Genomic DNA, 144,179 nt, shown 5'->3' on the forward strand with positions numbered 1-144,179 from the left:
AAATTTGTATAAATCAATATTGTTGTAGTTGATCCGTACCTTTTTCAAATGTAATTAGGTCAAGATATGCGCTTTCTATCATTTAAAAAAAAAAGTTTGCATAGGTATGGAGGGGTGGAAAAGGTAAGGTGGAGGGGTGGTAGAGGTAGGTGGAGGGAGGAGAGGTGGTAGAGATAGGGTGGTGGAGGTAGGATGGAGGGGTGGTAGAGGTAGAGGTGGGGTGAAGGACTGGTAGAGGTAGGGTGGAGGGGGTGGTAGAGGGAGGATAGGTGGTAGAGATAGCGTGGTGGAGGTAGGGTGGAGGGGTATGGTAGAGGGAGGGAGGAGAAGTGGTAGAGGTAGTGTGGAGGGGTGATAGGGGTAGGGTGGAGGGGTGGTGGAGGTAGGGTGGAGGGGTGTGGAGGAGGATGGATGGTGGAGGGAGGGTTGTGAAGGTAGGGTGGTCGGGTAGTATAGAGGTAGAGGTAGGATGGATGGGTGGTATATTATTGTTATTACCATTATTATTATTGTTATTATTATCATTATTTTAGTTATTATTATTATTATTATCAGTATTCGTATTCTTCTTCTTATTATTATTATCATTACTATCATTATCAATATTATTATTTTTTATCATTATCATGATCTTCATCATTATTGTCATCATCATCATCGTCATCATCGTCATCTTCATCATCATCATCATCATCATCATCATCATCAGTATTATTGTTATAATTATTTAAATGATTTTAAGATGATGCTTGTGTCGATAAAATATAAACAAAGCTAAGGCATGAATATATATTGCATAATAAATGGTTTATTTCCTCTTTAACAAGTCATTTTGACAATGAAATAGATATTTACAAAGAGAGAGAGAGAGGGAGAGAGAGAGAGAGAGAGAGAGAGAGAGAGAGAAAGTGAACATTCATAATGTCGAATATTCCAGCAATGATAATAATCGGATGACAATATAAAAATCGCTCTCTGCATTTTAAAACACCATGAAAAGAACCAACAAAAACCAATGGTTGCTCTTCGAGGTCCACCCGACTGTCGGGGACATTAGATCTGTGATTAGCTACCCATTTATTTATAATTGATAATCCTGTAGTGAATAAAATCCTTTTTTCTTTCATCTTATTCAATCATTGATAAATCGCCCCTTTATGCTTGAACCAGGCACAACAATTTCATTTTTCTCTAGATAAGGCTATTAATGATTCAATGAAAAGGCATAATTTCATATAAACGCCATTCTCGTAAGCCCATAGTAACTACGAATACTAACCAGATAAGTTAGAGATAAGTTCAACTTAGGATCTTTGTGAAACACCCCCATGATCCTATAAATATCGATTGCATTTGGCATATTTTTATTTCATACAAAAAATGAAAAATAAATAAATAAATAAATAAAAAAATACGCACATTTTGTTAGATTTTGCAAGGCCCAATAACTGAACAAGCCTCGCCTTGTTTGGGCTATAGCCCCCGCCCCTCTAATTTTGAAATTAACCATCATCATATACATGTATTCGAGCTGTAAGGTGGTTCATTTGTAATTTGTATGCACCCTTCACTGATTTTAGTTTCCCCAAATTTATATTTTGACCATAAAAAGTTGATACAATATATATTTTTTTTTTAAATGAAATACGTCCACCTCGCGAGTCCCCCGCGCCCTCTGCGGCTAAGCTAAAATTATCCGGATTCTCTAATTGGTTGATTGAAGCTAAGCACGTGATTATGCCTAATAGTATTCCCCCTTTTCTACGCAGACTTAAACAACGTAAATGATTTTGCTGCAACGTTGTTATTAGTTACAAATACAAGCTACTGTTATAAGCTACCGAAATCCTGGCATTTGATTGGCTGAGGGCAAATTTGTCATAGAAATTTAGCAGTTGTTATAATGGATAACAAATTTTATGAAACGGGCCTCTGTACAATGAATTGCCATGCTTGTTATTTGAAATGGCGTAAAGGGCTTCAAAAATTTGACTGAGAATGCTTACAGACTAATCCATTATTTCTATCAAGAGCAAAAACAATTATTGCATGGAATTTAAAATGAAAGACTAGATATAATTTACAAGTACCAGAAGATGGAAGGTACGTCACATTTCTTGATCTGAAAAGTGAAGTATACCACTGCCAATTTGGTGGCGTCGCCACTTGTTATATAATCTATTTGTATATGAATTTACTTGTTTACTTATTCACTTACATATTTATTTATTTATTTATTATAATTATGATTTTTTTATTTTTTATTTTTTGCTCCCAAAACGTGCTGAAAATACTTTGCGCCCCTCCTTGCTCAATATCCCTAACAATTTGTTCTCTTTTTTCCCCTTCAAATTGGCCTGCTTTTTTCCTTCGAATATTTCCATCCTCCTCATTTCTGCTTTGCCTATATTAAATGTTTGACGGATTTTAATGAAATTTGATATTAAGGTACATGGTATCAAAATACAAAATACACCCATCCCACTCCTTCACTTAATGACATAAACACTTGGAGAAACTGTAATTCATAGTAGATGGCAAATTTACGATGGCAGGGATTATATTTATGAGGGTATATCCGCGTAGGGTGTACTCTGTTTCAAAAGAGAACATCTGTAAAATAGCTATGTCCTGTTATCGATCCTTTGACACAAAGAGAATACGATTTAAAATATTGTTTACCGGTATTACATATTGAAGTCATGACCTAAAACCCTTCACAAACATCAAAACATTGGTAAATCGACATTTCATATTTCGTTTTCCTAATGGTTTTTATAACACTACAGACAATTGGGTAAATGAGTACGGTAAAACCGGTCACTCAAAGATGTTTTACTTCTTTGAGGCACTTCTTGATCATTTTGAAGCGAAATTTTCTTAGGGCTTCAATATTACACCAAATCAAATGCACTGATAACACGTAGGCAGGCGCGGATCCAGGGGGGGGGCCGAGCGGGCCTTGGCCCCCCCCCCCCCCGCAAAAAAAAAAAAAAAAAAAAAAAAAGAGAAGAAAGGAAAAGAAGGGAAAGGGAAAAAGGGGAAAAAGGGAAAGAAAGAAGAGGAAGAAGAAAAGAAAAGGGGGAAGAAGGAGATCGGGGGCCGAAAGGGCCTTGCCTCCCAGGCTGTTTACCCCCCCCCCCCCCCCATCAAAAAAAAATAAGAGAGAAGGAAGGAAAGGGAAAGAAAAAAGGAAAAGAGGAGATACTGGCGTACTGATAGGGGGGGGGGGGGCTTGGGGGAAATCAAATTCAAACGTGGTTTATTTCTAATTCCACAACGGTGGATTACAAATAATGCTGAAATGACATAATTTCCGAAATTTTTCCTCACTTTTTTAGTAAATTATACGTTTGTATGTGTTTGTTGAAAAATGACAAATTCCTAAATTTACAACCAGGCAAAATATATTATTCTTGAAATTCGTACATGTCAGGGCCCGAGGTACGGCGGAGATCGAGAGCCTCGAGCCCCCCCCCCCACTTTTCTTGAAAAAGTATATTAAAGAGAAATAAAATAGAATGAGAGCAAGAAAGTGAGAATAGTTAACTGCCAGTGTTAACAAAATAATGAGGCATCAAAATATGCTCATCTGACCGTGATTAAATGCCTGAAACCCTTGAGCTTTGCCCCCTGGATTCCATCTAGGGCCCTACGGCGGGCCCTTAGATGATCATCTGACGGTAATTTAATGCCTAAAACCCCTGATTTTTTTGGGCTCCGCCCCCTGGACCCCACGCCAAATAGTGACTTGCCAGTGTCACAAAATAATAAGGTATACACAAAAATGTGCTCATTTGACCTTTATTAAACGCCTAAAACCCCTGAGCTTCTGGGGCCGGCTCCGCCGCCTCGACCCCACCAGGGTCCCTAAGGCGGGCCCCTGAATGCTTATCTGATAGTAATTTATTGCCTTAAACCCCTGAGCTTGCGGGGTCGGACAAGGTATCAAGATGTGTTTATCTGACCGCAGGCGCGTAGCCAGGGGGGGGGGGGGGTCCCCCCTCCAATCGGAAGAGGACGTAGGAAGAAAAAGGAGCAGACAAAGAACATCTTTGAAATTCAGACAAGGATTAAGAGTATAGAGAACGGTACAACGAATCGTCTTCTTTCTTTAATAGTTTAATAAAACGTCATAGCTTCCGCGCTTCGCGCAGGAGGGGGAGGGGGGCTGAATTTAGACAAGGATTAAGAGTCGAAAACTGTACAACGAATCGTTTTCTTTCTCTAATGATTTAATGAAACATAAAAGCTTCCGCGCTTCGCGCGGGAGGAGGGGGGGGGGTGGGACTGAATTCAGACGAGGATTCAGAGTCGAGAACGGTACAACGAATCGTCTTCTTTCTTTAATATATAGTTTAATAAAACGTCAAAGCTTCCGCGCTTCGCGAGGGAGGGGGAGGGGGAAGGGGACTAATTTTAGACAAGGATTAAGAGTCGAAAACTGTACAACGAATCGTTTTCTTCCTCTAATGATTTAATGAAACCTAAGAGCTTCCGCACTTCGCGCGGGAGGGGGGGGGGGGGACTGAATTCAGACGAGGATTAAGAGTCGAGAACGGTACAACGAACCGTCTTCTTTCTCTAATGATTTAATGCAACGTAGAAGTTTCCGCGCTTCGCGCGGGAAGGGGGGGGGGGGAACTGAAATCAGACGAGGATAAAGGGTCGAGAACGGTACAACGAATCGTCTTCTTTCTTTAATAGTTTAATAAAACGTCAAAGCTTCCGCGCTTCGCGCAGGAGGGGGAGGGGGAGGAACTGAATTTAGACGAGGATTAAGAGTCGAAAACTGTACAACGAATCGTTTTCTTTCTCTAATGATTTAATGAAACGTAAAAGCTTCCGCCCTTCGCGCGGGAGGGGGGGGGGGAACTGAAATCAGACGAGGATAAAGGGTCGAGAACGGTACAACGAATCGTCTTCTTTCTCTAATAATTTAATAAATCGTAAAAAAACTAAATTCAGACGAGAATTATTTTCGAGAACGGTACAACGAATCGTCTTCTTTCTCTAATAATATAATGAAACTTCAAAGCCTGGGAGGGGGAAACTCGCCCCCCCCTTGCACCGACCCCCCCCCCCCGCATTACGTCACTGTTGGTCGCCATTACGTACCAATATTTGGCTCGCATAATTTCAAATTTGGGCCCCCCCCCCTAAGAAATCCTGGATCCGCGCCTGCACGTAGGGTCATACATCTCAGATTTAACATTGTAAACGATGCCTTTAATAATATGGATATGGGCCCTTTTTATAAAAATCCATACTATTGTATTATATACAGTAAAAGAAAGAGGAAATTTCAGTATTTCTTCTGGAAAAAATATCTTTCCAAACACACTTAAGTTACCATAGTAACACATTGATAATTACTTGCATATCCCTATCTCCATGATTTTCAAGCAGAACTCGAGAAGGCAGAAAAACATATATCACAAAGAAAGTTTGTCATTCTGTTCAATAATTCTATTTACATGATAATTTATATGCAAAAATAAGAAGAGTACTTACAAGTATATACATAGTTGATATATTCATTTTGTCCAATCTATTATGTACACGCACCTTACGCATATTTCATAGTTCTAAACTCATCTTTTTACAATAAAAAATATAGCATTCTTTCCATGTCGTTTAGAACAACGCAGAATACAAGATTCTATAGGCAATCAGTGGCGTGCTAAAAATGAAATAAAGTAAAATATCAATAGTGGCAGCATTTTTGCTTCTATAATTCATTTAGGTCATGCTCATCATATTAGAATGAATTATAATCGAGAGAATTTCTGTGATATATTAGAGAAAAATATAATTTTCCTAGATTATTAATTCTGACGCAATCAATTAACTGGAAATGAATTAACCCAAGATACGCCATTTAAACATCAGTGAGTTTGGAAAGAGAGTAATTGATATATATTTTTGTAATTTCACTTTGTTTCCTTGAATTCTGATTGGTTATTGTTACAAAGTTATTGTATTCATGATTGAAACATTATTTTACTAAATGGTACAGCTTAGATACGAAGAACTCTCATTTTCTTTCTCATTTTCCCCCTCTTTGTTTTGCTTTGGGTTTTTTTAATAGAAATTATGTTACTACATCAAGATCTGGTGGTAGCCTTTTCATTATTTGTTATGTTTACATGGTTTAGGTTATCCATGCATGTTGCTTATCATGAAATGCAAATTCTCATACATGAACAAATAATTACGTTTTTTATTTAATTTTTTTCTTTTCTTTCGCTTGTCAACTGCAATTTGGCTCATTAAAATTTTTGGCATTATTTTTTCATCAGCAACTCATGCCATAATCAATTTACTATCACTATAAACACTCCTTGCAATTCAACTCTTTATGTAAATATATGTGACTGAACTGTCAACTTCCACTGTATTGTTATACAAGTAGATGCAGTTTTGCTAAATATGTTACTCATTGCGGATATAGTATCGAAAATAATATCGCTAGTGACATTCGTTTGCTTGCTTACAATATATTTTATCACCTGACGAAGTGTTGCAGCGGCGCACGAAAAGTCGTGATCTTTTAGATCCCTTGTTGACCATACCTTGCGAGACCAACGAATATCACTAGCGATATTATTTTCGGTAGATGCAGTTTGTTGATGTTTATCTATTAATCTATACAGTCAGCACTCGAAGGTGGTCGGTAAAATAAGTTTGCACACAATTTATTTGTGTAACTGTCCACGAACTTTCCTATTGATGTCGATATCAAGCCGACGATGGTAGTTCGCATGGGGTTAATTCTTGTCAGAAGTCCCTTTTTCGATTTTCCATTTTGTGTTCGGAGTTGTTCTTCGAGATACTTCGGCGATACTCGTAGAGGGCTCTAGACACAACTCGGGATTGATCGGCATCATAACTAATGATCCACGAACTAAAACATTCGATGCTCGGGAAAGATCGGTATAACTCGTGCCAAATCATGATAATCCATGAGTGGTTGTATCTCAATCCGGATGCATACAGTGCTCGGGAAAAAATCGGCAAAACTCGTGAAAACTCAACACTCGTTATATTATGTCTAAGCTATGAGCGATATATTAAAATACTAGTAATGTCTTCCTCAACTCATTAGCATCTGGAACTCGGAAAAGATCGGTGTAGCTCGTAATAATTCGTGCTGATTCACCGAGCGCCTGTTCCTAATACACGTCGTATCTTCTGCAAGGCTCATCGCTTCGTAGCATCTTCGGGTCTGGAACGTTCGGCATTACTCGTAATAAATCGTAATGACCGCGAAGTTAGTGTCTTGCCAAGCTTTTAGAGCACGTAAGCATGAAGGGCTCGGGAAAAATCAACAACTCGTAGTAATTCGTATTGATCCAAGAGCAACGTATTCAAAATGTCTCGTCGACCACCTTTAACTTTGAAAGGATTGGTGTATAACTCGTTACAATTCATACGAGCAGCATTTTCTAAATGTTTGTAGTTGTCTTACCGTGGTTCTTTGCCTCGGGGGGCACGTTAAGCTCGGGAAAGATCGGCATCCGACTCGGAAACCATGGTTACAGTTGACTCGATCCGTCTTACCAACAGCTGTTGGTGTTGCCCAAGCTTTGCGACTGATCGATTTCTTCCGAATCCCCAGAGATGCGTTCCCATGGTGATATTGAACCTGTGTAGTCTGCGCCAAATTCAAGCCAACGTTTTGGGTTAATTCCCGTCGGCTGCGTTCATTTTCTGTGTAGTCTGCGCCTAATTCAAGCCCACGTTTTGGGTTAATTCCCGTCGGCTGCATTCATTTTCATTTCAATGGGCAACGTAAATGTGTTCGGATATAGACCGAAATGTTAGTCTCTTATTTCGACTGTTGTTCCACTGAGACGCCGTCTGGCTCAACTGTCTGTCCGCACGTATTTTGTGGAGGAAGGTTGGAAAACGTCAGTTTCAATGCAGAATTCCCCATTCCGGACGGTTATTTCTGTCCAGTTCAGATATAGCCATCACTAAGCACGTCTCCACAAGAATTGCAATTGATAAGAAGCATGAATAGTCGTTGCTCCCCAAATTACATTGCGCTGCCCAACATCCTATACATGTACCATAAACACACGAAACATGGGCTGGATGCACGATAGCTGGGTACTTCAGGGGACTTCCCACATTACCACTCGGTCTTAATCCTGGTTAACGGGCCGGTTGATCAGCTGAAAGCAGTTTGGGACCGACATCATCGGCCCCGATCCTCCCCTTGCCGGCTCTACGCGATGTTTAGGCATACTCTGTCCAGTGACATTAACGTGTTCGCACACCAAATCCTCCTTCCCATTGCCCCTTACGCTTTGGTGCTAAGTTTCATGTGAAAGGTTAAAGGTTTTGAAGGACTTGACCTCTAATATGCTTCCGGTTACGTTTCTACTTCCGGCATGGATGGCATCCGTGATCGTCGACGTCCGTTTGGTAGTGATCGTGTTCGAGCTGGTGGAAGAAGAAAAGGTGATAGGTTAAAATATACAGAAGGTACATTGACAACAGTTTAGCTTGGGTCAAGCCATTGCAGGGGTACCGACATGATGAATTATCAGGCCCAACGATTGGGGTGTGTGGAAGGAGGTATAGAGACTGTATCATTTCCTTTTTACGTCCTAAAAACACTTGGCGAAGAACTGTGGAAGGGGAGATTAAAGACCTGAACCTCACATAGGGAACCATCCAAAGAGTTGGAAGACTTCTGTTGCTGCCCTATGTGCCAGGAGGCATAATGGGCAGTAAGTCCCCTTCTTCCTATCCCAACTTGCCATTCTATAGGGGGCACATGACGCCTTGCCCCGCCCCTCCACAATGCTACTTCCCTGTACATGGACTTCATTGGATAGGTAATGGTCCAATAATCACACTAGTACCTGTAGGACAACCACCTTTGACCAACCACTCTATGAACAATTCTTAGGAATAACCACCCCCTCGAACAACTACACCCCTAGGACTAGGGCAGCCATCCCCGAAAAGCAGCAAAATTACCACATTACACTCATACCACTACCGATAGAGGGTAACTAAGTAAAGGGTGAGTTGTTACACCTCCACCCCACCCCTTTCCGTCCCACGTCCTCCCATTCACGCCATTCCTGGCTAATTATGGTGGAAATATCCCTGGTCTTAATTAGTTCACATTGTTTCCAATATCCTACATTTTATAACGAGTATTAGTATACAAATATAAAATGATGTTTTGTAACATTATTTTACTAATGACCGGTCATTAGAATTGGATAATGACCGGTCATTATCCAAACCAATCATTTGATCAGGATCCACGTCATCATCTTATAATCAAACGTAACATTATTTTCTCACCATTGTTACCGTTGGGCATGAAGCTCTCTCTCCTCGCCTGTGGCATGAGGCTCATCCTCTTCACCATCCTCCTCGGCTTGCCTCCTTCTCCCGCCGACTCCTTCCCCGATGGCGACGTCGGGGAGGGCGACCGGCTCTTCTTGGGACTGGCGAACGTCTCGGCGCACTCGTCGGTGAAAGTGACACTGATGCTTGTCTTCTCCCCCTTAGCTGAGGCGGCGGTGAAGAGGTGTGTCGGGGTGTCCTTGTTCATGTCTCCACCTTGGATCGACCCGGACACTGAAAGAACCACAACCAAAGAGCCATCATTCGTTTTAATCATTATGATTATCAATATTGATTATTCGTAGACAGGAAAAGAATGGTGTTCAATATGATACAAGTTTAAAATCTCGAAACTTTCTTTTCTTCCTTCTTCCTCTTCTGCTTCGATTTCTTCTTCTTCTTCTTTTTCTTTTTCTTCTTCTTCTTATCGACCCGGATACTAAAAGAACCACAACCAAAGAGCCATCATTCGTTTAGAATGGTGTACAATATGATAACATTTAAGACAAGTTTAAATGCTGGAAACTTTCTTCTATTTCTTCTTTTTCCATTTCTTCTTCTACTCTTCTTCATCTTCTTCTTCTTGTTCTTTTTCTTGTTCTTCTTGTTCTTCTTGTTCTTCTTGTTCTTCTTGTTCTTCTTGTTCTTCTTGTTCTTCTTGTTCTTCTTGTTCTTCTTGTTCTTCTTCTTTTTCTTCTTCTTCTTTTTCGTCTTGCCAACAGGCCAAGAAAAGAAGTTTCACAGAATCTGTAATTTGCGGAAATGATATTGGTCATCAGAATTTCAAATTTGTCAACGACAGTTGAAAGAAAAGAAAGAAAGAACAAGAAAACAAAAATCAGTTTCGGGGAAATAAGACCAGTGTAATTTTATTGTTATAAGCTTGACGTTTTAAGGGCCGTTTCATTGTGATATATATATATATTTAAAAATCAGATTTGAAATCATACATGTAATATTTAAAGTGTATTGATGGGATTTTAGATTTATAGGTGACAGGAAAAAATGACCCATCCTGTGTCATCATTCCGTAATAGTCTATTGATCTTTTACCAACTTCCACCAGCACCATACAGGGGAGTGTTTCACAAAGACTAAGATCGACTTTAAGTTGGACCTAACTATGGCAGGCAGTTTATGCCACTGTTTGCTTTTACCATTTACTGGCATCGGTCTCTGAAGGGACGTGTAAATCGTGGTGTAAAATTTACAGAATTTACCTTATTTAATAATTCATTATTGAAGGAAAAATTATTATCTAAATATTATAATTGAGAGACCGATAGTGAGAGCAACCAGTAGCATTTATGGCTTCCCATAGTTAAGTCCAACTTAAAGTCGATCTTAGGCTTTGTGAACCCCCCCCCCCCTCCCCACCTCCCCTGAACTACTCTTACCCGTCTTCAAGGGCATGTCATCGCTCCTGATACTGGCATCATCATCCTCGGTGGTAGACTGTGTGGAATAGCCGCTGATACTCGATGAGATAGCGCCTTGTGTCTTCAGGGCGTCTGCAGCACCTACCAAGATCCTCTTCCGCTTCTTCGGTAGCTTCGATCTCGCCTGAGCGTGCGTGTAGTACAACGCGAAATTGTTGACGATGACGGGAACAGGCAGAGCAAGCGTCAGCACGCCGATGATGGCCGTGATCGCACCCACGATCATCCCCAGCCACGTTCGCGGCACCAGGTCACCGTACCCAACCGTCGTCATCGTGACAACGGCCCACCAGAACCCGACCGGTATGTTCTGAAAGTCATTCTTCTGGTCGTCACCGGCCACCCACCGCTCTGCATAGTAAACCAGGCTTGATGATATCAGCACGCCCAAACCTAGGAAGACTATCAACAACACAAGCTCCTTTGCGGACGCTTTCAAGGTATGGACCAGGATTTGTAGACCACTTAGGTGGCGCGCTAGCTTGAAGATACGGAAGATACGGACGATCCTGATGAAGCCGAGGATCTCGTTCCACTGCCCTGTCAGGTGCGTATCGGCGATCTTGACGACGGCATCAACGTAGAACGGAATACAGGCGACGATGTCGATGATGTTGAGGGCTTCGAGGAAGAATTTGATTTTGTTCGGGCAGAAGACGAGCCGGACGATGAGCTCGATGGTGAAGAAGGTCACGCAGATGCCTTCAAGGATGAACAGGGCTGCGATGGGCTCGCTGATCTCACCCATGGTGGTGTTGGTGATGACGTTAAAGGACTCGGCTGTCTCCATACAGAAGGACATGATTGATAGCATGACGAAGATGAAGGATATTGACGCTGTTAGCTGCACGGGAAGAAAACAAGATATAATAATTGTTGGTGAATTGGTTTATTTAAAGCCCCACTGCAATACTTGTAGCTACTTGCACCCTCTATATAACACACAATGCTTAATCGGTGATCATTGGTCCCCCATGATCCTCTTTTTCTTTTCTTAATTGGGAGCTGAGTTGATGAATTAACCACCTGTCAGTGACTTTGCAGGGAGCTATAATCCCCCTGGCCAAACTAGTACAGACGGCCTTTAAAATAACATGACATGCAGCTCAAGGCTGATATTGTCTGTTTTTAAATAGTAATCAGATATTTACATCATAATACAAACATCAAAATACAAAAGCAATATAAAAAATAACGATGGATTTTCACATGGCAATATTACAAAAAAGGTTTTGAAAAATGTATCGAAGTTGTGGATAAGAATAAAAAAAATATATCATAATGATTTAAAGGAGCTCTACTATACAAAGCCACTGCCGAGTTTTTTCTAGTTTTCTGATCGTGGAGTAGTGTTTCCTTCCCCTGATTCGAGATCAAAAGGTTGAGGGTTCGAATCTTTGCCCGGTCCGTATGCCTATGGACAAGGCGTTTTATCCACAATCTCTCTCCAACCAGGTATAAAATGGAAAGACCTACCTGGCAGGATTTTAAGGAAAAAAATCTAGAATTGAACAAAGGCTTTAATTTATAAATAAATAGAGTTGTAAAGATGTGTCTCGTTCGACATTATTATATCCCTTTTTCCTCATTCTGTTCCAAAAATGAAAACTATGGAAACACTTACTGTCTTGATATGACCATTTGATAATGGTCCTCTTTCGTATCACTACCCTTAGTCAGAGTCAGATCAAGAGAATAATGTCATTAAGGACATTGCAATGATTAACATTTATGTACCATTATGATTTTATCGGTTGGGTAGGGCTTATAAACACCGCTAGAGACTTAAGCAAGTAATTTGGATAGATTTATTAGATGTGTTATAACATCATAATTGTCTCTACAATGCCTCCCCACCTCCTTCAAATCCTTTAACCGGAAATCACCTTATAGCGGTCTTAGGTAGTGGCGGGTCTAGGATTTAGGAAATAGAGGGTAGCTGAACATACTGAAGGGAAGAGGGAGCAGAACAATGTATCTGTCGCACCATCAAACCGATCTCTTTTTGTTCGGTCTTGCGTCGGTCTGGTGTCGGTCTCGTTGTTGTGACTGAGGTCTGGGGTGGGGAGGAGAGGGGGGGGGGGGCTCTCGTGCCCCTGCGCCCCCTCTGAATTCGCCACAAACTGTTAAGTCGCGAAGACGAATGTGTTAAGCGCGCTCTGAAAAGTCATTCGATCGCTCAAAACTTGATGAAATATTCATGGAGCTATGGAAATATCGACCGACTAGAGCAATGGCAGCATTCAGACCCTTTCCCGTCTAAACAAAAGACCTCAGCCTCAAACCAGCTGCCCTTATCGGTTAGGTTTGACGACATTTTCCTGTGGAGTCGGAAATAAATATGGTATATATATGGACGTGGGATAATAGTAATTACAACGATGATTGTGGTGTATTAAAATGGCAACTGCGCTGAGATCAGAATATAGGCCGTCTATGATCATTGCATGCTGATAACATTCCCCCTGTTTCTATACCTCTCTCCCCCTCTCTCTCTCTCTGTCTCCTCACTTCTCGTGTTTCCTAACAATTATTTTTTTACCCCTCCTGCAGTCTCTCTAATTATTTTTTTCTACTCTAAATTTAATTTAAATCCATACTATTCTCTCTCTCTCTCTATCTCTCTCTCTTTATAAACATTCCTTTTCTATCTCTTTTTATGTTTTTTTTTCAGTCCGTATTTTGCCCTACCCCCCTTCTCTTCTCTCTCTCTCTCTCTCTCTCTCTCTCTTCCCCGTTCCATCCCTCTGTTACTAACTCTTCCTTCTCTCTCTCCTCTTTCCCCCATGTCTCTCTCTCTCTCTCTTTCTTTCTTACTCTCTCTCTCTCTCTCTCTCTCTCTTTCTTGTACTCCTAACATTTTCTCCTTCGTTCTCACCATGGCGTGTAGGGGTTGGCTTTGAAAATGGTGTACATCTACATAACTATCATATCCTTGAAATACAACATCATATCGTATATTTCGGACCTGGAGTAACCCATGTTAACGGGGTGATAACATCTTATTACTAATATCGAATTCAGGGTATTTTTTTCAAAGCCCTGGCTCATTGATAGTACACGGTTAATATTGTTTGGTCAATAAATACGATGGAGGTATATCAATATACTACGACGTATAGTATGATACCCTGAATTCGATATTAGTAATAAGATTTTATCACCCCGTTAACATGGGTTACTCCTGGTCCGAAATATGCGAAAACAGGCTTCATACAATTCTTTGAGAAATCACGCTGATATTATTATGACACCCGACTTAACATTTCAAATTACTATCTATTTTCGAGTGCTCCATATACATAGCCATCGAAAAGTGCAGTATAATTGTATTTAAAGCGTGTTTTAACAAACGACACCTACTCATGCGGATTTGACATTTTCATACCTCGTTGTTTGGACGATGGAATATTAATTAAAAACCTCATTCATATCGATTTGATTCGGTAGAGTTGAAAAAGCGACAAGTCATAATCGATATTTGAACCGGTATCGAAGACGAAGAGAACAAAAGAAATAGCCATGCATGCATGATTTTTACTCAGACGTTTACATGAGATACATGCAGGGAATTTATGTATTATAGAGCGCATATTAATACGGGTGAAAACAAGCATATTCATAACGGCATGATACATTATTTGAGGTATCATATTATTCCATTAGTAAGGCCTTGTAAAAACTTGAACGTCAAAGGCTTAATGTTCGCTCTCATCTTACAAGTGAAATTTCGTTGTTATTTCAAAACTAAAAAAGGATATTGTTAATTAGCAAATGATCGCAGATGATGTAGAAACCATCTGTCCTGAAAAAAAAACCAAAATTGTATTTTCAAGTAATGGTCAAGATTAAACTAAACTAAAACAGTCCTTACAGAGTACCGAAGTGTGACGTCATACGGGCCAAGTCGTCAAGGTTGCTGGTTCCAAACAATTTTGTGTTACACAATGGTGTGGTGATCAGCCCAGCCCTAAACAGTGATTTCGCCCTGTCCAGCCCGTTGCTTGAATGATATCGCAGTGAACCTCATGTACAGGATCCGATGTTTAGACCCAGTTACCGGTATGACGTTAACACGTCGGTACTTTAATGTTAACACGGGACAAAAACAACGACAACAAAAATAGAGCAGAATACTCCTGGGGGGTGTTTCATCAACTAAAATCGATTTCGATTTTAAAAATCAATTTTAAGGCCGAATCAGTTTTAGCTTAAAACCGATACATGTGAGCTGTTTCATCAAATCGATTTTAAGCTAAAATAGATTTTTAGGTGTCTGCAATCAAGGCTAGTCAATTTGGGGTAAATCGATCACAAAATGGCCTTGCTTAACTACAGTGAGAGTCCTTGAAAAGTAAGTAAAATCTGTTTTTCTTTGAAAATATCAATTCTGTTGATAACAAATCTGTTATTTTGAAGAAGAAAAATGTTCCTCTCATTATTATGCAATTTCATTTTTGTGTAACTGACCGAAATCTTAAATAAAATCAATTTATATCACTCTCAAAGTGGACGAATTGCACCGGTTCAACCTTTTCAGTCCCATTCATATAAATTCATGCAGGTTCAATAGTAATTACCTAACGACGTTTATTATTCGGTTAGGACAGACAGGTACAAACTCATTAGTCTAGTTTATTCTTGCAGTAGTATTTTGGTTTTACTAGTTATGCTACTAGTTGTAGATTTGGGCTTAGAATCAAGATCTAGGCCTAGATCTAGGCCTAGGCCCTAGATCTATCCCTTATTTATTTTAGCATTGCCTTGTTATTGTTTTTGTTGATATCCTGATAATATAGTCTAGTCTAGAGGCTAGTCTAGTAGGTCTAGACTCTAGATCTAGACTAGTCTAGTCTATAGATCTAGAGCTAGGTCTAGATCTAGGCCTAGGGTCTAATTATAAATGATAGATCTAGACTCTAGGTCTAGATCTATTAGGCCTAGGGCTAGGCCTAGGGACTAATTATTAAAAATCAATAGGATTATTGTTTTGAAGGTAAAATTTTATGAAAGAAAATTAGACTCTAGATCTATAACTATATCTAGATCTAGAGGTCCTAGAGTGTTACGGTCAGACCCAGGTCTAGATCTACTCTAGATGTAGATTTAGTCTAGAGTCTAGGTCTAGATCTACATGAAAGACTACTTGATAGATCTAGATCTAGGATGCCAACTGTGCCCCCCCCCCCCCTGATCCGTCCCTGGTATTAGGGTCCCTAACACAGTCCAACTCCAAGCTCTAGACTATACTAGAATTATTATTATTTTTTTTTTTTATTTCAGAGTCGGACTAAAAGATGGAGTGGACCACAAGTCATATCCACCAAATAGACCTTGGCTTTAGTCCAAGACTCAAAAGTTCTCTTCTGCCGTGTCTACAGTCTTGGACTTCTCATTCTTTCTTGGCCTCAGGCGCAAGGAAAGGGTTCGGATATGCAGAATGTACTCAAGCTCAATATCTAGGTGTACAGCTATAGATCCTACTGTGCTAAGCGGCCTCATGGAGTGATCTTCTTACTAGCAAAATTTGCACACCAATAATGAAACAAAGGTAAGATTTTTTTTGTGTGGTTCTTCTAGACCTATGTATAAATAGATTACTTATTTGTTGTTGGGTGTGTAAATCTTGATTTTCATTAAATTTTCTACGTACAATGGCAAACTGATAAATCCATGTGAGGGGGAAGTCAACTATGACATGTCTAAATCATAGATAAATTACTTTATCAGCCAGCCTGATTAATATTGTACAAATAATAGGGCAGCAATTAATGAATAAAGAGGTGATTGAACAAACTGTAATGAGAATTTATGTATGATGAAAGCTGCTCTGTTTGTTTTATACCTCTTTGCCTTCTACTCACGACAGGGGAATGTTCATTGAATCTGTGTACAACAGTGTTTGGTTTAAGAGCAGGGTATCCGAGATCAAGATTAGACTCCATAGTCAATCTTCCAAATGTCTAAAACTTACAATTTGGTTGGTAACAATGTCTTGGACCGAATACATGTAAATTACTGTTGTAATTACTGATAAAAATGTACTTATGTTCTTTTGAACACATTTGATACTGTGACAATTACTTTTCTGAAAAATAGATGTGCTCTCCTCATAACAAATATATGTATCTCTGTTTTAAATCCTAGGTTGCAAAATAAAGAGCTATGGCATCTGCATGTACTGCTAGTTCATGACAAATGAACATTTATTGTCCATCTCTTCAAATTGAAAAGGTAAGCAGTATCAATTACAAAAATTGATCTATCATTTTTCATAATCCTTGTAAGAAGTCTAATACCCATCTTACCCATTCTGTTAGATAAAACATACACAAATGGTAATAAAAGGATTTTTTTTTTTTATCCAAAGCAAACAATTAATCATTTATCTTCTGTAACTATTTTTTATTCTCCTACTTTATTTATTTAGCAATTAAAGTATTTGAAATAATCATAAATACAAAAAATGAAGATTGATTGAAAAGTTGTACTAGTATTTAGTAATTGATTCATTTATTACATAACTTTCAATTCCTATTCTAGACTGCAGAGCCTGAATTACCTGCAACGTTATGCTTCTTATGAAACATCAGCCAGCCTACAGACAGAAGCTCCCTTTTCCAGCTTTAAGCAAGAGGAACCACAATGAGATACAGATCTTGGTATCATGGACTGGTCACTTTTTACAACCAACACTACTTGTAAAATAAGATTTACAAATTAATTCCTATAAGCTATTAAAAATGCTCTAGTCAAGGTACTAAAATTTTGCCATTGAGTTTGAGGTTTTGGGTTTGATAAAAATGTTAACATAAAATATTTTAAAGGAAGTAAACGTTTTAATGATACTTCCAAGATTTCCTATATTTTAAACAGAATTTTAGAATCTTGCAGAAGAAAAGAGAAGAAATAAAAAGCTATTATTCTGTCATGGAGGTTATTGTTACCAAACTCACATTACATAGTTAATTTTGTTCATGGCAATAAATCTTAAAATATCAAATTGGAATTTCTTAATTAGCAATTCATCTGAGCAGCAGTTTGATGACCTATTTGGAACTCTTCCTAGAGGCATTTCTTGCATGACTATGTATCGATAATTACCTGTTGGTGCTTAAAGTGCTATTGTAGCAATTGCACAACAACAAATACAAAATAAACAACAGAACATTGTGATTGAGTGAAAACAGATTTTTCCTGCAGGAAATATATTAACTCTGACTTATGTTGTCCTTAGAATTTTTTGTCAAAGCTGATAGAAAAGAATTGATGATTAATTTCATATAGACAAACTATTGCATCAAGAAACCACATTCTCACCGACTGCGTGACCTTACATGACAATGTATATCATCCTTAGATTAACAACCGTATGAGTAACAGAAATATTTGTGACAAGTATTACTCTTTTAATCTCCATAAAGGTAACTCGAATAGAGAGTGGCAGATATCAGCTGCAGTAGTTTTAACAACTGGCTGATACTTTCATAGGAGCACCTTTATTTGTGTCATTTAAAATATTGTAATTGTATCCCTTAAATGTGTTTGCTATGCTCATCATTTACAAAATGTAGATTTCATTCATTAAAGCATAAACATATTGATTATACTTTAAAATCTCTGTTAATTTTATTTTGTATGTATTTTTTGTCTTCTAAGAAGATAAAAGGGGGGATGAATAGATGAGATTGTACGCTAGCGCATGGTGATAATAATTACATGATGGTAAAGGGCAATGATGTGATTCAAGAATGGTGTGTTTGTATGCTGGTGAGTTATTGTTATAAGTTGGTGTTTATTTATTCATTTTTGTTCTTTAATTATTTTTTTTTGTGGGGGAAGGGGGGGGGGGGGTGTTTATGAAGAAACAAAATTACGGCAAGCAAAGCCTTGTGATGGGAGTGTCGTTTTATGTTAATGAGAGAGAGAGAGAGAATATGAACGAAATAAGGACACATAATTGTAAGCGCATATGGTTAAAAAAATATAGAAAAAGGGGCACATAAAATGAAAAAGGGTCACTTCTAAGAAGAAAACATAAAAAGTTATTAGGAATAACAAGAGGAACGTTAAAACAAAGTGAAACGAGGCAAACTACATGAAGGAAAAGTGCACATGTAATAAACAAAAAGGGATGTTAATCAGATGTAAAAGGGGCACTTAAACCCTATCTAGCATGGGTTATTTTGAAACTGCATAGCCTGGGGGGTCCGGGCCCCCTCCCCTGGAGAAAAAAACGTGTAAGAACACGTTAACTGTACCTTTCTTTTTGAGATGGGCCTCCTCCCCTGGCACTCAAGGGGGAGGGGGGGTGCGTTTTTTTCAAATTTTCGAGGCCCCCCCCCAATAATTTTTTTTTTATTGTTCATTACCTCCCCCCCCCCCCCCCCCCCACTGAGCGAATTATTGGCCGGCTGTTTCGCTGCTAAATATTGTCTCACGAATTGGGCCCCCTCCCGTGCCAACGGCTGGATAAGGCCTCCCCCCCCCCCCCCAGGCTAGATAGGGTTAAGGGGAAAACGGGCCGCCCATGTATTTTTGAAGAAAAAAATGGGCCATTGTGCCCCCCCCCCCCTCCAGAGTGCCACATTTTGTATTGATAATGCCTAACTATGATGATTTAAAAAAGAAATTGGTTATGAACAAAGATTTGTTCCCCCAAGAACAAAATTCTTCGTTTTCAGATGTATGTTCAAATTGAAGCTAGCCGACACTTGCGCCTTTAAAACCAATGAATGCTGAACATAGCATATCAATAATGCAATGAATAAGGATAAAATTGATTTAAAATTGATATGGATCACACTCTAACTTAAAATCGATTTTAAGGCTAAAATCGATTTTATTTATTTAGTGAAACTGCTGCTAAAATCGAAATCAATTTTAAGCCCTTAAAATCGATCAAATCGATTTTAGATCGATTTTAGGGCTTTAGTGAAACACCCCCCAGGTGTTTCTGTAATTATGGAAATAAAATTCAAATAAATTATCCTAAAGTACATAAAATGTAATAGATATAATTAAATTGCGCACATATCCATACCAGAGGATGTTCAAGGCGTCTGACAAACACTGGCTTTAGCCAAGCTGCCCTAAGGCGCTCAAAGCATTCAAGGATTCCTATACCAGGTAGCCATTCACTGAACATGGGTGGAGAGTGTTAAATGTAGATTGATGTCTATTGTCTTGCCAAAGGACATCAGAGCGGCGGTAGGACTCGAACCGCGAACCTTGTGATCCGCAGTACGGTGACGTAACAACTAGACCACGACGTCTTCAGTACATACAAATGACAACGGTCAAACTTATTCTCAGTAGATAAATTAAATGTGAAATAGCTGAGTTATGGGCAAAAGGAAGAGCAAAGATAAGGGAAATTTGCCATTATCGTATCATTTTCAACCAAAATAGGAGTTGCTATGTCATTCGTGCTGTAGCATCACCAGGAAAAGAAAGGTAATGTGGAGGTATTGTATGAAAGAATGCAATTCTTTTGTGAGCATGTGCTGAGCTGGGTAAGTTACATACTACGGTCTCTTGTTAGCTCACTAATGATTGACAGATGATGTCACAAGATGAATGGGATTTGGAGCATTTTTTAAGGTGGAGCTTAGCAGGTCTGAGAAAACATTTTTTTTTAATCTATGAAATATATTTAGATGTTTGAATAACAAAACTTGAGCTGTATACAACCCTGTGCACCAACAGGAATTAAATTATATTTGGATGTCACCTGACCTTTAAGGGCAAACAGAAATTGTGATGAACGATATACAAATGGACGTCACGTGACCATCTATCAATCAATATAACGATTAAAATCATTAAAATGTGATAAATGCGCATTTCCCCCTTTTTTCCGTCGACAAGGCAGATGTTTTTTCTTGACCGTTTTCACACGGAAACAGGTCATACATTTTCCTTCACATCCGGTGCTGAAAGCATACAATGGTTTCAAGTTTTTTTTTCTCACAAAATCGACTAATTGCATGTTTGTATGTTAATGTTCCATATGCAATTGGGGTTTGCCTTTTATTTTGAGGGATTTTTAATACTTTGGCACAGGCGTTGTCATGGTTGTTACTAACAAATGAGCTCTTTCTTAGAAGGAACAGAAAATGTGAAGCGTAATCATTGACGTCATCATTAAAAAATAAAAAAAAACGATGGGGTTTTGTCGCGTCTTACCTGGACGAGCCTTAACGGGGGAGGTTGGAAAATAGAAGATTGGAACCTAACAAAATAAAAATAAAAAGTCCCTTTTGTGTGAGAAAGCGAAGCGAATGAGTATTTTATGCGATATTTCAATATGATTGATACGCTCCTGTTAATTTATCATGCACTCTGTATCCCGTGACCCCCTTCGGTCCCTCTGAGACGAATTGAAGCCGTCGGTCCCTAGGAGAGGACCTAAAGCTGTCGGTCCTCTGATTGCTAAACTAAAAAGCATTTATGCTTTCTTACCAGTCAGGTAAAAAAAAAACACAACTAAGCCACTAAGGCCTGACCTTCAAGTGCTTAAAGACAGAGGTGAGAATTTAATAAAAGTCGATGGAGTTGTAAAAGGTCACGGGTTCGAAACCAAGTCGATGCACTAGTGCCGTTTGGTAAGGCATTTGATCCTCATTATCAAGTCCCTCTGAGACGACTTAAAGCCGTCGGTCCCCTAGTTGCTTACTTAAAAGCATACACGCTTTCATAGCAGTCAGGTTAAACAAACAAAACAGTTGATTCATCAAAACACTTTGCAATCGAGCTACATTTGATTCCCTTTCCCCCAAACCACTACAACGTAAATCTGTGTGGCGAATCCCCCCCCCCCCGCCCCTTCACCAGTTGCCCCTCCTTCATAATAGGGACTGTTAGATGTGCACGTCGACGTAGTGGACTACTGCGTGTGACGTCATTTCAAGGCACTGTGACGTCCTTTAAAGGAACTGTCAGTGCTTTAAAAGGACGTCACACGTAGCAGTCCACTATGTCCACGTGCAAGTCTAAAAAATCCCCAAATAAAAGCTAATGGCTCACACCTTCAAACTCTTCCCCAAACACACAATGACAATGTCTTTTCGTGCGCCTAGTAACTGAGCTATTTTCCATCGCATTCCATAATGCACAAGAAACCGTTGCCATCTTGTTGAAGGAGAATCAAGAACATGGAGTGTTTACTCAAGAATTAAAGTATACACTTCCGATTAATACCATTCAGGTTACTGGCCTGATTATCATGATTATGATCCTAAATTGTTAATAATTAAAACTCTCATAATGTTCTGAGTGCATTAGGTTCGCATTGGTTAGCAGCGCGATTATTTATTACCAATGTCTTAAAGACCGTCAACACTGCTGGGCCAGAAGGGATTAGACCACACAGCGAGGTCACTGACATGTGGCTATCTCATTAACTCAGCTCTCAGCTAACATAAGAAAAAGAGGATCATGGGGGGACCAACAGGCACCGATTGGGGAATTTTTCTATAATATAGAGGGAGCAAGTAGCTAAAATTAGGACAGTGGGGCTTTAAATGAGTTGTAGATCATGTCGAATTTGTAGATGGAGTAATTAAAATATGGGGACTAGAATAGAATGATAAATGAGAAGAACAAAGTACGGTAGGAGGTGGAGATGTTGGATGAGAGAAAGAGAGAAAGAATAATGATAAAAGGTGAACAGGTAGAATAGGGTTGGAGGAGGGGGGGGGGGGGGTAGAGATGAACGCAAGAAAATTAGGGCAAATGAGAGAAAGGGAGTGAGGCGGAGAGAGGTGGAAGGAGAATGAAAGAGAGAGGGGGACGAGGAAACAGCGACAGAGAGAGAGAGAGGAAGCGGGAGAAGGAGAGAGTTGTGACAGAGTACGTGAGTATGTTATATTTTACGAAGAATTTTACGATGATTATTGTACAAATGCGTGCTCAATTTTTTTTACATATTTAAAAAAAAACAATATTTTGCAGGACCTGATGTAATACCATCAAAGCTGACGTAAAACGGCTCATTAACAATATCAAAGAAACATTTAATTTCAGTGTTATTAAAGGGATTAGGTATCTTTTTCTCAGATTCTGAAACAAAATCCTGGATCTAGCTCATGCTGCAATGATAATTACTGTACATGTATAAATCTTTAGGTCAGTCAAGAACTCCATGATTTTTACAAACCGATCGCCTGTCTGATTATCAAGATATTTATGATTGGTAATCGAAATCAAATTTTGCGTTTTCCTAACGGTTTCCATAACACTACTGTCTATTGGGGGAAACGAGTATGGTAAAACCGGTCACTCAAAGATTTTTTTTTTTTTTAAATACTTTTTTGGGGCACTTTTTGATCATTTTGAAGCGCATTTTTGTTTAGGACTTCGATATTACACCATATCACAGACACTGATTAACAAGTAGGGCCGTGCATCTCAGATGTAACATTGTTAAACGATGCCTTTAAAGGATAACTATTAAACAAATTACTACCATGCAATTTAACGCACTGAGGACCATAATGATAAATTTCAGCAATTAAGTGGGCTAAACCTTGAATTCAAGATAGATAGATATAGAATTACCAATCATATAGACAATAATATTAACGACTACGGATACAGTTGCAAAATAAATGAGATCATGTCGTTTCATCTGTTTATTACTGTTGTAATTTAGTTTTTGTAAACTAGCTCTTCATTATTATGGTCATGATTGACATATAACGGGCAGGCAAGATTTTGGGGGTGAGAGGGAAAGGGAGAGAGGAGAAGAAGTGGAGAGAGGGAGAGAGAGAGAGGGGGAGTGTTAGGAAGGGAGTGAGAAGAAGGGAAAGGGATAAAATGTGTGAGGGTTGTGTGTGAGTGCGTGTGCGTGCGCGGTTGTGCGTGAGTTCGCGTATGTGAGTGAGAGAGAGAGAGAGGTTAGGAAGGGATGAAATGAGATGAAGGGAAGGGGAAGAAGGGACAGGGAGAAATACAGAATGTGTGTGAGTGTGTGCGCGGTTGTGCGTGACTTCGCATGTGTCTTTCCATAAACTACTTTCCATAAACCTTGCTGGTCTGTTGGGGATCTGTTCTCTTTCACAATATTTAAGTACTTTGTTGTAACGCCTATATATGCAAAACGTAATATTTGGGTAACACGGCTCTTGGTATTATAATGAGCTTTATTGCAAGGTACTTTCCATAAACCTTGCTGGTCTGTTGGGGATTTGTTCTCTTTCACGATATTCAAGTACTTTGTGGTAACGCCTATTTATGCAAAACATAATATCTGGGTAACACGGCTCTTGGTATTACAATGAGCTTTATTGCAAGGTACTTTCCATAAACTCTTTTGAACGTCCGCTTTCTTTCACGATGTATATTGCAACGCCTTTATACAATGCCATAGTATCTGGGTAACGACGGCTTTTTTTAATATTACAATGAGCTTTATTTCGATAACGCATTCTATGTAAATTCACATATCTTAGTAAATGACTGATACATATTTAAAACTTTTTCTGTGAAGTGAAAACAATTCGAGTATCTGGATAATGGTCCGATCTGTTCACCCAGCCAAAACTATTTTGTTTTAAAGCCAGGTGGTGGTGTGATGTTTTGAGAGGGAGGAACGTGTTGGGATCCGGTATGCATGCTTGCCTATCATTATGTCGGGCTGACGTTTGGTGTTCTTTCGAGTTGTCGGGAACGCCCTTTAGGAGTTTTTTTTACGGAGTGCATACAAAACGATCAGGTGTGTGAGCCTATTCATTCATGGGTGAGGCTTATTATGCAAATTATAGAACTTGGTAAATGATAGCATGATGGGTTCGGTTTGCACGAACAGTTTATTAGGTTGCCGAACTGGTGTCGTTTGGGGGAATTTGGTTTATTGGGATCGTGTTTTTATTTTTAATTAGAAGGTGCGTATTGTAATTAGGTACGCGGGCCGGTCAATTCACTGTAATGCATTTTAGGAAAATCATTTAACTTAGTTATGACGAGCGGGTTCCGTAATACAATTCAAGGCATTTGTTAAGGGATAAAAGCTCTTTGTATTTTTTTTTTGTTTTGTTTAATTAGATTACGGTTATATAACAATACAACGTATTTCTCATCGACTTGTGCAAGAAGAAATGTTCATTGGTTTATTCTGTCATTGGTCTAGTTAAATTGACAGGGAAAGGGGGAGGCTCTTGCTCTCGGATGTTTACGTACACCGAAGAGCAGATTTTGGTTGTTTTGTGTGGGGGTGTTGTGTGTGTAGTGAATATGCTTGTGTGTATGAATGCGTTGGGTTGTGTGGTACGGGGTGGATTCTGCTTGCATTTTTTATATAATTCGACGATAAGTATGCATATATGTTTGGCTGCAGATAGTTTTTTCTATACATTTGCTCACGGTGGAAATAGATTGTGTGGAAGTTTCTTTGGAGTTTATCGATGTAAGGTTTTGGATACAATTACACATAAAATAACATGGCAGTGAAATTATCTTTCATGACATTAAATGTTAGAGGAATAAGAGATAGGTTAAAAAGAGTGAATATTTTTGAATGGTGCAAAACTAAAAAGAATAGTATAATTTTCTTACAAGAAACATATAGTACAGTAGAGATAGAAGAGCGGTGGAAACAAGATTGGGGAGGGCCAATGTTTTTTAGTCATGGGTCAAACCATAGTAGAGGGGTTCTTATTTTATTTTCTAATCATTTAGATTTTGAAGAAAAAAAAATTAAAGTAGATGAAGAGGGGAGATACATTATTTTTAAAGGTGAAATACAAAGGGTTAAAATGCTATTGGTTAATGTTTATTTTCCAACGAGAGATAAAGAAACTTTACAAATTGAATTTTTGAAGAAGTTAGATGAAAGTATTTTTGATCAGTGTGATCGGGACTATTTAGTTTTATTAGGAGGTGATTTCAATAGTATATTGGATGGAAAATTAGATTATGTGGGGTCAAAAACACCGGTGAAATCTCGGGTTATTGATTTGATTAAGGAATTTTTAAATAAATACGATTTAGAAGATATATGGAGGAAAAAAAATCCGAATGTAAAGCAATTTACTTTTCGACAAAATTGGCCGGTGGTGCAAAGCCGTTTAGATTATTGGTTTATACCTTGTAGTGTTGAAAAATTGGTGGGTACGTGTGAGATTTTGACATCTATTACGCCAGATCATTCTGGCGTTAGGCTAGAATTTAATGATCTTGTTGATAAGTTTGTTTTTGGGAAATCATATTGGAAATTTAACAGTAGTTTATGTATGGATAAAGATTTTGTTGAAGAGATGAATAAGGAAATACAGGAATTAAAAGCTGAATGGTCATTACAGATTTTGAATAAATTAGTATTTTGGGATTTTTTAAAGATGAAAATGAGAGAATTTATTATAACATACTCGCGGAAAAAGGCAAAAGCAAGGAGGGTTGAAATAGAACTGTTAGAGAAACAAATCAAGGATTTAGAAGGCGAACTGGTAGTGGGACCCACTAAATATATTGTTGATTGTATTGAGGAGAAAAGGGATAAACTAAATAAATTGTATGATTTTTCTCGACAGGGCATTAAAATAAGATCAAGAGCACCTTGGTTTGAAGATGGAGAAAACAATACGCAATATTTTGAACAGTTGTTAAAATCGAATAAAAGGAAAAGTGTAATTAGGGAGGTGTACAAAGAAAATGGGGAAACTACTAGAGATAAGGAGGAAATTTTAAAGGAAATTAAACTATTTTATAAAGATTTATATTCTTTAAGGGCTGATATAAATCAAAACGACCCTTTCTTTTTCAATGATATTTCAAAGTTAAATGAAGACAATAAGGAAATCTGTGAAGGTAAATTAACTAAAGATGAATGCTTGAAAGTTTTAAAAGAAATGAAATTGAATAAAACCCCGGGAAATGATGGGTTAACAGTTGAATTTTATTATACTTTTTGGCCAGCTTTGGGTGATTTGTTAGTAGAAGTATTGAATGAAACATACGAAAGGGGGGAATTAACGGCATCTCAAAAACAAGGGGTAATTACCTTAATTGAGAAGGAAGCGAAAGATACTCTCCATATAAAAAATTATCGACCCATCACGCTTTTGAATGTAGATTATAAAATTGTATCTAAAGTTCTAGCAAAAAGAATGAAAGAGGTTTTAAATGAAATAATTCATCATGATCAAGTTGGATATATAAAAGATAGAAATATTGGGGAAGCTGTACGATTGATAGATGACATGTTATTTTATTCTATGCATTATGGGGAACAAGGGAAAGGGTTTTTGTGTGCAGTGGATTTTGAGAAAGCTTTCGACTCTGTATCTCATAGATATTTATTTCAAATATTGAAATTGTTCGGTTTTGGAGATTCATTTTGCTCTTGGGTAAAATTATTGTATAAAGGGATAAGTAGTTGTGTTATGAACGGTGGTCACTCCACGGGGTATTTTGAAATAGAAAGGGGAGTAAGGCAAGGGGATCCATTATCGCCATATTTGTTTTTGGTTGCCATCGAAATTTTGGCGCATGCAGTAAGGAGGGACAACGGTATTAAAGGGATTACATTTGGAAAATCTGAAATTAGGCAAGTGTTATATGCAGATGATATGACAATATTTTTGAAGGATATTGATTCGGTTAGAAGGTTGCAATATATTTTTGAATCATTTGAAAAAATTAGTGGTCTTAAAGTGAATAAAACAAAGACACATTTTATGTGGATGGGTGAGGATGAGAACAAACCTGATGGGCCTTTATTTGGAAATTTGGTTAAGGAAATACATATTTTAGGGGTTAGTTATTCATTAGATCGAAGTTTAAAAGATGATTTGAATTATAAAGAAATTCTAAGTAAAATAAAAAAATTGCTTGTATGGTGGAAACAAAGAGATTTAACTATTATGGGTAAAATACATTTGCTAAAAACTTATGCGCTTTCAAAATTAAATTATATTTCATCTCTCGTTATTGTCCCTCATTGGGTATATAAAGAAGTTGCAAAAATTTCATTTGAATTCATATGGAGGGGGAAAGATAGAATTAAACGGGCAATAATGTATCAGGATTATGACTTTGGAGGATTAAGAATGATTAATTTTGAAATGTCCGTTAAAATACAGCGCATAATGTGGATAAAACGTCTTTTATATGGAGAGAAAAGTTTGGGATGGAAATTGTTTTTTGATCATTGCTTACAGTTTGTGGGTGGTAGATTTATTTTTTTATGTGATTATGATTTAAACAAGATTAAACTCGTTTTAGATATTCCACCATACTATATGGAAATGTTGCAAGCATGGCAAGAGACAAGTAATTTAAGATATTTGGAGGGTTATATTAATCCAATTATTTTTAATAATCAGAATATATGTATAAATGGAAAAAGTATATTTGATAGATACTTGTTTGAAAGAGGGATTGTTCAACTGAATCATTTGGTTGAGAAAGGTCATGTTAAGCCTGTTAAATATTTTATGAACCTCGGTATGAAAGGTAATAATTTGCTTATGATTATTGATATTTATGATGCGATACCCAGGTTATGGAAGGATGATTCAGGGTTAATAGAATTCCTCGAGGTTGATTTGATAAGCTTTAATACTTATTTCCATATTTCTAGTAAAAAAATACAGTTTGTGGATGTGGGTTCAAGAACAATCTATGATTATTTCATCAAAGCACTGCAGCGAACGTATGATTTGCAGGTAAGGGATGGGCAAAATGATTATGATTTTATAGATAAAGAATTAAAAGAAATATTTGTGAGACCAAGAATTACTATACTCATTAGAAAACAACGTGAATTTCAATTTAAATTATTGCATGGAGCCATATACACTAATGAGCATCTTCATAGATTTGGTTTTGTTGGTGATAATTTATGTTCGTTTTGTAAGCAGGAAATAGAAACATACAAACATTTATTTTTATCTTGTGGGAGCGTTCAAAGGTTATGGCAGGCTTTAATACAACTTTTCGAGTTAGATGAAATTAAAGATTTAGAATGGCGAGATATATTTGTTGGGTTGGTAGGTAGTTCATATAGAATAAAAATGTGTAATACTATCATTTTCATGGTGAAGTATGTTACATTTATGTCAAGATCGGGGGGGCGAGTACTAACTTTAGAAAAGATGAAAAAAAGCATTTTTAAGTATAGGGATGAGGAAAAGAAAATAGCAATTAAAATGGGAAAGCTAGGATCACATTTTTTTAAAGTGGGAGCAGCTTAAGATTAATTAAGATTTGCTTTCTTCTCCACCGTGAGCTTGTTAAAAGCGTAACTCGATTTTGCGGCCTGGATAACTTATTTAGTATATTTTTCTTAAGTTGAGAATGTTGGCAGACATCCACTGAGTGAGTACTGTGTGTGTGTGTGTGTGTGGGGGGGGGGGGTGGGTGGGTGGGTGGGTGAGTATGTGTGTGAGTGGGTGAGTATGTTTGGGTGATAGAGGGTGAGTATGTCTGTGTGATGTAGGGGGCAGGGAGGGGGCAGGATTGTTTCAGTAAAATTATCTCCAGATTTGTTTTTTTTTGTAATATATAAGTAAATAACATTTACAATTGACATATTATGTTTAGGTACTTATACGTTTACTTTGTTGTTAAGTTATATTATACTGCAAATAAGTTTGTGTTTAATTATGTTTATGTAAAAGCATCAATATTGAACACGTTTATTTTATTCAATTGTATGTCATGGTTTGTATTACACATCTGGAGAAATAAAACAAAATTGTTAAAAAAAAAAAAAAAAAAATGTGTCAGTGTGTGTGTGAGAGAGAGAGAGAGGGGAAAGAAGGGAGGGAAGGAGATGAAGGGAAGAAGAGGAAGGGAAAGGGAGAAAGACAAAAAGTTTGTGAGGGTGTGTGTGTGTGTGTGTGTGTGTGTGTGAATGGCGTGTGCGTGTATGAGAGAGAGAGAGTGAGTGAGAGAGAGAGAGAGAGAGAGAGAGAGGGGGGGGGGGGGAAGCGTCATAATTATGCAAAGAAACGGAGGAAATAATTATGGATTCATATATAGCACCTAAAACATCTACAAAGTCTCTAGGCGCTTGTTAGATTAGAAAACGTCCAGGCTTCGAGCAAAAACGGAAAGCCCCGCTATCGAGCGACAAGTCTGTATACCCCCTTTACTAGCTGTAACACCTCGCCCAGGTGAGGGGAAGGACTCTGTCGACGTACCGGACACGATGCCATAAGCAACGTCTTTTTTCAGGATTTAAAAAAAAAATCTCTCTTTTCTCTTTCCTTTTATTTTTTTCTTTTTCTCTCTCTAACAATCCCCTCTATTCCCCATCTCACTGAGTTTCGCAATAGGTAAACATGGTCCAATGTATGACATGGCTCATCTTTTGTAAGACATTCTTGCGAGCGTAAAATACAAATCTTTCAAAATTAACTGAATAGGCCTTGCTAATGTTTTACATAATACAGATGCTAAAGATTTCGGATTTTAATATTTAGTTGATACTTTCTATTTCAATTTTCTTTTTTTTAATGTATGTATCTTATAATATATCCTTTGACGTTAGTAGGATAATATTATTGAGCAAAGAACTCATGCTTATAAGATGAATGGGTCATCTGTATCATCAAATTTCTGCGATATCCTTATACCGCCAAACCTGTCTATAGCGACCGCCCAAGGAAAACACAAAAAGTGGTCTTTGAAGACAGTCGGCCTTTGTAGACAGGTTGTCACTAAAGCAGGTTTTACTGTATACGTATGCCCTATCAACAGAGCTGTATAGCTATAAACGGGGAGGAGTGGCATGAGGTAAAATAGAAAAAGTTGATAGAAGAAAAAAAAGAGAAGGGAAAAGGTAGAAATAGGAGGAGAACAGAAGAAAATAAAACCTCTTCCCCCCCCCCCCATCGGTGTTCTTCTTTTTTTGCAACCATTCACCCAGTAAAACTCAAGCTACGCCACAGTGACTACTCATCAATGCTTACAGGAATGGAAATCAATTCCCTTATAGTGGAATCCACTCTCAAACGAGTTATTCAAACCGCTATTTCAGAGTGCATTCCGCTATAATTTGGAGTGGATTCAACTCCAATACGAAGTGATCCGTAATATGACTCCTCAAAGAGTGGAATTTTCACTCCTCGGTAATGAGAGAGCATCAAATGTATTGATTACATCAATGAACAGACGTTGAGTTCTGGTAATGCGATTGCATTGTGAAAGAAAAGATGTGGAATGGATCAGAAAAAGTTGATCATGTAGCATATAAGTATTGGTGTGTACTGCAAGGTTCTGGAATCATCAAAATGATAAGAAATTTGGCCCAGTCTTCGTGAAGTTACAATCACTGTACACATAAAGATGTATACGGAACTAGCCCCACACGTGCGTTATATCTATCCGGTCCAGATAGATATAATAATTTACCAAATATATCAATTAGTAGCGGTTTCTCGGCAAAATTGTTTTCATCATGTATGAGTCAAAACATATTCTTGCACATGATTGGTAATAAGAGCTTCCATTTCATCTTTTGAGAGGGGGGCGTTTCCAAAACTGGTCTTTACCTTTAACATGACACTCTTATGAACAAAAACTAACAGCTTTTCTTCATCTTTTGGGGAAAACAGCTGTTATCTATAATTCATCAATTATTCCTTCAAAGTCAACAAAAACATGTTTAGGCTTGGGGCTAGGTGTAGGGTTATGCTCCATGTCAGTGGAGATAATTATAAAGCGTTAGACGGAATACATCAATTACAACAAAAAATGTTTGAAGCTTACATGATACTGATGGTCATAAACTAAAGTATTTTGATCTGTTTGGGCAAACAGTCGTTTTCCGTTTCATCAATTCTTCCTTCAAAGTCAACAAAAAACATGCCCACATGCTGCAAGTGTCAATATGATCAAATGATTTCATCAGAATTATATGTGGCAGATGTGGAGTGGGGGGGGGGGGGGACGATTCAGAAAATTCTGTGACAAGCAAAAATGGACAAAACCACGATCGCAACTCAAGGGCTATTTTAATACCCTGTTGTACATACCATAGAATTCATGTCCAGTTTACGTAGTACAGTCAAACCTGTCTACAGCGACCGCCCAAGGGAAAAAAAAGTGGTCTTTGAAAACAGGTTCCGTTAGTACATGTTTCAATGGGAAACGATTTTCAAGGGAAACAAAAATGTGCTTGTTGTAGACAGGTGGTCACTAAAGCAGGTTTGACTGTATCCTTTTGGAATGTTCGCGAATTTCATAAGGTGAAGGACAATGCCATCGATATTGCTTCAAGTCGATTTTTGAAAGTAGTTAGTATCGTGTTTTGTCCTCCTTTCTTTTAAAGGCCCATCGTACTACTTGCAACTACTTGCTTCCTCTATAATTATAGAAAACAATGCTTATTTAATCGGTGACCATTGGTCCCCATGATCCTCTTTTTTCTTAGGTTAACTGAGAGCAGAGTTGATGAGATAACCACCTGCCAGTGACCTCCTGGGTGGTCTAATCCCTCCCAGCCAAACAAGTGCAGATGGCCTTTAAATTCTCCTTGTCCTTTTCCTCTTGGTTTCTTCCCCGTTTTCTTAATTCTTTTATCCTTCTATGTATCCATCTTTTCAGGTGGGTGCCCCCTGCGCCCCATGAAACACCACTATTATGTTCACCGCATGTTTATTTTGCTCTGCTTATACAATATTTAAATGACTTATAAAGCTGACACACTTCATTTCGACGGGTCAATGCTTTAATAATAATTATCATCTTTTACATATACTTCTTTGTTCAAATATTTATTTATTTATTGCAATCGAATTCAGTAATTTTTGGTAATGATATGAGTACAATTTCTGAGAACATGCTATGTTTCGTGAAAATCAAACATGCATTATTTATGTACTCTGTATATTACTGGTAGCTATTATCTCCAATTAACCTCGTATGTAACCATTCATCTATTACATTACCTTACATTCAAATCAATTCAATTCAATTCAAGGTTTAGTAAAAACATGTGTCGCAGCCCAATGGCTGAATAGGTCATGTGTACAATTAAAAGACTCATTGCATATTTCAAACATAAAATACAGTTACAATTGATTTGTCAATATCGAAATATATATATAGTTAATATGGTAAGATTGTTTGGGCAGCAAAACAAGAAAACAGAAGATAACACGAAGTCAGAAAAACGAAGGGGAGAAACATGAAGAAAAGAAGTAAAAGAGGAATTAAAAAGTACATGTACATGTACATCAAAAAATACAAATTGCAGTACTTTTAAAGAGTCATTTAGACAATATACGAACATAAAAAATAGAAATTAATATATTATTTTCATAACATTGTTGACGTTTGATATTGCAAGTATTTATATTATTGCTTAGAAAAATGATATAAAAATATATTTATGGCACTCTATCATTCCTTTTTCTTCAGATATAAAGTGGCTATTGAAGGGGAAGGGAACAGAATTTCGTTATTTTGGTTTGTTATTATCTTATGGAGGGTAAAAATCAGGAAACTTCAACATTTGTGAAAATAGTATGATATATAGAAAATAGATTCAAGAGCCCCAAATCCCCAGCCCCCCCCCCAAAAAAAAAATCTTCTAACTTCTAGAACTGCGAATGCTTCGACGGTGATCCGCCTCACACACTAATCTTTTTAGATGCAATTTCCCTTATTATGCACTCTGAACTATACCAGCTAAAATCTAAAGGCAATCTAATGTTACTCTCTCTTTCTTTCTCCCTCTCTCCCTCTCTCTCTCTTTCTTTCTCTCTCTCTCTCTCTCTCTTACTCTCTTTCTCTCTCTATCTATCTATAGGCCTATTATTTATTTATCTATATATCTATTCTATCTACATGGATCTATCTTTCTCTGCCTACCCCCTCTCTCTCTCTCTCTTACACACACACACACATACACACACACTCTATCTCTCTCTTTCTCTCTCTCTCTCCCTCTCTCTCTCCCTCTCTGTCTCTCGTCTTTACCTTTCTCGATGCAATGACTCTTATATGTGTCAGATAACCCCGTCTGATTTATTATGGTTTATTGATGAAGGTAACCTCATATCCTATTAACGACATTGGTAAAGATGAGTACGCTTAATGGCCGTTGTTTTATGTTCTTCGACTCCTTGAATTTATTCAGAAGTAGTTTTAATGAGCTGTAAGTAATGAAGATATTTATTGGCCTACAAGAGCTGTATATTACTAGTGTACTGCATCAGATAGTGAAATGAATTTTGAATTCTAATCATGACGGTTTACTTTCAAGGACAACAGTCTTAGTATTCTAGTGATGTCACTCGTTCCTTTTAGAAAGACACATAATCAATAATATTTTTGGGATATTGGAACATTGTGCCACATGAACGATTCTAGAAAAATACGGGGGGGGGGGCTTGGGGGCCTTTGGGTTCTTGCATTTATTTTCTACTTTTGCCTCGATTAACTTAATTTACAGCAAAGAACGCATATGGGGATGTAGGATTTAGGGGGAGGACTGAGTCCCACAAGCCCCCCTCCCCTCCCTCCTCTTTAACCGGTATTGGAGAGCTGCCTCATGTCCTATATCCTGGATAGGTGCATGCCCCCCGACAAGCCTACTGGCTCTTAATCGACAACATGTTGTAAAACACTATGCCGGAGTTCCGGCGTAGAACGTGACTAAGAGGCCGATAGAGCGTGGGAAAAACCCACACCTTACGCGGCTTGTGTACATATTTTGGTATCCAAGGAGCAATTTCAATTAAGAGTTTGAATGAATTGAATGCAGTCTACTTTCACTCAATATATTCATCTCTATTCCTCTCTCTCTTTTCTCTATCTCCCTTCCCCTACTATCTTTCTCTCACTTTCTGTTTCTAAGACACTCACATTCCTCTTTATTTCTCCCTCTCTTTCTCTCTCTCACACTTTCTCTCGTCTCTCTCTATATAGGTACTCTTAGTCTTTATAAATTATGTCTCTGTCTCTCTCTCTCTGTCTCTGTCTCTATTTTTGTTTCTGTCTCTGTCTCTCTCTCTATATATATCCCCCTGATCCTTTTCTCCTTTCTCTCTAAGTTCTTCTCCTTTCTATCTCTCCGTTTTTCTCTTTCTCCATCAACCCCCCTCTCTCTCCAGCCCCTCTCTTTATAACCCCTCTCTCTATTTATCCCTTTCTCTTTCTCTCTCTCTCTCTCCCTCTCTCTATATATAATATCTTTCTCTACCCCCTCTCTCCCTCTCTCTCTCCCTCTCTCTCTCTCCCCCTCTCTCTCCCTGACCAAAGGTTATTAGGCTTTGCACTTTTACATCGCCGTTAAATCAACATGGTCGATATACACGCTGTTGAAATCGAGTGTAACTATCTTCGTCTGATAACCATTATTAATCATGATTATTACAAATAAATTAGCCATTTCAGGCGTTCTACTTTAATTTCGATGTTTCTGGTGTATTTCATGTGGTTATTTCCATCATTATTACTATTAGTAGTAGAAGTATTGTAATTACCACTACTACTTCCTTTTATACTACGTTACTTTCTTACATTTTCACACGTGGTGTGTTTTTCATGCAAATATTGTCAAACAAATAGTTGCCATAGATATCAATTTCTCACCCAGCCTGTAATCTTGCGGGACACATTACAAACCATTCCAATGACGTCACAAACTCGTCATCTCTCTCTCTCTCTCTCTTTCTTTCTCGATCCCTCCCTCTATCGTTTTATCTTTCCATGTCTCTATCTTGTTTTCATCTATTGTTATAGCCTTATTTATATCGAAATAAGAATAGATACAATATTTCACCAGAAATGGGGGGGGGGGGGGGGGGGCGATTTTTTTTCTCTTGTTCGAATATAAGTTTTCTAATTTCTAAACCTGCGAGCAAAATTGTGATTTTTTTTTTGTCACAGCGTATTGTGATGTCGTCGTCATAAAAATATAACACGATTACAACAAAATATACCACTATAGTGCCCGAAATGAGGTGTCATTTGCCCAAATATGAGTATAATTTCAAAACTTTTAGGGCTGCAACCTCTACCCCCCCCCCTTCCAGGCTCGCCCGCGAATCAAAATGCCAGGGCCGAATTTTAATCCTAGACCGCCTCTATAATGAACACTGGATGTTTGAATACGGGTGCAGTGCTAAGCGACATCATGTTGACAAGGGGAAACAGTGTCTTATGATAACGGTAAGCACTTGAGAGACACTCAGCATGAAGTGGCCATTATGACCATGGCATATTGTAACACGTTGACCGACTAGTAAATAGAGAGTACAATTACCTGCTAATGGCTATAGAATAGTGACAGCCTCTCAAATAAGTATAGTTGAACAGGTGTTTTAAAGGAGTTGAAATTGTGGTCGGTCATCAGTCATTAATAGGATAAATTATTCATTAATCGTATAATATTTTTTTTCTTCTTCTAAACTCTTTAAAAAAAATATGTAAATTTTGTTTTGTTTCCTCTTTTTGCTTAAAATTTACAAAATAATATTGTGCCTCGCTTACTTCGACGCCATTTTGATTTGAACGAGGTAGAGCCGTACGTCGATGACGTCATCTTCTCTAACACAATAATACGCAAATCCATCTCTGTCATCGTCCAATGGTACTATTTAACATTACCGTATTGAATTCTTGCTGTTGCGCCCATGGCCTTCCAATCACTTCAATAGTTTGTATGACACATACTCCTGCGACAATTGCTCCACGTTTCATTAATTCTTAACTTCACCCCTTCACAACAACAACAATGTCTTTTGGCGAGACATTAACCTACATTTGCAACTCTCCACCCAGGTGTTGAATAGGGTAAATGGTAGGATACGAAACTGATGGCATGTGTAAGCTTGTAAAATGGCGCCAGGGAGCGAAATGCGTGCACTGTCATGTTCGGATTGGCGATTGAATCCAATGATTGGGGTAGTACTCATTTGGGTCGGGATAATTTAGTTAGCAAAATGTCTTTATGTTATTGTTTAAAGCTTGAGAAAGTTGTTTTTTTAGCTATCATGGTTGGGAGCTCGTTCCAATCATTATAATGTGAATCGTTAAAAACTTATATATTGCGCTATACAAACGTGGTTTTTCTTGTTGGTACATCACTTTATTGATTCTTGATACGGAACTTACGGACTTGCAGAAGAATTACAGCCATTGGCTGAAGCAAGTGATCCGTGTTGAAATAAAATAAAATGAAAAAATGAACAGAGACAAGTCATGATGGGAAAGACATACACAGCAATGGAGAACATAATAAGAAAAGCCCAGGACTTGACCTGATCTATGGTCCATTGAGGGCAGGAAACGTAAAAAAAAACAAATACAAATGTTTACAAATTACTTCTATTAACAACAACATCAGCAGCAAAAGTTCTGTCTTACCAAAGCAGCGCGTGAGGAATAGGGTTCTTCTAAAAGGGTCCATATCCTGGGTTGCCATTTTCTGTACCACTGGTTCTTCTCCGTCTCGCACGCCTCCTCGATGCCAAAGATTCTGGCGACGTCCTCTTCCTCATCATCTTCGCTTTCGAAGCCACCACCCTGGATAATATGGAAAGAAAAATGTATTAGCGTTGAGCTGGATCCTGAGGGTGTTTCACAAAGATCCTCAGTTGAACTTATCTCTAAGTTGGACTTAACAGTAATGGATTGCCGTTAGCATCCTTAAATATATTTTGTAAAAGTTATTTTAAAAGGCAAAATGTTGATTCAGATCATTCGTATTTTGTGATATCATGGGAGATTTCATGTTCTTGATGTGGAATTTATGAAAAGTCTGAAATACTTGATTTTTCGCTTTTGAATATACTTTATTTTAAGGCTACAAATGGCTCTCCATAATTGTTTAGTCCAACTTAGAGTTAAGTTCGACTTAGGATATTTGTGAAACACCCCCCAGGATTGTGTAAAAAGATGGAAGCATAAAACCCATAACCTCTGACACAAGCACAACGTTAACAGGTACACATTAGATGCTGATCTACTCAAAATGATTGAAAGGGATAAGACACGCAAATGATCAATGAGGGAATGCATCAGTTCATTTCTGTGCAGACTACTTAGGCTGCCCCATCCTCTTCGCCCAAAGAAAAGAGACGGTTCCTAAAAACACCGACCACTGAAACTCTATTTCCTCTTTACCTGTTGTTGTTTAGATGTTTCATATTCGTCGTTGTGCTGGTTGCGTTTTGTTTTGCTTTGTTTATCGTAAACAGGTGAGTGCATAGCCTACATTATTACGGATACTATCACCGAACTAAATCGTATTTAATTAACCCTTTACCAGCAGTTTATTTGTTTCTTCTCCATCATGGTGCTGGGTTTATTTCTTTGTTATAATATTAACACTGAAACTAACACCGAATCATTACCCTTAAACCTTCTTTACCTGTAGCGTTTGTAGTGTTTCTTTTGCATTATTTATGGGAGTGCAGGTCACTTTTGTAACAGATGAGTGCATCAATTTGAATGACACCCAAATCAAAACCAAACTTAAACACTTTTACTCTTCTTTGCAGCCGCTTTGGAAATGTTCCGTGTGCGCTATGGTGCTGCATGACAACATTTACTCTAACACTAACAATCAATCTAACATTAAACTAACACTTTCCTTATTATAATAGCCTACCTGTAATTTGTGCAGTGTTTCTTGCGCGTCTCGGTGCTGGGTGTAATGCGACCAGCAGCATGGCTCAATCTGCTTCTCGTCAATTCCCCAAAAAGTGAGCTCCTCTTCGAAAGCCGGCCCGCAGACGTTGGTCGGCGCGTGAAGCTTCCCCGTCCGATAGTAGTTCAACACCGCCTCGAACATAGTCGGGTGTCGGTCGAAGAAGAACTCGCACGTAATCGGATCGTAATCCGCCGTCGTGCTCGAGGTCGAGATCGTAGTCATCCACGCAAGGCGGGTATCGGGGATGTTACGTAGGGTCGATTTGTACGTCTCGTGTCGGATGCCTCCGACGTTGATGCGGACTTTGTTGTCCTGCGCCGCCTGGGCTGCCCGCATGGAGACGAGTCGCTCCACCGCCGACTCGCCATCCTCATCTTCCTCCATAACTCTGTCTAGTGGTACATGCATTCTTCGTCAGAATCAATTTTCAAAAGCTATTTCTTTATTTGCTCCACAGAAGTTATTTCTATATTTAAAGGCTATTACGCTAATAGGTCGCCAATAAGGCTACCTCCACGACAAAAATTCATACAAATTTACATGGTGATTATAAACCTACACGAAATCATGCGAAAAATATGAACACCATTTCACGGTTATAAGAAATCGAAATAGGATCCTCTAAATATCATATAAAATCGGTCACACATTCAAGTAGAATCGACATTTGCAGTCCAATGATCCATTATTATGCTCCTTTTTAATTAGCGAACATCACCACCACCACAAACCATCTTCAAAAAGCAAGTTCCACTTTGGCGAAGCAACACACCGTTGTTAAGCGAACCGGTAGTGCACTTGAACTGATACGCTACCAGCAACTATTGGCGGTCTGAAATACAAAGGCGTAATGGCTTTTATTTGAACGGCTATTAGAGGATATATAGAGTATCTAATTACCAGTTTCTTTTAACAATTGTCATAAAATTCGAGGCTGACAATTGACACAAATATAAACAAATATCTTGCTGGTCCTTGTTTTACTTCACCACTTCGTATCTGCATAAATTTTAAACACACCCTTGATGAGAATTTTAAAGTACAACATGAAAATGTAAAAGTCACCTTCTGTTTTCATAATATGCTGGTACCACTGCGTTAAGAAATTTTACCAAATGATGTTATTATAACAATCAGTTTAGCGGATAGGGAGACAGATAATCACGATAATGTGTTATGTTTTATGTCACCATTTGCACTTTTATGTTTGCTTTCGGAATCAACTTTATCGGAAATGGAATGACATTTGACCCCTTTCTTCTCCTTGACCTTGTGTTTTAAACTTGTGAAGCTCTTTATCTCCTTTTCCAAAACAAAACGATGTGCAGTGTCAATTTAGATCAAACACAGGCAGACGGAGATACTATCAAACTTGAAGTAGGAGTCCTTTCTCAACTTTGAGACGATAGCTATAAAGTTCTCCACTTATTTGACACAAATGGTTTGATACACGTTTTATCTCATTTGATACACGTTTTATCTAATCATGAGTATTCCATCCAAGAAATACAGGAGAAATCCAATTATAATATCCCAAAAATGGATTACAAGTTGATCGTTAAAAACTGATAGATCAATGCGAAACCGTTGTTGATGGAAAAACAAGCGATCGAAGTTCAGGCAATTTCCATCACATATCACTTCAATCTCTTTGTGTTTTTCTTGTATAAATCCTCAAAGATATTGGCACTTCAATGTTATTCCACAGAGATATATAGTTTCCTTTAATTACAACGTCAAACAATGGCTGCATATGTATAAATATTTCCGTAATATTCCAATTCCCTTGGCAATTACGCAAAAACAAACTCCAGTCGAGAAAAAAAATACCGTTAAAAGTTTATTTACCAAATATCTTCGGTAGACGTACTTGGATCCAAGATGGCGGCCGGCGAGCTACGAAAGCCTGCATCGCTCCTTCGTCATCCTGCTCTGTGATTGGTCAATACTCGAGTTACCATAGCAACGGCTTGCAACACGGCACGCACCTGTCCCTTTGCTGGGGGTGTTTCGCTGGGGCATGTTTTCACTTCTTACAAGGCTTAACGCTGCATGAGATGATGTTTCTCAGCGAAGTGAAAAACGAGGGCGATTCATGACCATATCATAATGTTCATGAAAGTGTCATGAACTCGAAAATTAAATGCGGATTTATATGAATCATACTTTTGCCTCACTGTATAACTAATTAACGTTCATCCCGATTTTGTTTTCAAGGAAAAGTTTGCTTATGTTTTGTTATTTTGATTTTAAGACTTAATATATAAACAGATTTTTTTTTATCAATAAATCATATCTTAACAGTGAAATTAAACAACATTTATTATCATGATAAGCTTTTTCCGGGGCCCTCTATTTTCATTTAGATTGGTCTAAGCGCAAGTTTTCTCAATGCCATTACACATCCCGATTGAGTCAAATAGAGGAGCGTTTTGAGATAAAGTAAGCGAAATTCTTGCTCCATTCCAAAGGATGATGCTTCTGATATATATATATATTATTTAAATACAAACACGTACATAGACAAACCTTAACAATAGTATCACCCTAACATTTAGTTAACATCTAAATTTACCAAAAGGGGTTGGGGTGAATAGACATAAATTCCGATGCATCTAGTACGTCGGTCATTAATCAAGACGCTCTAAACTTAAGATCAAAGACGCATGTATCCTTCTTAGCAACCTTGAAAACACACGTGTGGGACTTGACCGACTTCTGCTGCAAGTTATTTCTTCATTCGTTCAATGTGTTGTCTGACGTCGGCGTATTAATCATTTTAGCCTAGATGACATAAAATCGTGCATTGTCGTCAGCTTACAGTCTTGGAGAAATTACCAGTGTGAGTCAGGGGTGGATCCAGGTTGCCGTGTTACCGGGGGTGGGGGCGTACAATAAACCAGTTCACGGTTAGCACATGTCCCAAATGAGCCGGAATATCCAAAGATCTTTAAAACATGAAGAGATCACACTTTGCACATTTTGAAATAATCACTCCTACAGCGATGGAAGTGCTACATTAATAGCCATTTACCCCCTTTTCAAAAAATACTTCCCCCTGTGTATCACGGAGTGCACTGCTTGTGCATCAATGAATAATTATTACATAACTTTCATGAGCACGTATCCAGTATTTTGTCTCCGTGTATTTCAAAATTTGGTCTGCAATGATCTTTATCTGCTCATGCTCAGACAGACTGCAACCGTGAACTGGCTTATTCCATAAAGATCTGACAAGCAAGCAAGCCCATCCACAATTGCTCAGATGGCTGTGCACAGCAAGTAGAAACTAAAGGTTAGATTTTTAACAAATAGTTCCCTTAGAACCCCCCCCCCCCCCGCTTAGGTGCTGCCTTTACATTAAGGCCCTCACAAGTCATGTCACCTCGATTTAAAATAAATCGACCCTCCTTCGAAATAGGGCAATTTTTCATTTGAACCCGGTGTAAATTTACCTCTGTATTAACTGCTCTAGTATGAGAAGTTTCATTAGGATAAACACCAACAAAATCTTGTTAATCTTGAAGGGTTTTTATTTTCACATCTGGTTATGTTTTGGCAAATTATTATTTGATTTTAAACAAAAATTATGCCAACAAAAGTATATAAATGACAGACATGTGCAGTCTTTGCAAATGATAAGCACATCAAACTTGCACTGAATATTTTAAATAATAATAATAGTTCAGTTCTTGTATATAGCGCATAATACGTTATGAAATAACATCTCTATGCGCTTCCAAAGAGCTTTGGACTTTATTACCCTAGTTTTAGCTCCGGCAGCCTTATCAGTGCACAGTGCATTTCAAGGAATAATCCTACCAGGTACCCATTTACCTCACCTGGGTTGAGTGTGGCAAGTGTAGATCAATGTCTTGCCAAAGGACATTAGTGCCGCGGCTGGACTCGAACCGAGAACCTTGTGATCGACAGTCCGGTGACATATTCACTCGACCACAACACATATGGCCTAGAATATACAGGACAGGAAATGTGTAAGGTATTCATCCTAGTTGTGTCGCTTTCCTCGGCGTTTGCTCCTTTCTACACGATGATCGCAGAAACCATTGTTACGCACTGACGCCTTTCTAACTAACCTCTCAAAATATGATCATGACTTTTAACCAAAAGTCAAGTTCACCAAGCCATCATCAAGACTATAATTATCATTAAAAAGCGCAAAATGCAATTTCGAGTCGTGTGAAAAGCGACAAATTTCGCCCCGTCCGAAAATTAAGTCGTTAAATGCACGGGGCATATAATGTTTATCGTACATACAGCGTGTTTAACCCTGTTGAAGTCATATACATTGAAGGCCTATATCATAGTAGACATTTCTCCTGAAAAGGGACATATTAAAAAAATTGTTATCTCTAAAATCTTAAAAAAATTACAACGGCAACAAACCATGAGACTTACGACTAATGACACTGGTGGAACTCGAAACTGACATTGTTGGTCTAATGGGCTCACCGACAACTTTTCTCAGTTTTTCTTCTTCTTGTTTTTTCTTCTCCTCCTTCTCCTTCTACTTCTTCTTCTTCTTCTTCTTCTTCTTCTTCTTCTTCTTCTTCTTCTTCTTCTTTTCTTCTTCTTCTTCTTCTTCTTCTTCTTCTTCTTCTTCTTCTTCTTCTTCTTCTTCTTCTCCTCCTTCGTCTTCTACTTCTACCGGGTTCTTACACGGGATTATAAGTAAGAATGTAACGCTGATGAATTGTAGGCCTACAGTTAACAACTCAATTATTCATATTTATACCCTTACCAAGTTTTGTGATTTTATTTTAAAAGTAGGGGGCCAATGTGAAGAATTTATTTGTTCCGATTTATGTTTCTTGAGACTGTGACATATTAAAGCTTACATCAAAAGAAGGGCCCTAATTCAACCAGTCCACCTTTCAGTTTCATTTTTAGTTATGAAAAACAAAAAAACATAACATTTACAAGGGATATGAATAATCTAGTTGTTACCTGTATGTATTACATGGTGAAATTTGTATTTAAAGATGATCTATTTCGTTCTTGAACATTCCTGAAGTTTCGCTCTGGACAGCTTCTCATCTTCTATAGATGTAACAGCACCTGCTCCTTAGAATCCATTGAAATGACTTCTTTGTGAAGGAAAGCAAAAATATGACATAAAATGTTATCTTTTCAGACAAAACAAAAGATGGCTGGGCTATATAGAGCTGATGTTATGAATCATCATCAACGACGATCTACAAACATCTATATTTAGCAGATTCCACTTAATCATTCATTTAATATTTCATTCAAGAGACAAACAAAAAATGGGGTGCAAATTAGAGTGGGAGAGATAAAGGGGGAAAGAGGGAGAAAACAAAACAATCGAGAGAATAGAATAAAGAGAGAGGACAGTAGAGAGCCAAAGACAAAGAGAAAGTGATTGAGATTTTGTGCGTGCAGGTGTGTGTGTGTGTGTGTGATTGTGTGTGCGTGCGTGTGTGTGAGAGAGAGAGAGAGAGAGAGAGAGAGAGAGAGAGAAAGAGATAGAGAGACCCAAATGAGAGAGACACAGAAGAAAAAGCGAGAGGGTAGATCCTACGAAAACGGAAGAGAGGGGAAAAGATAAACGAGGGAGATTGTGCTGGAGACAGAGAAAAGGAAGGAAGTATATAAGAGAGATGGAGGTGAAATATACAAACATAACGTAAAGAAAGAGAGAGAAAGAAAGGAGGAGAGAGAGAGAGAGAGAGAAGGAGAGAGAAAGAGGGAGATGGAACACTGCATTTGCGCATGCGCTCTGCAAATTCACCTGCACACAGCGCGCCAGGTGTTTTTCATTGATTCTTTCCCGCGTTTTTCACCCCGTGCTCTTTCACATGCAAATACGGCAAGCATTATCGCCCTTATGACTTTGTGTCATACACTACATCATCCCCCGTTTTATTGTGTCTCATCGCAGATCGTCGTTGTAGAATGGTGACGAGAAAGAGCGGGCGAAGCCGTACCGGCACGGGGGAGGGGGGGGGGGGGGGGGTAGTGGGGGCATGGGCACATCTTCCCGATCGAATAGTGAAAGGGAAAGAGAAAAGGAGGGGAGAGAGAGAGAGACAGAAAATGTTTGTGAGTGTGTTTGTGCGTTTTTGTGCGTGTACAAAAAGATCACGGGGAAAAGGGGTGTGCGTGATTGTGAGTCATGTGTTTGGGAGGGGGGAGGGAGGGAGGGAGAGAGAGAGAGGGAGAGAAAGAGAGAGAGAGAGGGAGAGAGGGAGATAGAGCTGGGGAGCGAGAGAACGAGAAGGGGAAGGGAAGGGAACATGAAGAGAAATTGAATAATGACGACCCCTCCGACACTCCCGCTCCCTCCCCATCTTCCATGATGACACACTTCTCTCGAATTTTATCCACCGAGTAAGATCGGTGCCCCCGCCATGATGACCCAATTAACCCTCAAAAACCTGGACCCATGATACGCCATAAACAAGAACTCTAAATAAAAATGATACCTCATTAATTTAAAAGCTGGTTGCTGATACTATCTGACCCACCCTTGTTTTGCCCCATTCCTGGTTCAATGAAATGATGAAACGCATGTTATGTTGTAGAATGTTCTACTTACGAATTAAAATAGGTAGATGATTCTAGTTCGTTGCTTGCATACCTTGGAAAAGGTGTTTTGCCCACATTTATCCCTATCGACCCAAATGTATTAAATGGGTGCCTGGCAAGTGGCAATACTGGAGTAATAATAACTATACGACCTTCATGAAGTACAGTTCGAATACTGATTGCCAACCCCGGGTAAATCGAACAAAATTATTGCTATTCTAGATCGGACCACTACTACATATTATCTGATTTGAATTAAGTTTATTTATTTTCTTCTGCATTCTATATTTAAAGAAAAAACAATTTAGGTAATACCAAACATAAGTTATCAAAAAGTACTTTCTGACAATGAATCATGAATAAGCATACATTATATTACAATTTAAAAAAAAGTAAGAATACAAAAATCGTTAAATTATCATGTTTCATCAAACTTTAAACAAATTAATTGCGGATGAAGGATTGTCGTTGAAAGCGAATTAATTTAAAATATGACAGTCCGAAACATTCTACTCCAAAATATTGGAGTAGAATGGGACATAAGGTGAGCATTGGTGGCATGGGACCTTAGGGGGGGGGGCATGCAGGCCCTTGATCAAAGGGGAATATTGGAGGGGGTCGTAACTATATCAATGCCCCTCCACTAGTACTATCGTGTGGTTGGTGCATAAGATCATCGGGTATTGATTTTATATTTTGTCATAGTTAACGAATAAATATGTCATATCCTTACCAAAATTTGTAATTTTTCAAGTATGTTAAAATCGATTATCCACATTGATGTTTCTCGACAATATGACTTACATCTTACATCTAAGAGCACTCAACAAAGGCCATAAACTCAACCACTCCACCTTTCATTCTTGAGTAACAACAAACACAAGAAACGTCAAATCTACAAAGGGTATGAATAATGTAGTTCTTAAATGTATTTCCATTAAAAAACTACTTGATAATAACTAGAAACAAAATATATAAACAAAAGTATGTTTAAATATAAAAGATGTATACTTGCATTTGATTTATCTTCAGGTGTGTTGACAAATATGTTTAGAAAACAAAATCAGAAAAGTAAAAGGAAAAAAAAAAAAAAAAGACCCCCCTCCCCCGACCCCCCCCCCCAAAAAAAAAAAAAAAAAAACGCAGCTGAGAGCGAGGGTGGAGGTGGGAGAAGGACACTGATCTCACTGATCTCTACGGAAAAATCCGTAGAGATCAGTAGAGAAGAGATTTTTCCGTAGAGATCAGTGGAGAAGGACAACTCCTTATTGCTATAATCAAGGTCAGCGTTAGAGGGCGTGAACTAATTTCGCTCAGGTGAAAAATATTGAGTGTTGTGCCATGGGCCTGATAAAAGTTCTAGGGGAGGGGTGTGTTTGTACGGGGGGGGGGGGGGGACTGAATTATCATAATCATAATCATCCAAGGCATGTTCATCCTGTACTGACATAATATTATCTAACAATAGAGTTACATATGCATGGTATACATTTTATGTTACATTTTTTTAGCATTTACAGTTTCATTATCATGATTGTTTGTATGATTTTATCAATATGGTAAATCTTTGACATTGTCATGTTGATGATGATGATAATACACAGCACTTGTATGGCACCATTTATCTGTTTCAAACACTCAAAGGCGCTTGTTCCTCCAATAATAATGGACTACGCATTTGCTTGAAGAAAGAAAAGGGGGTTTTGAGGCCTGTCTTAAAGGTATAGACCAGTTTTGTTCATGCGGTTTCATTGTGAAAGAAACGTTGTGAAATCGAAAAGAAAAGGTTTATCATCTATAGCACATAAGTATTGGTGTGTACTGCAAGGTTCTGGAATCATCCAAATGATAAGAAATTTAGCCCAGTCTTGGTAAAGTTACAAGCACTGTACACAGAAAGATGTATATGGGACTACCCTATATCTATCCAATCCGGATAGATATAATAAGTTACCAAATATATCAATTAGTAGGCGGTTTCCCGGCAAAATTTATATGCACGTATTAATAGTCAAATCATATTTTTTAACATGATTGGTAATAAGTGGTTCCATTTCATATTTTGAGAGGGGGCGATTCCAAAACTGGTCTCCACTGGGTACGATGGGATCGAACCCTCGTATTCACGTTTGAAATCGTAGACCCCTAAAGTTGATGTAGGATGATTATAAATAATCATATTTGTGATAAATGTACCCACAGAAATCATCTGTTATATTAGTTCCCTGCTTTCTATAAAAAAAAAAGATCAGTGTTATCAAAACTTGACCTAAAAAATTGCGGGTCTTTCGCACATTGACACTTTTATGGCATCGCAACCTTGATTTATTAAAACATAAGGCAAAAATATTAGTCTTCTTATCTATACTTCTTTTGTAAATCGTTAAGCTGTAAATCTTTAAGCATCAGATCCAAAATATGTTTGACTCTATGATTATTTTGTTTGTCTGTACAACTTCAATAAACTATATTATTCTTTAACAGAACACAGCATGAATTGCATTTTTAAACATTGCGGATGAGCCTTCACATTAACAATCATATTCATATTCTACTTGCTTAATTTCATCTAAAAAGTCTTGGCCCTTGGACTTTTAGACTAGGGTGACGAGCAAATACAAGGCGTCTCATAAAAAAATAATGTGTAACTGATGCGGGATGAGTTTATGATATGGGCTGATGGACTGATAAGATATTTAGATTGCGTATAGGATCATCATTCATTTTACGCAAAGCATGTTTCAGGTTTTTATACATCTGGCAATATCTTATTTTCTTTCAGTGGCGGATCCTGAGTTTAAAAATAATCTGTAGTGAAGAAAAAAGGGCATTGACCGCTTTTTGTTTGTTTGTTGTGATTTGATTTTTGTTTTGGTATTGCCAGTTCTTTTACAGCTCTATGCCCCCTACGCCGTCAGAGAAACCTGAATAAGACTGTATGGTTCCGATATCTACCATAGTGAAATAAATGCAAATGATATAGTCACTTTTACACCATTAAATTCTTTTACTGTATTAACTGGTTGTATGATTTGTTATACAATGTAGTTGGTGAAATTTGTTTGACTTTGCATTGTCTAATAAAAATTAATTTTTAATAATTTTGTATACATTCATAAATAGTTTGATAAGTTATCATTATGATATAGCCTAATCTAGCCAGGGGATAAATGCCTCGACCCCAGAATACTACTCGCATAATATTGACTTTACTTTTGACACACCCTGTATCAGTGTAACGTGTGGCATTCTTGAAAGCAACTAGGCATGAGGTTTCTATTGTGACGTCAGGAGCCGGCGACCGACTGAGCGCGAAAATACAATAACTATATTCTATGAAAGAAAGATTGATAAACATGAATATGATTTTTCTTTTCTCTCTCCCTCTCTCTCTCTCTCTCTCTCTCTCTCTCTCTCTCGTCGCATAGTTGGGTTTGGTTTTGGGTGTAGTTCAATGACAATGACTAAACGATACAAATAAAGCGAGTCCGTCAACACGATATTCTTTACCAACGGCATACAGTGTGGGAATATTGTAGGGCGATACTCAGTCTACAGTGCACCATTGCATATTGATGTAGATTTTAACCGCAGTATAGTTTTCGGAAGGTTTAGAGATACTTTTCCATCAAGTTTCAAGCAAGAGCGATTGGAACTATAAAAGACATATTACTGGTGTTGTGCTATACGGATATATACGGAGAGGCGAGTAAAATTTGACAGGTAAATGACTGTTGTTTATGATTATCTTCGATCCTTATTTCTGTGTGGGTTTTTTTTATATGGAGCTTTGATATATCTACACAGTGGCGTAGACAGGTTCGTACACCTGGGGGGGATGACTCAGGGGCGGATCTAGCTTTTTGCTAAGGGGGGGGGGGTGACCAAAATAATGACGATGCGGAGCATCGTCCACGAGCCGCGAAGCGGCGAGCCGATTTTTTTTGGGGTGTTTATTTGAACCCCGTAAGTGATGTTTTCCTGGCATCTATTAACACAATGGAGACCATAAAAAGCAGTGCATGATAACGTCTTTTTAAATCAAGTAACAGTTAAATACACAGTTATATCCAGAGTTATCATGTGTTTGGTTAAGTTACCAGATGAGTTGAATATCTTCTCACAATATTTGCACTTGAAAGGGTTTCTCTCCAGCGTGCGTTCTTTTTTCTTTCTTTTTTTCTTTTTTTTTCTTCTTTTTTTTCCTTTTTTGTTTTGTTTGTTTTTTGGGCCGCCCAAGGGGGGGGGGGGGGGTTAAACCCCCTAAACCCCCCCCCCCCGTAGGTCCGCGCCTGTTTAATCTTGTGGTTATCTTAAGATAACCACAAAATACTTTTTACCGTCTGAATTGGCTTTCACCATGTGAATGCGGCTAATAACAATAAACACAATTACAATAATGATGAGGATTATTATTATCATCGTCATAATTATTATTATTATTAATATTATAATTGTTATCATTATTATTATTACTATTATTATCATCATTATGACTTATTAAGTAAGCAAATATCATTCCCCAAAACCTGGGGGGGATGATTGTACATGCCATCCCCTCCACCTTGTGAGGTGGGGGGGGGGGGGGGATGCATCCCCCTCATCCCCCCCGTTGTCTACGCCCCTGTATCTACATGTATTATGGTTAACAGCATGATAAGTGTAGCTTATATACTAGTGTAATAGTATATTTTTTTGAAGAATTAACAGCAAGGGAATAAAAAATCACATTTGGATTATTAATTTATCATGTTTACCAGATCCAAATAATTTGAAACGGAGAAGGCCTAGTAGCTTGATTTGTTAGCCGTGCACGCGCACAAATTAAAATTGAATACACAGGGTTGAGTCTGCAAACGCCCTTCCCATTAAGAGGCCTTGGGGGGGGGGGGGGGGGGGAGCTAATATCATCACCAAAATAAAATAAAACGTTTTTCATATTTTAATCTCCCTCTCTTTCACACTCTCTCTCTCTCTCTCTCTCTCTCTCTCTCTCTCTCTCTCTCTCTCTCCATCAACCCACCTAGCTATCTATATATCTATCTATACCTACCCATCTATCTATCCTTTCCCCTCTCCCCTCTTCTATTTCTCTCTCTCCAATTTTAACCGTAACATGTTGTATTTAGTTTCATTTCTCTTTTGTCTCGGTGTATGTGTATCCGGGTTATTCTACTTATATAATAAATCAGAAGTTAATACAATGAACCTACGTACATTTAAAAGCCTACATTACAAGAGGTTCACTTTTCATTTAATGATTTACAGAACATTTTTTCTTACAATGTTTTGTAAAATGTATAATGCTGTGTTATTTTTGCATGTAATATGAATACAAAGCAACCAAATCAATCAAGCATTCATCGTTTCTGAACTATGAAATTATATTCTCAGAATGGCGCACAAATAAAATCTATTCATTTTCCAAGTATACTTTGTTCAAGATATATTGTCAACCAGCACCAGAGGAACTAATACGTAACAAGCTCTGTTTCTAGTTAGTTCCTATTTTCTCGTGCTATTTCTATTATATTTGTTGTTTCATTGTATACTTTTGTGATATACTTATTCATTGTATTATGTTTTGCATGAGAAATCAAATCATTTTTTAATTGTAAAATAAATGTTCTATAGATTCCACTGAGTTTTTAACATTCCATTCCATTTCTTGTTACCAAATTGATTTGAAAGCTTTCAGATTTTCGTCGTTGTCGTCTTCGATCACGCTCTCGTTCTAGACGATGGCGATGATGCCCATGGAACAGGGCGTTATGGAGGCCGCTGACTATTATGGCCATTTGGATAGAAACGGTACACGACCAGCGAGACGCCCAACCATAGCGGTCAATGGTCACGTGTACGGTAGTCGGAATCATCCGAGCTCCTTCGTACGATCAATGAACGGTAAGTTACGAGAATTTGATTTGATTTGATTTATTTATTCTCCGAATTCACAATTAAAACATGATATATATACAGAACATTTACAACATAATATAAATAGCCATTTAAAACAAACATAATATACAACGTAAATGAGAAAGTATACCAAGCAAGTAACCAAGTAAGTATACAAGTAAGTATACCAAGTATAATGAAGTCGGAAGGACATCCGGTTCAGTCAAGCCATACAACACTGTTCTTCTATGGGGTCCAAGATGATTGTGATTATGTTGAATACAATATTGTGTAGTGCTGAACACGTGACTAAAAAATCCCCCCCCCAAAAAAAAATCAACAAATCAAAACAAAAATCAGCATGATGAGATTTCATTTGTCAGTTTATTGTTTTTTACTTCATTATAGTTATACATTATCATTTTTCACATTTTGCAATGAATAAGAAAAATGAACTCTTTTAACATAGAAAAAATACACACATTAACCCAGAAAAAATGAGTTCCTCATCGATTTGTTTGAATCCATTACGTGAAAAGGACTATTATAAAACGAAGAGTGAAAAAATGTTGGGGGGGGGGGGGCATGAAGAAAGCTAAGCTTGTGAGCTGTAGGCCCAAGACGGTAGTTGATTTCGTAATAGCCTTGAATTAAAAAAATAGGGCTACTTTCGGCAGAATTTGTTGGTTAAATGTAATCATGTAGGCTACATTGCTTAAAATAAAAATTATCTCATTGAGATCAGTATATGATTGCAAATACTCCCGTATTCCAATATTCAAGCAGGAACAACGCTCTTCTATTCTGAGTGAAAGGGGATAGTGCTCGGATGAAATTGTAAAAAAGCAATCAGAAGAAGAAAAAAAAGAATAATTATTTTTGTCATATGTAACAAAAATACAAATTGTGAGCGTGCCACACCCCACATCCCAATCTAGCGACATCACTGTATGCCTCTTCAACCAGATTTGTGTCTTTATTTGTTTGTTATCTTTGTTTCTTATCTTTGTCTTTTAAAGAAGAAGTCAACCCTGATACCAAGTTAGTTTTAATAAATTTAGAAAAATGAAAGAAACAAATAACTGAAAGTTTGAGCGATTAAAACTATGAGATTTATGAATTGTTGAAGTTGTCACCAGTGAAACACAAATTGGCAACACTGTCACATATCCTGCGAGCTCCTCTCCAATTTGCTCTTCACAGAAAAAGTTCATAACTTTCCATTTTCATAGTTATTGATGACGGAATAGTTTTGTTTTATACAGGGGTTGCATAACAAACAAAAACATATTTGCAATAATTAAATCAAGGGAGAATGTATTATTAAACATTTTCTTAAGAAAATATCGACTTTTGAAGATTTTTAGTATTTGGCAAATGGGAGGGGACCTCGCAATATACGTCACAGAGTTGCCAATTTGTGTTTGATTGATCGCACTTTAGAAATTCAAAATTTCCTTAATTTTAATCGGTATTTGCTCAAAATTGTAGCGACCTATTTCTCTATTTTTGTTCTGCTTCTATCAAAACCAAATTAATATCAGGGTGAACTTTCCCTTTAAGGGGAATCTCTATAATCTCGTCTCTTACATTATGTTACTTGTTTTCCTTCTTCCATTCCAGATCCCAATGGCCCGCAGAACCTCAAGGGCATCTTTCAAACAATGGACAAAGCTAGAGCCAACCAAGAAATGCGTAAGTAGATTACAACATTATTTATTTTCATATACATCCTCACATAATATTAATTTTTTTATGTTCACATATACACGGGACAAACAGGGGTCTTCATAAGTAAAGCTTGAACTGGCATCCTTGTCATAATTAAAAAGGGTTCGTAAAATATATATGCATAATTATATATGTAGACCTAAGCATTAAAATAAATAAAACAGTAAACGCTTTGTTACTAATAAGCTCCATTTTGTGGATACAGAATTGAGGAGTGGGAGTGTTTCACGTTTATTTCTCCTTCTTTTACCTGTAATATCCACGTAATCGTCACCGTCATCGATGTCCAGTTCGTCGTCGCAAGCAGAAGTACGAGGCGTTCGTGGTGGAGCCGATGATGGGCCGACACGTGATCGAAACCCCGGGCATCGGAGCCAAAGAGGCGAAACTACTACAGCGCCACCGGATCGGAAGGGTAAGAATGTTTAGCAGTGATAGTAGGACGATTATTTCCCTCTTGAATATTACCCCTGGGGAGCGTTTTCACAAAACTTGTCATCAGTGACAATGACGGTTTTGTTATAAGCTACTGAAATCCTTGCTTCTGATTGGTTATCAACAACATTGTCACTGATTTTTGTCAATTGTCATTGAAAAAAAGCCTTTGTGAAACGGGTCCCTGAACTTTATTCCCGGACAACAAATCTTTTGGACAACTTTATTCGATAGGACAAATAAATTTCATAACAATACCCCATGAGACAGCTAAATCCGGACTAAACAAGAAGAAGGGAGTATGACAACTACCCAGGGACAAAATTTGATAGGGACAACTACCCCTAGGACAAATTAGCCAGGGCTAGTTACTGCTCTAAATAGTTGTCTGGGGGTATGAAAGTCAGATAAGTGAAAACTATGCCAAGATTACATCGACATCAAATCAGGAGGAGGATACTTTTCTAATGAGCGATAGTAGGACTATTCTCCCCTCGACTATTTCTCACTGGAATCATATACTGGACAGCTAGAGTCAAACCTATCTTAGTGGCCACCTCTCTAGTATAAGGGCCACTTGCACTATGAATATGGCGGACAAAGAAAGAGGACAAAATATACATTTCCTCATTCTACCCTCAACAATATTGCTGTGGTAGACAAAGGAACATCCCTTCACTGCTAATATGTAAACAAATTGTAGAACGGGTGTCACATGCATATTCACCTGTTCTACACATTTTTACATAATAGCAGTGAAGGGATGTTCCTTTGTCTACCACAGCAATTGTTGAGGGTAGAATGAGGAACTGTATATTTTGACCTCTTTCTTTGTCCGTCATATTCATAGTGTTGTCTACATTGGTCACCCATATTGTCTCCCTCTTAAAGGAAATGTAAATATGTTGAAGAACCTGTCTCGAAATGCCACGTCACCAGACTGTATACAGTGGCCAATGTTTGTGTTTCCCTTGGGTGGCCTTAGACAGGTTTGACTGCAACCCCCGAATAGCCACCTCATATGACAACTAAAGCCCATGACAATGACCATTGAGACAACTTCATGCTATAGAAAGTACCCCATATGTTATTAGATCCGGACAACTATCCCCAGGACAAAATGCTACCACTGGACAAGACATCTGGGGCATCGGAGCCAATAGGCGAAAATATTGACATCGAATCGGGAGAGGGCATAACAGTGTAATAAGGTCATGTAGACCGTGGGAATATGTTTTTCTTGATACAATAGTTTGTGTAAATGAAATTAATCATCAATACTTTTCTATCGGCTTTGACAACATTTCTAAGAACAACCTAATTCAGAGTTAATTTATTCCCTGCTGGACAAATCTGTTTTCACTGCAATCACAATGTTCTGTTGTTTCTTTTGTGTTATTGTGCAATTGCTACAATAGCACTTTAAGCATCAACAGGTGATTATCAATACATAGTCATGCCAGCATTGCCTCTCGAAAGATTTACAAATAGGCTATCAAATTGGTTCACTGCTGATCAGATGAATTGCTACTTAGAAATGTTTAATTTGATATTTTAAGATTTATTCCCATGAACAGAATCATCGATGTAATGTGAGTTTGGTAACAATAACCTCAATGACAGAATCAAAGCTTTTTCGATCAGCAACAACACTTAAAATGAAATTTTCTCGAAAGTGCAAGCTAACTTATTATGGATTATCACTTTGGTTTTATCCTCCAACTGTAACCAGTTCTTTCTTTTTTCTTCTGCAAGATTCTAAAACTCTGTTTAAAATACAGGAAATCTTGGAAGGAGCATTGGAAATGTTACTGCATTCAAAATATCATATGATAACATCTTTAGTACCTTGACTGGAGCTTTTTTAATAGCTTTAGAGGTATTAATTGGTAAATCTTTTTGAATGGGTGCCTTTTACTACCGGGTTGATAAGAATTGCAGACCCCTCAGAAAGACCAGTACAATTATAACTAACTATGCTATCCTGGGTAAATACAACCAAATTGTTGTTGTTATTGTTATCAACATAATCATGATCATCATCATCATTATCTTTCTGACATGAATTATCTAAACATGGACAGTCAAACCTGCTTTAGTGACCACCTGTCTACAAAGACCACCTGACAATACGACAAGCACATGTTTTGTTTCCCTTGAAAATGGTTTCTCATTGAAACATGTACTAAAGGAACCTGTCTACAAAGATCACTTTTTGTGTCTCACTTGGGCGGTTGCTGTAGACAGGTTCGACTGTATTATTATTATTATTATTATTGTTATGATTATTATGATTATTATGACTTTTATTAATATCATTATCAACATCCTCATCATTCTTATCGAATGTATAATAATTATTATTATCATTATTGTTATTATTATTATTATTATCATCATCAACATCATAATCATCATCATCATCATCATCATCAAGTTTCATACAAATTTTACTTTTCTTTTCGCTGCCACTATATCTTTTTTCAACATTTAACATTATAATTTACCGCCCTTTTCTTTCTTCTTGCTTAAATTTCAGTCGACCGGTCTTCGTGAAGTGTTCTTGGACCTGGGGAAGAAAGGGTTTATTGAATGGATGTGTGACATGGGAATCAATGAGGCTAATGCTACAGAGTGTTCACAAGCTCTTCACGACTGGTGTGCCAACTACATCAAGCTACCCCGCTAGATCATTTCTTAAGGGGAGGGTGGGGGGGGGGGGGGGGGCTGAGTAGCAGTGGAATCAACGATGCTGTGTCAATTACATCGGGCTAAGCTGCTAGATCATTTTTTCTTGAGGTTGATGAGCATCCCTTGTTAGGATTATTACCCCTTCAATGAAACTATACCTATAACACAATTGCAAACAATTTCGAAAAATCAATCCACTGCATTTTATGCAGCAAACAAGCATGATTGCATGTCAATGGACGCCAACAAAAGATTCTTGTTTCGATCACTCTTTTTTTTTTGGGGGGGGGGGGGGAGGGGATGACGGAGGGGGCTAAATATGTAGGGGGAGGGGAGGATTTCATACATGGAAATCGTTTTGACCCCAAGGAAAAAAACAACATAGAAGAATAAGATAGATACTGTTTTGGGTTTACAAAAGGAGAGTATTGCGGTGCCGTAAAATCCAACGGAAAGTTGAATTTTATAACATTTTAAAATTTCTTTTTATTTCTTAGAGTAGCCTATATTACTTTGACAAACTTACTGATCTTCAGAACTATCTGGCCCATTGATGTTGATATACCAATAGTCATTTAGAATGCTGGTTTCGGTAAGCGGTCATCTGTATTAGAAAGAAAAAAGCTCAGGCGTCTAAATTAAAATATTGCTTGTATATAAACGTGTAACTATATATTATGTTTATTTTAGGCTGAAATTATTATGCTCTTCTTCGTAATTCATATAACATGAGTAATAATGTAAACGATTACTTTGCAATATCCGTTCAAACGACCCTCATCATTTCACATATGCAGATTTCAAGAGCCTCGTTCTCATTTTCTTTTTCAGAAATAAGAAAAGCCCCATCACTAGATAATTTTAAATCAAAACTGAAAACTCACTTGTTCATATAGTATGTATAGCACAGCATTTACGAGCTCTTGCAGCGCAATAGAATATATCCACATAGTTATTGCGCTTTACAAATGAATATTATTATTATTATTATTATTATTAATTACATCTCTTTAAAAATATTTAATATAGTGTCAGTTGAAAGAACTAAAACAAAAACCAACAGGTGCATGTAATGAATAGGACGAACATGTATAGCTGACTAAAACTAAGGAAAAGTTCTGAAAAGCTTATTTTGGGTTAGCTCATGGGAAAGGAAACTATGTTGGCTCGAATATATATTGTAAAATTGCTATTATTTTTGACCATTTATCTGACATTATATACTGAACAGTACTATTCATATGATTGTAGTTTTTTAAAAGCAGTTTATCTTATTCATATATTCATCTATGTCGATGAGATGTAAAAATGATTAAATTTGAATAATCGAGTTTTATTTAGAGGGAGTCTTTTAATCTTGATATTTTAAATTGTGTATGGGCCCAATAATATTTTGGCGTACGCCAGTATGTTAAAATGATTTTATATGCCAGTTTTCTGAAATTTAGGTTTTTTTTTTATGTCGATTTGATTAATACTTATAATACAGTACTATTAGTGTTGAATCTATAGCGACTGGAATAATAAATTTACTTTTTATATTAGTTTGATTATCGATTCTAAAGCAATACTGAAATGGTGTACTTTCTGCCTTAGCATGCGGTTCATAGCACAGCGCAATCTCATTCTCATGGTCAACTCAACTTGCCAAGAATGCATGCAGTGCGTAAGCCCAAACCCGTCCTTCGCATCAAAATCTCAGCTCGGGAACAAGCAGCGAGATGACCTGAGATGGCGCTCGAGGGAATTTTGCGGTAGTGCTTGTTTTACAGCTTGGCTTTAAAACTGTACAGTCATTATATTAGCTTTATTCATCATGTGCCGCGTTGTTTAACTTCTGTTAGAAGTACAGACCTTGTTCAAGGAGATTAACATTTTATGTAGCACTTGGGAAAATAATCCTAGCTATGGCGAATTTATTGAATGTTTTGTCATCTGATTAGTGATTCACTGAATCCATACCAATGATGCACTTTTTTTACAATGACCTTAATCACTCTGCGGGTTGAAATCTCAAGCTAGAAAATCTATGAATAAGATAGGAAATGAAACATGCTTTTTTCTGAGTATATGTATATGCCTAAATATAGTGACATTAAACATTTAATGTATATTTAACACAATGTAGATGTTATACATGTACAAGTCGGCTCAATTAGTTCCGTATGACTAAAATGTTTTATACATGTAGTCTAGGTGCTTGCAAATGTGAAATAAAATGTACTACGGTGAATTGCTATTAAATGTATTTGCAACATAAATTATACTCAACAGTTTATATGTATTGGAAAGTGTATGTCTGGAGAGAAAGCGGGATAGCGATAGGAGAGAGAGAGAGAAAGAGAGAGAGAGAGAAGAGAGAAAAGAGAGAGAGAGAGAGAGAGAGAGGGGGGGGGGGGGGGGGTGCCAGAGCTGGAGGGGAAGAGAGGGAGACAATGATCGAGTGAGGGGAGGAGATTATTGGGAGAGAGATATTGACAGGGAGGAGGGGGAGGGCTCTCGGCACGATGACGCAAGATGCAGAAAGTCATGATATTTTAGGAGTGGTAATTTTGGCACTTCCAATTCCTAATTCAGATCGACGTGGGGTCGTCTTTTGTAACCTTTGATCCATTTCGATAGGTCACGTACCTGACCTACTTTGTGTTTGTAAGTCAGAATTTGACCTACTTTCTCCATGAATTGCGCGCATGCGCGCTGCTGAAAAATCGATATATCAATCGATCGGTATGATATCGCGAAGACTTAAAAATCTCATCAAAAACTGACTCGTCTCTGAAGAAGGTCTTTACAAATTGTTATCAAATTCATCTTGACCTCGAGTTAACCGAATTATCAACATAATCAAGGCCAAGCCTAGGATATTGCAAGGACTATCAAACTAAGATGTGAACCCATTGAGATTGACTAAAAGACAAGCGAGAGTCGAATTGGAGCCTGACTCCTGAGGCTAGATCGAGCCGCGACTGATCTTCCTGTTCCCTGAACTTTCCGCCGGCGTGAGCCCTTGCCTTAGCCTAGCTAGCCGAGTCCATGGTTTATTGATAGAATGACTTGCCTTGCCGAGAAAAAGTTTCACTGAATGTGAGTGTGACTGTGTGAGGGAATATTCGTATTATTAGTCTAGGGTCTAGGTCTAGTCTATATCCTAATATTTCATTTGTATTACAAAAATCATCATGTAACAATGTAAGATTTACTAGATCTAGACCTACGTCACCTGAGTCCTGACGAATTTCTAACAACAAAAAATCTAGATCTAACTTAGGTCTAGAGTAGAGTCTCTAACACTACAGTTAGACTAACTTAGAAAGTCTATCTAAGTTAGGCCTATACTGTTACTGTTTTAGTAGGCCTACTGTTAGATCTAGACTACTTGTTAAATGTTAGGCCTAGGGTCTAGATCTAGGCCTACTGCAATGTTCAGATGTTATTGTTAGGCCCTAATTTAATAAACTAGATCTAACATTGTAACAACAGTTAGATCTAACTTGTTAGACCTAGTTTCACTTTCAGTTTCAAGTCCGATCCAACTTGATAACTTGAACATTGTAATCAAAATGTAATGTTCGTGACATTAGATCTAGATCTAGAGTCTCTAGTCTAAGTTCTAACTTCATTCTACTTTTTTCTAGACTATTAAAATTCTAGATGAAAGACAAAGAAGTAAAAAAGAAAATATGAGAAAGTTTTGGAAGGGTAGCAACTAGATCTAGCATGATATTCTAATGACAGTATTTGTATCAGGTCTAGATCTAGACCATTATTTAGATCTAGACTAGACTCATGATCTAGAGACTAGATCTAGACCACAAGGCCTAGGGTCTAGATCTACTCACTGACACTAGACCCTAGTTTTATTTGTGATTATAATTTTATTTTTTGGAGCAAGAAGGTTTTTAATGAGAAATGCTCTTTTAGCTCTAAACAGACAATTTGGGCCTAGACCTCTAGATCTACATATCATTCTCATTGATTCAGTAATTTGATAGCTAATGTGAATGTTTTTTTTAAAGCTGATGTTGTTTATATTAAGATGTATCTTGTGCAATATCTTTCTACATGGTTACCTATGAGGGCTTGCATGCCTCTGGTCAACAGTGAAGCAACCCTGTCCCTGGCCCATACTAGGTAACCATTTCTCTCCTCTTCTCCTTGCTTCTCATTTCCTTCTCTTTCTCTATTATTTCTAAGATAATTGTATTTACTATGTTGACTTAGTACATACTGTGAATTTCTGATATTTATGGCCGAATAAATAATCACAATAACAATATCATTGCATTCATATAGGAGATCAGAATGGGACAACGGAACAGAACACGACCAATCCCTTCATTGGTAGAATACAAGACCATTCACCTACAGGACCGCTACTCAATCATGGACAATGATCAGCTGGGGAGGGGTAAAGCAACGCTGGACCAGGGGCAGCAAAGAATCCTTGACTCCAAAGGGTAACTATGCCGAGTTTGTATTGTGGGATTTGAATCGGCAGGAAGAAAATCAACTAAATAGAGTAGACAAAAAAGTAGAAGAAGAGATTATATAATGTAGTACTTTATTAATGAGTATATGTACATTTTGTGGATTGTTCTGAAAAATAGAGACATTTTGTACACCATAAAAATCCTTCATTCTTATGTTAAATTACTTTAATACTATTAAAGTCTGCAAAAGATTGCTTGAAGAGATCTAATTGAAGGAACCAGTTATCATTTAACCAAATAGCTTATCAAAAAGAACTGTGTTTCATGTAATATATTTTGATATTCATTTATTTCAAAATGAATTTAATTTGAGCTTGAAAGACAATGCTCTCGAAAAAGCGACCTATTCAGATCAAGCCAAACCTGGTTTTTTTCAAATTTGTTCAGTTATCAACTTATTTCATGCAGTTAGCAATGATTACCTTGAACAATCAAAGAATTAAAGCTGGTAAAAGTAGTAATGATTTTTTGGGGGGAGCGATGGCATGAATCTAAAATCTTAACAAGTTTCAATGATATGCATAAATAGGGGGTACCTGAAGCTTGAGGGTGGTATTCTCGAAAGCAGACTAACTTTAGTCCATGGTTTAATCGACCAACTAAGTATGGAATGCCAAGTATCCTTATGAATACATTTTTGAATAATGTCCCTAAATTACCATGATAACATAATTATTCCATAGTTATATTGTTGTAATTAACTATTATATTACAAAATATTTCTTTAATGAGAACATTTCATTTTAATTTAGTGACAGATTAAATTATTCAAAAAAATATTCATATGGACACTTGGCATTTCATACTTAGTAGGAGGATTAAACCATGGACTAAGAATTAGTCCGCTTTCGAGAATACCAGCCTTAATGTTTATATTGCAAAATAAGTTAAAGTGACTCGTAACATCCTAATAATCTTCTTACAGGAAACCTGCCTCAGCCTCATACCCTCAACTCCCACCCTCGCTAGCCTCTTACGGCGGACTGCACTCGTTCAGTCAAATGGCACAATTCATCCCATCCATCTGCAACCAAAACACGAAGCGCCGGCCAGCGACGCTCCTACCCCTTACCTTCCCTGGCCTGGCCTTTAAGCAGATGTCCGAAGGCACCGAGTCCACGGTCAAGCCGTTTTACAGAAGCTCAATGCCAGAGGTAAACTTGGTGCTGCTTTTTATCTTTCTCTTCATCGAAAAGGGTATATTAAAATCAAATGAAAGCCAATTAAATCACATGGTATTTAAAAAGTGAACTTGACGAGTGATGATAATTCCATTCTTACAAATAGGCTACCTGAATACCTGGGTTTAAAACAGGAAATCTTTTCTGAATGTGTGAGGTAAATTTTTGGGGCCTATATCAATCTTTTAAATCACATCAAGCAGCTTCTAAAGCTACCTCACACACAAACAAAAGTAACTCTTGGAGATAATTGCCCTTTCAGTTGCCCCACTCCAAAGCTTTGGAATAACCTACCACTAGACATAAGAAAAGTCTCATCTGTTGCTGTCTTCAAAGTTTTGGTGAAGATGCAATTGAAGCACTTGAGGAGCTTTTGAATAGTTTTTTTTATTGTTTGTTTGTATAGTAGTAGTGTTAGGAGTTATTTTTTTAAATTACAGCGCAGTGGTGTATAACTACATAATATCTGCACTATATACATGTAAATTGATCTAATTATTATTCTTGCTGTTGTTATTATTATTATTATTATCATTAATATTATTACCATCATTATTATAATTATTATTATTGTTTTTAGTAAGGGGTATTATTTGAAAAGAACCAAATAATCAATGTAGTTTAACACTTTGCTCTATTAATTAATGGGACAAGACTTTGCTATGTGGTGTGAAATCATGTCTTGTATTTAAATAGATTTTGATTGTTTTTGTTTGTTTGTTTTCTTTGTCTTCCGAGGCGTTCTTGTCTGCAAGCTCCAATTTGATCAACTTATCCTCGGCAGTACCTTTCAGGGGAGCAGAGAACATCGTCTACAATCCATTTGGAGCAAAGTCCAGTAAGAACAAATCTCTTCTAGTAACAGTTTGATATTTAATACATTCATTTTTAAGGTGTTCAAAGTGTTTAAAGCTTGATTAATGGGACAAGTCCAAACTTTGTTCTGAAGTTATGTTTTGTCTTGGCATAAATTGTAATTATTTTCGTTTGTATTGTTTGTCTCCCAAGTGTACAATTCACCTAAAAAAAAAAAAAAAAAAAAAAAAAAAAAAAAAAAAAAAAAAAAAAAAAAAAAAAAAAAAAAAAAAAAAAAAAAAAAAAAAAAAAAAAAAAAAAAAAAAAAAAAAATCATTTTTGAATAGCTAGAATGTATGAAATAACGTTCCTTTTTATGTTAATTGAGGGTGCTTTTAAATTTGCAATACATTTAGCTGTATAGAAAATTTGGATCTCATATCTTGAATATAGTATAACGATGTGGAAGCTCTAACACACTGAGCAAATAAATTTTGGCCATCGGCAGCATTTAGAAGAAGGTTCATTATTATTTATAAATTAGGTTTGTCACCAAGGAGATCTATTGTTTTAAAAAGTTTTTTGATAAACAAACATGCGTGTAGAGGCAATTTGTGTATTTGCATTAAACCAGTTTGTAGGCTCTTAATATGATAGATAGATAGGTCTATATATGTTCAAGTAGATACAGATAGAGGGCCGTTTGTCAAGCCCATGTAGGAGCTGGAAGCATGTTTGGAAAAGACAAAAGAAAATTTTCCTACATTCTGGGGTTTCCCCAGTCGTAAAAAAATAGGAAAAAAATAGGGGAAAAACAGGGAAAAAATAGTCCCGAAAATATATTTTTTTTCTATTTTTTCCCTATTTTTTTAAAAGGAAAAAATAGGTAAAAAATAGTTTTGGTAATAGGAAAAAAATAGGTTTGAAACAATTTTTTCTATTTTTTTCCTATTTTTTTCCTATTTTTCAGACCTGAAAATAGGAAATAAATAGGGAAAAAATAGTGTAGAAAAAAGTGAAGAAAATAGTAAAAAAATAGTGATAACTAGGTGCTTAGTGAACAGTGAAAAGTAGTGAGGAAATAGGAAAAAAATAGTGAGAAAATAGGAAAAAAATAGTAAGAAAATAGGAAAAAATAGTAAGAAAATAGGGAAAAATAGTAAGAAAATAGGAAAAAAATAGTAAGGAAATAGGAAAAAAATAGTAAGAAAATAGGAAAAAAATAGTAAGGAAATAGGAAAAAAATAGTAAGAAAATAGGAAAAAAATAGTAAGAAAATAGGGGAAAATAGTAAGAAAATAGGAAAAAAATAGTAAGGAAAAAGGGGGGGGGGATCACTCATCCTTTACTTTCATGGATTTCTCAAGCACTACCATCTCACACATCCAGTCAACGACTCTGTACATTCAACTAAATCATACAGTGCAAACTTGATATAAAGAGATCAGTTATACCTGAAATGACAAGGTAATTTACCAGCTTTTGGGGGTTAAGATTTCTTGGTTGCACATGACCTCATTGTCGAAAGTTTCCACTGTAGAATAGTCACCCTACTCCTACAGCTCTTTTCTCTGCATCGATGCACCTACTCAGTTTGCCAAATTCACTTCATCCTTTCAGTCCAATCCATTCAGTAGAACATTTAAAATAGTCAATGGGTATATGGAAAATGTTATACAGTCCACTCCTATTATAACAAACATGAGTACACCAAGATTTTATTATCAGGCAATTCTCATCAGTCCCAATTTTAAATAAACCAATGTGTTCAGTAACTTGAGTATAACATGATTTCATTTTAACAAGGAAATTGGCTTGGTCCCGAGCACCTCGTTACAATGGCAGTGGACTGTAACACACAAAAAGAATAAAAGGGAATGTGTCAAATAAAATACATGTACTTTATTTTCGAGAGGTGAACACAATGACATGAGTTTAGTATAGTATGTGTGTTCATATAAGCAAATAAATAAAAGAACTTAAGTGATATGTAGCGCCCACACCCCGAGGGAGGGGGCATACCTATTAAAGGAAGACAAAATAAGAAAGGTGTTGACTGAGATGCGTGGCAAAAACAAAGTCATTTATTACTTAATCTTCTACAATAACAGTCTTTTCTTACAATCATTTATATACGATCAAATGGCATAACAATACTCTTCAAGTATTAAACACAAATAAATCTACATGTTCGTATTCATTGAATTAATTAGCTCTCAGTGTTCTCTTACTATCTCACTAGGAACATCAACCGGGAAAGATTCATTACATTACTATCTCTAAACGGAACTATCCTTACTTCCATGCTTCATTTAAAGCGCAACTCTTTATCAATCTCATAATCATAACTTGGCTACTAATAAATAACTTAACCCTTATCAAATGTCTATAACATTGCGGTATCAGTCAATCTACTTTAGCTTCTAATCATATAACTCTTCACTTAGCGTCTCTTTCAAGAAATCACATATATAGACCTAATACAAGAATGTTGGCACAATCATCCCTATAATACTGCCTAATAAGCTTTCTACTCTTTACGCTCCAAGACTGAGGATCCCTTGTGCACATAGACCCTTAGAATGTAATTCTACTCTCAGCCTTCACTAATCCCTAAATTCACAAGTTACTTCTTGTCTCAGGACTTCACATTAATACTGAATAAACTTATAACTCTTCCTTAACTATAGCTCATGTATTTTCCAATAGTCATCTGCATCACTTTGATCTAATACTATCTTTTTCAGCGAGACTACTGAGCTTAAAAGATACATCTTCAACAACTTATATCCTAAACTCCTTACAATATTCACAGCACTGGCAAATAGTCTTAGTCTGCAGTCTGTACTAATAGCTCTAACAAACTTACAACCAATATTACGATTTCCTCTTACTGTATAATCTCATCTTCACATACAGTTCATATTCTAATTCTAAACAACAACCAATAGTTTTACTAAATACATGTATATTCATTTCATGGTTATATACAAAGCAAAGTGAGAGTGAAAGAGAAAGGGTGAACCATACAGAGAGAGAGAGAGACAGAGACAGACAGAGAGGGAGAGAATATAAAGAGAGAGGGGGGGAGAGAGAGAGGGAGATATATATATATATAGAGAGAGAGAGAGAGAGAGAGAGTAATTCCCAATAACATTTAACCTGAATTATCATTCCTAACAATATAATACAATGAATTCCAGACAGTGATTATGCAAGTCTTCAACTACAATATTCCATCAACCAATCCATCACTAGCTAACTATTAGACAATTTGACCATGTGTTTCTCAACAAGTGTATTCCCCAACTCAAATCCTTTGTCTTCTCATTTTGCTGACTCTACCAAACTTTCATTCCCGCCTAAGATACCATTTTCCAGCATGGGTCAAAAAGCAAACAAAGCTTGGGGGAGGGGATTAAGAACTTTGATAAGAAGTTGTGTTTACACTGCTTGCACTGCCATTTCCCGATAACACACTAGTATTGTACACATGGTGCGTCCACACTCACTCATACCATAATACTGAAAGTTAAAGATAATCTGGACTTGAACCACTCATTTCGCTATCAAAACTGTATCTAACCAAACTATAATATATAACAATGTGCTTTGGCATAATGCATAGTAATGGCACATGTCCTAATTGGCTAAGAATATATATATATATACACATGAATATGTAAGCAAAAGACAAATATACTGACAGTAATAAAGTATATTCTCTTCTCAAAACTTACTTAAAATGTTGTCTAAATCAAACAACATAATCATCAATCTCACACACACGATAATACTTTCCTATCATTTCTACAAGTGATTACTATGTTCATCAATGACATTATCTCTCCCCACATGGCATCTCTTATATTTCCTCTCATAGTCCACATGTCATATAATCCAACAAGTCATTGGCAAATATCATTAATATCCCTTTTTACACAGTAATACAAGATATGTGAATAGTGAAGCTAATAGTTTAGAAATACACATATTATGAACACCAAGAATATAACACAATTGAATATAAGATTCTTTCTTACCTATTAAAGGAAGACAAAATAAGAAAGGTGTTGACTGAGATGCGTGGCAAAAACAAAGTGAGAAGCCACTCCTGGTATCCCAGCTGGTGTGTTTAGGTTGGTTGTGGGTGAGGCCACTCTCGCAGGAGGGGGTACCTAATTAACTAAGAGGAGGGACTATATGGGGGCTAGAAATATACTTGTGTCATACATACATAGTCAAAGATATACAAAAAATAGGGGGGGGGGTATTCTGTGGGGCTCCACAGATATTTACAATCTTTGGTTAAGTACTGTAGTGTACATGTTGTAGTAATAGAGTTGTTCATGGTTTGCTATGATTATACACTAAAAAAAAAAGACCAATGCGACTGCGTCTCCTATATGCCTCCGCCTTAAAAAAAATATCATCCACCTAGAATGTAGCTTTCTATTTTTGTTCAAATAAAGTATTCAGGCGAGTTTCAGGACTATTACTGAGCCGATGCGGATATATGCTAGGCGATCACAAGCTCTCTCCCTCACTAGTAACCAAATATAGCAGTATTCTGGACATGAGAGTGTTGTTTTCTGTCTCTTTTATTACAATTTAATATTACAAAGTGCTCTTAATAATGTAATAACATTTTCAAACCTCAAGAAAATCATGACAAATAATATTTTTTTCTCGTTATTTACAAAGATAACAAAATAAAATAAATCTTAAAACAGATTTTTCAACAATGCATGCATGCTTTATAGTACAGTTGACATGTTACATAATTTTCTCAATCTCAATTGAACTGTCAAAATCTTAATACAATCATCATAATCTAGAAACACTTACTACAAAATCAATGACATGTCATGTCATTGAGATATATATAAACAAGAAAATGAAAGACTTACATGCTACTATTTTCAAATAGTTTTACAAAGTATACCATCATTACCATGTATCATAAGTAATGGTCTTATGGTCCTTTATCTTCACAATATGCAGGCACTCATTGTGTACACATACATGTTGTACATGCCTATGAATCTCAATGATTAGACATAAGAATTACATAATAAAATGGAAACAAATACTAATGTAAAGGATACAGATGTTGGTCTTGCTGTTCACAGGCATCTAATCAAATGGTGGTTGTACGTTACATGTACATTGTAGCTTGATTAGTTTCAATGGATCTGTAAAGATATAAATGAAATGTGAGTTAGGGGTTAGAATAATCATGCATTGGTACATTTATGAACATGCAATTAATACTTAGTACAAGTATTTATGTATTTCATAATGAAAAATTCAAAGGCACAGAACATGTGTGTACAAAAGTATGATAGCAAAAAAGATGCCAGGCTGACGACGAACGGATGGTGAAACAACGGAGTCATCAAAGAGCTGTCAAGGTGCATGAAATGTAAACCACTCAGGTAGGCAATTAATTAGAGTTATTTTATTCTTAGATATATCGGGTGAACATACATAAAATAAAACATAAAACACAGAAAAGAAAATAGTAAAGGAACAATTTTTTGAAGAAAAGAATAAAAAGGAAAGAGAAAAATAATGTAGATCTAGGTAGAACTTGTGCCACCTGCAAATTATTGTTCTAGCATAATGATGAGGTAAACTACTCTAATATTTTGATGTCAGATCTTAACTAACAAACATGAAATAAATATACCCAAACAAATTATCAACAATAGATTTAGATTTCTACTTAGTAAGGACATACCTTGCAAGGCTCGCAGACACACTCTCGGACTTGGAAGACTTGCTCTTCTTAATCTTGCGTGGACCGTGGTGCTTTAGCAGGTTGTGTTTTCTGATTCCTAGAAAAATAATTTGAGATACAATTTAGCCTAAAACCACATCAAAACATTATATAATGCAAGGCAATATAATTGACAGACGTAGTAATGGTAAAAAATCTGAAATTTCTACGTGGATTTATTGTAATCACGTTTGTTTACATTCACTCATTCACTATACAGACACTACACTGCACTTGGGGATTCACTTCACTCAGCACTACATAGGAATATTGATCCGTAAAATAACATTCTATAAGCCTACTATGTCTATGAAGTAGCATTATATTCAACAACAGACACAATACAAATATATATATCATAATATAATTAAGTTTCAGAAATAAACGTACCTTTTCAGCTGTTTTCTGGTGCCAGTTCCGCTCGTCGATCGTCCGTCATTCGACAACAAACTTGTTTCTCTACGAGTGGGACTAGTAATATTTTGAAAATTTGTCGGGCTCATTTTCTTGGGAAGAATCACTAAAATGGGATAAGGAGGCATCGGAGTATGAGGAGTCACTATCTCTTGATGAAATTTCATCGCTAGAATAATTGCTGGAAGACATTTTGGTGTGATTTGGAGACGTTTGATGAACGGAAATCAGCAAAAGTCCGATGCGCACATCAGTGCGCCAGTGGGGAAAAAAAAAACGGGTAATTTTCAAATTACGTCCGGGTACTTGCGTACTGTCCTCTACGTTGAAACTTTACTCACACATAGAACGGGAATATCTCGATCGAATGCTTTTTTTTCTTTTAATAAAGGAGATTTTTTTTTGAAATTTCTATGTGTACATTTTCTTTTACACATGGTTTATGTATGGTTATCTTTGAGTGCACTAGTCACTACTATAGTTTTGTAAATAAAATCAAGAATATTAATAAAGGAACAAAATTGAAATTTCGTACATTTTCTTTTTACACATTGTTTATTTATGGTTATCTTTGAGCTCACTATTCAATATGTGACCCCACAGCTAAAAACCACCAATAAGTCGCAAAATGAACAACAGAGATAATGGCAGGAGAAGCGGGCTTTTTTAATAGGATGCCAGTCATAAACAATGAAAATATGTAAGTTTAGAAAATAGACAAAAAATAGTTTACAAATTTGTATCATGTCATAAAAAATGTAAGTGCAAAAAATAGGAAGAAAATAGTACTCGCAAATAGGTAAAAAGAAGTCTGAAAAAGATAAAGGTGAAAAAATAGGAAAAAATAGTCTGAAAAAGATTAAGGTGAAAAAATAGGGAAAAAATAGTCTGAAAAAGATTAAGATGAAAAAAATAGGGAAAAAATAGTCCTATTTTTTTCATATTTTTTTGGAGAAAATAGGAAAAAAATAGTCTGAAAAAGATGAAGGTGAAAAAATAGGGAAAAAATAGTTTGGTACTCGAAAATAGGAAAAAATAGAACTATTTTTTTCCTATTTTCTTTAAAAAAAATAGGAATAAAATAGTCCACAAAAGTTGAAGGTGAAAAAAATGGAGAAAAATTAGTTTGTGCTTGAAAATAGGAAAAAAATAGGACTATTTTTTTCCTGTTTTCTTATAGGAAATAGGAAAAAAATAGTCTGAAAAAAAATATAGGTGAAAAAAATAGGGAAAAAATAGTTTGTACTTGAAAATAGGAAAAAAATAGCCCTATTTTTTTCCTATTTTCTTGAAGGAAATAGGGAAAAAATAGTCTGCATTTCCAGAAAATAGGGAAAAAATAGGGAAAAAATAGGGAAAAAATATATTTTCGCAACACACAAAACTACTAGGGTTATGTTGTTGTTTTGGTTAAACTTGTTTTCTTTAAACAGGTTAACTCTCTCAGTATTAAAACTGTTTTCCTGAGAGTATGTTTTCAAATGGGGGGGGGGGGGGGGAGGATGAACAAGAGTAAACCCTTATACTCCTCAGGCCTGATAAAAACCAGATTTTAATCGGTTTACCAATTTTTTTATTTTTTCCCCAATTTTTTTTCCCCCAATTTTGTTTTTCTTCCCAATTTTTCTCAATTTCCCCGATGTTTACCCTTATTTTCTCTATCCTTCCCTATTCTTCCCTATTTTCCCCTATTTTCCCTAATTTTCTTACTCAAAAGGGGGGAGGTTGTTGGATGCCATTTCCCCCCCCCCTGAATCCTCTTTTTTTTTTCTTTTTCTTTTTTACTCAAGGGGGGCGTGGTTGAGGGGAAACCTCCTTTTTTTTTAGTGCTCACTATCACCCCTGACTCCTTAATTCATCCTTCCTTTGCAAAGTATATTTATTTTGATAATTCATCTCTACATCTAACAGGTCTGGGACTAGAGTGCATTGGCAAGTCAGGTCTAGAACTCCAGAAACCTTCCTCCAAATCTGAGCCTTCGTGCATGCTGAAAAGCAACAAGCTCCATCCCATCAAACCGTCGCGCTGTACAGTCCATTGCACCAACTGCTCTTGTTCTTGTGGTCACACCAAGAATCGCTCTCCAGACATAAAGAACGTCACGAAAGACGTTAAGAGAAAGCCGAACGCCATTGCTGGGCACAGAAAACCGAAAGGGGGTGAACCGAATGTAAACGAGCCAAAGGGAGCCAAGCCAACCAGAAAATCAGGTAGGTTTATAGTTCTAAGTAATGTTACTCCTTTTCTCTTTTATTATCCTTTCAGTGTTCATGAAGATCAAATAAAGAAAATTATAGCTATTTTTTGTTTGTACCAGACTGTTAAATAATAATAATAATAGTGGGTTCTTGAATAGCGCTCATGTCAGTCAGATTTGACCCTCCTGGCGCTCCCGATTATTACCCTGGCTTTAGCACGGCTGCCATACGGCGCTCTAGCATTTCAAGAAATAAATTCCTACCAGTTACCATTTACTTCACTTGGGTGGAGTGTGGCAAATGTAGATCAATGCCTTGCCAAAGGACATTAGTGCGGCGGCGGGACTTGAACCGCGGACCTTGTGATCGTCAGTCCGGCGACGTATCCACTAGACCACAACACCTCTCTGTTAAACAATTTAATTTTATGTTTGCAAAGCCTAGAAGTTTTAATCAACGATCTACTATCAATAGTCTCTTTGAACCAAAATTCTTGGTGATTTAAACACTTTTACCTGTTTGCTTTTACATAAATAAAAAATGGGGGAGGGGGGGGGGGGGGGGGCTACAGGGTAATTACCATGCAGGGTAATGTGGTTTCAGCCTAAGATCAGAAATAGTTTGAAAATTTAACAGAAAGAAGAAGAAGACGAAGAAGAAGATAACAAAGGAAGTAGAAGACGACTATAAGAAGAAGAAGATAGAGGCCAGAGAAGTATAAAAAGAAGGAGCGAAATAATGAACAAAAAGAAGAATAGAGTGATCTGTGACAAACAGTAAGATCATACATCTCTCACCATTTCACCCCAAGCAGAAAAGAAAGGAGGTTTGAAAGCGAAGCAGAGACGGAAGCTCGAACCTAGCGTACTAGCCAAGAAGTCTAACAGCTCTGGTCAAACACAACAGTCTCCACGTGGAAACCTACGAAGCAACAAAGACTTGTATGAAGGTAAACATGGCATATCATGGAGAAATACAGTCAAACCTGTCTGTAGCGACCGCCCAAGGGAAACACAAAAAGTGGTCTTTGTAGACAGGTTCCTTCAGTGCATGTTTCAATGAGAAACCATTTTCAAGGGAATCAAAAATGTGGTCTTTGTAGACAGGTGGTCACAGCAGGTTTGACTGTATACTTGAAACATGATTGAAAAGACTCACAAAAAATGAACTCAAGGTCGATTTCGATAGGTTGTGGTAAAGTCTCAGAGAAATTCTATTGGATTATCATTGTAGAATGTGCACATTCAATAAGGAATGTCATGCAAGCCTATTAATATTGCTTTTGCGATCATGTTTTAATAGATTCAATCCTAAGAAGATTTCTTTTCATGTGGCAACAAAATTGTTTGTCATATGTAACAAATCTAAGTAACATGTTTTTTATTAGAGCGCCACATCAATACATGAGCAGCATGTCTGTATCAAGGAAATTGTTATAAAGTAACCAGTATGTAGGGCTATTGCAACACTTGCTACATGAAAGTAGACGTTGGTTCTGAGGGATTAAAAAAGAATACATTTTGATACTTTGAAATAGATTAAAAGTTGGTTAAAATATCAATACATCCTTTATTACATTACATAGCCGTTTCAAAAATATTACAAGCAAAATTATAGCCGATTTTTAATGATCTGTTTTGTACTGCAGGAAGAATTCGTTTTTTTTTTTTTTTTTTTTTTTTGGGGGGGGGGGGGGGGGTAATTTAAACACTTTTACCTGTTTGCAGTTACGTAACTAAAAATTGGGATGAAGAGGGGGGGGGGGGGGGGGGCTACAGGGTAATTAGCATAAGTATTTGGTGTGCTTTCAGCCCTCAGACCAGATATGATTTGAAATTTAAAAGAAAGAAGAAGAAGATAATGAAGAAAGACAAAGACGACTATGAGAAGAAGAAGATAATAATGAAAAAGGAAGAAGAGAAATAATGAACAAAAGGAAGAAGAAAAAAAGGAAAGAGTGATCTGTGACAAACAGTAAGATTATGAGTCTTTCACTATTTCTCCCTGAACAGAAAAGAAAGGAGGTTTGAAAGCAAAGCAGAGACAGAAACGTGAACCTAGCGAGGAAGCCAAGAAGTCTAACAGCTCTGAACATGCACAACAGTCTCCACGTGGAAACCTACGAAGCAACAAAGACTTGTATGAAGGTAAACATGGCATATCATGGCATATAGCGACCGCCCAAGGGAAACACAAAAAGTGGTCTTTGTAGACAGGTTCCTTCAGTGCATGTTTCAATGAGAAACCATTTTCAAGGGAATCAAAAATGTAGTCTTTGTAGACAGGTGGTCACTAAAGCAGGTTTGACTGATTGGAAAGACTCACGAGAAATGACCTAAAGGTAAAGTCTCAGAGAAATTCTGTTCCGATTATGTCATTGTAGTATGTGCACATTCAATAGGGGATGGTCAAGCCTATTGATATCAATTACTTTTGCAATCAGGTTTTAATAGATTCAAACCTAAGAAGATTTCTTTTGAGATGGTTGATGTGGCATCAAAATAGTTTATGATGTGTAACAAATCCAAGAAACATATGTATATGTTCTTATAGAGCTCCGCCTCATTACAATTGCAGCATGTCTGTATCAAGGAAATTGCTGTATAAAGTCACCATTATTTAGGGCTATTGCAACAATTACTACATGAAGGTACACATTTGTTCTTAGGGATTCAAAATGTGTTGTTGTTGATATTTTGAAATAGATTAAGTTGGTCAAAATGTCAGTTCATCCCTTATTAAAATACCTAGCCTTTTCACAAATATAACAAGCAAGATCTGTTAGATTCTGTCAAGTCCCCTTTATCATTGATGTGAAGACCGATAGCCTACTTTGAATGATCTGTTTTGGGCTGCAGCCAGAATTTCATTGAGGTACCCATGTGATCATAATTTGTCGACTTGACTGTACTCTCACATTTTTCTTCACCCTAATTAAGTTATCTGTCTCTGTCTCATTTTCTCTTTGGATATTCAGACGAAGAAGAGGGTATATCATCCCATGAACGCAGGAGAAGGATTCACACATCTCCACAAAGCGACACGTCCTGCAAGGATCATGATCATACCAAACACCAAAACAAAGAAGACAACGAACACGACTATTTTCATGGAAACGTGTCCATACTACACCCTTCATCGGCTTCCCTTCAAGCAATCACAGACCTGCAGGTGCACACCCGGGGCACCAGTTTGTTTGAAGATCTAGGGGAACGTTCCAATAGCCAGGACGACATTGGATGGGCAAAAGATGGCTTTCTTGAAGACAGCACCCTCAGGCAGGCAATCCTACTCCGCAACCAAGCGCTTTTATACAACACAAGCTCAAACAACACAACCGCAGTTCCATCAAATAACCAAGGTCAAGTCAAGGTCGTGGAGAAGGTTACAAAAATAAAGAAATCTCTGGAAGCGAGTGCTGATGAATCAGTTAGAGAGACAGAAGGAAATCTTGATCGCAAGCTGAGAGACATAGTGGAGAAGAAGCTTGGGCAGCCGCAGGACATACGATCGGTAACGTGGCAAGATGTTGTGCCTCATCTTGGAGCAAAGAAGGCAAAGACATCACGAAAAAATCAGACTCTGAAAACCCCTCAGTTGAATCCTATCAAGGATCCAAAAAGCCAGTTAAGTATCGGATCCAAGGCGTTGATGCACCCGCGAAAGAATCAAAAGAAAAAGCATCCTAGAGACCATACGAACTGCATCTCCACGATCCCAGAAACACCTCCCGAAGACCAATGCAGCGCCAAGATCGATAAACAGAACCTCCCTCCCATAGAGCCACAAACTCTAGCCATCAATTTCGGAACAAGGACATCCAAGTCTCTGGGTGCCTCACCGGAGAAGGAAGTGCAAGAAGTGCCTAACCTCATCCTGGACGCTGCTATGCTCTCCAGGTCCCCAAAGTTTGCCAAGATGTTCTCGTTGCCAGTCTACAAGACATGGTTTCCTTCGAGTGACCAAACCGGAAAGGAGGACAACTTTGAGGGGCACATTGATGGGAGAAAGGTTGATCCAAAAGGCCATTTAGAGATGGGTCCAAATGAGGACCAGCAAGAAAATCCTGCAGAGCCTCCGAGCAAACCTAAATGAAAAGCCGGCTTTGATAATTTTTAAGGAATCAAGAGGCGTCGATCACTCTGTCAGAGCTTTTCTAACCCCTCGTGAATATATATGGCAGAGCATTGGCAGTCAACCTCCCCTGGAAGAATTCAGGTTTGGTGATGGTGGCTTGTACATGTAAGAGGTATTTACTAAAAACGTCAAAAGAGGTGTTGCTCTATCATCAAATAAGGGAGAACGTTGTGTTGTTACATTCTTTAACATCACTGCAGATTTAGTGGTGGCGATATTGTAGAGGACACATTTACTCATACATCAAAAGAGGAGTTGCTCTGTAGGAGCTTTTCCAAAATTAATTCAGCAAATGAAAAACTGAGAACATTGTGTGTAATTTCTTAATAAGCAGTGCATTTTTTTTTGTTAATGGTGGCGCTATATTGTTCAATTACTCACAGGATAAAAGAGGAACTGCTCTGCCAGACATTTTTCTAACCTGTGAACCGCTGATTGAAAAGATGAAGAAGATTAATTTAGTCATCAAACCCTTCCCTGAGTTCCTGCAGTAAAAAGGGCATGGGCCCATTAACCCAAGGTATAGGCATATGAGGCGAACGGGGGGGGGGGGGGGGGGGGGCAGGGGGCTGTGGACCAATCAAGGATATGAAAACTGAAACAAATATTTGGGCAACATTCATCTTCTATTCGGTTAGCGAGGTGATATAGTTTTTACATCTCAACTTTGGACGACCATATTAATTTATATTACATAAAGATTTGGATTGCTAAAAAATTGATAACTGATATTTAGACAGATGCCACCCCCCTTCCCCCACCCCCTTCCTCCAAAATAATGTCTTGAGGCCAGATCATACATGGAGCTCAGAAAATTAGTAGGTTGTAGTGTTGAACATGAAATTTCAATATATACATGTATACATGTTTGGGTGACAATCTGTTATTTAAGAACAAGATTATCTGCTCAGAACATGATATCTATAGGGGAAGTCCACCCTAACATTTAGTTGGTTTTGATGAGGGCAGAAAAATGAGAGAAACAAAGTCGCGAAAGTTTCAGCAATATCCGATTAAAAAAAGTTATGCCTTTTTGAAGTTGTCATCAGTGAAACACAAGTTGGCAACAGATGATGTATACGTTGCTCAAACTGTCATTGTTTCTCTCATTTTTCTGCTTATGTATATTAAAAATGTAATATCAGGGGGGGGGGATTTCCCCTTAAATTAATAACTTTCTTGTTTTTAATGAGAAATTACTCAAACTGTCACCGACCTGTTTCTCTCATTTTTCTGCTTAATATATTAAAAACAAAGCAATATCAGGGTGAAGTTCCACTTTAGTAGAGAGATGGGTGATGCTGTATGGATTCATGTATGTGACTGAATTCTCTGCCAATTGCAGATCGAGGGGTCAGTGACACAAAGACGTAACTCCATTTTGGCCATTTTGAGAAAAAAATGGTTTAAGTGTCACTGAGCACTAGGACCTTAAATACTTAAGTCTATGTTTCACTAGCCATTGACTTCAAAGGGGGTGTTGGGTGGAGTTAAGTCTTTGTGTTTCCTGGAAAGCCCACATTTCTCTGAACATTTTGCTATGAAATACTCATTTTGGCAAAATATGGAGTTACGTCTTTGTGTCACTGAACCCTCGATAAGAACTAGCATGGGTATTATTTCGAGGAGGATCCTGGCCTTTCTTTGTGTAGTTGGATAATAAATTATTAAAAATACCATGGCCATCAAGTAAGTTAAGGGCTACGTTTCATAAAACTTGTTATCAATAGCAATTAAGGTACAATAATTGTTATAAGATAATAAAATCCTTATGTTTCATGACTTTACATTTTTAGCTATGAGTAGGTAATTTGGCAGTTGTTTTAATAACAAGATTTATCATAATCATATAGGACTCTGGTTAATGGAATTATATGTATTGATGTATTTTCTTATGCAATGTTTAACCGCATGGTTGTACATGTTATTTAAAAACATATGTAATAAATACAAATAAAATAAAACAGAGAACAAATGTTGTTTGATTTTTGTAGACATTTATTCATCTCTACCCTCAACATTTTACTTTTGTTATACTGTTTTCACATTGGCAAAATTTTGCCTAACCCCGTACTATAGGTGGGGTAAAAGAGTGGTCTTAGCCCCACCTATAGTACGGGGTTAGCTGGCCCTGCAAAATAGCAGGGCTACCCCCCCCCCCCCCAATTGTGGTGCTGACTCCGCAATTGCGGTGCCAATCAAATGAAGGAGAACAGAAACGAAAAAATAGTCCGGGACTACGTAATGGAGCGAATTAATTAATATTAACGCTATGCAGCTACGGGGCTAACGAATTGCAGTGAGAAAAGCCAAACAAGTTAGTCCGGGTTAGGGATAGTACGGGTCTAAGCAAAACAAGTGTGAAAAGAGAAGAATAAAGTTCGGAATTAGTTTAAAATATTGACAGTGGCGCAGTTGTCGATAGAGCACGTGTTATAAAACCAACAGTCCACGTGTCTTGTATTCTTTGAGCAGATACATAACCATATCTTCATAACCTATTACATATATTTTGATAATAATATTCTGAGTTAAAAATTATTCCAAAATTAAATATCATATCAGGAACATCTTGAAAATAGGCAGGTGTCTTGTATTCTTTGAGCAAATATAACATAACCATATCTTCATAACCTATTACATATATTTTGATAATAATATTCTAAGATAAATATTATTCCAAAATTGAATATCATATTAGGAACATCTAAAGAATAGGCACGTGTCTTGTATTCTTTGAGCGAATATGACATAACCATATTTTCATAACCTATTATTTTGATAATAATATTTCTGAGATAAAAATTATTCCAAAATTGACTATCATATCAGGAACATCTTGGGAATAGACAGGTGTCATTGTTTGGTGAATGGTTTTGATGTAGGCCTATGTTAGAAGGTGAGTGTGTTAAAGTTCACTGGTTATTGCACGAAGGCCATCGACTTCACAATAGACGGCAAATCGGCGTGTTGGCTCAGTCAGTAGAGCGTCCGCCTCACAACCGGGAGGTCTTGGGTTCGAATCCCGGCCGCGTCATACCAAAAGACGTTGGGAGTTGTTGCTACCTTGTTTGGCGTTCAACAATAAGGGATAGAGCAACGTCGATCTGGCGCTGCTCAGTGGCTGCCGGGCTCACGATCAATTGGGCAAAAAAAAAATTCCGTTTCGGTTTAATAAATTTGGAGTGGACTATTAGGCTATTATTATTATTATTATTATTATTATTAAAATATTCAAGGTAGTAGCAAATTAATGAGTGAGCAAAGCGGACGAGCAAAAAAAAACGAAAACTTTGTTATGGTTAAAATGTCATTTCATAACAAAAATTATGTTTGATAAGATACACTCCTACCAACAGAGTTGTGACAATTATGATAAATTCTTGATGGATAAAGTTTATATCTTTTAAGAAATGTTGTGATCAATCTAAACAATCATAGAGATTGGTCGACTGATCAATAAAATTCTAAGAAGATATAATTTTATCTGTCAGAAAAAGATCATAATTATTGTCACAATCATTACATGACAAAATGGTCAGAAAAATTAATCATGCTTTATTGGCAATTATAAGATGGGTAGAAGAATCCCTGCAATCTGATTAGTCAATTACCATGTAATTATTTTTACTGGATGCACGCGATATCGGCGATCGATTCCACCGATATCCTTTTTTTTTTTAAATTCTTTTTTTTAAAAATTTATTTATATTTTTTTAATAATTTTTAAATACGGGACAAAATTGCGTCCCGAAGTGGTTTGAAACGGGACACTGGACGAAAAAGTTCATAAACCTCGGAACGTCTGGTCACCCTGGGCCTACGTGCAAAATGAAAAGAACTCTTACACTATAAGGCGTTAACCCTTACCAGCAAACATTGACATCTGTCTGTTCTCAAGATAATATAGAAATAATTTCTGTAAACAAAATTCTTATCACCAAAATCGCGTCGAGCATGCCATCATTTTTGACATTGCCAAAACAGATGAATCAGCAGCTTGACAAAAAATTGCTGAAAGCTCTGAAATTATTTTCCTTGCGGCTCGGAAAGATAGAAGCCCCGAGATCACCTCGGCGATGATAGTTTGCACCATTACCCTCGTAGTCGATTAATATTTGCTTTCTATCACCAAAGAAGAATAAATAATGATTACCAAACCATGAGAGCTACCATAAGTTTTGTAAGGCATACTTTAAAACATAATTTATATCTAATACCGTTATTTAAAGGGAACCAAAACCTTCATACTAAGTTACTTTTATTGTAATGTTTAAGGTATTTGAATAAAATTAGTGAAAATTTGAACAAAATCGGGCAAGGAATAAGCAAGTTAAAGCTTTTTGAAATGACTAGTCACTAGTGGGCGATATTCAAATTGATGACATTATCTGTGGACAACTCTCCATGCCTTTTGTACATCAAATTTTATGTTTTTCCTTCTTTCTTGTGATTGAGATAATCTACTCCCCTGAAAGCAAGGTATAGAATGCAAAATGATATTCTACATCACATGTTATGAAGTCGGATCAAGAACACAAATAAATACGAAGAAAACAAAAAATGTGAAATTTTATGTACAAAAGGCATGGAGAGTTGTCCACAGATGATGTCATCAAATTGAATATCGCCCTCTAGTGACTAGTCATTTCAAAAAGCTTTAACTTCCTTATTCCTTGCCCGATTTTGTTCAAATTTTCACTGATTTTATTCAAATCTTTTAAACTTTACAATAAAAGTAACTTAGCATGAAGGTTTCTGTTTCCTTTAATAACATCTAGTGTAAGTGACAACAATATGGTTTGATTTGTTTCAATCTCCATCTTTAATACAGCAGTCATCCTGGATCTGTTTTGCAATGCAAGCAAAGCAAGTGAGCCTACTTTAGTTAAACTTTCAAAAGCTGACGAGGAATAAACCTCATATCTAATATAGTTTTTCTTTCTTCAATATTCAGAACTTTTGATTATTATTTTACAATGAAGCAATTCACTGTAAAACTACCAAAATCCGTAAATTCGACCAAATAATAAAACACTCTCTTTACCGACGTAAGAATCGACTAAATAATAATGAAAATACATTATAATAAGAATGTTCTAATGAATTCAGACATGCATCTACGACCTTTAACTCATAAAGATAATAAGAGAGACAAAATAAATAACACATCTTGCTTAGACGTAGTTGCATTTTAGACACTGATGAGATTAAAAGAACAGACAATAGAAATAAAAGTTATTGCTTGTCATGCATTTTGATCACGTGTTTGTCTCACCTTTGCCCAGCACGTTGCACGTTGCATCACGCGATCCTCGGGAAAGCTCCATCTGTTGCTCTAAAAAGATTTAAATACAGCTCATCATGCCTAGCTAATCACCAGATCTGATCAGTGCTCTTCTAGATCATCACCCTGCAGACCAACCGAAGCTTTCTTCTAGATCATCACTCGTCCGAGGCCAAGAATCTGGTAAGTTGTTCACATTTGCGGGCCATTATGTCTTCTGATCCTTCATAGGAAGAGTCAGAATGATCAGCACATCCAAACTAGGGCTAGATATTCAGATATCTGTTTCAGTTTATTTTATATGTAAATGACATTGTTAATTTTATATGTAAATGACATTGTTAATTCATCAAAATTATTGAAGTTTTCTCTCTTTGCGGATGACACTGCTGTTGTGTTCCCCCGTGCTAATATATCTCAATTGATTTTCACTGTAAATTCAGAATTGTGTATTTTGAATAATTGGTTCAAATGTAATAAATTGCAACTTAATTTTGAAAAAACTAAATATGTAATTTTCCATCCTAGGAAGAGAAAGGTATTAAGTGACATTGAAGTTGTAAAAATTGATGATATTGCTATCGAAAGAAAAGATTGCATTGACTTCTTAGGAGTAACCATCCAAGAAAATTTAGATTGGAAAAAACATATTGATAATGTCTGTAATAAATTGCTCAAATGTATTGGTGTATTCTATAGACTTAAGAATTTTTTACCCCTCAGAATATTACTTAATATTTATTATGCTATATTACTTCCTCATCTGAACTATTGTACTATAATTTGGGGCAATACTTTCAAATCAAACTTATCAAAATTATTTATTTTACAAAAGAAAGCAGTTCGTCTGTTGACTAGCTCTCATTATATGACTCCAAGCGCGCCACTTTTTGTTAAATATAAAATTATGCCTCTTTTTGAACTGATAAGATTGAATACCTGGATTTTTATGTATAAATATAATAAAGGCGCTCTTCCAGAATTTGTTTCTAACATGTTTCAAAGAAACTCAAAATTTCACACTCATTTAACTAGACAACATCAAGATTCACATAAACCCTTCTCTAGATTCAATTATGTTCGCAATTCAATTAGGTTCACAGGGGTGCATGAATGGAATTCGTTAAGTAGTAACATTACAAATAGCACAACACTATCCAGATTAAAAGTATTGTGCAAGTTACGTTTATTCAGTTCTTTAAATAATCTCGATCTCTCTTCGTAGCTCTTTCTCTTGTATTTTTCCTTCCTCTTAATGCCCCATTCGTGTGTGTGTGTGTGTGTGTGTGTGCGTGTGTGTGCATTTAAATTTATATTTATATTATAATGTACTTGTATAAAGGGTCCCGACTACAAGCAGTCTTGCTTCTCAGGGACCCTGACCATTATTAATTTTGTATGTTGTTGTTCTTTGATATTATTCTTCTATTGTATTGATGTTTTGTATATTTTGTTGTTTTAAATGGTCAATAAATGAAGGGACTTCCTTCCTATTCAATTCATATCATCAAATAATGGCGCAGGAATCTTCAGAAAATTCCCGTCTTTGTTCCAATTTGCTTAGAAACATTCTCCATCGGGTATTCATTACTTCTTGTGTGTCTTTTCTTTTTCAGTCATGATGCGTTGTTTCATTTCGCTTCTCCTGGTGGCTGTTGCCACTGCCGAGCTCGCCCCTCTGCTAGAGAACTCTGAGCCCATCCAAGGAAAGTACATCATCAAGCTGAATGTAAGTATTAGGTTATTTTAACGTCACTACCAGTATCCTGAAACCCAGAACAGAAGAAACTTAAGTTTTGTTCATATAGCAATAGGTTCTGTGGTCAACATCACGACTTAGACATTACAAAGTAAAAAGACTTTTCTTACTACCTCACTGCTACTCAAGTGTAACCTGATGATAATGAATCAACTGTTCCAAGCTTTTCAGAGCTGAAACATCTCTTCTTACGTTATTCGAACGAAAAGCAAAAGCATGTTTTTTACATAAATTAATACATTCTACACCCCATAAAAAGTATTTATTAGTTTTTTTGCAAGTAACAAAGTCCTTTTTCTTTCATTTGATATTCAAGAAATTGGATTCATAATAGCAATATTTTGATCGGGAAAGTTACCACTTTTATTGCTCCAACGAAGTGTGCATTTAATTATACAAAACGAAAAAAGGAAAGGGCATGTGTCCTTCATTGTTCCACTCCCAGAAGGCGAGTTGGCTCAGTTGGTAAATCATCTGCCTGTCGAACAAAAGGTCATAGGTTCGAATCCAACCCATGAAGATGACCGAAGCCTGCGTTCCCCTGTTTCATAGACGCAGGCTAGGTTACAGTGGAAAAATCCCAGTCCCTCGAATAGGACATAAAGGAGGCCCAATCTAGAGGAGACTCATCATCATTGCACGCATAAAGCAAAGTGCTTACTTCATAACAATCCCCTTTGGAATGTACTTTTCGCTGTGCCTTTCCAGACAGAAACGCACTGACCTTGAAACGAAATTAAGCGAAGTAGGAACTTTTATTTAAAAAAAGGGCTATTTAACATGTAATCGCCTACTATTACAGGAAGAATTCGACGTTGATGAATTGGCCGTTACCGTTCGTCTCTCCGGCGGAAAGGTCGGCGCCATCATGAGAGACGCCATCTATGGATTCGCTGCCGAGCTCGAAGATGATATCCTCGATATCGTAAGTAATTATCTTAGGTCACCTTCCTAGTTTTAGGTTTATCTTCTCTTAGAGCCTTCTGCATCGAGGAGAGGAGGGGATTGATACACGGGTTTAATGAAACTCTTCTTTCCCTGGAGTGAGAAGAGAACGCCTTATTGAAGATCCTTCTTTGTAGTGTTAGGATTTGAGCATGAATGCTTTTTCCTATAACATTTTAAGTTTAGAGGCACTTTTTGTTCTCAATGTACTTCATGCAAACAGACACAATTTAAACAAAATCTCAACTATAATAGCATGACCGAGCTTCTCGGATTTTCACTCTTTTAAATTTTCTGTGGCAAGCGCATGCCCGATGGATATATTTTTTCTGACTCTAAAATACAATAATAGACGGCAAATTCACCGGTACCACTCGATGGGAAACTTGGCAGAACAGAAATAATACCAAACCTACCAAAGTATTTTTCTTCGTTTCGTTCTAGATATATTTTTTGGTCAAACAATGTTGAAAACATCCACTGACAGTGCCCCTTGTAGAAAAAAAACTTTTCACTATTTAGTTTTGGAAATGGTATTATACCGGAGTTCTGGGCAAGCTGGTATAAATCAAAATTGAATATAATCGAAAACCCCTATTAACCAAATTTTTCAATCTTGCTAACAATTTTTATGTGGACAAATTCTCCTTCCGCTGGTTCCTGTGAATTCGACCTCACATTATTCAAATATACTTGTCCGTTTCCATTTTAAAATAAATGCAATATTTATTATAAAACGCCGACAGCAGCCCTTTTCAAAGGAATCTATAGCGATAATATCTAATGTACGTATAATTTTCATCCTTCACCCAGGTCCGCAGACTTCCCGCCGTTGAGTATGTTGAACAAGATGGTGTCTACCGTACTCAAGTCACATGGGGTCTGGATCGTGTCGACCAAAGAAGTCTCCCACTTAACAACAAATATTCATCACATAACGGTAAGAAACAGCACTATCCTGTACAGCATCAGTAACATAACGATTCATTGGGGGAAATATTTCAGACATAAGCATTGTGTGAAACTTCAGAGGTACAACATTACAAACGATTTCAAAAGATACTGACAGTCTCGACCGTTTGAATTGCATCGCTAGTTGTTTTTATAATGCGTTCTTTTGCGTGTGTGTGCATGTGTGTGTGTGCGTGTAAGAGTGTGGGTGCGCGCGTGTGTGTATATGTGTGTGGGATAGTAAAATACCGGAAGAACGTAGTTTTCCCGGCAATTAAATAACCTTCATAGAGAACTTTTGTTATGTCATTAGTATTTTTGTAATTGTTATTATTATAATATATGATGATGATGATGATGATGATAATAATTGTTCATTATCAATTGTTCATATCTTTCACAGGAGCTGGGAGTGGGAAAACTGTGTATGTAATCGACACAGGCGTTAGGGCGACCCACAATGACTTCGGTGGTCGTGCGAAGCAATCGGTTAACTATGCTACCGGGAATAACGTGAGTATTGTTTACAATTTACGATCTCCTTCCTTAAGCTATGGTCACAAATCAGAGCAGCGACCGACTGATCAGTAGCCTGCTCGGTCGCTGCTGGAATTAGGCATCGCCCAACGATTAGGTCGTTGCCCGGGCGGCGAGCGCCCAGGCACCGAGCGTATTTTGGGCGGCGAGTGAAAAGTGAGCGGGCGCCGCCCAAATTTTATCTCCGCGCTAAAACTTCAGCGGCGACCGAGCGATGCCCTAAAAACGAGCGGTGCCAGGGCGGCCGCCGGGCAGAATTGGTTAAAAACCCGCCGCTCGGCCGCCGGGCAGGCTACTTTTGGGTAATGTGACCATAGCATTAGGTTAAGATTATTTAACGTTTTAGGTAGATCAATCATTTTCAATTTGTTTGTGCAGTATGTTAGTTTGGAAAATTGTATTTTCTATTATGAACATAGGAATTCTGCAAGCGAAACAAGTTTTATCATAATGCTAGATTCAAAACTGACGTTACACTTACCTATGCAATAGGTGACCTAATTGTAGTTTGGCTGTGAGGGAATGGGCTGTAGCCTTACTATTGTTATATTTGCCTATGAAAGTGGGATATGAAATAAATAGACCTGAAAAATGAATTGCTTTGCACAACAGGAAGATTGCAACGGACATGGAACTCACTGCGCTGGGACAGTCGGCTCCAAAACCTACGGAGTGGCCAAATCAGTCCAAATCAGGGGAGTCAAGGTTCTGAACTGTCTTGGTACTGGCAGCAACAGTGGTATCATCAATGGTAAAACATACGTCAATATTGTCAGCAAAAATCTGGAACCCCTGATAATACTTCGAAAATATAAGATCTATTTTTGTACTACAGAGATTTATTTACTTATGTATTTCTGACATTTTTACAGGGTATTTTCCCCAAGAGAGGTGGTCCACCATGAGGCCCTGCTTGGTAACAATCATGAATATATACTCGTTACAATAAAAACAGAATGAGACAAAGAAGAAAATAAGTATATATATATATATATATGTATACAAGTATGGACTTTTGAAAACTAAATACTGTTGCATATTTGTAATATCGTATTCTATGGACAGATAATCTTAAATTTGGTTAAATAGAAATTTTACTTTTAGACACTGTTTGTTTTTGGAAAATATCCTCGTATAGTTTCGGAAGTTCATAAACAAAGTAGAAAGACGATCTTGTGTCAAAGTTAAGCCACACATGAGATTCCCAAAGGTTTAAATACATATTTACATTGCAATTGCAAAATTGAGTTCGTTGTTTAATAGTAAACGTTAATTGGAATTAATATAGCATTTAAAAATACTAGCTAAATACTAATACAATACGATATGTTTCATCCTGATAATGAAAAAAATGTCATTAATTCAATTTGAAAAGCTTCATGTTATACTACTTTGGAAGAGCTATGAAGCAAGGTCCATCAAATATGATGATGGATAGACTACATGTACAGGTGTATAGTAAACGCGTCCTAAAATCAATGATAATGGATCACATAAGAGAAAAGCGTTGAAATATAATGAACAAAGAAAGGTCAGAGTTCAATCATGAGATGTAATAGAATCCTCTCGGTATTCTATTACTGGGCATCTATATTATTACAAGATCGTTTGACCATATATTTAAAGGTGTTCACAGAACTTGCCATTTTCGATGATGTTTCCAATTGATTCCAAACAGTTATTGCAGACACGAGGAGGGAGCTATGTTTAAAACATTCTGAGATGACGACGATAGAAAGATATATATAATCTCCTCTTTTCAATCTCTATTAAAACTTGGAATGAGAGGCATTTTTCCTGATTATTCCTGGATGATAACAATTCGTTTTTATCCCGCCCCAGGTAAAAATACCGACTTGGGCGGGTCAGGGTTATATCTGCCAAGCTTACAACAAACATGTCATAACATTCATATTCCGTTTTATTGACGCACGTGTAATATCTTTTTCCCCCTTAACATATTGGGTCTAATTCCTTTTCACAGGGATAAATTATGTAATAAATGCTGCAAAGTCGAGTTCGAATCTGGTTGCCTCGATGTCTCTTGGAGGAGGCGCCTCAACTTCCCTGGACAACGCCGTCAAGAACTTGGTCAATGCAGGAGTTCCAACTGCCGTGGCCGCTGGTAATGACAACAAGAATGCTTGCAATTATTCTCCAGCTCGTGCTTCCTCCGTAAGTTTAACTATTGTCTTAAAGTCCGTTAATAATACTGGGCCAGAAGGGATTAGACCACACAGCGAGGTCACCGACATGTGGCTATCTCATTAACTCAGCTCTCAACTAACATAAGAAAAAGAGGATCATGGGGGACCAACAGGCACCGATTGGGGAAGTTTTTTATATAGAGGGAGCAAGTAGCTACAAGTAGGACAGTGGGGCTTTAAGGTCTATTTCATGCTAGCCCTTGAAGGTCGGGATTGTTAAGTTCCGTTATTCTTTAGTATTAGACTTGTTGATATGTGTAAACAAATTACTCATTATTATTGTTCTAAAAAGGTGTGTAGTGTTATCCATACACGTCACTACAAATAATCTTATGTACTACATTATGGTCATTAAACTTTTCAATTACCTTAAGTCAGTTTCGTTTCCAAGCACCGACAGAACTCGATCTAAAATATTGAATAGGGGTGCTATAGCAGTTTCAGTTGTGTTGACAAAAAGAAAGAAAAAACAAAAAATGACCACATCGAAAGCTTTGGACATCTTCACCTTGTAACACCATTATGACAAGATACATCTAACTGATTTATTCAAACTGATTTCTAAATATTCTTAGTAAGCTCATTGTTAATTGAGGAAAAAAGGGGAAGAGCTTAAGCAAAAAACGTGATCATTATTTAGGTAACTGTTACTTTCAGCATCATGATTATCACCATTATCATAAAAAAAACTATTATAATTATTATTATTTTTAGTTAGTGGTAATGATGGCAGTGGTAGTATCATCATGGTCATCATTACTTTTACAAACTACTTTTCAACTAAGTTTTCGAGTAGTCTTTAACTTCTATTTTGAACAACTATAAACGTTTTGTTCCGAAGTGCGATTTGATTTATAATTATTATTTCCTTTAATACATTTTACTTTTTTAATCAATTATCCTATTCAATGACCATTTTTACATCGTGAATATTTTGCAATTAGTCCTCGGACAACTTTTTTCTTTTTTTTTAAATATATTGAATTAAAATTGAATGGAATTGAAACGAAGTTTTACATGTATTTTCGTTATTGTTATTGTCATTATCATCATCAATAATACTATCATTATTTATATTAGTATTACTTTGATTATTTTTGTAATTGCCATCTTCGTCAATCGTCATTATTCTCATTAATATCAAAGCTAAAATGAACAAAACACTTTAACATTGCAGGCAATCACTGTTGGAGCTACCGACAGTAGCGATAAGCGTTCCTCCTTCTCCAACTACGGAAGCTGCCTAGACATCTTTGCTCCTGGTACTTCCATCACATCCACTTGGTATACTAGTAACAGTGCTACCAAAACAATCAGCGGAACCTCCATGGCCTGCCCACACGTTGCTGGTATGCATGGATTTTAAATAGTTTTTTGTTTAAAAACTCCACCACATTACTAGGACCACGCTATTATAGATGATTTCACATGTACATATGTAGGTAATTATTGGTTTTATTGTGTTCTATTTTGTCGTTGAATTGCCCTTGTATGTCCACGTATTCTATGTTCTGATTCGATCTATGTTTAAAATGCTAGTGCTTTGCATGACAAAGTTGATTTTCGGACCAAATCGGAAACCCTGTGCTTGTCCAGCACATCTCTGGCTACAGAGTCTACACTCTACTACTTGCGTCTACCCATGTTCTATGAATTCCTATTCTTGAATGTCATTGATCGAGCTAGGGTGTCGTGGTCGAGTGGATACGTCGCCGGACTGTCGATCGCAAGGTCCGCGGTTCGAGTCGTGGCACTAATATCCTTTGGCAAGACATTGATCTACATTTGCCACACTCAACCCAGGTTATGTAAATGGGTATCTGGCATGAATTAATTCCTTGAAATGCTGGAGCGCTGTATAAACGGCTGCTAGGCTAAAGCCGGGGTAATAATAAATGTGCCTCGGAATAGAATTATCTAGATAGATGGCGCTATAGAAATGCCTATTATATGTTATTATTATGGAAAGAACTCGTCTGCAAAGGACCTTATACTTATTCTAGAAATGCCTATTATATTTTATTATTAGGGAAAGAACTCGTCTGCAAAGGACCTAATACTAATACGAATACTAATAATAGTACGCTCCCTGACACACATGGTTCATATTTTATGTTTTGTACCTACGAAGCGGAAACCTATGTTTGCATGACTAAATTGGTTTTATTTTCGTTCTATTAACTGTAATTTTTATAGGTGCCATTGCTTGCTACGGAAGCAGTTCAAAAATGCTGGCAAACACCTCCAACAACAAGATTTCTAACGCAGGAAGTGGAAGTACTAACAAGCTCCTATACGTCTAGGTGGGTACAATTCCTATTTCTCGTTTGATGATTAGCCTACGAATCTATTTGTGGGAGTGTAGACTGCATGGATTACACATTAGAATTGTAGTCATTTTAATAACAACAATAATAATAATAATAACAATCATAATATTAATGATAATAAGAATGATATTAATAATGATAATAATAAAATTATACTCCTGCGAAGAATGATTGTTCTACTACTACTACTACTGCTTCTCCTTTTTCTAATTATAATGATATACATAATCATGACGATGATAATAATAATTATAATAATGATAATAATAATAGTAACAATCATAATAGTGATAATATTTTTAAGTATTTACTAAGTACCATTTCTACTATGCCTAATGCTTTAGACTTCTGAATTGATATGTAATAACAACGTTGTTTACTCGTATGCAAATTATATAGCGAGAATTGAGGATAAATTAAGATATAAAAATATACATGTTTAAAATAAGTACGGAAATATCCTTGAATAAAATAAATACCAATGTGAAATATACATGTACATAAATTAAACACATTATAAAAATTGTTTGATTAATGAAGCGTAGTTTGAAAAGGGTTGTTTTGAGCAAATCATCAAAATAAAATCACCTTTTCTTTCTCGAAAACACCAGTTGTGGTGATCATGGTATCTTTATCGATATGTTTTGCGAATTAGTGATATTTCACTTTGTTGTCGATGTTTTTAAGTATTTATACATTTTTTGGTCTGGTGTTTGATTTTCAGGTGGTGACGCTGGCCGGACCCCTATATCAGAAATAAGAAAATGGGAACAGAACACTCAAAATTGCGTTTGATTCACTTTCAAACCATCGTCTACTTCTGATAATTCTTGACGTGCGTTAATTGGATACTCAACTACGTGTAAAAAATTTCACATTTTCTTTCGCCTTGCAAATGATAACCTCCAAAAGAAAGAAACATGCAATTTAATTGTATTGGATACAAGTACATAAACGTGGTGTACTATTGGTATATTAAAGTCATAAAACACATTCTAAAGTGCTTTTATAATATCGAATTCGTTACCAAATAAAATTTCAATTGAACCCTATTTAACTTGTAGAGCTTGCCTTTGTAAAACATATGTGGTCTTGCGGTGAGTGACAAAACAATAAAATAGGTATACATATTCGGGCTGTTTTATCTCAAATATTTATTATAAGAGAGAGAAGCTGTTTCTTGCGAGCTCGCTTTGATCGCTTACAAGAAATCAACACAGAGAAGCCAATAACGGGGTTAGAGGCGCCAACCACCCTCTGGTAAAAAAGATTTATTTGCGATTATGCTTCATATAAGCTTGACCCTACGACCTTACGACTCGTTAAACCGAACACAACTACAAATGCGTAGGAGAACTCCTGCCTAGGACAGGTGAGGTATCACCAAACTGATTAACATAATGGTCCGTATTCTCAGAATTCAATTAAACCTGTCCCTAGGTCTACGATCATGTTAAACAAAGGAAAACATAAACTAACTTTCAATCTTTAATGTTAAGTTTAAATAAGTTAAATATTTTATTAGAGAGAGGGCCAGAGAGTGAAAGGGGATAGACAAAATAATGGCCATATTTTAGATGAAGCGAGTGAAAAGGAGAAATATTGAATGATAAAGGAAGAAAGTGATGATTACATGGTAAGACCGTGAGCGGAGCAGCTGCAGAGAGGAAATAATGAACATGGTAGTAATGGATATGTAAGAAAAGAGAAAGAGAGAGAGAGAGAGAGAGAATTTTGGGGAGTGGGGAAAGGTATGAGTACAAGAGGCTGGAAAAGGAAAAGGCTTTCGAGTGCGGAGTGGGGGTGAGAGCTTGGGAGAGAAAGCGAGTTGGTGGAATACAGATTTGTGCTCAATATCAGTGGTATATTACATGTATGTGTGTGTTTGTACTTGTGTTTATATAATGATAATAATACTTAATATTACTTTGTTCTTCTAAAGCGCATTTCATGTCTGTTGACATTTCAATGCTGTAAAATATAACAAGATCATTAAAGGAAGATGAGTAAACAGAAGCATATATAGAAAACACAGAAGTTCTTACAAAGAAAAAAATTACGACATTACTTATCCTTGAGTATTGATATGGCAATTTGAAAAGATGAGTTTTGAGTCAAGATAAGAATGTTTCGGTATTGGATATACAACCTGGGGAGTTGAAAGGCCTTGATATAATACTAGGTATAGCACACCAAAAATAATTGCAACAAACACATGTTATTTGATGGTTGCAAATGATCAAGCTTCATGAAAGCTTAAAAAAACAAAATATAGAATTGAAATCGGTCAATGCGTTGTGATTTTATACCATTTTTTTGATATCGCAAAATTACCGAAAAACCTGCCAGAAATGGTCAAATTGGCAAAAATAGCAAAATTCGATAAAGTTGACAACTTAATTCATCACTTTCTTGGACACAAATAATGAATTAAATTATCAGACACTAAAATATCATCTTTGTGGTAAAAAAAATACAAAAAAGAACATTCATATATCTATTACCGTTTTGATGAAACAGAAGCCAACAAAATAAGTCATTTTTGCCATTTTTGCGAATCTGCGGATATGAACAAGTTGTGAAAATAACTAAGTCCGCCTAATTACGCGCATATGTAATCAAATCAAAACCGAACATGATAGATCAGTGAAACCTATGTATATCAGACAGGTATGGAAATATATTTCATTTGAAATTAAAAAAAAAAAAATCATGAATATTCGTCAAATATGCAAATTAGGTCATTTCAGCTGATTATATATTCGCGCACTCATCATGCAAATTAGGAAAGTCAAACTGTTCATTTTTGGGGCATTTTTTAAATCATATATTCATAGATCATATTTACACCAAATATTAACCTTAAATTCCAAATATTTTCGCAATGCCAATAAAATATGGCGATGGAAATTAATTGGATTACCGTCACAGCTATTTCCTCATGTGTTTCACAAATTATTCAGTAAAAACTATCATATGATAAAAATTTGTAGACTTTTAGCTACATCACAGTATTTTTTTCTATTTAAAAGATGTCAGATTTAAGGATTTATGACGATTTTCCGAGAAACCATTCAACAGGCCATAACATTCCACATGGACTAAATTTTAGAGTACCAACAAATTTGGTGACCCCAGTACAGTTGTGGCTACCTTGAGTGCAAATAACAAATTGATTCAATGGGTGAAACACATAAGGATATTGCATGTTTGTAGGGGAGTTTTATACATTGAGGTGATTTTCACCACGCAGAATAGCAGCGCGAGTCAATGGGCGATCAGCGGGCCATGTCACACATGGCTGAAAAGACAATATTCTAATTAAATCATTTAACATATTTCCCACATGCCTATAACAATGAAACCTCACAGAATTGTAGTGAAAGGTATGCTTGAAATATATGGGAAATAAAATTTTAAAAATATTGTTTAGTTTTTTTAAAATAAATTTACAAAATTGCTATTTCTACCAACTGACTGCTGTTGTGTGTGTGTGTTCGTGGGGCAGACTGTGTGCACAGGCAGTATGATCACCCTAATAATACACAGACGGCGTATTTCGTCAATGAAGAATAGGTTGTGTGGTACATTTTCTGCACTATGAGACCAATTACAGGCTCTGTACTTTAAAGTTGATACTCTAAGACAATCCCAAATACTGAGATAATTACATAAATAGAAAGCTTTTAACCCCCATAATAACACCAAATGGTGTCCACCCGACAAAACAAGTTTAGAATAATGAATTTATTCGAGTAAACTCTACCAAAATATCTAAGTGTGAAACCCGGAAGTGCACGTAGAGTCGGGCCTCTATCCGTGACGTCACGAACGGGACTCATGGGCTCAGTGAGAGTGAATGGCAGTGATATCCCTACGTAAATGCTGTCCTGTCAGAGCTTAGATTTGTTGTTGTTCAAGAGTATATTTGATGGATTTTCTGTTTTCATTTGAATGAAGAATAACGAAGCAACATTTTCCAGTCGCTGATTTCTTTTTATATCCTCATATTCACCTATTTGGTAGAGATTTAAGACTAGTTTACTGCTTAGGAATTAAAGTTAAATCGTGCATGTATGAATATAGGCGGATGCATTATATATTGTCATCAGATAAGGTACAGGAGCAGTTTTGTAAAACGAATAGGTCTAGAACTATGATAGTACTTAATAGATGTGTGTGACTGCCTCAAAAAAGGATACAGTACCAGTTAAACATTTTATGTTGTAAAATATCAAACTTGAACGAGATCATGCAAGCGCGCATCCTCTATAATATTTTGGCGAGTGATGCGGCTCTTGCATGAACGTTCGTGAAGCGAGCAGAATCGGGAGGTAAGACCAAGCCGCTGCTCTAGGCGCTGCTTGCTTGTGATGGAACGTACGTGCGCTAGTTATATGTTTATCGGCAATTGCAAGAGAATGAAAGCGACGTTGCCAGCTAAGAAAAACAACTAACAAAGACTTGCTCCTGACTACCGGTGTCAGAATTGGTAGATGAAGGATCTTCAGGGCCAAGGAAGGCGAAAAACTTGGGAAAAAGGAAGAAGAAACCATCGGGAGATCGCTGTAGTGTATGGTAATGAACTGTGCATGGGTAGACAGCTACTGTTCACTCCGTGCCTGGGCCGATTTCAACACCAAAACAAAAATTACATGGTGAAAATATCGACTACTAGCACATCGTTGGCATGTATATGTCATAATTTTTAAAAGGGGAATTGATATTAATACTATGAAGTACTAGGGGAAGGTAAAGAATTGTACATAGAATTATGATTTATTCGACTTTTCAGCCTTTGAAACAACAATATGCAGAAAATCGTATCACTCTGCACATGTTTGCTATGGAACATCCGGGTACGTGAATAAGCGAGTTCACGGTTGCAGTCTGAGCATGAGCAGATCAAGGTCATTGCAGAACAAATTGTGAAATACACGGAGACGAAATACTGGATACGTGCTCATGAAAGTTATTTAATCGTTATTCATTCTTGCACATTCAGTGCAATTCATGATACACAGGTGGAAGTATTCTTTCAAAGGGGAAAACAAAGGCTATGTTATATAGCACCTTCATCGCTGTAGGAATGATTATTTCACAATGTACAAAGTGGGACCTCTTCATGTTTTGAAGATCTGTGGATATTCGGGGTCATTGCAGTAAATGTGCTAACCGTGAACTGGTCTATATACTCTTTCCCGGACGTGAGGTCATAAATAGTAGACCAGCGCCGTGACTGATTTTCTATGCAAAGAGAGGCGGATATTTTCGACATTTCAATTGAAGATTTCGAGTAGACAGAATTTTTTTGTGATATACTAAGTAATTGAAAAACTTAAAAATAACATATACTTGCCGTAGGTAACAAATTAAGGGACATTTATTTGCTTAGTGTATCAATTTTAACCACTCCTGACAACACAACCAGAGACTGACATGATATCCAGGATCTGCTCAAGGATTTTGGAGTTGTGGTAAAGTGTGAAGTTAGAGTCTGCGCTTACAAGCTAGTCTCGTACAGTGGCTTAAACTATGGTCACAACGCCAAAGTGGAGTTTCCCTTTAGTAGAGAGACAGGTGCGACTGGTGATGTTGTATGGATGCATGTAACTCTGACGATTCTAGCTAGGACACCTACCCCCTGGACCCCCACCCCCGGATATACCATCCTCAGGTCAACTATCCCCTAAGACAACTACCCCCTATGACAACCACCCTCTAGCCCCTTGGACAACTATCCTAGGGGTTAGTTGTCTGGGGGTAGTCGTCCTAGGGGGTAGTTGTCCGGGGTAAGTTGTCTGGGGGTAGTGGTCCTAGGGGGTAGTTGTCCGGGGGTAAGTTTCTGGGGCTAGTCGTCCTAGGGGGTAGTTGTCCGGGGTTAGTTGTCTGGGGGTAGTCGTCCTAGGGGGTAGTTGTCTGGGGTTAGTTGTCTGGGGGTAGTTGTCCTAGGGGGTAGTTGACTGGGGGTAGTCGTCCCGGGTGTGGTTGCCCTAGGGGGTAGTTGTCCTAGGGGGTAGTTGACTGTGGGGTAGTCGTCCCGGGGGGTGGTTGCCTAAGGGGGTAGTTTTCCTAGGGGGTAGTTGATTGGGGATGGTATCGGGGGGGGGGTGGATGTCCAGGAGGTAGGTGTCCGGATACGAACTCTTACATGTAAATGTGACTGAATTCACTGCCAGTGGTATATGTACTAGCATGAGTACTATATCGACGGAGATACTGGCCTTAACATCTATTTGTGGCTGGATGATAGATTCATAAAAAGAAGAAGACCATTGAGTAAGGTTAGGGTCCTGGTTCATAAAACGTGTTATCAATAGCTATTTGGGTACATTAATAATGTTATAGATAATAACAATCCTTATGTTTCATGATTTTACATTTTTGGCTATGAGTAGGTAGTTTGGCAGTTGCTTTGGTAAAACAAAAATTTCAGATATTTTAAAATATTTATACACATATACCAATTTTATATTTATACTGGGGTCTAATCTTTGGATCTGTATAATAGAATCATTACATTTGCTGTACCGAATTTAAATTTTGTGTTAACCATTTATTTTTAATTGTTTAAATGACTGAAATTATCTTCCATGGCCAATGTCACAGTTGTCTCCTCTTCCTCTACCACTTCTACTTTCCCATCTCCTCTCTTCATCTCACCCTTATCCTTCCTTCTCAATCCTCTTTTCCCTCTTTCTCCTTCTGCTTTTGCTTTTTCTAATTGCTCTCCTTTTTTATAGTCTGGATTAAACATTATAACCCTTTCCTTAGAGTAGCTATTACCTAGAGTAAATTTTTGAATTCGTACAATTTTTCATATAAGTATTTATTTTCTACATAACTTTGCCTCTATCATTAGTTTGATAATGTGTAATGCTTGAATTTTGATATCGATACATTATGATAGTGTTACTATTCGCACTACCCTCTGTCTATCATCTTACTATCCCCACTTGAATCTTCTTCTTCTTCTTCTTCCTCCTTCACTTCTACTTTTTCTCTTCTTCTCCCTCTTCATTCTTTTCTTAATCTTACCATCCTCTTTTCTATGCTTTCTTTACTGTACACCACCATCATTTTCTTCTTCACTTTTCTTTACCTCCTTTTTAAATAAAAATGAGTTAGGGAGATCAAATGATAATAAGAAATAAGAATTTTAAAGTTAAATATTATTTTAACAATTATACTCATTCAAGTTCAGTTCATTAATTTGATGTCATTTAATATGAACGTTTTTATATACTGTATTTTACATTTGTAAAACATTGCCCAATTCGGCCTTGTAAGCCGCGATGCATTGTTGTTCTTTTATTCTCAATAAAACCATTATCAATTCAATTCAATTATGATATAGGGCTCTGGTTAATGGATTTCAAATGTATTGATGAATTTTCGTATGCAATGTTTAAATGCATGGTTTTACATGTTATTTAAAAACATATGCAATAAATACAAAGAAAAAAATACAGAGAACAATTTTTTGGGGAGTTTTGTAGATATTTATTCAACTCTACCCTCAACATTCTACTTTTGTTAGACGCTAGCTACAAAAATTTGTTAACCAAAAGATCACTTGCGATAAAGAATATGATTATTTCTCACACACTGACTGGTCTTCTTGAAGGCGTGCATGGACAATTGTACCAGGCTTAACATAAGCCATTGGTTTATAGACCACAAATGGTCGAGATCTTTATCCTGTAAACATTACTGTAATGGTGATTAATTTTAATAAATATAATTATTATTAAGCATTTGGTGTCATCTGTTTCTGAGATGAGAAAAGGAACCTGACTTTGGGTCTCCCCTCTGGTGGACCACTATACTTGGGTTCCCCCTATACTCTTACATACAAATAGTGCAGTGGGTTCTTAATGTGCAAAGGTGGTGATGTCCTCTACATGGGGCCTCTATTTAACATCCTATCCGAGGACGGAGTATTTTGCACTGTAACACAGCCTGCGTCTGTGAAACGGAAGGGGCACGTTAACACACAATGCAGCCTCAGTCATCCGCCTGGGTTGGATGGATTCAAACCCAGAATCTTTGGTTCGACTAGTGGACAATTTACGGACTGAGCTCTATTGCCTCCCTGAATTAAACTAGTTCATCATGATATGCTTTTTAAGAACACTGGTCTGAGTGAAAACTAATCATTATTCAAAACTGTTTTTCTAGGGAAAGTAGAGAGAGAAAAAAAAGAGGAAATCTTTTTTACGTACAAGATTATCAGAGGGGAGTAAACACGAATACCAAGATTGCTTGAAAATAAATTGTTCGACAATATGCCGAAAACGTCTTGATATTGCAAAGACCATTGAGATGCAGAAAATCCTGAGTCTTACCATATCATATCATATGGTCTTCATGCACATATACCGTAGATGGTTCTTAATGCAGAGAACTGAGATTTGACTACAAAACACGAAAAGTTATTAAAACATTCTATCATGTACATAGATATCTTTGCATGTCTTTGACTTTGGATTGTCAATCTTTGACAGTATACAGCGATTACAAAATCACACACGATTTTTAACCTGGGTAAGAATAAGCTATGCAGCTGAATAATATACAGATAACTACACATACATGTACACACAATCATTAGACAAATACACAATATATTGCTTATAGGTAATCAGCAATTAAATTAAATACTACAAAATACATAGAATGCTCTGTCTCTAAAAGATTAGAACTTTAAAATATTAGGATTAATATAACCCATCACCGTTTAAAAAAGTTGGCAAATTCAGAACTATTATTTTCTGGCATGTAAGATGTACATTGTAGATGATCAGACGTTTACTCCAGTTAACTTAGGCTTACACAACAAAGTTGTTGTATTGCCCTTTGCGACCGACCCCAAAATCTTGAAATTCTACGGTAGGCTTAAAAAAAAAAATGTTTAATGAATAAAATAAATATTTAAATAAGCATTTACGGTAAAACTGAAAAATATCAGCCCAAAGATGGTAAAAAAAAAAAGGTTCCTTTTTTTTAAATTGACCCCCGATCGACCCAGGTGCTGGCACCTAGTTATTTTCAACTCTTTCATTAACTATGCATGTCATCATTAGTGGAATTTCTTTCAGAATTTTTTTAATTTTGTGGATGTGATTATTTAATTGCGTGGATGAAAAACAATGTTATCAAATCATTAAAGATGCTTATCATATAACATGTCTTATCATCATCATGACTTCGAATGACATTTCAGTATTCTAATTAATATCATCCTTATTATCATACACTTGGTGGATGTTTTTCTAAAGTTTACCTTGCTGTTCACGAATCTATTTCATGTTCTTTTCATTATAGCTTTTCAAACTTAAAGCTTATCAGTACTAGTTTATAGGAGGGATTAGACTGCCCTGCAAGGTCACTGGACAGGTGGCTATCTCATCAACTCAGCTCTCAGTTAACATAAGAAAAAGAGGATCATGGGGGACCAATGGTCGCCGATTAGGCATTGTTTAATATAGAGAGGGCGCAAGTAGCTACAAGTAGTGCAGTGGGCCTTTAAATGCTGGAAGTTAGGGGGGAGGAGTTTAATCAACCACTAGAACGTGACTGACATTCATCCATCCAATGAACCACATTAAGCAGACGTTGTTTGAACCGTTCTTTCAAACCCACCATAAACGATTTCTTGACTTCCTCCATCATCTTAGTAACGGGCTCATTATGGTGGACTGCCATGTCCAGGGCGTTGAAAGGGTCTTCCATTCGGGCCAGCCCGTGCACATTTTTGAATGTTGACCGCCTGAAGATGCAGAACGAGCGCAGGAGCTCCTCGTGGTAACCTGAAGGGGAAGAATACAAAATGAGATTAGATTTTTAAAAGGATGCTTTTACCATTCATAGAATCTCAACAAAGCATGCAATGCTTAAAGATAAACTTGAGTTCTGGTAAAAAAAGAAAATAAATTCTCACAGAATCTAACGAAACTTACACTGAATGTTCAAGATTACAAATAAATGTCATGTGCCAAACAATTTTGGAAGAAAATGTATACTGGCTGAGTAATGAGCATAGAAAGATAAGGAAATCAGGGTAGTACTAGCCCCGACACCATGTGTGTTGTCCCATATACATCTTTCTGTGTAAGTGATTGTAATTTTACCAAGACTCTGCCAAATTCATGATGATTTTAATGACTCCAGAACCTTGCATTACACACCATTACTTACATGCTATATGATCAACTTTTCTGATCGATTCCACACCTTTTCTTTCACAATGCAATCACATTACCAGAACTCAAGTTTATCTTTAAGCGATTAAAGAAAAAAAAAATTCATGCTTTATGAAGAATCGTTGAACATTCAATGTCTCAAATATTCAATATAATGGTTGTCACCTCCCCTACTCTGGCAATGTCGTTGTTTCATGCTGCATCTTGTATTATTATTATTATATTCTGTTCGTAAAAACACAAGTCATATTGTCTCACCCTGCATCTGTTCCTTGTTAGCCTTTGAATATGCGACGGGGTAGGAGTTGAATAATCCGTTCTCATTATCGATGAACCAGAGACCTCCATTGCTTTTATGCTGGGCTAGATTGTGTACCTCGCCTTTATAGAGCCAGTCCTGCTGGTAATACTCGACTGCATTTTTCCTTATCGTCATCCTGTAAAATAGAATATTGGGGAGATTACAGAAGGAAAAGGTGGGTAGCATGTTAACCGGAGGTTCCCTGTGTATAGGAGAGTCGTCACATTGTGCCTCAGTGTGCCTTCATACACACCAGGGACCCGTTTCAAAAAGCCTTTTTCAATGAAAATGACAAAAATCAGTTACAAATCTGATGATAACCAATCAGAAGCAAGGATTTCAGTAGCTTATTACAAAAAGTGTCATTTGTCACGACCCCCGCCCCCAGATAATCAACATGTACATAGAGATCTTTAGGATATGCAGCATAGTCTTTTGAAGATTACAAGTAGAAGAAGATATCAAGGGGTCACAAAGACGTAACTCCATTTTGAGAAAAAGTGGTTTATGTGTCACTGAGCACTTGGGCCTTAAGGAGTTAAGTCTATGTTTCACTAGCCATTGACTTCAATGGGGTTGTTGGGTGGAGTTAAGTCCTTGTGTGTCTGGGAAAGCCCACATATTTTTCCTGAACATTTTGATATTAAATACTCATTTTTGGCAAAAATATGGAGTTACGTCTTTGTTTCACTGACCCCTCGATATTTACCTGTCTAGATGAGCTGTGATGTAATCAAATATCACAAGGTCACTGAACTGGGCCAGTTCCACGAGCGTGGTGATGTTGAGATCAGCGAATCCAGGAGTGGAAGGGTATATGGTCCCACGCTGGTTATTAAACATGATTTCCGGCAGATGCGATCTAAAGGAGATGTAAAAATGGCGGTACAAATGAATAATAAGTAGATTCTTATATGGCACATTATAATCAAAAGGTCTCCATGCGCTTTACATAGTAGGGAAGAATTTTAAAGACCGTCAATACTACTGGGCCAGAAGGGATTCGACCACACAGCGAGGTCACTGACAGGTGGCTATCTCATAAACTCAGCTCTCAACTAACATAGGAAAAAGAGGATCATGGGGGACCAGCAGGCACCGATTGGGGAAGTTTTCTATATAGAGGGAGCAAGTAGCTACAAGTAGGACAGTGGGGCTTTAAGAGATGATTACAATCGCATAAACAGCTATGTTTATTAAAATAGAGTTAACTATACAAATAAATTGGAAATTGCTCCATATACAAAAGAATAACCAAAATTTAAAAATTATCAAGTTACATTTAATTATAGGTCCATAAAAAAAAGGATTATAGAGAATTATATGACGAAATAGGCCCACATGCACATGTATCTTATAGAAAGAGTTGCGATTGAGAAGCGGAAATAGATTGCCAGGAGAATGATTCTGTATACCCGTTTCATGAGCTATAGTTATAGGAGCTGAACAAAACTGCCATCTGTTAGCATAGAAAGTCAAAAACTTATCTTATCGTATGATCAACAACATTTATATTACCCCCTCACTAAGTTATCATGGGCCGATCATATAACGAGATGCGATTGGCATAAATGTAAGGACACAGGAATGATTACTGAACACCTTGGGTCAGCTTCGTACGAGAACAAAACCAACAAAACGAAATTATAATCTGGAACACAAAATATGTGTTATTATTAACTAATGTTCACTCCTAGCCCTGAATCATGTTCTATAGAATTTCTTCTTGGATTTGAATCAATGGCAATATACCTCACAATTGATTTAATCACAACTGCTCCACAGGAGATAGATTTTGAGTTTGCAATTGATTGGAGAAGTTGGAGATAGAGGTGGAGTTGCTACTGATTCAGATAGATACAAACTTTTTATAAGATGGGACCATGGTGCATGTACAGTCAAACCTGTCTACAGTGACCGCCCAAGGGAAACACAAAAAGTGGTCTTTGTAAAGAGGTGGTCTTTGTAGACAAGTTCCTTTATTCATGTTTCCATGAGAAACCATTTTCAAGGGAAACAAGAAATGTGCTTGTTGTAGACAGGTGGTCTTTGTAGACAGGTGGTCATTAAAGCAGGTTTGACTGTACTATCATATTTTTACATAAAATCGTGTCGGATGCATTAACGATTGCTCACTTTCCAATATTATCGATCCACAAGCTGAAGCTCGCCACCGTGTCGTTCTTCCAACCGGCGTTGCGAATGTCCGCAGTAACCGAAGACCACTGCGAGGAACTGTCGTTGGACACGTGAGACAGGACGACCGTTGGAACGTTCTGCAGACCTATCATTCGGCCTAGATAGTAGCAGTACAGATCACCTGCATGTTGTACCCACCATAGAAAAAATATCAAAATATGGGGATAAACTTAGGCTTGTAACTCAAAATGAGAGTATTGAGGATTTGAATATGAGTGGAATGGTAACTGCTTCAAAAAATTAAAAAAACAGAATTAGTTCATATTTCACCAGAAATTAATGCCCAATATCCGAACCATTATAAGAGGCCGGTTATAAGAAGATACATAACAAAATCTTAGTTAGCACGGAAATTAGTTCAAGATCACCTTTATTAAAAACAGTTTCTACGAGACATGCTCTAACGACAGTTTCGGTCAATTTCCTACACTAACCGTATTCCCAACTTCAAAACTAAACCCAACACCAGGGGGGTTGTTTCACAAAGATCTTAAGTTGAACTTATCTCTAAGTTGGACTTAACAATTATGGAAAGCTCTTAGCATATTTGAAAATATTTTGTAAAAGTTATTTTAAAAGGCATAAAATGTTGATTCAAATCATTCATATTTTCTATTATCATGGGAGATTTTATATTCTTGATGTGGAAATTATGAAAAGTCTAAAATACTTGAATTTTCACTTTTGAATGTATTTTATTTTAAGGCTACAAATGGCTCTCCATAATGTTTAAGTCCAACTTAGAGTTAAGTTCAACTTAAGATCTTTGTGAAACACCCCCCGACCTACTATCAGCCCAAACCCCAACCCTTTATCTTTAATAAAATAAAACACTGTTCTTTGTACCCCCCTTCCTGAAACACGCCCTCATGCACTACCCCCTACTTTGCTGGCTGAACGATCTAACTAATCGCCCTTACCCAACACAAACTGCACCATCGGGTGTCTGTATCGTGCACATGCCGTAGTTCCATCGTCGAACACCACGTGCCGATTCATGTTGCTACCGCACTTATCTATTGAAGCATTTTCTACTTTCACCACTCGGAGCTGTCGAATTCTCTTCTTCCATCCTTCCGTTACCGAGTAGCTCAAACCTGCTCAATTCAATCGTACAATTGACATGACTGTGAAGGGGCGCCTCATCGATAGAACCTTTGAGGACTTTCGATTCTGAAGTTTATTCCAAATTTACGTTATTATATACATGTACATTCGAAAAGCATAACATGATTTTATTCGCCTTTGAAATAAGTTGTCCCAAAAGATACATAAACATATTACATGAATCCAAAGACAACAGACAACAAATATTGAACAGTAGAAACAATACAAGGTATACAGTAGGTTTGCGGTTGCACCATGTGAGAGAGGGGAGGATTGGGGAGTCTTGAAGAGGACTCTCTGTAATCTTTCTTTCTTGAGTGTGTAGAGTCTTGAAGAAAGAAAAAACTAAGATTAACGAGAGTCCTTTTCAGGACTCCCCAATCCTCCCCCTCTCTCACATGGTGCAACCGCAAATCTACTGTATATCTACAAAACCATGTAAGCAGTTACTTATGAGCAGAATACGAGGTATGTGGTTACAAAAGTTCAAGATACAAACAGAACTAGGGTGAATCTTAGATCAATGACATCTATTCTTCTCCCCCAAAATCTCCAAGCACAACCTCAATTTGAAATCACTTTCAGATTATATTTTGACCACCATTCAAAGATGAAACTGAGTTCTGGTCATGCGATTGCATTGTGAAAGAAACGGAGAGAAATCGATCAGAAAAGGTTGATCATCTAGCATATAAAGTATTGGTGTGCACTGCAAGGTTCTGGAATCATCAAAATGAAAAGAAATTTGGCCCAGTCTTGGTAAAGTTACAAGCATTGTTCACAGAAATATGTATATGGGACTACACGAACATGTGGCGTACAAATCCGTTCCGATTTATATGATATTACATGCCATATTTAGAATACTAAGGCATTTGAAGAGCCATGCTTGTCAGAGATGTTTTTTTTTTAATATGATGTTCTTCCATAACAATGATAACGCTCACAAATTATTTTTCACCTCTTCCCAGAACTCAACCTTCTCTTTGAGATATATAAACTAACTCGGTTTCAACAATTATGAGAGCATTACTAGGTAGTTACCTGGTGGGATGGCGCCCTCAACGGTCGCCGACCAGAATATGTTCTCCTCCACTGCATTGACCGGATGTTGCCTTTGGGCTGTAACAATTGCCTCAGGACTCTGGCCGTTGACGTGGCCTCTGGGTTCCACGTCTTTGGCAGGCGACCGTGAGGCTTTGGCTTCTTGAAAGTTTGCAGCATTTTGGGAGTAGCGGTGAATCGTGCCAGCGATCTCATCGGCAACTTCGATGTGTTCGTTTGGACAGTCAGGTGTCGAGCATATCTTGAGATCATCCAGAGAGGTGGTGCCTCTGAGCACTACCAAGACGACAAGAAGAGCATAGATATGGCAGAAGGTGAAAACAGACATGGTTGCCTTTTGCAGGAGCTCCAGTCGACGCGGAATAGGTTTTCAATCTTTTCGCGTTCACGATGATCTAGTTTTCGTTCTAAATGACCAGCACTTGACTTCCCGAAAAATCTGTAAAAATGAAATGGAAACATGAACATTCATTTGGTGTTTAATTCCGTCATTAAATATAATACCGAAAACTGTTTGATTGTATCGTTCAGCGTAATGCATTGTATTATCATTATTTGTATTCTCATTTTTTCAATAAAATCGGTGGAAGTTACAAAATTCCCCCGCTTCGGTCTGCGGGAAATCCTAAATAAGGACCAAAAAGATTCAACGACAAACCTGATAATGCCGATCTTGTAAACAGAGACAAATGTAAATAAGGCCCTTATACGAATGTTATGAGGAATTCATTTTTATGCAAACAAAGAAAACAAGAAAATGAGAGCAAATCACACACTGGCAAAGCCTTTATGAAAAAATTGAAGGACATAGTTCGATAAACTCTTCAGCAAATACACTTAGTGTGACAGTTTACGGTGTTTTGCTCGATTCAAGGATATGACACCTCTGTGACAGATTTCCCCGTTTTTTTTCTTCTTCTTCCAAGGCTTCATGAGATTCGGAACGTATGTGGCTCCAATATCTTTGTATGCACCTCTTTTCAAGCTAAAACGTAGATAATGTGTGGGATTTTTTTTTTTTTTTTTTTTTTTTTAAACAGGTGTTTACCTAGACCAAAAGCTTCTGTATCTCTATATCGTCGGTTGTTCCACTGAGACTATTACATCTAGCTCCACTAGATGTGTATTGGGAATGTCGACAAATGTCAGTTGTATCAAAGAATGACCCATACCAGACGATTATTTCTGTCTAGTGTTTACCAACCCGATTTTACGTCTGGGACCGACTTTAACGTCACTATTCAAAAGACACGACGCAGTTTCGAACCCGGGTCCAGTCAGAATCAGTTTGTAGGCATAAAGACAGAGAGCTGACTGTACCACGGACGTTACCACTGATCCAACTCACATATCCCTATAGCAGATTTGAACCAAACGATATACTCGAGTCTTAGGCGATCAATGTAAAACACAACAAGAGTAAAACGTATGTCGCGATACAGAATTCCTATTTAGCATTTAATGAAATAAAAGGTGGGAGATGGAAAGAGAGAGAGATAGGGAGAGAGAGGGAGAGAGAGAGAGAGAGAGAGAGAGATAGGGAGAGAGAGGGAGAGAGAGAGAGAGGGAGAGATAGGGACAGAGGGAGAGATAGGGAGAGAGAGAGAGAGAAAACATAAAATTTAGGAAAATGAAAATGCAGAGATAACAACAAATTCATTCAGAGATAATACGATATACGAATGATCTAATTCCTTTTTTTTAAAAACCAATTAGTAGTCTGAAGAATACATTTAGGTAAAAACAAATATAAATTCGATACGATTACCCTATAGCAGTAGAACACATACTAACGAACTTTGAATCAATGGCTAGAAGAAACATTTATTCTGTGCGGAAACGTCCTTTTTCTTTTTTTAAATACAATTCTTGCTTTGAAATTATTCATGACATTTCGTTTTCTGACACTGACTTGGCGGAAATGTCTTTCGCTAACCGAATTCCACGATACCTTACTCCAAACTGTTTAACTTTACCCCAAACATGACCCCTTAACCCGATTCCGCACCTGACCCTATACCTTATGCTTTTGACGAAATAAACCCGGAGCAATAGACCAGTTTACTAAAATATTCAATTCAATTCGTATCTATTTCATTTCCAACAGAAAGATAAACAAAGATATTACAGATATTATTACAGAAAGTATGACAAAAATGTATGTACATATTCATTTTTTATCTTGATAATTATTCAAATACACTTTGCACATTATACAGTTATTACAAGAAATTCTTAATTTGAAGCACTAGCACAAAGAAAAATCGGAGAATTCTATTGAGAAAGAATTTATCTGGCTTAAGCAGGGCTCCCACTTAGCCGAGTTGGAACCTCGAGTTGTGGCGAGCTGGTGCGATCTTATTGCAAGCCGTTTTATTATTAATTGATATCAATAAATCAATTCTTGTTATCAAGAAATAATTTTATGTTGTAAAGCAATGGTAATTCTTGATATCAGGAATTCGATTTTGTGATATCAAGAATTGAATTCTTGATATCAAGAATTGAATTCTTGATATCAAGAATTATGTTTTAATGATAAAACTGCTTGCCATAAGATCGCGCCAGCTCGCCACAACTCGAGGCTCCAACTCGGCTAAGTGGGAGCCCTGCTTAAGAATGAGGAAATAGTTCACTTACCCAAACCTCTGGAGTAACCTCGAGTTCTAACAACCCAAATCAATAATGAATACATTTATATCAAACGATCCCCTTTCGCTCCAGTGCGTCTAGCATTAGGGACTTTCAGATTTGCACGCCGAAAAAGTGGACTGCTACGTGTGACGTCCTTTTAAGGCACTGTGAAGTCCTTTTAAGGCACTGTGAAGTCATTTTAAGGCACTGTGAAGTCCTTTTAAGGCACTGCCAAATCTAAAAGTCCCTATTCATGCAGTTATCGAGAGCTCTTGTCACGTTATAAAGACCAATAGATTCGCAGCTCAAATGCGGTTTTATTTGCAATGACTAACGATTTATACCCTGTGTAAATCTCACTTCCTCTAACGATTACAAAAGCTTTCATTTTAAGTCTATACACCATCGTTTATCGGTTTATTAACAATGGATTACTATTGTTTGGCTGCATCTCAATTATATCAAGTATCTCAAATGAGAATAAAATCAGGGCCCCATTTCACCAGTCATCAGTGAAAAAACAAGGATAGTTTTTGTTATAAGCTTGTAAAATCCTTGCTTCTGATTGGTTATCAGCAGATTTGTCACTGATTTTTGTGATTTGTCACTGATTTTTGTCATTTGTCATTGAAAAAAGCTTTGTGAAACGGGCCCGAGGTGTCAGCTTCGAAAACACTAGATATAATGGAATGACCTTTGTGAATTTCCTCTGTGCCAAGCCTGAACACAACCAACAATTGTTTTTTATTAACGAATATTTTTCAATTTCTATCGACGTCACCAACATTGAAATTAAACTAATGAAACCTGAAAATGATCAGCTTCAAGTAATTACTATGCGAAGAAATCACTTTCTATACATGAATGTTTTGGTGTACATACCTTTACAGACAGACATGTATTGTTGCAATTCAGACTAATGACCATATCGTATATCACCAAAACTGTTCACATAAATCGTCCTTGTTTTCACGAAGTGACGGTAGTGAGGAAAATCGTAACGCAAAGTGAATGCAATTTTTTTTCACTACCGTCACTTCGTGAAAACAGCGACGAAATATAAACGTTTATCTCATCAGAGGTTCACAGGTTGCTTTCCTTTGAATAGTTTCCTCCTCACTCATAGACAAACTCGCTCATATCAATTAAAAAGAAGAAGACTTTTCTGTTGATATAATACAACCAAGCACTGTCATCACGACTCATAATTACCAGCACAATACTATGTCCTCTGTATATCTGTACTATACGTTGGCGTTGTGCCCTATGACCATGATGACGAATAAAAGAAACAGAGCAAAAATGAGTTGAAAAGCCAAACCAGTACACTTCCTTTTTACTCCATCTTCCCCTCAAGAAGAAATTAAGCAAATAACCTCACCAAACAAGTCAGTTCGCAAATACGTGTTAAAACTACCCCCTCAATCTCAACTCTACTTATTACAATAGGCCATTTTCGTAATGTAATCAAATTTAATGCACAAATCTTTGTTAAGTGCTTCGTTACAGCTTATTTCACTGACCTGTTACGAATAATAATATTGTACAGTTTATTTAGATATTCAGAATGCGAACTGCATACATTCTGTTTTGTTGGGTAGGACAAGCCATGTGTTACTTAGCAACAAGTAATGTATGCAATTCACATTCAGACTATCAAAATACAATTATTTGTAACAGGTGAATGAAATAATTTGTAACATATTTCTTAAACAAAATGCATGTCATTGTATTACATTACGAAAATGGTCTCTGGTTCTGTGTGAGAATATTGAATGAAACTATATTGTGATTTCACGATCTTCGTTCATCTTCAAATGTTAACAAATGACAACAATAATTATTATTAAGTGAGGTTTTCTCCATCTAAAACTAAATCGGAGGATAAACATAATACGTGTACACCCCTTTTTATGAAGATATTGAAAGCTTGGTCGGGTTAAGCAAACGTTCTACCATCTCTACCATCAGGACCACGTCTCATAAAACATAACACATTTCTATAACAAATTCGTTTTCAGCCAATCAAGTGAGATATCTGGTTCTGTCTAAATCGCACTTGAATTGGACTGGACTGGAGGGGGGAGGGGGGGGGGGTGCTATATACAAAGGATGATGGAACCATGTGCGAATTCGGAAGGAACAGACAATGAAACACCTTTTGGTCTGCCCCTCCTCCCAGTACACTGTACCCTCATGGACATGGAAGGGTCAACGATAAGGCCAATCAGACCCTGCGCCGTGCACCCGACCCGAAGGGACTTGTGTTTTTTATATAGTGACTTGAGAAGAAGAAGCAAAAGATTGTATAAGAAGAAAAAAACTTTTTAAATCGATGTTTATGTGCGCCATCCGAAGTAATGTTAACAAAACGGGCCATTTGTTTGTTTATGAAAGCCTCATCATACCGAAGATTTATCCAAGGGACCGAAAAGTCAGTCCATTGTATCGACGAATATCCACAGGGATTAAGTTTGGCTCCAATGACCACTTCTATTGGAAGGTAGACGATTATTTTCATCCAGACCAGTGCCAGTCTCCCTCCCTCTTAAGCGAGACTGTTTAAGATTATGGCGCTGGTAAAAATGATAAAATGTATGTTTAACCTTACTGTAAGTTGCATACTGTGAATAGGTGCCTTGATAAAGAGTACCGAGATTTGGTGACATATCCTTTCATTAAACATAGGCTCTGCATATAATCTATCGTATTGTTATGCGGCACAGTGTGTCAACACCCTAGCACACACACAAAAGAAAGAAGAATAAAAAAAGAAGAAGAATGCAACATTCTGATGTTTGGAAATGTTTGGTTTGAATTCTAATCTGAAAAGTAATTTGACTCCTCAAAGCGCAAAGGCCACACCGCATTAAAATGCTAAAAACCTTCTGCAATGTGACAATAACAGACCGTTAGTCATGTACGAATGGGAATAGTTTAAATGGTATTTTGCATAGATATTCAAAATATGGCATGTAATATCATATAAATCGGAACGGATTTGTACGCCACATGTTCGTGTAGTCCCATATACATATTTCTGTGTACAGTGCTTGTAACGTAATCAAGACAGGGCCAAATTTCTTATCATTTTGATGATTCCAGAACCTTGCAGTACACACCGATACTCATATGCTAGATGATCAACCTATTCTGATCGATTTCACAACGTTTCTTTCACAATGCAATCGCATGACCAGAACTCAACTTTATCTTTAAAGGGGGTATTGTTTGGGTGTGGCATTTCACAGATCATGGGTGGGGGCAGTTAAATGCCCCGATGTATAACTGACCTTACCCAAAAGCAAATAGAGATCTTACAACTGCACCAACAAAGGGAAAGGAGTTGTTTCAACACTTTACAAATCAGAATCCCCCTCCTAAAAGTGTCAACCTCAACACTGCCTTCGGGGGCATAACCTTTTTGCATTGTTTTGTGAAGAGTGTTTGAGCATTCAAGCATTATTTGCGGATACTCAAACGTGCATTATTGCACCAAAAAAGGTGCGAGCCCGCGAGCTCACACTGTAAGCCTATTTGAATTTATTAGTTAGAAGGGAGAGAGAAAGAGAGAGAATGATACTAGAGATTGGGTTATAAAGGTCATAATTATGTTAGAATGTATATATACAATGCATATTATATATACAGAGAGAGAGAGAGAGACATACAATACATATATACAGAGAAAGAGAGAGAGAGAGAGAGAGAGATATTACTTTAGAAGTGAAAGAGAATGAAGAATGAGAAATTATGCATAATTCATAAAGGGAGAAGGGGGTGATAGAACTGGAGAGAGATCGAGAATAAAAACCCAGACAGACAAACACAGAGAACAAGACGTGGTATAATAAAGTAAATTTTCATTGTGTCAGTCTTTATAATAGCGAATAAAGTACCATGAGTATCACAAACACAACGACTTCGTATACATTGTGGAGCTCTGTGTTTGAATGAATTTAGTCACTGTACAGACATGGGCCTCAAAGGAAAAGTAGGTACATAATACCACACCCATTAGACTGTGTCCAAAAGTTCATACAAGGAAACAGTTATCTCTTTCCAATCTCTGGTGTTCTGTCGTAAACTATATGGCTTATAGATGTTCCCCTTATAAATTCGCGTAAGCCTTTGAATACGAATGGGTTAAAAAGTAAAAACATGTTATTTTGTTGCAATTAACTATTACAGTTCTTTGGGCCATTGTCACAGAGTGTGCTCTTTTCGTGCAGCCATTATTGAAATTTAAAAACAAATTAAATTGGGCATTAAGCTTTACCCAAGACTTGCTGTATTGTTGCGAATGCTATTAAAGGTATAGGTCAGTTCTGGTCATGCGATTGCATTGTGACAGAAACGTTGTGGAATCAATTAGAAAAGGTTGATCATCTAGCATATAAGTATTGGTGTGTACTACAAGGTTCTGGAATCATCAAAATGATAAGAAATTTGGCCCAGTCTTGGTAAATTACAAGCACTGTACACAGAAAGATGTATATGGGACTACCCAATATCTGTCCCGTCCGGATAGATATAATAATTCACCAAATATATCAATTAGTAGGCGGTTTCCCGGCAAAATTTGTATCATCACATAAAGAGTCAAAAGATCTTCTTTCACATGATTGGTAATAAGAACTTCCATTTCATTTTTTGAGAGGGGGGCGTTTCCAAAACTGGTCTTTACCTTTAAAGGGAAAAATAATCAATAAAGGCTATGCAGGCTTATTCCTTCCTAAATCATCTTCAAGTATGTACATTTCTCTTCAGAGACTTTTCCATTAAATAAATGTGAATATTATTTTAAAGCACACACGCATACACACAAAAAGTCGGATGGACAAGCTTTTGAAGAACATCAGGACAGACGGGTTAATTAAAAGTCATAAGATCAATTTTATTAAAAAAAACTCTAACTTGGGAATATATTTTTAATTGTAACTTACGATACATCGTTCTCATATCGTTCCCATTTTTCCAACAGGCCCCAAGCTAGACCTTATTTGCAACTAGCTCGAGATTTCGATGTTTTTTGTTACTAGAGGATTAACATGGCAAAATGAACTTGTTTACATGATCGCATTATGTCTCATTAATTCTAGTTCTAAATTTGTCTGACTGTTTTCAAGACAATATCATTCCTTTCGATCATAGTTCTATCTAGATTCATGTATCATGGTCATTCTTAGGGCAAAGCAATCCCAGCAACAATCGCTGAATTTTAACCACAATCGTTTGCCATGCTGCTCTTTACTATGACATGGAATAGAAATCTATTCTTTAGGGACTCAATAGTTCATTTCACAGTTGGTTTCCCTCAGTTGATTACACTGTTCGCAGGAATTAGCACAGAGAGGTAGATAGAAGAGATCATTTTCAATATCAACAACGTTGTATTATCATTATTCATAGTTGTTCATGGTCTCTACAATGCTATTTGAATAAACAACATATTCAAAATAATGTTAGGCGTCTTGGGAGAACTTTCAATTGTTTTTACGAAATTTCTGGCTTGCAATCATTAGATCCCGCTGGTACAAGTTTTTTTCTGACTTGTTTTCAAGTTTAAAATGCCAACAAATTGTAATAAATTTTAATGCCGGTCTTTGAACCTCTGATTCAAAATTCGAGCGATCATGTCAAAGAGAAAAACACATCAGAGTAATAATTTCAATAGGATTCTATCTACAAAGTACACTCACCCCGCACGGCTAAAGAGATATTGATTATGACTGGTGTCACGTAGTCATCGCCTCGGGCGTGTTAGACTGTTCCAAAGGTACCTCGTGTGTGTAATTCTTACTAATGCCCTGACTGCTGTGTATTATTTGTTTTATAAGATTTTTTATTTTTTTATTTTCATAAAGTGATGTTTTGTAACATGATTTTGATAACGACCGGTCATTAGCATTTGATAATGACCGATCATTATCCACATTACGCATTAGGCAAAATAAATGCCTGGTCAGGTGTACGCTTTCAACCAATCATTTGATTAGGATCCACGTCATAATAATATATCACTATTATTTTGTTTGGTTAGCTCACAAAGTTACAAAAACTTGAATAAAACTGGAAAAAATACAGAACAATGATGTCGAGGAATGCCTGCTCTTGGATAGAATTACTATTTTAGATTATTTGTTTTTCCTTTTAGTTATCTTCTCGACTATTATTTCTTCATGAAGGTTTATTCAATTTCAATTCGCATTTTAGTAGTTTCCCACGACCACAAGCTAACAATGTGATCATTATGAAAAGGCATTGTCAAAGATCTGTTGACAAAACAAATAACAGGCTTCAATGATCCACGGTGGGGCACAAGGTTTCTTCCCTCTGGTGCAGATATATATTTATTTCTTTTGTCAACTATTATCATTTGATTATTCATGAAGGATAAGCTTTTATCGGCATATCAATGTTTCTTTGATCAAATTAAAGGTGCATGAGCTCATCGTGACTTTTTTCAATTAACTCTTTCAATGATTACACAATGGAATTCTACATTACCTGTAAAGGGGTGTCGAGCTATTTGGTTATTATATTGTTCTGATATATTACTTGATTATTCATGTTATTTTTGTATCAAATCCTCCTTTAAATAAATCTTATCGACCGGAAAACTAATTACGTGACCAAGCATGATTCAAAGGCATTTCAAATGACCTGTTAATATAGGGTTTCAAATAATTAGGGATTTAAAATACGTTTTGATGCGTGCATCTATTCAGAAACCGTCCTTAATCCACAAGGGCGTAATGGTCTCATTTGGAACACCACAATTACTTTCAATGCAACAGCTCCTAGCCTGCCTATGCATCTACCAGACCCTTGCACCCTAGAAGATCTGGGGGCGTTTCACAAAGATCCTAAGTCGAACTTTACTCAAAGTTGGACTTAAAAATTATGGAGAGCCATTTGTAGCCTTAGGATAAAATATATTCAAAAGTATTTTAGACTTTTCATAAATTCCAAGAACATGAAATTTCCTTGATAATAGGAAATATGAATGATTTGAATCAACATTTTATGCCTTTTAAAACATATGCTAACATAATTGTTAAGTCCAACTTAGAGATAAGTTCAATTTAGGATCTTTGTGAAACACCCCCTGGAAGCAACGCATCCATTATTGCATTGGGACAATCTCATCAAGAGAGACAGTACAAGTGGCGTAGTGACTCGAAAAGAAGAACCCCCTATTACCTAAAGCCTCGGTCACAAATGCCATTACGAACTGCTACGAACGCCGTACGAACGATTTTCAGACAATGGAAATTCGGGAAGACAGTGGAAAAACAGGGAGATTCGTACGAAATTATCGTTCGTACGAATCTTTGTGACCGTAGCATAAGGCTTAATTACGCCACCATCATAGTTCTACGCCCACATTGTGACGAAACCGGAAGAAGATGAGAAACCACGCAGTATATGGTTTTACATCCACACTTCGTGTTCAGCCCATCGCACACTAGACGATCGTCCTGTGTTCCTATTTGCGAAGAACTTGCAATTGGTTTAGATTCCTGATTAAGCTTCTAAGTAATGATAAGAATACTCATAACCGTAATTTTAGTGCATTAAATCCCCTAGTCTATACAAAAGCAGAGTCGCATTCAAATCGTAGACAATGGCACTATAATGGTATGACGGAACTATGATTTTGAGCCGATTTAGTAATTCCTCCCCAAGGAAGCATGAAATCCCTTTAAATTACCATTTTCGTAATGATATGGCTATTCAGATCCCCTGTCATTGAGATTTCACATGTTTAAATGTTCGTATCAAATATCATTGCAAATTGTACCAAAATCGGATTAGTCAGATCGTTTATCATGCGATTGGATTAATACATAATGGGACTATAAGAGAGAGAGAGAGAGAGAGAGAGGTACACGATATAATACCGCCTCTCTCAATCCCCACTGACTACCCCCCCCCCCCCCCAACCCAAGGCCTAAGCCCATATTCTGAAACGATAAAACGAAATGGGAAACTCTTTATTCCCCACCGCCCCTTTTTCATCTAAGTTCTGCGCCCATTTTCCAACACAAAACAAACCAATAAAGATTTGCAAACGCGCATCGTGAGAAACTTACATACCCGTTATTGAAATTTACACAAAGGGGTATATGCCCATTAGATATTTTACAAAACACGGCCACCTCTGAAAATATTGAGAAATATAGTATAATAGACAATGACTAATAAGTATTATTCTTACGCATAATTGTGACAAATTGTCTGCCAGATGACTATAGACGCATGAGTAATACGTTTTAAGTTCACAGACAAGGTGTGTGTTGTTGATCTTATATCACCTAATATATTATTATGACAAAGAAAAAAGGGTGGCCTAATTAAGAGATGGAGAGAGGGGAGAGGGGAGAGAGACAGAGAGAGACAGAGGGATAGAGTAAGAGAGATGAGGGTAGAGAGATGGAGAGAGAGGTGGAGAGAGAGAGAAGGTGAGTGGTTTGTAATAACTATGTGTGTGCTAAGAGATGAGGAATTAAGGTATATTAAAAAAGGGGTAAAGATAGAAAGTGAGATATACCAACAGAGAGAGAGAGATAACAAGATAGAGAGAAGAGATAGAGAGGGGAGAGAAAGAAAGAGATAAACATAATCAGACGATTTTCTATAAAGTGAAAACGGAAAGCCAAAGAGAGATAATTAAAAGATAGTAGAGAGAAGGAGCGAGAAACTGAGGGGGGAGCGTAGATTGAGAGAGAATATGAGACACAGAGATGGAATAAGAACTCTGACTTTCTTATATACAGAGATAAAAAGATACATAAAGAGAAAATACTGAGCGATAGTGAAATAGATACAGACAGAGAAGGAACAAAAAAGAAATATAAAGAGAAGAGAGAGAGAGAAAGAGACAGCAATTTAGATGGAGAGAGAGAGAGAGAGAGAATAAAAGGGACGAAAAAAGAACAATAAGAGAGAGGCGGCGTGCAGCAAGGTTACTGGTGTTTCACCGTATTGTAAAGCAATGTTTTGACACCAAACAATCAAGTCAACCAAACAATCAAGCCAATTCACTCATCTTCACAAGTCAATGACGTGACCTGCCTTTGCAATTACAACGAGACCAAAAAAAAACGGTCACTTCTTCAAATGTTTTCGTAATTATACGTGAGTAGTTGTCCTCAAATTCTGTAGAAGCTCTGTCATCCCAAACTAATTGTATTCACGAATGACCAAACCGACAACAATGCTATCATAGGCATACAATTTGAGTCAAAAAAAAGTTTACACCTTTTGTATAATCATCTGAACAGTAAATTATTATGACTTTTAAGATAAATGACAATTTCTGATTGTAAACTTTTGTTTGACTCACAAGGTGTAAGGGCACGATATCACAAAGAGTTGACCTTTTTTCCCCGAACATATTTTTTTCAGTTTCTCCATGATTATACATTAATGATACCCATGGTACTCATCAAAATAAATAACCTCTCAAATATTCAGAGTATATAGAGGAAACGTATACGAAAGTCGTATATAGAAATGTCATATAAAAGTCGTAATATCGAAACGTCGTATGGTGAAACGCTTGTTTCTGCATCGTATACGAACGCAGAAGCGATAAAGGATCAAAATCCCACTCTAGTCTAAACGTCGTATCGTACGAAAATCGATAGTCTAGGCTTGAACTATTGAACTTAGAAGGATATCGCTTCGGACAAAAAAAGTCTTTATACACCTGTATAAGTAAAAGTGAATGGCGAGTTAATCCCTTTTGTAAATTCAGAACACCATTGGACCAAAATATTTGCCCTGCGGTTGGCCCGATTTCTTGAGTTTGTATAAAAGAATATGGGTACTTGTTGCTTTTTGTGTATATCTTTTATTCATTATGCGGAAAACTACATGCAATTAGTTCTTGAGGGGTTTCAACACCAATGCTCCTTCTTCTTCTCCTATAACCTTCTCTTTCTTCTTGTTTCCTCCCCTGCTTCTTCTTCTTTAGTTCTTTTGCCCCCTCCTCCTCCTCTCGTCTTCTCACTCTACTCATTGTTATTGTACTATTATCTCATAATGTTCTCTTCAGTCACTCCTTATTTTATTTCTTCATCTTCAACTTCTTCTTTTTTCCTTTTTCTTATTTGTCTTCTTTTCGTTTCACTTTTCTTCCTCTTCTTTTTTCATCTCCTTTTCCTTCATCGTATTCTCCTTCTTGTTCTTCTCATTTATTGTTTTATTCTTCTATCATTCTTTATCTCTTTGTTATTAAAATCCTTCCCCTTCCCCCATCTTATTCTTCTCATCCCTTTCTCATCCAGTTCCACATCTTCGCCTGTATGTCTCCTTCTACTTTTCCCTACCTCTTCTATCTATTTTACTTCTTTTCTTCCCCTTATCACTTGAATGTTATTATAATACTTCTTTCCAATATACTTATCATTCTTCTTCTTCTTCACGAAATAGTACTTTGCTCTTGTAATATCCTCTATTCTCTTTCTCTTTATATATTAGCGATCCGGTGGCAAAGTTTCGTGATAAAACTTCCTCGTTGTACACACACAAAAAGAAAATCAATAACCTATTATTGAACAGTTCATTGCTCCGTCTCGATATACGGAGTAAAAGAATAGAGGAGGAGGAGGGTCTATTTTTGTGTGGTGAATGAGTCACAAGGGCGTTCGATGCCCCAGTAAACGAGGGGGTAAGAAGTATTATATGACACACCTTTACACACTCATTGATGTTCTTTCTACCTTTTTCGACCCCCTCCCCAAATATCTTTTTCCTTACGTACACCTTTTTTTAAAGCACTCTCTATCTCTCTCTCCCTATCTCTCTGTGTGCATATATATATATCTCTCTCTCCCTCTCTGACACCCTTGGTATGTCTGTCTGTCTCTCTCTCTCTCTCTCTTACACCATTTGTATGCCTACCTGTCTCTCTCTCTCTCTGACACCCTTTTACGCATTAAGTTTAAATACGACATACAAGCCTTTTTTTTCGCAAAAATGGATCTCTCTCTCTCTCTCTCTCTCTCCCTTGATAATGATCAAGTGTATCTTCCATAAAATCACAGGCACACATTTAACTTACCCTTTTCTCTTGACTCGCTCTCTCTCCCTCTCTCTCTCTTGATAATGACCAAGTATCCTCCATACAATCACAGGCACAAATTTACCTTACCTTCTCTTCTTGACTCTCACCCTCCTTGTCAATCTAGCAACGAACTCGATCAATTATCCTTTATAACTCGTTTCCACAAATTCCATTCCATAAAACTGTTTTGTGACATACCAAAATACCCCTCGAGGCTTGAGGAAAGCAGTAAATTATCCTCTTTAAATTTGTCTCCCGCTAATATTGAGAGATGAATACAAAAATATGGGCTAACTTTGTATTATACAGCCCACACAAAAAGATGCTTAAATATATAGATAAAGCATTAAGTGGTGCATGAAATTGTTCTTATTTGCCATATTTTACTCAAATTCCCAGTTCGGTCAATATTTCTTTCTCTTCCACTTTGACTCCTGTCAATATTGAAAGAATAGGCCCTGTTAAGTATTTATTCACCTCGCCTTGTATTGTTCACAAAAGATGTTTTAATTGTCAGATAAAGTATTGTATGAATCTTTCATATTTGCCCTCGCTGCAAATATTCGACGGGATTCTTTTTAAGCTCCTTTTGCTAAATGATATCAAATATTTGCTAACTTCCCTAAGATGCTTCTATTTAAAGAATTGCCCGATTAAAAACATGTTTTCACCCCACTGGGATTTTGTATAAGTATTTGCCAAAATTCATCTTAGATATTTCGGTAGATTTTACCTCGTCTTTCTAATCAGGTAACTGATGTTACCGGTAAATTCTGGTATTGAGCGAATTAGAGTTTTTAATTCAAGCGATCTTTAGGCGTATATTTGCATAGAATATAAAGAAGTGCATATTGACACTATTAAAAGGCAGTCACATAATAATGTTGGCAGTGAACTTTGCGCTACATAATATATTCTCTTTAGGACTGGAGTCGTCGGAGTTCCGATAAGCAAATCAATTTAAGTACTAACTCTTGCGCAGAAACAATTTTTAATATACTGTAACTTAATCCTAACAGTGTGGCATATTTTGTGTTGTTTATAATGCTGATATAAATTTCTACGATAAATATAATCGGAAACACTGTCAAGAAATCCAGGCCCCCCACTCAGTGTTATTTAGGGTACGCATAGCTCGTTCCCTCTTTTTGAAAGCACCCCCTATCTGAGGACTGCCAACATTTCCGAACCCCCCTTTCGTGGGCTTTTTGCGGGATTTTCCTGCCTTGGAGACCCCCCTAAATCATGAAAAAGGTTCAATGTACCCCCTGAATTCGGAATAATTTCTCAGGAGTCCAAAGAGACGAGAGAAAAAAAGAAGAAAAAACACCCCCTTTTTAAAGAAATCTCCGGGTGAAAAGTTAATACACCCCTTTTTTTTACAATTCTTGGGCCGGACTTTGTCGCACGAAAAGTACCCCTTTACTGGACATTTTGGTAACACGCATGGGGTCATTCCGACCCCGGAGTGGAGGGCCGGGCAAGAAATCAACTAAGGATAATTTCAATTCTCTACTGTATACCCAATTGTTAATAATCATGCTCGGATTATGTAATGCATCACAGTAATATGATACATAATACAAAAGGGGATGGTCAAGGTTATCGAAATTGTCCCAGTTCGGTCGATTTTCTGGAAAGTGTCTGCGATTTTGTTACTAGAGCAAAACAAGCTAGAGCCTCAAATAATTACGAAACAATTCAAAAGGAAGAACAAGTTCTCTGCTATTTACACACATTACGTTAGAATAACATTATTATACATTATTCCATGATATAGAAACTAAATTATAAGCTACTTGCATACTCACGATAATTATTTACTCCTAAACTATGCGTCCTGTAAGGCCCAGTGTTCAGTACATGACTGTGTCTGAACTTATAATTATTGGTCGAACGAGGAAGTGATTGTCTGTGACGGGTAGAAATAATAAATCCACCCAACTTCTCGATTTGTATTGTATTCAATACACCCTATTAAACACACCAATGAAGCATGGTCTTTCTATCCGTTTTGCTCACCTACCACTCCTCCTTTCTCTCTCTCTCTCTCTCTCTCTCTCTCTCTCTGTATGTCTGTCTGTCTGTCTTTCTCTGTCTGTCTGTCTTTGTCGCTCTCTATCTGTATGTCTCCCCCTTACACTCTTTTACACATTATGGTTAAATGAAATTATTTCTATCCTTTTCTCGCAAAAATGGATCTCTCTCTCTCTCTCTCTCCCTTGGTAATGACCAAGTATCTTCCATACAATCCCAGGCACACACTTGCGTTCCCATTTTCCTCTCGACTCTATCTCTCTCTCCTCCTTCTCAATTTTGCAAATGATCCTATCAAACGATTTCCCACAAATTCCATTCCATAAAGCTGTATTTGTGACATAACCAAAATCACCCCTTGAGGAGAGCAGTCAATCTTCCTCTTTAAATTTGTCCCCCGATAATATTGAGAGATGAATAACACTGTGTGGTAAGCCTGTACTACAGGCCACACAAAAGATGCTTAATACAATATAGATATAGCATTAAGTGGGGCATGAAATTGTTTTTATTTGACATTAATTAACTTCAATTTACAGTTTGGTAAATTTCTTCCACTCAAGCTTGTCTCCTGCCACTATAATCCGTCATGACTGTAGTTCACAAAAGATGTTTTAATCATCCGATAAAATTAGGTTAATTAAATTTTGTTCATATTTTCCCTCGCTGCGGTATTCTTTTCAAGCTCTTTTTTACTAAATGATATCAAATATTTGCTATCTTCCCTATTAAGATGCCTTTTTTTAAAGGATTGCCAGATTAAAAACATGTTTTCCCCTCTCCGGGATTAATAATAAATATTTGCCGAAGTTCATCTTGGATATTTCGGCTGATTTGACCTCGTCTTCATAACAAATAACTGATGTTACCGGTGATGAATTAAAGTCTTTAATTCAAGCGAATATGCGTATATTTGCATCTAAAGAAATGACACATTTTTATGATCGCAAAGATTTTCAAGAAATCAATTCAAGGACAACTTCAATTCTCTATTGTATATTCCATTGAATATGTTAAAATTACGTAATGCATCATTGTTATAATAATCATAATACATTATTACATGTTACATAAGGAGGTGGTCAAGGCTATCGAAATAGCGTCAGGCTGAATTTCCGAAAGTGTTTGCGATTGTGTTACGAGAGCAAAACAAGCTAAAGCCTCAAATAATTACTAAACAATTCAAAAGTAAAGAACAAGTTTTCTGCTATTTAGACACATTACATTAGAATAACATTATTATACATTGTTCCATGATATAGAATCTAAATTATAAGCTACTTGTATACTCACGATAATTATTTACTCCTGAACTATGCGTCCTGTAAGGCCCAGTGTTCAGTACATGACTGTATCTGAACTTATAATTATTGGTCGAACGAGGAAGTGATTGTCTGTGACGGGTAGAAATAATAAATCCACCCAACTTCTCGATTTGTATTGTAATCAATACACCCTATTAAACACACCAATGAGGCATGGTCTTTCTATCTGTTTTGCTCCCCTCCACCTTTCTCTCTCTGTCTCTCTGTCTATCTCTCTGTTTGTCTGTCTTTGTCTCTCTCTGTCTCTCCCTACACTCTTTTACACAATTATGTTTAAATGCGACATAAAATTATTTCTATTCTCGCAAAAATCTCTCTCTCTCCCTTGGAAATGACCGAGTATCTTCCATACAATCACAGGCACACACTTGCGTTCCCAATTCCTCTCGACTATCTCTCTCCTCCTTCTCAATTTTGCAAATGATCCTATCAAACGATTTCCCACAAATTCCATTCCATAAAACTATATTTGTGACATACCACAATCACCCCTTGAGGAGAGCAGTCAATATTCCTCTTTAAATTTGTCCGCCGATAATATTGAGAGATGAATAACAATGTGTGGCAAGCACAAAAGATGCTTAATATGATATAGATTTAGCATTAAGTGGTGCATGAAATTGTTTTTATTTGCCATTAATTTACTTCAATTAACAGGTTGGTTAATTTCTTCCACTCAAGCATGTCTCCTGCCGATATCGAAAAAGTATACACTATGTCCTAATCCGTCATGACTGTAGTTCACAAAAGATGTTTTAATCGTCCGATAAAATTAAGTTAATTAAATTTTGTTCATATTTTCCCTCGCTGCGGGATTCTTTTTAAGCTCCTTTTACTAAATGATATCAAATATTTGCTATCTTCCCCATTAAGATGCTTCTTTTTAAAGGATTGCCAGATTAAAAACATGTTTTCACCTCTACGAGATTTTGAAGTTATATATAGTCACCGAAATTCATCTAGGATATTTCGGCTGATTTGACCTCGTCTTCATAACAGATAACTGATGTTACCGGTGATGAATTAAAGTCTTTAATTCAAGCGAATAGGCGTATATTCGCATCTAAAGAAATGACACATTTTTATGATCGCAAAGATTTTCAAGAAATCAATTCAAGGACAACTTCAATTCTCTATTGTATATTCCATTGAATTATGTCAGAATTACGTAATGTATCATTGTTATAAAAAAATCATATATTATTACATGTTACAGAAGGAGATGGTCAAGGCTATCGAAATTGCACCAGGTTTATTTGTGAAATTGTTTGCGATCGTGTTATTAGAGCAACACATGCAAAATCCTCAAATAATTACGGCGAAACAATTCTGATGAAAGAACAAGTACTCTGGTATGTACACATTACATAAGAATAACATTATAATAAAATATTCCATGACATAGAATCTAAATTATGAGCTATACTCACGATAATTAATTACTCCTGAACTATGCGTCCTGTAAGGCCAAGTGTTCAGTACATGACTGTATCTGAACTTATAATTATTGGACGAACAAGGAAATGCTTGTCTGCGATTGGTACAAATTATAAATCGGTCCGGCTTCCTGATTCGTATTGTATTTGTTGTATTCAATGGCGTAGCTTTGAGGTAATGGAAAATGGGGGCATGCCCAAAACAATATCTGAATGGCATCGTGGGAGAGAGAGAGGAATGAGAGAGAGAGAGAGAGAGAGAGAGAGGGAGAGAGAGAGGAAGAGAGAGGGAGGGAGAGAGAGGGAGAGAAGGAGAGAGGGAGAGAGAGAGAGAATGGGAGGGAGAGAGAGAGAGGAGGAGGAGAGAGAGAGAGAGAATGGGAGGGAGAGAGAGAGAGAGAGAGAATGGGAGGGAGAGAGAGAGAGAGAGTATACAAGAGAGAAAAGGGAGATGGAGCAAAGGACGAAGAAAGAAAGTGTTATATTTATGTCTCGAAAAAATGTTGGGTTCTATAATACAAATCGCGATAGAATATAGATACCATTCTTCAACTTCCCCCGACTTCGCGCCACATACTGTTGGGAATGGCTCATGGTTGTAATGCACGTTCACATTATGGGTCAGAGTGTAAACAACTTCTAAAAGTAACTGTCTTATCAGAACGAGTGCGTGGACAATTTCGTCGTCAAAATCCATCTATTTCTACCCTTTGCTTGTATATTATGTATATCTTACCTGATTTCTATTCTCGGTCCTTCATGAATTTGTTCTTCTTCATGCGGCGAGTTAGCCCGCTCCCGGAACCCTCACAAAAATGGACCAGAGGCTGATAGTCCCCGTCCGGCGTCTGGAAGTTTCGTTCCCCGATCGACGATAAAGACACGTGTAATTTAAACGGCGCCGCGACAATAAGCGTACGACACAGTGCGTATCCGTTTAGCCTTTGGTGCGATGTGCTCGTTTTAACGGCCCGCCTTCAAGATTTGTGTGTTGAACACGTACACCCTATCACAGCAGGAGAACAATGTGAAGGTACAGATCCGAGCACCGCTCTTTGTTGCTAGAGAAAGGAGAAGGTATTCAAATGAATGGTAAAAGGTTTACCCGTGCATGACTAGGTTTGAATGTGACTGTCGACCTCTTTTCATTAGGGACTTTTAGATTTGCCGTGGACTGATACGTGTGACGTCCATTCAAGGCAGTGCATTAAAAGGACGTCGATCGTAGCAATCCCCATTGTCTCCGTGCGAATCTAAAAGTCCCTAATGTGACTGTCGACCTCTTTTCATTGAATAGTGGATTAGTTGTCGGGTGTGTGCTTTATTGCGCAATCAACCTTTCTCTCTACTTGTCCGCTATTAGCAATGCCAAGAGAAGACGAGTGTGTGCGTGCGTGTAAAGGGGGAGGGTAGGCGCTACATCTCCAAAAGTGCATTGCTGATCAGATATTTAGTTGGCAAATGTACGTTTGATTTTCTATTGGCACTTTTCACACTCAGTTGATACAGGTCTTGTCGGTAAATGCCGGTGGATAAGTTAGGGGGAACAACCAGCCGATTGTCTCCTCCCTTTGAAACCCAAATGACATAACTTTAAGGCTTTTTCAAATATGTGACGATAGTTTTGTTAATTAGGAATAATATTATTATTTACTTATATGCGCTTCTGTCTTCACAAAGTTAGCGTGGATGTGTCCGAACAGACATTTTGCTGACCAAACCATACAGATACAGATACAGATGTTCATTTCATTCCCTGCTCTCTCTCTCTCTCTCTCCCTCTCTCTCTCTCTCTCTCTCTCGCTTCCTTTCTCTTATCGTACCTCCCCTTTTCTCTCATCCTCTCTATTTTACCCCTTTCGCTCTATCACTCTCCTTTTCATGAGCTATATGCCTTCCCCTGCTCTTTTACATCTCCTGCTAGTACATCCTTTCATTTAATTATATAAAATGAACGCAATATAATTCTTTTGTATTGTCATTGTGTTACTGATTTATTTACTATGTTTTGTAATACTATTTTACATGTATATACATCATTGGAATTTTGTAAATTGACTCTTTCAGCTTTGTGCTATTAGTAGATCATTGTATAATAATAAATAAATGAATTAATAAATAAACTGCCTCAAGAAGACCCAGTCGCGCTTTATGAGTGCATGGCAACTGCGCGCAACTATAATGACAACTATATGAACAAAAATTGCTACGTTACAACGTATGTCAAGTTAAATTTAAAGAAAATGTAGGTGTATTATCCAATCGGCTTTCAAATTAAACAACCCAACAATTATACACGACCCCGCAATATTCATACATGAAACGAATTCCTTCTTCTTCTTTGCTCCAAGAGTTTGAATTCGATTTTCTTTACTGACATCAGCCATTTTAAATCATGAAAAACTTTTTAAAAAGAAGTTATATTCTTATCTCAATAGCAGCCTTAGACCCCCCCCCCCTTCCACCTCAAATTCACAATGTGAATATTTAACTTGTAACAAGATGTGACTCAAAGGTGTCTGTTTCTTATTATAGTGGTGTAAAGCTTTTTAAGAAAGGGAGGAAGCCTCAACGAAGGAGTTGTCTCTAACGGTACCTTGAAGACAATAAATCTGTGCAGCATGCTTGTATGAAGCGGGCCTAGACAGGTATTATTCAATCGACGAAACTCTTTGTCGCGGTACCATAGGCTTAAAGTATAATGATCGGTGTGTCCTACCATTACGTCTATGGTCCTACGACATGCATTGTGAGAACGAGGACAATAATAAGGCCTACCCATTCCTCAATAACAGTACTGGTCTGTTCCACTCAAAATATACACATTGTCCATTGGGTTTTGTGTCAAAGAGGTCCCTATAATCCTTGGTCTCCCATGCTACAGTTATACCAAGGACTTTTTAAGGTATAGACTAGTTTTGAAAATGCCCTCTCTCAAAAAATGAAATGGAAGCTCATGTGAAAGAATATGTTTTGACTAATACGTGATGATACAAATCCAGACTGGATAAATATCGCGTAGTCCCATATACATGCTTGTAACTTTACCAAGACTGGGCTAAATTTCTTATCATTTTGATGATTCCAGAAACTTGCAGTACACACCAATACTTATATGCTAGATGATCAACCTTTTCTGATCGATTCCACAACGTTTCTTTCACAATGCAATCGCATGACCAGGACTGGTCTATACCTTTAAGAGCTGGAGTCCCAACTGGCAACAAATTATTCCAAGCAGCTGCCGTTTTCTAAGGTTGTACAGTAGAATCTACAGGTGTGCTGTAAAGTTACCTTTGATGTCAGAGGTTCGAAGCCGCCTGATCATTGGAAAACTTGAGTTGTGATTTTGTTCACAAAGAAATATCATTTTTATTTCACTTTTTATTTGAACTAACAAGAGGAAAATCGAACAGATAATAATATATGAATACAAAATCCTTATTGTGTCGGAAAATTTGCCTACATTGTATAATAGCAGTTTCAATTTGTGAAAAATAGTAAAATTTTACAATCCTAAAACCTGCAATTTGACACTTTTCCGATTAATTCCGGCTCAAAAAGTGAATGTGTTCATGTACTGTTCTTTAGGACGTTATTATGTCAGATTAGTGCCCACAAATGCCCAGTCAAGTAATTTTGATTAATATTTCAATCAATAATGTAATTAACTAATTAATATTTCACTCAATAATGCATACGAAGAATAGAAATAAATAGCCTAACATGATGGGTTGTTGAAAAAAATCTTATTTATTATTTTCTTTCAGACATAAAGCACCAACAATATTGAATACTTTGCCAAATAACATAACATCTAATGAATTACAATGGCTTTAAAAGAAGTGTAAAGCACCATCTAACCACATGTGATATTGAGTAGAATTCTTTTCCACTTTATGTGTGTGTGTGTGTATTTATAGGGCTTGTGTGGGTTTTTGTTTGTTTCTGTTTTTATACGAGTTTTCTTTGGGGCAAAATAAGTTTATGTAATTTCAAATCTTTAATATGTTCATCACATTTTGTTTAATTATTTCGGGGTAGATATCTCGACAAACTCATTTATTTGGGTTTTTGTAACTTCCCTTTTTCCATTATTGTTTAAAGGTAAAGACCAGTTATGGTCATGCGATTGCATTGTGAAAGAAACGTTGTGGAATCGATCAGAAAAGGTTAATCATCTAGCATCTAGCATCTAGCATCTGCAAGGTTCTGGAATCATCAAAATGATAAGAGATTTGGCCCATTCTTCGTAAAGTTACAAACACTATACTCAGAAAGATGTATATGGGACTACCCTATATCTCTCACAGACCATGAGAGAAACAAATTTACCAAATATATGAATTAGTAGGCGGTTTCCCGGCATATTTTTATCCTCATGTATTAGTCAAAACATATTCTTTCACACGATTGGTAATTAGAGCTTCCATTTCATTTTTTGAAATTGGGGCGTTTCCAATACTGGTCTTTACCTTTAACATTTTAATGTACTTATGTATATTCTAGTGAAAGATTTTGCATGTAATTTACAGTACCTTTTACAAATGTATGTGTTTTTGTAATTTAATGTGATTTTTATGGAAATGAATTAACTTAATTGAATCGTTGAATTTCAGGAAATTTTGCTTCATTTCCTTTCGCTTGCCTACTATAAAGGTAAGCACTGTGTACTGCACGTATTATCAGACGAGTAGTATTTTAGCAAAAAGTAATTATCATTTCAAAAGCATCTTTCCCTTTGAAAGTGGCCCATTAGTTTGCAGCTAGGCAGGAATGTGTTGGCTACGTATCTGCAAGAAAGATGCCTGACATAATCCTGGCGGCATCGAGGATGGTACAACGGGAATGAGTTTGATATAACTCCAGCTCTTAGAACTCCTTGGTATTATTCAATCGACGAATCTGTTTGTTACGGTACTTATTAATGATCGGTGTGTCTGACTATAACCTTTCCGAGATCTATGGAAAGAACTATTTAATCACCTATTTCTGGTCTGGTCCTTTCAAACCAGACACACTGTCCATTGGCAATTGACTGTCTGAGCAGATAGTCTAGATCCCCTCCTTGGTCTGTAATCCTTGATCTCCCATGTTACAGTACGTTAACCCTAAAAAGGCCGGGCTATTTGAGGTCTTAGTACGGCCGGGGGGAGCCATTATGGCCCCCCCTTAAGATCTCGGCCGTGAAGCGGCCGATCTCCGCGAAAATGTGCACGCATGTCAAGTGAAGTGTATAGAATAATCTCATAATTTTAATTTTTTAGAAAAAAAATCACTTATTTGCATATTTATGGTAATTTATGCAAATAAGGTCATAAAATCACATTTGTACCCTTAAATCATATATTATTCATATTTAAGCATTCCTTTTCACAACATGTATTCATTAGACCATTTGGAATAAAAATACAACAAAAAAATTCGTAAGAGCCAGCTTATTCCTTATGTTATCTCTTGTTTTGACAATTTCTTAAAGATTTTTTTTTAAAGATGCGCAAGACTCGAAAGAAAAAAAATCAGCGAGCGGCACCTATGTCTGGTTATACTCTGGAACCGATTGCAAGCAGAGGAAAAAAGGTTTCATGTTTTCCGAAAATATAATAAGATTCATTTTACCGAAAATGAAATGGGGTTCATAATTCCAAAGGTTTGTAATTCCGAAATTGACATAGAACACCGTATCGGTATTTCGGTAAAGTTGTTTGACAACTCTCCCATTTGTTCCAACAGACTAAATGATTAAAATGTTAACGTTTCAAACCGTAAGGCACAAGAGGGTGACTGGTCTTTCCTCTTTAGGGGACTTATAATGATACTCTCTAAAAAAATTAAGTGATCACTGACGTCACTCCTCTGGAGAGTGAAAATGTAGTGAAAATAGAGTGAATATCACTCTTTTCTTCTTAGAGAGCACTCTAAAATCAATTGGTATTCACTCCTAAACAAGTGATCCCTGACGTCACTTCCAAGAAAGTCAAAATAGAGTGAAAATTCACTCTTTTTTATAGAGAGTAATCTATCTAAAATGTAATTATGAGTAGTACACCAAATATGAAGGGAGAAGGCACCTATACTGAGAAGAAAATAACAGAAATCAGAGATAGTTTTGTACACGACAAATGGGAGGTTTGTCCATGACTACGTCACAATCTACTGACCAAATTGCCAATTTGAGATTCGTATAGATTTAGTGATCGATAATTATATCAAACATTAATAACTCTCTTATTTCGGGTCGATTTATTTCAAACTGTCTCCATTCTTTTCTCTGACTTTTCTGCTTTCATACATAACAACGTTTGGATTGCCCTTTAATAATGAATCAGTCCTACATACAACATACGTTCGGAGAAGATGAAGGAGAAAAAAGACAGACAAACATAATATTTAAAAAAGTAATTAAGAGGAAACCTACACCATGGATTGTTGATTTATCTCGGCACATAGACACATTAGTGTCACAGGAATAAATTGCATTCTTGAATAACAAACATTACTTTAGATGACATAAAAGGGTCAAGAAGCTAAGTATATTTTTCTGTGTTTACCCCTTTTTTCTTTACAAATAACTGGCTCCTTGTATTATATAATTAAAGGCAGTATTGGTTTTTAGATCGGGGCTATACAGGGGGGCTCAATAATCAGGCAGTCCCAAAATTTCTTCACACCCCCTAAAATAAAAAACTTAATTATAAGTGAATTTAAGGGAGGCACAGTAATTAAAAAATAATAATGGTGGCTTCTTATATAGCGCACACGTCCCAAGTCCCCAAGCCGCAAAGCCCCCCTTTCTACCGCCTACCCCCCTTAAAAAAACCCCACTAGAACCTCTGATCATATCGCCTGCGGAGATGTTAATGTAGGGTTTCCTTATTTTGCCTCGCAATTACAATACTTGGCCCAAATGCGTCGATGTTGATAATACGTGGATTAAGTTATTTGTCATTTGTATAACAATATTCTTTTCAAGTTTTATGACTGCCTATTGCCATCGATTTGTCTCGTTATCTTCTCTCTCTCTCTCTCTCTCTCTCTCTCTCTCTTTCTCTCTCTCTTATCATTATCTCTCTCTCTCTCTCTCTCTCACACACACGCGAACTCTCTCTCTCTCTCTCTTTCTCGCTATCTATCTTTTTATCTCACTCTTATCCCAATCCCCCACAGACTTTCTCTCTCTCTATATCCCTCTTTTCTCTTTACAATACAACTCTTTTTTCTTTTCTCCTCTCTCTATCTCTCTCCCCTCTTTCTCTTCCTTTCCCTCTCTTTGCATGTTCGTCTTTCTGTCTCACTCTCTATCTCTATCTCTGTCTGTCTCTTTCTCAGTCGGTCTATGTGCTGATGGCTGTAGTGACGTGTCTTATCCCTTTTCACAAAAAATCCGTAAACATGGGTCCCATTTTTAACAGAAATATCCCTAAACATGGGTTCATTTTTCAAAATTTAAAAACTACGAAAAATGGGCTTTACTTCGAGAAAATTCCCCCCAAATGACCCTTAAAAATGGGAGGGGTTCGAGGCTACAGCGGCACATCTCCGTCCATCTGAGTACCCCCCCCCTCCCCTCTCCCCCGGGGTCGTATCAGACGGATGTATTTCTCCAACCACATCGACGTTCATATCTTACACCGGGTACCCATTTAAAGGCATAGACCAGTTTTGGAAACGCCCCCTCTCAAAAAATGAAACGGAAAGCTCTTATTACCAATCATGTGAAAGAATATGTTTTGACTGATACGTGATGATACAAATTTTGCCGGGAAACCGCCTACTAATTGATATATTTGGTAAATTATCATATCGATCCAGCCTGGAGAGATATCGCGAATGCACTTCAACATTGAACATTCGGGCATATATTTCTGGGTTTTTGCGAATTTAGGTTGAAGTATTGCCATCTAAACCTCTGAAGGCAATATTTAAACAATATTGAATGGATATTTTGCACCCAAAACCATTGAACCGCAATGTTACCACTACCGGTCTATACCTTTAACACCAGGGTGGAGAGAAGTAAGATAGACAACATGCCGTGTATTGGATCGAACCCACATGCTTCGCATTCCCAGTCAAGACGGTTTAAACCATTCGACAACGACACAATCTACAATGATGCTGATTTTGCCCTCCACCCTATATTCCACATTACCCATAGTCTGAAAAGGAAAATAAAGAGAGCAAGGTCTGTAAATACTGCCTCGACGAGGGACAATAGTCATGGCTTTTGTAAATATTAGATTGTCTGCAGCTGACTATTTTGCTACGGGGTTACATTTAGTTCAGTTCAATTGATCAGTTCTGGGAAGAGGTGAAAAATAATTTGTTCCCTGAAAAGCATGGCTCTTCAAATGCCTTAATATTCTAAATATGGCATGTAACATCATAACAAATCGGGACGGATTTGTATGGCTCATGTTCGTGTAGTCCCATATTAATATTTCTGTGTACAGTGATTGTAACTTTACCAAGACTGGACCAAATTTCTTATCATTTTGATGCTTCCAGAACCTTAATTGCAATACACACAAAAAGTATGCTAGATGATCAACCTTTTCTGATCGACTCCACAACGTTTCTTTCACAATGCAATCGCATGACCAGAACTCAACTTTATCTCTAAAGGGACAGTTGAATTCTTGTTCGCATGGTTATTGCTCTTATTCTTATATATGACATTAATTTTGTAGTGCCCTTTTAGGACCTAAAATTGCTATGAAGTTAATCTTAGACCCCAAAAATGTGTAAAATTTAGATTAAATCCGATCATACCAAATAAGCTCCAGTTTTATCAAAATACGGTGACGGATAATTGATTAATTTAATAACTAATTAAATAACGATACGCGGGCCGACAGGTTGTGCTTATTTTAACCAACACAAAAAAGCCAACAAAACGCTAACATTGACTGGAATAAAACGAAAAGACGCTTTCTCGTTTTTCCAATGGCTGGTTCAAGATTATCGAATACTTGTGGAGCCTCACAAATATTAGAAATGGTTATTTCAGCCGTTTCTGAACCGATTTTGATCAAGACAAACAAACATGATTTTGTCATTGAAATTGTATGCTCTTTCAAATTGGACACTCAGTTTTTCATTATCTCACTAAAACCTATTTTGTGTAGCGCCCTTTATACCAAACCTGAACTATTCCTTTAAGGAAGAAGAAAGAATAAAGAAAGATCGATAGAGGGCCAACATGTATGGACCTGCCTAGTGCCATTGACGGCTCTGGACCTGCCCAGTGCCAGTGATTCAAACTCCTTTGTTGGGCAAGCACAACACATAAAATTTACGCCATGTTGTGACTAACTGAAGCTAAGTTAGTCAAACTTTAGATGTACAGATGACTCTGGACCTATACAAGAGAGAGAGAGAGAGAGAGAGAGAGAGAGAGAGAAAAGGGGGTCCATGTTTTTTAAATACTAGAGCTAAAGAAAAAAAATGAGAATGAATTCTGCCTTCACGTTGTCTGGGAAAGTTTTTCTTCTTGGGTGACCAGCTAAACGATATATTCAGGATATTTTAGCAATTAAAGAATTTTGTTGGTTATTTTATTTTCTGGGAAGACATTTGATTCTGACTATGTGCTGCCCTCTTGTTCTTGAAACAGGAAAAGTGCATTAATTTGTGAGTGCAGCAAACCATGGTCCATCCGCAAACAAGTTTCACCATGACAATAGGGCGCACGCGACTCATGATATTCATCAATGCGTTCTAGACAGGTGGAATAAAGTCGATGAGTAGGATATAAACTATTTCAAAGAAATTCATATTAAATCGAGAATCTGTCCTCTGTAGATTTTCAGAATGAAAAAATGATGTGCTTTACATGTATAGCCATATGCTTCTCGATTTTAACGATTTTTGGGGCCTTATTTGTAAGCAATTTAATTTTTGTGGCGCTGACCATATATTTGCTTTGTATTTTGTATGTTTTATCTATTGTATACATGTATATGGTTCAACAAATTCAATTCAATGCTCAAATACCTTCTACATGTATGTAAATGTACGTACAGCTATGTTGTACTTTGGAATGGAGTACATTGTCTGATTCTCTTCTTCTGCCTTCTTGCGTTTAGCCTCAGCCTCTTGACGACGACGCTGGATCTCTTCTCTCATCTTACGAGTTTCCTCCTACAAGAATCACACAAGAAATTAAGACAAATTGAAAAATTGTACAATGTACATGACTTTGTATCGTCCATACGGTGGTACGGAATGTCACTGAGACAGCTCCCGTAGGATTTTTGTGCCAAAGTTGATTTTTTTGTTGTTGCTGTTTTGGCTTCAAAAGGGTCCCCATTGACCAAAAATGATGGGGTGCAAATTTTCAGACCCCTCCTTCATTTCCTGGGGGGGGGGGGGGGGGGGGGTCCTAGACCGGGAGCCAGAGGGGGTCAACCTAGCTGGGCAGGAAACCAATTTTCATGTGCACAGATGTAAAGATCGCATAGCTCCACATAACAAATTGACCGTCTGGCATGTTCTAAGTGGTGAGTGTGGCCAGGGGGACGCCCCCACCAAAAATTTAAGTAAAAAACATGATTTTTGTGATTTTTTTTGAAAAATTTAATTTTATAAAAAAACATTTTTTTTCTTTTCTGGGACGCACTGTGTAGAATAAACAATATAATGTTTATAATCCTCCGTCACGGTGATATACAATTAATAATTAAAACAATTGAAAAAAAATATGTTTGAGAGTCTCAGAGAGTTCTCTTCTTCACCATGACCGGTTTCAATTTTATTTCTCCAGATAGTGCTTTATCTCTCTCTCTCTCTCTCTCTCTCTCTCTATATCTATATATATATACACGGTATAAATAATAACTAAAACAATTGAAGTAAAAGCCTTGAGAGAGTTCTCTTCTTCACATAATAGATATATATATATCGTTTATATAAAGCCAGAAGGGTTTTAACTCACATACACACATTACAGTGCTATGTAAACCCAGTCATAATCATTTAAATGTACATGTACGTGTAGATGATAAGGTCTCATTTCTAACTAATTGAATTCAAGTACACATCATTCATCAACGAATGAAGGCATAGCGATTTATACAGTGCGTCCCAGAAAAAACGAAACCGATTGTCTTCGAAACGGAGTTAAGTCTTTTGTCAATTCTGCTTGTTGCCACGGCAGGCACCCAGTGAAATCGATTTAAAAAAAAATCAAGTTATGGAAATACAAGCATCACTTTAAACGAACACAACTTTGTTATTCCTTGCTCAATTTTCTTGATTGATGTGTCATATGGAAGGGCAGAAACTGAACTTTTTAGAAATGTGATTTTCTGTTTGAAGTTCAGATACCGGATACCTTCCGCCAACTGACTTTTTGGTTCCCTCTCTTCAAGTTTATTTTAATCACTCATGCGTGAAATATGCATCATATGAGTTGCATCAAATGAAAAAGGAGGATCTAAGCTTTACAAATATATGTCATTTATTAATTATAATTGTGATTAAGTTATGATAAAACATCGCTAATTCTCGGTTTCGTTTTTTCTGGGACGCACTGTACATGTAGTTGAAGTATCTTTCACCTAGTCATTTTATTGCAGATGAGATTGCAATCTCTATCCGAGCTGCCTTTGTGTGAGAACACAGGCAATAAGGCCCATTAATGATATGTCCAAAACGGCACTCTCCGGTTAATGATTAACACATTGTCCCCTGTTTAAAGTGGTGTACCCCATGATTATGCTAATATTCTTCCATATTCTTTGCAATACATAAATAATGAGCTCCAATGCAACATCTCATTAAGAGGAGAACATTGACAGATGCCAAGATTAGATATCAGCATCAGTTTCATCCCAGACTTTTAATATACAGCTCGGAATATTTGAACAATAATTGATGCAATACAAATTAAGCCGGGTGTGTAACAACAGAAATTGAAATCCTAATATTATCATTTCATCTACGTAATAAATTATGACAGCCGTATTTACTCATGATCATCGGCCCCCACTCAGTGTTATTTATAGGGTACGCGTATGCATGTTCCCTCCCTTAGAAGCACACCCTACCTCCGGTGTGCAAAGTTAATTCGGTTCGGATTTGTGTGTATTACGGGAAGGGGCGTACGCAGGATTTTTTTCGAGGGGGGGGGGGGGAGGGAGGGGGGGTTAAAAGTTGAAAACCGCGCCGAACATTTCGCAACGACTCAGCCAGCCGCTGAATAAGCGGGGGGGGGGGGGGGGGGGGCTGAATAAGAGCACATTCTTTGGGGGGGGGGTCCAGGATTTGAGGAAAAAGTTCCTCCAAAACACACTCAAACAAAAAATTGAGGGGAGTTCGACCCCCCCCCCTCCCCCCCCCCCCCCCCTGCGTACGCGCCTGATTACGGGCACGACTTTGTTGCGTGAAAAGTACCCCTGTACCGGAGATCCGGGGAACACAAAATAATGTGGTCCTTCCGATCCCGAAGTGAGGGGGTGGGGGGGGGGGGGGATTTACACGTACCTACTTATCGCACTGAAAGTGCATTACCGATGCCATTGTATACAGAGCTAATGCTATTCTGCCTCTTGTCATAAAATACATTTTATGCGCAGTAGATGGAGTGAGAAAGATGGTAAGTTTATGAGAAATTTGTGACGATCAAAATATGTACAGAATAAACTCCTCCCCTCATACAAGAATGACCTTGCCTGGATTAATCAGGGTTAATGTTTATCGATACACAATATATTTTCAATTCCCCTTCCCTCACAGCCTGAAGGAGGAATCTCTGAGTACAGGGTAGCGTTTCTCGAAACCGTCGTAACTACAAGTTCACCGACATCCCATTGAAACGCGTGTTAAACTTAATACACGCGTGTCAATGGGATGTCGGTGAACTTGTACTTATGACGGTTTCGAGAAACGCTGCCCAGATATCCGATCGTAAATTCAGTTTCTGTTCTATTTTCATTTCCAAAAACAGAAGAGTGGCTATGGTCAGGGGAATACCGAAGTCTAGAAAACATTTAGAACATTGATACCGCATTATTCATAAAATCACTAACGATGTTAGAAATGCCTTAGCGATACATTATACAAAGAGAATGATTCTTCTTCTTCCGTTGAGTACAGTCCTCTTTGTATAGAGCATAGGCGTAGTTTAACTGGTAGATAACATTGCGCTTCACTTCAAGGATGCACGAATAGTAGTGTCACTATAGGAACACCGAGAGATGACAAGGTTCTCTTCAATGAACGGGTGACTGTTGTGAATACGATCCTTCGAAACGAATCTAGGTAGGCCTATGTGGCGAAAGTGAGAGTAGTACATCACCAAAACCTATTGCAACAAGGCGTAATAAACGAAAATTTGTTCAAATATAATCGTTTCCACCTATCAAAGGATAGTTGAGTTCTGTTTTCAGACCGCAATTCCTTCAAAGTGCATGTTTATTGCCCTTATGCTTATCTTTGACATTTCTAGTGCCCGTTTAGGACCTAAAATTGCTACGAAGGTAATTTTAGACCCCAAAATGTGTGAAATTTAGCCAATACGATCATAACAATTCAGCTCCACTTTCCCCAAAATAAGGTGACTGTTAATTAATTAATTAATCCAAAATAACAAAACATGGGCCAGCTGGTTGTACTATAACCAACAAGAAAATGCCAACAAGAAAGCCAACATCGGCATTGGCTGAAATACGACGTAAAAGTCGCTATTTCGTTTTTTCAACAGCTTTTTCAAATTATCTAATATTTTTAGTGGTACACATAACTTGTTATAGTTGATCTCTAGTCCCATTCTCTCACTTTCTTTTACAACTACATCCAGGAGTATCTGGATATCTTTCTCTGATTCAGAAAATAAAACAGTGTCATCAGCATATCTAATATTTGTGATTAAATGGCTACCCAATCGTATCCTATCTTCATCCTCCAATTCTCTCAGAATGATTTCACTATACATATTGAACAGGTCCGGCGACATAACACAACCATGTCTGACTCCCCGTTTGATGTTAATATATTCACAACACTCTCCTTCTACCCTGATGCATGCAGACTGATTCCAATATAGACTTTGTAGCAGTCTTAGATCCTTCCTATAGCTCTTTCAGTTATTACAGTCTTCATGGAAAAGGGACACATATCTGAAAACATACCTCCAATAGTATGGTATGATTATTTTCAGTGCAGCGTTAAGTGCTCCACTCTGAATGCTAAATGTTAAATGCTCCAGCCCTTCTTCTGAGGTCATGTCTATGTGTTTTGTACATGACAGATTGACAAGGCAATCCTCTTGTCTATAAGTTTACAAAATAATAAATCAATTCATGCCTCTCACCAAGTGGATTAGTTGCTGCAAAAATCATAAAATCATGATTATCAATTCTTTTTCTGCAGACTCTTGCATACTGCCTGCATATTTCAAAAGTATTACAAGAACTGAAGACTTCTACGAATTGGACAACGAAAGACTTGAAACTACATGTGTATCTCAGGCACCTGTGAAAGATGATGCTGGATAACAGCAGCTCAATCAATAGCAATCAATTTTGAAGAGGTACATATTATAAAAATGCAGCTGTATATATCTGAATAAACCTCCAGAAAACTGACTTTTCACTCACGTAGCAGGTAATGGTGATAGACTGATGCTTGGCACGTGCTAGTTTGAGGACAGTGATACAAATTTGGAATTCACCCATCAGATAAGTGTATAATAATTATATGCTGTACACATACTTGTTGAGCAAGAATTTCTTCTCGTCACCAAGAAAAACAGAAGGTCCAGGAGCCAGGCTTCATGCTTGTACTTCGTTTAATCAATCAAAATACAGCTACAGTTACATGTATATGAATAAACCACCAGAAATACACTGGATAGCAATAGACTTTTCTCTTAAGTAGCAGGTTATGATGATAGACTGATGCTTGTTATGTGCCACTTTGAGAGCAGTGATCACGTTGGAATTCACATTTTCAGACAGACAAATCGCAATATTTACTCGTCAGTCGTCACCCAGAAAAACAGAAGGTCCAGGAGCCAGGCTTCATTTAAAGAATCACGCTGGAATGCATTCAGCTTGACAACGGATCATCGTACAGAGAAGGTGACAAATCAGCAGAAGACGGCTTTGGATATATTGTAAACATTCTTTGTAATCAACATAAATCAACCAACACTGATTTCCTGATATCTCAATCTACTACAACCTGAAATAAACTTATTTGTTAGATATAGAGTAAAAATTACATTTTTGTTCACATTTTTGATGAAATGCAAAATCCTTGTATATAAAAATCCTTGAGCATTTTTCGAATTTAACCATATTTCTACAATTTTGTTTTGTTTTTTATTTGTGTACATTCACCATCTTGATTCACTTTTTTCTTTTCCCAGTCCTTGAATCCATCATACATTCAAATATGCGCAGGTTAACAAAACCCAGAAATAAACTGAGCCTTTATAAAATTATATTTGACCTTATATTCATCACATTTAACAGACCAACTGTTTGTACAATACTGCATGTTAGAGAAGGGGAAGAAGCAAAACTGAACTTTTCATACCCATGTGATATCACAAAGATAACATTGCAACATAGCTACAGAGCTCCCTTTTACAGTTCAGACAAATCTAACCCTTTGCCTCCTAGGTATGACCTTGCAAATCATATTAAAAGAGACGATGTCTCTACTTGTGTTATCCTCCTAATCATCGACCCTGTTTCAAGAAATGATGTGGGTACCTATATTCTCTCAGTCTATAACCATAGTCAACTGCTACCTGAGTACCCTAGAGTTGGGTTACGTGTTGCCTACCCTCCTGGCAAGGCTTCTTGTCTACGAAGTAATGTGTACATTGGAGGAGAATGGATCTCATTGCATTGTTCAGCCCCTGCAGGGAATCTGCCAGGGGGAAATACTGTGTTACCAACGTGGCATAAGGCTACCTCCATTAACTAGGTTATCAGAACTCGATGGCACTCTGCAGCTGACCATGCTGGCAAGACTAGCAAATCATTCTGTACACTGCTGCTCATCTACCTTAGAGCAAGTCAAAATCAATTGTGAGTGCAACGACAGTGGGTGGGATCCTATTCAAAATGGTCCGATAACGAAAACTCCTAATCTTTGTCCTCTTCAACTGCTCGTCCGACAACCTACAACAACAGAAAGTCCTTCCCAATCACAAACACCAACAACGCAAACAGCTAACAGTACTGGCACATTAGGAAGCCCCACATGCGTATGGGCAACGTCCTGGACGCATATACGCCTAATCATAGGTACATGTCTCTTCGCCCTGACGACCGTTGCTTTCGCAATACTGTATCGTTGCAAGGTCAGGGAAAACAAGATGCTTTCAAAGAAGCTACATGTAGATAACACAACTACTCCAGGAGAACAACAAAACCTGAGAAACAGAAACCCAGAGGATTTTAGTGATACTTGTTGTTAGTCTTGATCACAAGCATCATCAGTAATCAGAATATACACAATTTGTAATTAAGGTTAATGATTGGTATTAAAATCAGCATTAAACAAACAACACAAGGGTGGATCAGTTATTGTCAGGAGCAGGCTCTCGACCATTCTCTCCATTCCCCTCTTCCCCTCCCTTTCACCTCTCAAACCTACAAACAGAAACGAAAAACGTTCATAAAATTTGAAGAAGAAAAAGAGAGATTTTTACTACCTAATTTAGATGTTTTCATATCAAAGAAGCACATATTTTTGAAGTTATGGGCCTTTTGATTCTAACGTCCTTCTGGTTAACGCAATATTGAACGGCAGCATTTAGCATTTATACAAAAGTATGGAACCCGTTGAGACACAATACATTATACTGGATACACACACATGATGTTTTGTAGTTATCTTTTATTTATAGGCCAACAGTGCATTCAATGACACATATATGTAGAGGTATTAAAAAATTAAAAAAATGGGACGTAAAATGTATTTACAAAGCATTTCCATCCAGTTATTAAAGTATAATTGTTCTAAAATGCGCAAAGTGGACCTCTCCATGTTTAAAAGATCTGAGAAAATTTGGGGTCATTTGTGTGATGGGTAATACGTATAAGTAACTATACAAACTGGTCTCTTTTGGTGATGATAGATTCGGACAGTGTTGCCTGCATTATGCCAAATTTTAAATTGTCGATGTAAACTGTCGATGTAAACATGAAATGGTTTCAGTTTAAGATACTGAATATGATTCTTTATATGAAAGATGCTTTTTTAAGATTGAAATTAGTTACAGATAACTTATGTTCATTCTGTTATAACAGTGAAGAAAACATTATACACACATGTTGTTATTGTATTTATTCAAACGAAATAAAAATATGGTCAAAACTTGAGTATTGGCTGTCCCGTAATAATGTACTTATTAAGTTTAAAAATCAAAATAATTTGTTTCGTTTTCATGGAAATAATAACAGTGCCCTTAACTGTATTATGACTATAGTAAGGTAAGACATTTTTGCAGCCAAATGCAAATAGTGTTTGCCAGTTTTTTTAACACATAATATCAGCTTCATAAAGTTTCATTATGATATGGAAAAGTATATATGTAAAACAAATTTGAAAGAAAAGAAATTCATGAAAAAGTTGTTACTCTGTGCAAAGTGTTTCTGATTGTCTATTTCTTCTAAAATTACTTTGCCAAGTAAATCTGGGAACTGCAATTTGTAACTGAAAATGTATATTCTTATCATATTTTGATTGGCCAAGAATATCATTTTTAATTTTCTGCATGTATATATCTATTCTTGTTTACACATGTGAACGATATGATTTAATAAAGGAACTCTGTAGAAGGGGGGGGGGGGGGAATAACAAATAAAAAAACTTAATACTTGGTGTAAGACTTCAAAGTCAAGTTAAACAGAGAAGTTTAATACAATTTAAAAATATGTTTGCAATCTAGTTTACATTTTAATATAAAAGTTTTCGTTCTTAAGATAATTTAAGACAAATTTTCAAACCATGATTTTAAATACATTTAGGCAAAGGCATATTGAAGACACAGCCGCATTTATCTTTTTTGAAATGCGTTTAATCGCAACTTTCTATGAAAGGGGCCTAACTAGACCAGTGGCAGATCCAGGATTTTACAATAGGGGGGGGGGGGGCGAATTTTGGAAATCACGCAGACCGTTATTTTCGCTCAACGTGGGGAGGGATTGGGGTAGCGAGCACTTAAAATAAAAAGTTTTTTTTATTTTGTTTTTATTTTTATTTTTTAATAAAAATAGTTATTACTCAACTCCCCCCCCCCTTAGAGCAAAAAATAAATAATGGTAAATATGGGGTTACCATATTTTTTTTTATTTTGTCAGTGAAGGGGCCCCGTCTTTTGTTTCTTGTTTAATTTTTGCCAGGGGGCCACCCCCGTGGATACGCGCCTGCCCTAGACCATCGATGCTACTGTCAAACCAGATAACTTTTGTGTAAATTACTTGTTTCACTATTTTCGCAATGAATCATGATGGCCACAACACTCAATTATTTGCTCTTCACATAATTCTTGCCATTAGAATGCTTGTCCGATTTACAAAAGTTTTCTGTCGTGAAGTTACTGGATTTACAGTAGTCTGCATGTAATCAACCCTTCTCTGATTTGTCGTGCAGGTGGCATCAGAAATGTGTCAAGGTACATCGTAACCTATTAAAAACGTAGAAAAAAAAATTGTAGCCTATTAACAACGAATCATTATATTCAGTAATAATAAGAATAATATTCAGTAATCATAACTATGTATTTTGTATAATATATGTTCACTTTTTATTCTGTCTTTCTTCCAAGTTCTGGAGGGAAACTTTTCTGTGTAGTAATAACAATGCAAGTTCTATCTGTTTACTTATTCGCTTTTGTGTTTGTTAAAGCCGTCAAGGGGTGTGTAATTATACATCACACTCTAGTTATGTAAATATACACAATAGTTATTAATGAAATTATTCTAGCATATTTGTTGTCATACTTTGTAATCTAGACTATGTAACACTAGTTACATAAATACCCTTCATGTAAATGTATTTAAATATTGTTGCAATAATGTGTCTATGCTTCAACTTATTTTGCATTGCCATAGATTTGTTTGGTTTGGTCTTTCAATAAACTGTAAAATATATTTTGAAACACCTGTACATGAAATCTTATTTTCTTCAAAGAGACGTGGAATGGAGAGAGATGAATTTATTGACGAGAGGGAAGGAGGGGAAAAGTAAAATGTGCTTGAGGGAAAGACCACAATCTGGCAAGCTCCCAAAAGTGAGAGAAAGAGAGAAAGAGAGAAAGAGAAAGGGTAAGGGAGGGAGAAAAAAAGAATTAGAGAGGGGGAGGGGTGAGAAAAAGATAAATAGATAGAGAGATTGTGTGTGTGTGGGGTGTGAGTGTGTGCGTTAATGTTTCATCCCTCCTTGTTGTCCCTTTAAGGGTTTATATAGAAGTGGAGAAAATATTATATGAATTTATATTGGGATGGAAAGATCGTATAAAAAGAAAAAATATGGATCAGTATTATTATGGTGGAGTTAAAATGATTATTTTTGAAATATTTGTTAGAACGCGGAGTATAATGTGGGTGAAATGACTTTTATATGGAGAAAGAAATTTGGGATGGAAGATGTTTTATGTTTATTGCATAAAGGGATCGTTTAACAATGTTAAATCCGAGGTGCATGACCTACGTGTTATCAGTGTCTGTGATATGGTGTAATATTGAAGCCCTAAAACAAACATTGCGCTTCAAAATGATCATGAAATGTCTCAAAAAAGTAAAAATCTTTGAGTGACCGGTTTCACCATACTCATTTCCCCCAATAGACTGTAGTGTTACGAAAACCATTAGGAGAAAGCCAAATTTGATCTCGATTTCCAATCATAAATATCTTGATAATCAGACAGGCGATCGGCTTGCAAAAGTCATGGGATTCCTGACTGACGTTAAAAATTACAATTATGATTGCATGCAGCATGAGCTAAATCCAGGATTTGGTTTCAGAATCTGAGACAATGTTACCGAGTCACTTTTAGCCGGCTCATTGGGACGATGGCTTATTGTTGTTAATGTGATTATGAAATGAAAAAGATGAAGTTTATGTTCCACCTTACTATTCGGAAAGGTTGAAAGCTTGGCAAGAGATTGATAATTTAAGGCATTTTAATGGTTGCATGAATCCAATGATTTTAGAAATAGGAACGTAATGTATGAAAAATAAGATTATATTTGATAAAGATTTATTAGAACGAGGGATCATTTTGTTGAAACATATTATTGATAATGGACCTATTAAACTGGTTGCATACTTTTTTAATCTTGGTATGAGAGTGAGAATTTGTTTCGATAATTGATATGATATCATGCGATTCCAAGGAATTGGAAAAATGGGTTAGGTTTGATACCATTTCTTGAGCTAGACTTAAATAAATTATAATACAAACTTACATCTTTTGGAGAAAGAAATAAAGCTTTAAAGGTACTATGTCCCATTTGCAGGCCCCCAAAATGAAAAGGTTAAATTCCAACGGCATTTGAAAGATGATACTAATTTAGAACTTCCCTAAAAAGGGGGGGGGGGGGGGCTTGAAAATATCTTTAAGTGTGAAAATAACGACTATTAGTTGTCGAATCGACTTAAGAGCTATAGAGCCAGTAAGAAATAGGCCTAGTCTGATTTTCAGACCTGGTACCTGGTAAGATGCATCAGTCGTTGTAGAGTGCTCAGCATTGTGTCGCATCGTTAAAATGGCACGGAGCTGAAAATGATCCAGAGGGAGTAGAAAATGTGCATGCATTGTGTGTGGGCACGCCCGAAACCAATGACCCAGGTAATATATTATATATTATGAATATATGATAATATATTATATAAAAACAAATTAATGTTTATAATCCTCTGTCCCGGCGATATACAACTAATAATTAAAACAATTACAACAAAAATCTTTGAGAGAGTTCTCTTCTTCACTATGACCGGTTTCAATTTTATTTCTCAAGATAGTAAGCAAATAACTACCGTTGGTGAAGGTGATGGGACAAACTATCACTTCCGAGGCGATTTGGATGTAGCTATCTTTCCGAAGCGAAGCTGAGGAAAGATAGCGTATACATTCTGATCGACGAGGAAGTGATAGTTTGCCATCGCCTGAAACCAAAAGGTGATTATTTGCTTTATATTCCACATCTAAAAACAATACTAGAAATTTAATTCGTCATGGGGACGAATTAGGTGGTCTGTTTTCAATTTTATGATCATTGAAAAGTCAAAAAAGAAAAAAAAAGTGAAGAAAAAAAATTGTTGGAAACTCCCGGACTCGAACCAGGGACCTCGAGGTCGGAAGTCAAGTGCGTTACCGATATGCCAAAACATTTCCCATAGAGATTACACGTAAACGGAAAATAGAATTCACAAATCCCACTTTGTAAGTGAAATATGAGCATGATCCCGGCATCTGATCGAAAAATAAAGGGCACACTTGTGATAGCTTATTATCTCAGCTACAACATACTCAAAGCTCAGCATAAACAAAGATAAAACGATGGAGATATTGCTCGCGAAAGACGAGAATGTAGAATCCAGTTTTGAGAAAAAGTCATGTCTCATAGAGAATACAAGCAAAATGTGAAAAATTGACATGCCTGCTTTAATCGCAAAAATACGCCATGATGCCCTTGTCAAAATGAAATATCGTGGTTACTGCATTTGTAGACAATATTCTCAGGTAGAACATATCAAAATTTGGAAGAAAATTAATCAATATTTACAGAGATACAATCAATTTTCCAAAAATATGCTGACGTCATAATATGCAAATTGAAATTTTGAGTTCGGAGGCCATTATGATGACGTCATGAGTTAATTGAGGGTCGAATGAGACATGAAATCATATCTCCAACTCATGCTTTTTCCAACCACGATATAAAAATTGGGGTCAATTGACTATCTGAAGAGCTATTATGATTTTTAAAATGGCATGTTTTTGATCAAATTTGCATTATATTGCCCATAGCAGCACGCGCGGATTTTGAACTTTGACGCGCGC

The 144,179-nt window shown here is 37.0% G+C and overlaps 6 protein-coding genes, 3 long non-coding RNA genes and 1 other non-coding gene across 13 annotated transcripts; 6 read left to right on the forward strand and 4 right to left on the reverse strand.

Annotated features, from left to right (window-relative positions):
- Window positions 1-6,542: 6,542 nt before the first annotated feature.
- LOC584187 (potassium voltage-gated channel subfamily C member 1) lies at window positions 6,543-11,653 on the reverse strand. Its single transcript, XM_030989524.1, has 3 exons — window positions 10,773-11,653; window positions 9,331-9,609; window positions 6,543-8,451 (listed from the first exon to the last, which is right to left on the reverse strand). The coding sequence occupies exons 1-3, from the start codon at window positions 11,626-11,628 to the stop codon at window positions 8,381-8,383; spliced, it is 1,206 nt and encodes a 401-aa protein (XP_030845384.1). The 5' UTR covers window positions 11,629-11,653; the 3' UTR covers window positions 6,543-8,380.
- Window positions 11,654-14,955: 3,302 nt separating this feature from the next.
- Window positions 14,956-18,431, forward strand: LOC115925513. The gene is made up of 4 exons (XR_004064759.1): window positions 14,956-15,168; window positions 16,098-16,365; window positions 16,962-17,048; window positions 17,358-18,431. It is a non-coding gene; the product is annotated as an uncharacterized LOC115925513 (long non-coding RNA).
- Window positions 18,432-36,842: 18,411 nt separating this feature from the next.
- On the reverse strand, window positions 36,843-39,231 carry LOC105442455 (potassium voltage-gated channel protein Shaw). Its single transcript, XM_011674583.2, has 2 exons — window positions 38,383-39,231; window positions 36,843-37,295 (listed from the first exon to the last, which is right to left on the reverse strand). Exons 1-2 carry the CDS (start codon window positions 38,830-38,832, stop codon window positions 37,113-37,115), a joined length of 633 nt encoding a protein of 210 aa, XP_011672885.1. The 5' UTR covers window positions 38,833-39,231; the 3' UTR covers window positions 36,843-37,112.
- Window positions 39,232-48,505: 9,274 nt separating this feature from the next.
- On the forward strand, window positions 48,506-55,761 carry LOC105442460. The gene is made up of 5 exons (XM_011674593.2): window positions 48,506-48,717; window positions 50,686-50,898; window positions 52,516-52,587; window positions 52,914-53,038; window positions 55,598-55,761. The coding sequence occupies exons 2-5, from the start codon at window positions 50,736-50,738 to the stop codon at window positions 55,745-55,747; spliced, it is 510 nt and encodes a 169-aa protein (XP_011672895.2). The 5' UTR covers window positions 48,506-48,717; window positions 50,686-50,735; the 3' UTR covers window positions 55,748-55,761.
- A 2,752-nt stretch (window positions 55,762-58,513) lies between these two features.
- LOC105442461 lies at window positions 58,514-62,290 on the forward strand. Its single transcript, XM_030988864.1, has 4 exons — window positions 58,514-58,833; window positions 60,043-60,206; window positions 61,165-61,393; window positions 62,159-62,290. The coding sequence occupies exons 2-4, from the start codon at window positions 60,052-60,054 to the stop codon at window positions 62,288-62,290; spliced, it is 516 nt and encodes a 171-aa protein (XP_030844724.1). The 5' UTR covers window positions 58,514-58,833; window positions 60,043-60,051.
- Window positions 62,291-63,491: 1,201 nt separating this feature from the next.
- Window positions 63,492-66,597, forward strand: LOC105442456. Its single transcript, XR_972408.2, has 3 exons — window positions 63,492-64,198; window positions 66,342-66,344; window positions 66,507-66,597. It is a non-coding gene; the product is annotated as an uncharacterized LOC105442456 (long non-coding RNA).
- Window positions 66,598-67,139: 542 nt separating this feature from the next.
- LOC115925514 lies at window positions 67,140-68,801 on the reverse strand. Its single transcript, XR_004064760.1, has 3 exons — window positions 68,388-68,801; window positions 67,959-68,055; window positions 67,140-67,410 (listed from the first exon to the last, which is right to left on the reverse strand). It is a non-coding gene; the product is annotated as an uncharacterized LOC115925514 (long non-coding RNA).
- Window positions 68,802-77,711: 8,910 nt separating this feature from the next.
- TRNAV-CAC lies at window positions 77,712-77,784 on the forward strand. The gene has a single exon. It is a non-coding gene; the product is annotated as a tRNA-Val (tRNA).
- Window positions 77,785-80,132: 2,348 nt separating this feature from the next.
- On the forward strand, window positions 80,133-89,815 carry LOC764063 (aqualysin-1). The gene is made up of 10 exons (XM_030989526.1): window positions 80,133-80,217; window positions 81,651-81,763; window positions 82,596-82,718; window positions 83,552-83,678; window positions 84,093-84,202; window positions 84,839-84,977; window positions 86,211-86,401; window positions 87,611-87,782; window positions 88,630-88,736; window positions 89,488-89,815. The coding sequence occupies exons 2-9, from the start codon at window positions 81,653-81,655 to the stop codon at window positions 88,734-88,736; spliced, it is 1,080 nt and encodes a 359-aa protein (XP_030845386.1). The 5' UTR covers window positions 80,133-80,217; window positions 81,651-81,652; the 3' UTR covers window positions 89,488-89,815.
- Window positions 89,816-96,242: 6,427 nt separating this feature from the next.
- LOC576174 (four-jointed box protein 1) lies at window positions 96,243-123,149 on the reverse strand. Of its 4 annotated transcripts, none has more exons than XM_776512.5 (7): window positions 122,886-123,149; window positions 103,620-104,079; window positions 102,389-102,565; window positions 101,406-101,589; window positions 99,979-100,131; window positions 99,227-99,405; window positions 96,243-98,575 (listed from the first exon to the last, which is right to left on the reverse strand). In XM_776512.5, the coding sequence occupies exons 2-7, from the start codon at window positions 103,966-103,968 to the stop codon at window positions 98,325-98,327; spliced, it is 1,293 nt and encodes a 430-aa protein (XP_781605.3). In that variant the 5' UTR covers window positions 103,969-104,079; window positions 122,886-123,149; the 3' UTR covers window positions 96,243-98,324. The 4 variants fall into 4 exon arrangements, with proteins under 4 accessions (XP_781605.3, XP_030845388.1, XP_030845387.1 ...); XM_030989528.1 differs by lacking the exon at window positions 122,886-123,149 and adding an exon at window positions 122,144-122,250; XM_030989527.1 differs by lacking the exon at window positions 122,886-123,149 and adding an exon at window positions 120,682-120,782.
- Window positions 123,150-144,179: the final 21,030 nt, after the last annotated feature.

This window comes from Strongylocentrotus purpuratus, unplaced genomic scaffold (genome assembly GCF_000002235.5).
Source record: "Strongylocentrotus purpuratus isolate Spur 01 unplaced genomic scaffold, Spur_5.0 spur5_scaffold_18, whole genome shotgun sequence".
In the NCBI taxonomy this organism is placed as follows: Eukaryota; Metazoa; Echinodermata; class Echinoidea; order Camarodonta; family Strongylocentrotidae; genus Strongylocentrotus; species Strongylocentrotus purpuratus.

What these genes read in the sequence shown, in the direction of transcription:
- LOC584187 (XM_030989524.1), bottom strand. Translation starts at nt 11,628, where the DNA reads ATGCTATCAATCATGTCCTTCTGTATGGAGACAGCCGAGTCCTTTAAC. An exon ending in TGACATGCCCTTGAAGACGG is followed by an intron (nt 9,610 to 10,772) that starts GTAAGAGTAGTT and finishes TGGTTCTTTCAG; the next exon opens with TGTCCGGGTCGATCCAAGGT. An exon ending in CATGCCCAACGGTAACAATG is followed by an intron (nt 8,452 to 9,330) that starts GTGAGAAAATAA and finishes TTCTTCCACCAG; the next exon opens with CTCGAACACGATCACTACCA.
- LOC105442455 (XM_011674583.2), bottom strand. Translation starts at nt 38,832, where the DNA reads ATGCATGTACCACTAGACAGAGTTATGGAGGAAGATGAGGATGGCGAG. An exon ending in AAACACTGCACAAATTACAG is followed by an intron (nt 37,296 to 38,382) that starts GTAGGCTATTAT and finishes CATATTATCCAG; the next exon opens with GGTGGTGGCTTCGAAAGCGA.
- LOC105442460 (XM_011674593.2), top strand. Translation starts at nt 50,736, where the DNA reads ATGGCGATGATGCCCATGGAACAGGGCGTTATGGAGGCCGCTGACTAT. An exon ending in TAGAGCCAACCAAGAAATGC is followed by an intron (nt 52,588 to 52,913) that starts GTAAGTAGATTA and finishes ATCGATGTCCAG; the next exon opens with TTCGTCGTCGCAAGCAGAAG. An exon ending in AGCGCCACCGGATCGGAAGG is followed by an intron (nt 53,039 to 55,597) that starts GTAAGAATGTTT and finishes CTTAAATTTCAG; the next exon opens with TCGACCGGTCTTCGTGAAGT.
- LOC105442461 (XM_030988864.1), top strand. Translation starts at nt 60,052, where the DNA reads ATGGGACAACGGAACAGAACACGACCAATCCCTTCATTGGTAGAATAC. An exon ending in AGAATCCTTGACTCCAAAGG is followed by an intron (nt 60,207 to 61,164) that starts GTAACTATGCCG and finishes ATCTTCTTACAG; the next exon opens with GAAACCTGCCTCAGCCTCAT. An exon ending in ACAGAAGCTCAATGCCAGAG is followed by an intron (nt 61,394 to 62,158) that starts GTAAACTTGGTG and finishes TTGTCTTCCGAG; the next exon opens with GCGTTCTTGTCTGCAAGCTC.
- LOC764063 (XM_030989526.1), top strand. Translation starts at nt 81,653, where the DNA reads ATGATGCGTTGTTTCATTTCGCTTCTCCTGGTGGCTGTTGCCACTGCC. An exon ending in CAAATATTCATCACATAACG is followed by an intron (nt 83,679 to 84,092) that starts GTAAGAAACAGC and finishes TATCTTTCACAG; the next exon opens with GAGCTGGGAGTGGGAAAACT. An exon ending in CAACAGTGGTATCATCAATG is followed by an intron (nt 84,978 to 86,210) that starts GTAAAACATACG and finishes TCCTTTTCACAG; the next exon opens with GGATAAATTATGTAATAAAT.
- LOC576174 (XM_776512.5), bottom strand. Translation starts at nt 103,968, where the DNA reads ATGTCTGTTTTCACCTTCTGCCATATCTATGCTCTTCTTGTCGTCTTG. An exon ending in ATCACAGCTCATCTAGACAG is followed by an intron (nt 99,406 to 99,978) that starts GTAAATATCGAG and finishes TCTATTTTACAG; the next exon opens with GATGACGATAAGGAAAAATG. An exon ending in TAACAAGGAACAGATGCAGG is followed by an intron (nt 98,576 to 99,226) that starts GTGAGACAATAT and finishes CTTCCCCTTCAG; the next exon opens with GTTACCACGAGGAGCTCCTG.